The 135,087-nt window shown below is 47.8% G+C and overlaps 13 protein-coding genes and 3 non-coding genes across 29 annotated transcripts; 11 read left to right on the top strand and 5 right to left on the bottom strand.

Moving 5' to 3' along the window:
- The first annotated feature begins 17,879 nt into the window (after positions 1-17,879).
- Positions 17,880-27,148, top strand: LOC116910479 (tumor necrosis factor ligand superfamily member 12). 2 transcript variants are annotated; one of them, XM_032914362.1, is made up of 7 exons: positions 17,880-18,326; positions 18,484-18,531; positions 19,348-19,423; positions 20,208-20,261; positions 20,341-20,376; positions 26,119-26,243; positions 26,403-27,148. In XM_032914362.1, the coding sequence occupies exons 1-7, from the start codon at positions 18,168-18,170 to the stop codon at positions 26,652-26,654; spliced, it is 750 nt and encodes a 249-aa protein (XP_032770253.1). In that variant the 5' UTR covers positions 17,880-18,167; the 3' UTR covers positions 26,655-27,148. The 2 variants fall into 2 exon arrangements, with proteins under 2 accessions (XP_032770253.1, XP_032770252.1); XM_032914361.1 differs by having other exon boundaries at positions 18,078-18,326; positions 18,481-18,531.
- Positions 27,149-27,335: 187 nt separating this feature from the next.
- Positions 27,336-30,957, top strand: LOC116910477 (tumor necrosis factor ligand superfamily member 13). 8 transcript variants are annotated; one of them, XM_032914354.1, is made up of 8 exons: positions 27,337-27,435; positions 27,596-28,482; positions 28,794-28,872; positions 29,008-29,055; positions 29,206-29,321; positions 29,547-29,685; positions 30,195-30,288; positions 30,527-30,957. In XM_032914354.1, the coding sequence occupies exons 2-8, from the start codon at positions 28,252-28,254 to the stop codon at positions 30,588-30,590; spliced, it is 771 nt and encodes a 256-aa protein (XP_032770245.1). In that variant the 5' UTR covers positions 27,337-27,435; positions 27,596-28,251; the 3' UTR covers positions 30,591-30,957. The 8 variants fall into 8 exon arrangements, with proteins under 8 accessions (XP_032770249.1, XP_032770245.1, XP_032770243.1 ...); XM_032914352.1 differs by having other exon boundaries at positions 29,203-29,321; XM_032914358.1 differs by lacking the exon at positions 30,195-30,288 and having other exon boundaries at positions 27,336-27,435.
- On the bottom strand, positions 28,476-42,072 carry LOC116910476. The gene is made up of 2 exons (XM_032914351.1): positions 41,245-42,072; positions 28,476-29,128 (listed from the first exon to the last, which is right to left on the bottom strand). Exons 1-2 carry the CDS (start codon positions 41,897-41,899, stop codon positions 29,004-29,006), a joined length of 780 nt encoding a protein of 259 aa, XP_032770242.1. The 5' UTR covers positions 41,900-42,072; the 3' UTR covers positions 28,476-29,003.
- Positions 31,455-40,339, top strand: Senp3 (SUMO specific peptidase 3). 2 transcript variants are annotated; one of them, XM_032914347.1, is made up of 11 exons: positions 31,455-31,666; positions 32,487-33,197; positions 33,990-34,229; positions 34,321-34,432; positions 34,781-34,928; positions 35,043-35,090; positions 35,694-35,771; positions 38,879-39,016; positions 39,194-39,277; positions 39,381-39,431; positions 39,758-39,829. In XM_032914347.1, the coding sequence occupies exons 2-11, from the start codon at positions 32,498-32,500 to the stop codon at positions 39,767-39,769; spliced, it is 1,611 nt and encodes a 536-aa protein (XP_032770238.1). In that variant the 5' UTR covers positions 31,455-31,666; positions 32,487-32,497; the 3' UTR covers positions 39,770-39,829. The 2 variants fall into 2 exon arrangements, with proteins under 2 accessions (XP_032770238.1, XP_032770236.1); XM_032914345.1 differs by having other exon boundaries at positions 31,456-31,666; positions 39,824-40,339.
- Positions 41,063-46,787, top strand: Eif4a1 (eukaryotic translation initiation factor 4A1). The gene is made up of 11 exons (XM_032914348.1): positions 41,063-41,206; positions 42,479-42,527; positions 42,710-42,842; positions 43,177-43,316; positions 44,472-44,640; positions 44,963-45,072; positions 45,166-45,309; positions 45,386-45,523; positions 45,613-45,702; positions 45,945-46,024; positions 46,130-46,787. Exons 1-11 carry the CDS (start codon positions 41,184-41,186, stop codon positions 46,173-46,175), a joined length of 1,122 nt encoding a protein of 373 aa, XP_032770239.1. The 5' UTR covers positions 41,063-41,183; the 3' UTR covers positions 46,176-46,787.
- LOC116910696 lies at positions 43,811-43,958 on the top strand. Its single transcript, XR_004389224.1, has one exon. It is a non-coding gene; the product is annotated as a small nucleolar RNA SNORA48 (small nucleolar RNA).
- Positions 44,722-44,863, top strand: LOC116910743. The gene has a single exon (XR_004389256.1). It is a non-coding gene; the product is annotated as a small nucleolar RNA SNORD10 (small nucleolar RNA).
- Positions 45,743-45,885, top strand: LOC116910671. Its single transcript, XR_004389203.1, has one exon. It is a non-coding gene; the product is annotated as a small nucleolar RNA SNORA67 (small nucleolar RNA).
- A 117-nt stretch (positions 46,788-46,904) lies between the features above and the next one.
- Cd68 (CD68 molecule) lies at positions 46,905-49,350 on the top strand. Of its 2 annotated transcripts, XM_032914350.1 has the most exons (6): positions 46,905-47,531; positions 47,614-48,089; positions 48,221-48,340; positions 48,473-48,551; positions 48,665-48,835; positions 49,058-49,350. In XM_032914350.1, exons 1-6 carry the CDS (start codon positions 47,489-47,491, stop codon positions 49,189-49,191), a joined length of 1,023 nt encoding a protein of 340 aa, XP_032770241.1. In that variant the 5' UTR covers positions 46,905-47,488; the 3' UTR covers positions 49,192-49,350. The 2 variants fall into 2 exon arrangements, with proteins under 2 accessions (XP_032770241.1, XP_032770240.1); XM_032914349.1 differs by having other exon boundaries at positions 46,905-48,089.
- A 1,530-nt stretch (positions 49,351-50,880) lies between these two features.
- Positions 50,881-56,356, top strand: Mpdu1 (mannose-P-dolichol utilization defect 1). Its single transcript, XM_032913362.1, has 7 exons — positions 50,881-51,026; positions 54,303-54,368; positions 54,475-54,607; positions 55,047-55,132; positions 55,229-55,347; positions 55,498-55,608; positions 55,729-56,356. Exons 1-7 carry the CDS (start codon positions 50,924-50,926, stop codon positions 55,852-55,854), a joined length of 744 nt encoding a protein of 247 aa, XP_032769253.1. The 5' UTR covers positions 50,881-50,923; the 3' UTR covers positions 55,855-56,356.
- An 80-nt stretch (positions 56,357-56,436) lies between these two features.
- Positions 56,437-57,689, bottom strand: Sox15 (SRY-box transcription factor 15). The gene is made up of 2 exons (XM_032913363.1): positions 57,163-57,689; positions 56,437-56,605 (listed from the first exon to the last, which is right to left on the bottom strand). Exons 1-2 carry the CDS (start codon positions 57,687-57,689, stop codon positions 56,437-56,439), a joined length of 696 nt encoding a protein of 231 aa, XP_032769254.1.
- Positions 57,690-60,073: 2,384 nt separating this feature from the next.
- On the bottom strand, positions 60,074-79,963 carry Fxr2 (FMR1 autosomal homolog 2). Of its 2 annotated transcripts, none has more exons than XM_032912059.1 (17): positions 79,534-79,963; positions 73,062-73,114; positions 72,403-72,518; positions 71,344-71,415; positions 71,086-71,234; positions 70,432-70,525; positions 68,557-68,673; positions 63,923-64,093; positions 63,690-63,768; positions 63,313-63,422; positions 62,768-62,854; positions 62,127-62,355; positions 61,754-61,951; positions 61,466-61,666; positions 61,280-61,375; positions 61,047-61,147; positions 60,074-60,779 (listed from the first exon to the last, which is right to left on the bottom strand). In XM_032912059.1, the coding sequence occupies exons 1-17, from the start codon at positions 79,587-79,589 to the stop codon at positions 60,684-60,686; spliced, it is 2,025 nt and encodes a 674-aa protein (XP_032767950.1). In that variant the 5' UTR covers positions 79,590-79,963; the 3' UTR covers positions 60,074-60,683. The 2 variants fall into 2 exon arrangements, with proteins under 2 accessions (XP_032767950.1, XP_032767949.1); XM_032912058.1 differs by having other exon boundaries at positions 60,087-60,779; positions 72,403-72,496.
- A 9,198-nt stretch (positions 79,964-89,161) lies between these two features.
- On the bottom strand, positions 89,162-91,292 carry Sat2 (spermidine/spermine N1-acetyltransferase family member 2). Of its 2 annotated transcripts, XM_032912060.1 has the most exons (6): positions 90,927-91,282; positions 90,720-90,771; positions 90,449-90,532; positions 90,279-90,380; positions 89,972-90,012; positions 89,162-89,536 (listed from the first exon to the last, which is right to left on the bottom strand). In XM_032912060.1, the coding sequence occupies exons 1-6, from the start codon at positions 90,990-90,992 to the stop codon at positions 89,372-89,374; spliced, it is 510 nt and encodes a 169-aa protein (XP_032767951.1). In that variant the 5' UTR covers positions 90,993-91,282; the 3' UTR covers positions 89,162-89,371. The 2 variants fall into 2 exon arrangements, with proteins under 2 accessions (XP_032767951.1, XP_032767952.1); XM_032912061.1 differs by lacking the exon at positions 90,449-90,532 and having other exon boundaries at positions 90,927-91,292.
- Positions 91,293-95,661: 4,369 nt separating this feature from the next.
- On the top strand, positions 95,662-98,894 carry Shbg (sex hormone binding globulin). The gene is given in 9 exon segments (XM_032912062.1): positions 95,662-95,778; positions 95,943-95,994; positions 95,997-96,033; positions 96,188-96,377; positions 96,654-96,815; positions 97,127-97,286; positions 97,647-97,783; positions 98,095-98,302; positions 98,591-98,894. Coding segments are annotated over 9 exon segments (1,212 nt in total). The 3' UTR covers positions 98,740-98,894.
- Positions 98,895-109,424: 10,530 nt separating this feature from the next.
- Atp1b2 (ATPase Na+/K+ transporting subunit beta 2) lies at positions 109,425-115,842 on the top strand. The gene is made up of 7 exons (XM_032913197.1): positions 109,425-110,124; positions 111,872-112,000; positions 112,286-112,390; positions 112,492-112,697; positions 112,916-112,972; positions 113,939-114,037; positions 114,149-115,842. The coding sequence occupies exons 1-7, from the start codon at positions 110,013-110,015 to the stop codon at positions 114,311-114,313; spliced, it is 873 nt and encodes a 290-aa protein (XP_032769088.1). The 5' UTR covers positions 109,425-110,012; the 3' UTR covers positions 114,314-115,842.
- Positions 115,843-122,955: 7,113 nt separating this feature from the next.
- Positions 122,956-134,327, bottom strand: Tp53 (tumor protein p53). Of its 2 annotated transcripts, XM_032912337.1 has the most exons (11): positions 134,175-134,327; positions 133,223-133,638; positions 127,356-127,438; positions 127,072-127,093; positions 126,703-126,975; positions 125,832-126,015; positions 125,531-125,753; positions 125,079-125,215; positions 124,927-125,000; positions 124,099-124,205; positions 122,956-123,485 (listed from the first exon to the last, which is right to left on the bottom strand). In XM_032912337.1, exons 3-11 carry the CDS (start codon positions 127,427-127,429, stop codon positions 123,404-123,406), a joined length of 1,176 nt encoding a protein of 391 aa, XP_032768228.1. In that variant the 5' UTR covers positions 127,430-127,438; positions 133,223-133,638; positions 134,175-134,327; the 3' UTR covers positions 122,956-123,403. The 2 variants fall into 2 exon arrangements, with proteins under 2 accessions (XP_032768228.1, XP_032768227.1); XM_032912336.1 differs by lacking the exon at positions 133,223-133,638.
- Between the last annotated feature and the right edge of the window lie 760 nt (positions 134,328-135,087).

The raw sequence follows: 135,087 nt of genomic DNA, 5'->3' as shown, positions 1-135,087 counted from the left end.
TCCAACTCCAGCATTCAAATAAAATAAAAAATTAAAAAAACTGAAGCATTTCTAGCATCTAGAAATTTCTCTCTTCATTCTTTACTGTTTTTATCTTTTTGTTTTCAGTTTTTTGTTTTGTTTTGTTTTTCGAGACAGGGTTTCTTTGTGCAACAGAGCCCTTGCTGTCCTAGACTCAATTTGTAGACCAGGCTGGCCTCAAACTCAGAAATCCTTCTGCCCCTGTCTCCTGAGTGCTGGGATCAAAGGCGTGTGCTTGACCTCCCACTGTCACCTAACTGTAAGGAATTACCCTGTTTCCCACATGTTAAATGTCTTTTTTGTTTTGCTTTGTTTTGTTTTGTTAAATGTCTTTAATCATGACTTGGCTGGACAAGAACATGACTAATTAGATGTGAACTGGTGAAAGTCTCAGTCCGGACCCTATAAGCTATTTGTACTATGTCACAGACCAGCCCATGAGGACCTAGAGACCTGATGGCTCAGTGGTTGAGAGCCCTCACTGCTCTTGCAAAGGTTCTGAGTTCAATTCCCAGTACCCACAGGGCAGCCCACACCTGTCTGGTGTTGTCCTCTGGTGTGCAGATGTACATGTATGCCAAGTACCCAAATACGTACATGAATAAGCCGTTTTTAAAAGTTAATAGGAGACGACACATGAGAAATATAATAAATCCTGAAGCATTTCCGATGGTAATAGTTGTTATGGAAGAAAGAGGAGAAGCCCGGGAGGAGGGGGAATTCCAAGGTGAGACCAGATAAAGGATTTAATAAGCTGTCATGGGAGCCTCACTGATAGGCTGAAATCTGTGCAGAGACTTGGCAGGCAAGAGGACAAACCAGGGAGAAGCTCCGGAGAGATCCTCTGGGCCATGATGTTTAATCAGTTGTGAGTCTCTGCTCCACAGTCAACATAAGCACTTTATAGTGTTGTTCTGAGACAGAGCCTTCCTCCGCAGCCCAGACTGCAACAGTCAACGGGGACAGTTTTCAACATCCGGGAATGTTTCTGGTTCCAGCAACCAGGCAAAGGGGAAAGCGTCTAGTGGGAAGTGCGAGGATAATGCGGAATTCCTCACAAGTCCCAGAACATCCTTTCTCGGCAATAATAAAAAGATCCCGCCCGAAATAATCAATAATGCGCACACTAGGTAGTTACGCCTGGGGTGGGGATCGGGGGCTGTGCTGAGTTTGGCAAGGGGGCGCCATGCAGGCCTCGGCGTCACCGGACGGAATGATGGCGTCCGGCTTTGCTGTGCTGAGATCCGGCTGGAGGATGGAGTAGGAGCAGGAAGCTGAAAAGGAGGAAGGTGGTCCCCACTGGCCAACAGTACAGCTGCACTAGCCTTCTCGGGCATTTATCTCCTCTCTCCTTGACCCTGCGCCCGCACAGCCCTCCCCTCGCTCTCAGTGAGGATTTCCCTCCTGAGTCAGATCAGCGCTGGCTCTTCTCACAACCTGCCATCCCACTTTATCCCTGGTCGGTGACACCGCCTGAGGATCCAGGATCAACACCGGCTTCTCCATCTGCTTCTACACCCTCCCCCTCAGCACTCAGACATGCTCAAGTAATTCATTCCTTTCCTTCGAGGACTCATCCATTTCTGGTCCCAGTCCTGGGGTTACCACGCTCCTAAACAGTTAACCTTTGAACTCATATTTTTGTTTGCGTGCTTCCTCTCATGCCTGCTTGGTTTTTGTTTGTTTGTTTGTTTATGGTTTTCAGAGAACTGGCCTACAGCTCCGGATGCTCTTGCTTTAGCCTCCCGAATGCTGGGACTGTAGGTGAGCAACGCCCTGCCTGGCTTTTACCTCTGTCGGCATGACAGAGGCTGGAGTTCCTGCTGCCAGCTATTAGCGTTCTTTCTACCTCCTATATAAATTATGGATTATAGTGAGAAGTCCGCTGCGGGCCCTGGTGGCCCACACCTGTAATCCCAGCACTCAGAGGCTAAAGCAGGAGGGTTGCCGGGAATTTAAAGCAAGCCTGAGGTATACAGTAAGTGGGGACAGTCTGGGCTGCAGAGGAAGGCTCTGTCTGAACAATGCAAAATGCTTGCTTTGACTGCACATATACTAAATTTAAACAGCACAAGGGAGGTTACCATGGCTCCCACACGAGGTTAACATACAATTCATGAAATGTTTACTTACTTTTTACAAATTTTCCCTATGAATGAATTTTAACGGATGAGTACTCTAGCTGCGTGTACAGCTGGTGATGGGAAATACATTTTTTGGGGGACACTTTTTTAACGCAGGCTCCTTTCTTCTCCAGAGAAATGTCTCCTGTCCTTCTGCAGGCTAAGGGGAGGTCTTCGTTCTTCAGAATAGTGGCCGTGTCAAGGCAGACGTGCAAGCAGCATTCTGGAAGGCTGAGGCAGGAAGCTCATGGGAGCCCAGGAGTTCAAGTCTAGTCTGAATGGCAGAGCGAGAGTCTATCTCTTTTTTTCTTTTCTTTTCTTTTTTTCGGAGCTGGGGACCGAACCCAGGGCCTTGCGCTTGCTAGGTAAGCGCTCTACCACTGAGCTAAATCCCCAGCCCCTATCCCCCATACTCTTAACACAAAGGTTAGGGATGAAAGGTGTTGTGACATGGAACATTCACGAACCCCAAAGAGACCACCATGAAGCCGAATCCAGTGCAATCACATTAGGGTCTCTTTATTTAACCCCCGAGCTTGGGCTCCCTGCCAACCCTGACACAGCAGGAAGGAGGAGCCCTGAGCCTAGTTTTAGACAAGCATTTATAGAGGCATGAAAGGGGTACCAGCCTGGTACACATCTGACTGGGGGAGCCATTATGGCCTTTAACACATAGGCTGGTGCTGGGAGCCAAACCATAACCTTAGCTTCTATTTTCCTCCGATTGATGGTTGTTAGGACGTGAAGTGCCAGGGGCAGGCTTGTAACCTGGAGGTGCAGAGTTGTTGGGGGGGGTAACCTGAAAACTGGTAGACACAGGTCTTGTTGGGGGCTAACCTGGAAACTGGTGCTAGGTACTGGCCTGTTAGTTAACTTGAGTTCAACCTTAGGTCAGGTTCTCTAAGGTGGAGTCTGAACCCAAAAAGGTTTGGTCTCTCAAAGGCACTTTAGCGTTCAGCCTGTGAGGCTAGGAACCCTGGGAATGAGGGAAAAAAAATGGCTTGCTTCTGGTTCTGGTTCCAGGTTAGCTAAGCTGACCAGGAAAAGGTCAGGATTAGGGAAAAAGACTAGGAAAAAAAAACAACAAAACCAGCTTCAACAGGCTCTGAGTGGCTCCCAGACCCAGGCCTGTTTCAGGGGAATATTCTCAGAGCACCAAACCCCTTCTCAGATCCCTATAGTGGGTACAACTAAAACTGACTCAAGTGCTGGGTGGTGATCTAAGCCTTTATCTCTTAAAACAAAACAAAATTCTGGCACTCAGGAGGCAGAGGCAGGTGGATCTTGAAATTTGAAGGCAGCCTGGTCTATGGAGGGAGTTCCAGGACAGCCAGAACTACACAGAAAAACCCTATCTCAAAACAAAACAAAAAGAAACCTGACTGATTGTGGACAAGAACAGCTTCTAAAAGAGCTCTCATGAATTCCAGAAAGAAGACCATCCCAGACCACCCAGGACAAGGAGTTAGATGCCGAAAGCAAAGAGAACTGTCTTGGGAGTGGCCCCTTTGTGATTAGATGGCCTGAAGCTACTACAGTTAGTGTCCAAAACCCACATCAATCCATCACACATGTGCAGTGACAAAGGGTCTGCATCCTTAGTGGCCTGATGTCACAATAATGTCATTTACATGGCGAGTTTGACATCAGCCCCTTTCTGTGGGGCTCATGGGAGGAGACACCCTAAAAGGGAGATCTGATCCACCATCATTTGGGACAGAAAAGGGATCACCCTGAGCCATGAATGTGACTCCCGCTTTATAAATATTCATAGAGCTTCTTTAAAATCCAGAGCATGGAAACCACTAGGCTGCTGTGTTCCCTGGCTTAAGGCAGCAACTCTGACCTCTTTTTGGAGTGTATGCACTGCTTAGCCTTGCAGGTATGGCTTTGCTAAGTAAACTTCTGCTTAAACTATGTCTGTATGTCTCCCTCGTTAGAAGACATGTTTGTTCACTGTGCATGGGAGATTGCACTTACAGGGTCAAAAGACCACTTATGGAAGTCAATCCTCCATCTCCAACATGTGGGTCCTGGGGATTGGACTCAGATCACCAAGCCTGAAAGCAAGGGCCTTTACCTGCCCAGCCAGCCACTCCTTCAAGAACACAAGAACTGGGAGACTCACCCCCACCTCTACAGTATCCACAGCACTGTGCATGTTGAGAGAAGGTAGACTTTCTACTCTCTGTACAGGTTCCCAGCATGCCTTGAAGCAGATGGGGAATAGCCTCTGTCTGAGGCAGGGGGACCACTGCCTATTCAGTCTTTGTTGGGATGAGTGAGGGAACAAATTGAGAGAAGTGAGTCAGGGAAGCAGCGGCCTCCAGCGTCTGCTTTCAGTTGTGCAGAGGTCCAGGCTAGGAGACTAAGTCCCAATGGGCTAGGGCAGGAATATCCTCTGCAGAGAGGCCCTCTCCCACACTGTGCTTTCCCTAACCCAGGTTGCTATTCAAGTCTGATTGTACAATCTTCCCAGAGACTCTAGGAGCTCTGTGTGGCTCCCCGTCCCCTCATTTCCTGCTGAAACCTACCCTGGTTGGTTTTTATTCCTTCCAGCTAAGGGCTCTGCTGCCTCAGTCCCACCCAGGGCGTTGGGTAGAGATGAAGGCCAGCAGGCCTGCCTATCCGATGGCCAGTCACCAGCCTCAGGCCCAGCGTTTGCCTTGGTCCCCCTTCCTCAGGGCTGGGGCAGAACACTGAGCGGTGGGGTCAGATCCTGGGGCTGCTGGAGGGGTGACTCACAGTCGTCACCTGGGACGCATATTCCAGTCCCACACACCAGATGTGGAACTCCAGGGCTGAGAGCAGGGTTCTCTGGGTAATTTTCCTGCAGGCAGCAGCTTCCTTCCTTTCCATGTTTGCCTCACAGCTCCTAGGATCTGCAAACGTCACTCTAGCCTTGAAAGTGTCCACTCCTCTGGTGTGTGTGAAGGCAGCGACGGTGTACTCACATATATAAAATAAATAAATCTTAATTTTTGAAAAAAATTATGTTACATACATGGGTATTTTGCCTCACATGCTGGGAATTGAACTCAGGATCTTTGGAAGAACAGCCAGTGCTCTTAACCACTGATCCTTCTCTCCAGCCTTCCCCTCCCCGCCCCCTTTTTTTTTGACTCAGGAGTCAGGGTCTCTCTCTGTGTAACCCTGGCTGTCTTGGAACTCAATCTGTAGACCAAGCTGGCTTTGAACTCAGAGATCTGCCTGCCTCTGCCTCCGGAGTGCTGGGATCAAAGTTGTGCCACCACTGCCTGGCTACTGCTTTTTTGTTACGTTTTTTTCCTTATGTATGTGATGGGTGAAACACAGGGCTACAGGGCTAGGCGTGGTCCAGGCAACTGCTCTTCCAGAGAACGGCAGCCTTGGCCCTCACTTCCCTCTTCTCAGCCATTTCCCTGTTGGAAAATTCCTCAGGAAAATCCGTACCTAGCAGGAAGCAGCACAGGCGTGGCCTGTAACCACAGTGCTCAGGGAGCTGAGGCCAGAGGGTCACCAAAAACCCAAGGCCTAGGCTACCGTACTGAGTCCTAAGATATCCTGGGCTATCGTGTTTCAAAAGCAAACCAGAACATAAATATATGCTGTACTAAACAAACAAAACAAAAACAACTTTTTGGTGAAAGTACTTGGTCTAAAGTCAGCAGGAGGAGTCTCCTCTTTGTGCTTCTACCTTTAAATATTGCTCCTTAAACCCTCCGTCGATCAGATGCTTCTGGCAAGAGGGCATCTGTTGGTGCAAGAAGTCAGAGGTCACGCCTCCTGGGACAGAGAGAACAGGAGAATGTAAATGAGAGAGCTTCCAAAGCAAGAAACAGATGGTCTCAGAACAGCATCACTGGGCCAGAAACCCCAAATGCATCATGGGCATGGTGGGTTCCTTCAGGCTCAGGCCCGAGGCTAGAGACACACATTTCGAGTGTGAGATCCGGATGTGTACTTACACATCCAGAGGTATCTCAGTGATAGAGAGCTCAACCAGCACGCAGGAAACCTTGTGTTCGATTTCCAGTATTTCAAGGAAAAGGATGGGATGTATTTAATTCCCTCCTCGGCAAACTGCACAAAAGTTTTTCTCTTGATTCACAACAGGCCTGCAGGTGTCAGGTGGATGGTGACGGTCGCCATGGTCTTCCTGGAGGTTCTCAGGTTTTCCAGTCTCCTTCCGGTACTAGGCTGTGCCTACACACTGTAGGCACTTTAATGCTTTTCTCCTTTCATTTAACGGTGTATCTCAGAGTGAACTCTTTCAGTGGTTTCATGCAACCAAAACCAACTTACAAACAGAACAACAACTTAAAAACAAAAAAGCCACACGTGTAGTCCCAGAAATTGGGGGCGCTCAGGCAGGCATTTCAGTGAGTTCGAGGTCAGCTCTACAGAGCTAGTTCCAGCCAGGGCTACATAGTGAGACCCTGTTCAAAGTGTATGTATGTATGTATGTATGTATGTATGTATGTATGTATGTATAGATAGGTGATGGATAGATAGATGGATGATGTTTAGATAGATAGGTGACAGATAATAGATATATATGATAGATAGGTGGCATATATAAATATATATAGATATATGATAGATAGATAGATAGATAGATAGATAGATAGATAGATAATAGATAGAAACAGTCAGATCCATTGGCTTTTGCGTTTGATCCCAGCATTGGGAGGAACAGGGGTCCACATCATCATCTTCAGCCACATAACCAGTCTGAGGCCAGTCTCCCTCAGAAACCAATGACCTCTTGTTTCCACTGAGTTTTGTTTGGTATTTCATTCTCTTTTTTTTTTCTTTTCTTTTTTTTCGGAGCTGGGGACCGAACCCAGGGCTTTGTGCTTGCTAGGCAAGCGCTCTACCACTGAGCTAAACCCCCCTTTCTCTTTTTTTTAAAAAGATTTATTTATTTAATGTATATGAGTACACTGTAGCTGTCTTCAGACACACCAGAGGAGGGCATCAGATCCCATTACAGACGGTTGTGAGCCACCATGTGGTTGCTGGGAATTGAGCTCAAGACCTCTGGAAGAGCAGTCAGTGCTCTTAACCGCTGAGCCATCTCTCCAGCCCCAGACTTTGCTTTCTTGAGACTGATTATCATAGGCAATTTCTTACAGGATCAGAAAGCTGATCAACAAATCAGGTGCCTCATTTCCTAGCTCACCACTACAGAAAGGGTTAACAGCTGGCTGGTCCACTCAGGACGTTCATGGGTCTGTGACTGTTTCTTTCATTCATTCATTCATTCATTCATTCATTCATTCATTCATTCATTCTGAGACAGGGTTTCTCTGGGTAGCCCTGGCTGTCCTGGAACCCACTCTGTAGACCAGACTGGCCTCAAACTCATCACAGAGATCCGCCTCCCTCTGCTGGGATTAAAGTTATACACTGCTGCTGCCGCCGCGCCCCACAAGGTGACTAACTGTTCTTGAGTTTGCAGGGCAGCTGGCTCTTACAGCCCTCTCTCTTGCTTGGAGTGAGGGCAGCTGGTGTGACACATCGGAGCTAAGGCAGAGGTGAGTCAAGTGCAGCTCAGGGCCAAGCCAGAAGAAGGTGCCAAGGGCCAGGAGCCAAACCCGACCAATCACATTAGCCACTGAGCCAAAGCAGCAGGTCGCCAACACAGTCAGGTGCTGAGGCTGGCTAGGAAGCCTGGCTCAGTCCTTTTTCTTTTTTTTTTTTTTTTTTTTTTTTTTTTTTTTTTTTTCGGAGCTGGGGACCGAACCCAGGGCCTTGCGCTTCCTAGGCAAGGGCTCTACCCCTGAGCTAAATCCCCAACCCCGCCTGGCTCGGTCCTAACCTGAAGGCAGCTACTGACTGAATGGGGAGCAGGGAGGAAGGCTGACTGAGGGGAGCCATTACCAACCCAAGACTTTCTCAGAGGGATCTTTAGTTCTGCGTCCTTGTCCAGGTGTGGGCTTGGTAAGGCTTGGTCTGATTCTGGAGCCAGTACCTTGGGTAGATTGAGGTTTCTGTTTCTGGGGACCCAACTCTTTCCCCTGGGCTGTGGTTATCAGTCCTAAGGCAGCTGAATCCGGTGTTCTCTTCTGCCAATACAGCTTTCTGTTGACCTTGGTCACCGCCTCCCCCACCCCGCACACACCTCCCTCTGCAAACAGTGTATACGATGCCGTGCTTCTTAGTAAACTTGCTGGGCAAAAGTCATCAGCCTATGTAAGACATGCTGGTCCCAGTGGCTGCTTTGGTCTGTCTGTGTGTCTGTCTTTCTTCATTTCCCCTCACCGGTGATTCAAGGCTGTCATTCCTGCAGGTCTGGGTTAACTGATGCAACCTGGGAAACTCTGAAGCCATGAAGGTCAGCATGCAAAACGCCAGATGACAGCCAGCCCAGAGCCCAGGCACCCACTTACCTGCTCTATTCCCACACCCTGCCCAGCTTCAGGACTGGGTCCTTTTCCCCTCCTCCAAAGGGGGAAATAGCAGATGTTGGGAGAGAGGAGGTCACTTTGCAGACACAGGTTTGAATTCTGGAGGCCCTGCTTCCTGGTCATGGCATTGGAGCAGGGTCACTAGCTCTTCCATGCAACGTACTCTGTTGAGCAGTGTCTGAGGCTTCTGCTAGGTCCTGGGGAATACAGACGAGTGGACCTAGTCCCTGCAGCCACCATCTGGGAAGTAAACATCATGGTGTGGTTAGGGAAAGCCAGGCTGCTATAGGGCACAGAAAGTCCTACTCTGAGAGCAAGTCTCAGAGAACCTGAAAGGCCCAGTGAGAATCCACTTCATTCAAGAAATAGGAGGTGGGGGTTGGGGATTTAGCTCAGTGGTAGAGCGCTTGCCTAGGAAGCACAAGGCCCTGTTCGGTCCCCAGCTCCAAAAAAAAAAAAGAAAAAAAAAAAAAAAAAAAAAAAAAGAAGAAATAGGAGGTGGGTGTGGTGGCGCACACCTTTGATTCCAGACTCAGAGGCAGGGGCAGGTGAATCCCTGTGAATTCAAGGTCAGCTTGGTCCACATAGCGAGTTCCAGGGCAGACAGGGCTGTGTAGAGAGACCCTGTCTCAAAAACAAACAAACAAGGAGAGAGAGAGAGAGAGAGAGAGAGAGAGAGAGAGAGAGAGAGAGCATGTCAGTGATGAACCACACTGTTTGTATTTCCAGAAACCAATCCCCACACAGACTGAAAGTCTCACTGTGGGCCGGGTACAGGCTGGGCCAGGAGAGACGTGGACCTTAAGACAGACCGTCTTAGCAGGCATACGGCTGTGCGATGTGGGAGGCAGAGCACAGGCAGCAAGTGAGGCCCAGCAATGATATAGACACACAGCTCTGGTGATAAGGGCCCCTTGGGGAAGCACTGTGAGGGAGGTGGCAGTTGGTGGGACCAGATCAGAAGTGACGGGAATTTATTACGGTGACTTTCAATGGGCTTCAGTGGCCATGTGGAAGTGCTGGATCTGCCTAATCTACCTCACATCTGTCTACATCACATCACATCACATCTACAGGGTAGCGTGCAGTCATTTCTTGGAAAAAGATCTTGGGTTGGGATCTAGGGCAAGCTGCCACTGTCCAGCTTCATGACAGACTGCATGACACTGGATGTGGAAAAACACAGTTCAGACTTCTAGAATGTGGGATACAGAAAGCTCTTTACCGTGGTAAAGACCAGCGCTCTAAGCTGCAGGGACCACCTGTTTACTGTTTGCAGATCCTGTCCGGGTCTGCACAGAGCCTAGAGGCAGGTACACGCCCAGGCTCACTCGCCGGGGCTTAGAGCATAGTTCCTAATTACCCTTCTCCCAGAAAGGAAGCAGAGCCCCTCAGAGAGATGGGTTCTGAATGGGAAAGGAGGGAGAGAAGAGAGGAAGAAAGGGAGGAAGAGAGAGAGGAAAGGAGGGAGGGAGGGAGGGAAAGGGGAAGGAAGGGGAGGGAGAAGCAGACTTTGTGGTGAATGCTTGTAATCTCGGCACTTGGGAGGCTGAAATAGAACCTGATTATCAGGCAGAAATGTTTCCTAGTAAACAAATGAACAATCTAAGTATTAAAATGGATAATGATTTAATACATCATAATTCATTTTAAAATGCACGCGAATAATGAGTCTGTGGCTGAATTCAAAATCGCTCCAGGGAGCAAACAAGGAGCTTACAGCTTGCTGCAGCCTGTCTACAGCAACTGCAGCCTAGTCAGGAAAGCAGCAACTACTCAGGCAACATGGAAGCTGAAGGAAACTGAGGGCCTGGTGTGGCCTTGGTGGGGACAGAAGGACCTGGTTCCCGCCCCTGGGACAGGGCCAGCAGGCGTAGGTCTCCACGAGTGTCGAAGGCTGCTGTGGGCCTAGGGCTTGCTTGTATAATAACGTGAATGGTTTGTATTCCTTCTCTACGGAAGGCCCTCCCGTTAGTTAACAACTCCTTGATAGAGACTGAAGGAGTCCAGGAGGCGAAGGTGGGGCTAATGTCTCAGCAAAACACTAGCACCTGGGACCTTCCGGACAGCACTGAAGGCCATGGGGGAAAACCTCTCAAAACAGGGGCTCAAAAAAATGTAGTTTCTCAGTTATGCAAAGTCTAAAGCTACAGTATGAGTTAGGGGCAGCTTCAGGGGTGTAATGGAACAAAGGCAGCTGCTCTGTGAGCCAACTTGTCAGAGAGATACTAAGGAAGTTTCTTTGCTTATGCTGACAAAGGCAGAGAGATTTTTGAGTTCAAGGCTGGCCTGGTACAGAGCAAAGTCAGGCCTAGGTGTGGTAGAAATGGTAATTTCAGGGCAGGGTCCCACCCAGCTAGCTCTGTGCGTAACAGAGGCAGGGAGATCTCTGAAATCCTTTGCAAGGTTGAAAGGAAATGTGTTGGGGTTGGGGATTTAGCTCAGTGGTAGAGCGCTTGCCTAGGAAGCGAAAGGCCCTGGGTTCGATCCCCAGCTCCGAAAAAAAGAACAAAAAAAAAAAAAAAAAAAAAAGAAATGTGTAACTGCAGTCTCGGAAGAATTAAGGGGCCGGGGTCTTGGGATGCTGATTCATAGGATAATTAACAGGAAGTCTGGAGTAAATGACTGGACTGATATGTAAAATACAAGACTGGGTTTATGGTCTGCAGATGAGGAGCTATCCCGAGACTTCTTTCGAATAGGGAGGGAGAGCCTTTTGGAGAACTGTCTCAAGCAGAATAGCCAGAGGAAGCTGTCTAGAGAGAGAGAGTTGTCTGCAGATCTTCAGAGAGAACAGAACTCAGAGACAGCAGTCTGGAAAGCAGAACTCAGGCCACCAGCTTGGACCCACGATTTGACACCCCTTCTTCAGAACCCCCCTCCAAGCCGAGACTGGTCCTCAGCAGGAAACAACAGTTACAGAGCCTCTGAATGTCCTTCTACTAAATACTGATTCTTTATAAGATGGAAAGGTGACTTCAGGTGGGGGAACCCAGCAGACGCCTCCTTAGCCAGTCCGCTGGTTAGCAGAATACGGAATGAGCTGAGCCTCAGCCTCCTAACAGACACACAGAGGAATCAGCAGTGGTCCACGGTGCCCCTCTCAGACAGCATTGTCTGAGGTTAACCATGAAAAGAACCAATCGGGAAGCGCTCTGTAAGACAACAGGCTCTTACCTAAAACTATCAATGTCGTGAGAGACAAAGAAAGGCCAAGAAATTGTTCTCCATTAAGCTGCTGGCAGGCGGAGTGTCCAGGACTCCCTGTCATGCTTGCTGTTCCTTTTACAGTGTGCCAAAATTCAGGGAAAGAAACAAAAAGTCAGCTTCAAGACGGTGACAGTGGAGCCTGGGACCCCGAGGAGGAGAGGACCGTTTCCGCACAGGACACAGTTGAATATCTAAGGACACCTGCATTTGCATGAACTACCTGCACCTGACCATTTCACAGCAGACAAAGCTCTGTAGTAGGGGCTGCGGTGTACACCTGTAACCCCCATGGCTGAGAGATGGCTCAGTGGTTAAGAGTGCTTGCTGCAGCCGGCAGCCGGGCGAATGTGGCACATCCCTTTAATCCCAGCGCTCAGGGGGCAGAGGCAGGCAGATCTCTGAGTTTGAGGTCAGCCTGAGCAAGTTCTACACAGAGAAACCCTGTCTCAAAATACAATGCTTGCGGCTCTCACAGAGGGTCAGAGTTCCATTCCCAGCATCGACATCAGGAAGTTCGCAGCTGCCTGGAATTCCAGCTCTAGGGCATCTGAAACCTTCTGGCTCCGGAGGGAACCTCAGACACGTGACATACGTGCGCACAGACATTAACACACATAAATAATAAAATGAATCTTAAAGGCAGGTGTGTGGACGGATGGATAAGCAGTTAAGTACACTTGCTCTGCCTTGCTAAAGGAAGGATTTATAAAGCTGGACATCAAAGGTGGCCAGTACATTACCTACCGAATCCACAGTGAGGCAAGAACACGGTTTTACTCCCCTCCCTTCCTCGTCCCTGCTATACAATAATAAAAAGACCACGGCATCCCAGCCCCACAGCAATAAGAATAAATGAGTTTATAAAAGTTTTTTTAAAAAAGTAAAAAAGGTAGTTAAATCCCTCACAACAGGACCTCCATTACTGGATTCTTATCTTCCCAGCAGGCCACTAGGATCTCACGGGCATTCCAGAGCAAAGGACAAAGGTCCTTAAGGGATACCTGTTACCATATTACCTTTCTTTAGCCATCACGGGGGAGTTACGTGCACATTTTTTACACAGGCCTGAGCACTCTGGGGGAAGTGTCACTGGGACAGAGCAGGCAGTAAGTAACACAGTGCCATCAGGTCATGGCTGACTGTCCCCACACGTGCATTAAGCCTCCCTGCCTCTTGCCTCCAGTGTGAGCAGGACAGCCGACAGGAAGGATCTCAGCAGATGTGACCCCTCAGTCCTGCATCTCTCTATAACCCTAGGACAGCGTAGACCTCCTCAGGTAAGAGTTAATCTGTGACACTGCGCTATTAGCAATAGAAAACCGCAGGCGCCCAGGCCAGGGAAAGAGGCTTCTAAAAGGAGAATCCCATGAACGGTGGGGCAAACGTTTAGAGATTCATCACAGATAGGGTGGTAGCGTTTGGGGGAGGATAGGGTAACAGGAGTGAGGAGAGGAGCCACGCAGCACAGGGCTTTGTGCTGTTTCACTGAAGGAAGCTACACATTTGAAAGTGCATGGTGGGGCTGGAGAGATGGCTCAGCTGTTAGGAGCACTGACTGCTCTTCCAGAGGTCCTGAGTTCAAATCCCAGAAACTACATGGTGGCTCACCAGCATCTGTAATGAGATCCGATGCCCTCTTTTGGGGTGTCTGAAGGCAGCTACAGTGTACTCATGTACATAAAATAAATTGAAAAAAAAAAAAAAAAGAAGAAGAAAGTGCATGGTGGTGCAGGCCTCCCCAGAGTCTGTACTAACTCATCCCCAACTCTCCAGGCTTTAGCACTGACAGTCCCTCAACCTAGATACCTCTTCACTTCCAGCAAGCTAGGTGATTACTGTCTGCCCCAGGCTATGGCCGGGAGTTAACTTTAGTCACTGCCAGCTCCGTCAGCGTGGGTCCATTTCACAAACTCTAGCTGGCCCTGGGAACACAGTGGCCAGGGAGATGTCACAGTGACACACCAAATCACTATGTAGGACACATAAAGGTGACATGAAATTCCCCCTCTGAGTGACCTAGAAAATGGAAATGGAAAAGCCCCTCTTTCTGCAGTGTTGGGGGAGAAAAAAAGGAAAAAGAGAGAGGCTGGCAGGTTCCCTCTCAGTATTTTTCCTACACTTTCCCAAGTCATTTCCCATCAGCGTCCTAGAAGAATGCAAGTCAATTTTAGCTCTGGCGGCAAACCAAGAACAAAAAGGTTAAGTGTATTAAATTAATTTTTCAAGGCAAAGTTATGGGATCTGCAGATGCTCTGGTGTCTCCGAGGGGCTAATCCTCGCGGTTTTCCATTAGCAGGTGTGACTGGAGGCCTGGTGGGGGTGGTGGCAACTCCCACTCCCTCCCGGACAAGGTCTCCCATGGAGGAGGGTTTCCCTTCTCCTAAATTCACGGGACAGAATACAGTAGGGATGTTAGAATGGGAAATGTCGCCCTGCCCTTCCTATCCTGTCAGCCATCTCCAGCAGGCCCCTCCATCAGCTTGCCTCTTCTAGGTACCACTCCTGAGATCCTAATGTAATACTGTTCACCCTTCTGTGGTAGCATTGGTGCTGTTGATGTTATTAAAGTGTAAAATGTCAGGTGTCTGGTCACTTCCTTTTCTCTTCGCAGTGAAGATGATATTTATAATGTTTCTTCTTTTTTTTTTCTCCCCCAGCAGGTCCAGGCACCTTTACGTAGACCAGGAGAATTCTCTACCACTGACCTATATTCCCAGCACACGAATGGTGGTGTTTTCTGGTCTGAGACAAGCTTTCACCACACTCCCAGCTAATTTCAAAGTATCCACCCTCTGGTCGGGATCACAGGGGTGTGTCTGTGTGTCCGGCTTATACCAGTTATTTGATGGTGGAAGTAAACACCTACTGTTTGGCCACCCTGTCAGAGTGACCTGGTGAAAGTGTCTGGTTTATAACCCACCCTGCCCACCAGCACCCTTCACACACAATATCTCTCTTAGTCTCACATATAATATTCCAGTGGGAGCATCTGTGAGGTTTGCCACACTGACGACCAAGTCTGGGTTTTTCTAAGGATGAGTCTGGGTATAAACTGGCAACACCAGATGGCTGAGGGGAAGGGTTTTTACTGTGGATATGAGAGGAAGAACGGGAAGAGGCGTCTGGACGGATCCAGAGGAGAGGAAGAAATAAACAGACTGGACTTGGCCAGGGCTGTCAGAGTGAGAGAGGGAAGACTAGAGAGAAAACAGCGTGAGACGAACGGGAGCAGAGAGAGACAGTGCATAATCAAGATAGCTTGGGGGAGGGAAGCCCATGAGCTGAGGAAGTTTAGGGGTGCATGTGGGGTGGGTGAGAAGGGCTTAGACTTTAAAATATGTACCATGTACTTGCGATACCAGCATAAGTTTGATATGCTGATGGGTGCCACAGGTCGCCATGTCTCCTCTGCCAGACATGAGGGAAATGACCTTTGGTAGAGGGGAACCTGCGTCACAAATTCCTGAGGAATGCTGGCTTTTATCTAACCGCCAGACATCTTCTAGTGCTCCAGGTTGAGCTAAGTTCTGAATAGTTGGACTGCCTTTTGGGGTTTGGGGAACTGGAGTTTGCTTTGGACTCGACAAACTGAAAGTTACAGCCCTATATACAGACTTACATTATCATGACCTTGTTAATAAGGGCTTAGCTTTGGCAAACAATGGGCTAGCATTGAGCTTTCTTCTTTTTATTGATTGGATTTTTCATTGCTGCTAAAGATAACCTAGAAAACAAAGGGAGGAGAGATTTTTTTTCTTCTTTTTTTTTTTTTTCTTTTTTCTTTTTTTCCGGAGCTGGGGACCGAACCCAGGGCCTTGCACTTGCTAGGCAAGCGCTCTACCACTGAGCTAAATCCCCAACCAGGAGGAGAGATTTATTTGAACTCATGTTCCAAAGTCTCAGTCCATGGTCACTTATGCTGTTCTTTTGCCCATGGTGAGGAAGAACATCGTGGTGGGGAGCCTCCAGCAGAGAAGTGGGGTACAGGAAGCAGGGAAGGAAAATAAAAGGCAATGCACAATAGTGGTGATCTCCTGGCTCCTACAGGGCTCTCCTTTCACAGCTCTGCCACCTTCCAATAGCCTAGCCTAAGTTTCAATTGAGAGCTGTTTAGATGGGAAACCAGATTCAGTTTCCTGTGCCCAAATGGCAGCTTACAAACGGCTGTAACTCCAGTTCTGCGGGGGGCCTGGCGCCCTCTTCTGGCATCCATAGGTACTGCATGTATGTGGTGCACAGACATACATGCAGGCAAACACCCCCACACACATAAAATTAAAAAATATTAAAGTTTAAAAAAAATCAAAGTTTGAATCCATCAATCGTCCCTCAAGATCCAACCACTTCTCAAAAACCTATTTCTGCACATCTTATTGGGTACCAGCTTTTGGGAGATCCTTTATGTCCAAGCCATAACTCTCCATGCACTCAAACTTATATGTCATTCTAAGAAGAATATGGCAAAAAAAATTTTTTTTGGTATTTATCAATTAAGTACTATTGTTCTATTATAGTTTAATTATTTTCACCTCAGTCATGCGTTTATTCTTTAATTCTACCTGGGTTTTTTTTTTTTCTTTTTACACATTTTACTTATATCATCTTCTATGGCCTTATATGGTTTGTCCCTCTGAAACTCATGTTGGAATTTAATCCTCACTAGGAGATAGTGGGAGGTGGGTCGGGACCTGGTCGAGAGGTGAATAGGGCTCTGCCCTTAATAGAAGATTAATCAACCCTAATCAATCCATCTACGCAATGAACGAATTAGTGGGTTATCTTCAGAATGTGTTGGCCATAAAACCAGTTTGGCCACTCTCATGCTTTCTCTCTCTGTCACCCTGTGATGTTCTGTGCTACTTAGGACTTTGGCAACAGGAAGGCCATCACTGAGTGTAGCCCTTCAACCTTGGAACAGAACCATGAGTCAAAGTAAGGCTAAGAAGGATTGGGGGCTGGGGGGCAGTGGGAGGGATCTCGGAATCTAATTCCTTTCCTCTCTTCTTTGAGCACAACTCTAACTTCGACCAACCCCCTGAACACACAACAGCCACCACCCCTGCCTATTGCACTGGGGCCCCAGCATTTATAGACCCTCTGAAAAGTTCCCAGAATTCCAAGTCACACAATCTCAGAAACTGTCCGCAGCTGGCAAAACCACGCCTCTGCTAGAGCGAGAGGCAAACCACGGTCAGCTGCTCTGAAGCAGCCTCACGTACCCATACCTGGGATTAAAACAAAAACACGTTCTCACATTTCTGTTTAAAAAAAAAGTTTTCAGAATTGTCACTACACTATCTCTCCTAAAACAAGGTGGAGAGCTAGTGAGGCCTCTGGCCTCTATGTACACACGTGCTCAAGCAGTCACATACAGCACACAAAGACAACGTCACAAACTAGCTTTAAAAAAATATTCTTGGGTGGAGAGCTGGCTCAGTGGTTAAGAGCACTGACTACTCTTCCAGAGGTCCCAGCAACCACATGGTGGCTCACAACCATCTGTAATTGGATCTGAGGCCCTCTTTTGGTGTGTCTGAACACAGCAACAGTGTACTCATATAAATAAAATACATGGGGTTGGGGATTTAGCTCAGTGGTAGAGCGCTTGCCTAGGAAGCGCAAGGCCCTGGGTTCGGTCCCCAGCTCCGAAAAAAAGAACCAAAATAAAATAAAATACATAATTTTAAAAAAATATTCTTCATTGCCGAAGTGGTGATCCCTGTCTCCTGAGTGCATTAATCCCAGCACTCAGGAGACAGAGGCAGGCGGGTCTCTGAGTTTGAGGCCAATCTGGTCTACAGAGTGAGTTCCAGGACAGCCAGGACTACACTGAGAAACCCTGTCTCAAAAACACCAAAACCAAACAAAAACAGAAACAAAAAACCCCCGAAACCCAGGATGATCTGAAAAGTACCCTACGCTGGGAAAGAGGTAGTTATTGCCGACTTGAAACAAGTTAGAGAATTCTGGAAGAGGGAATTTCAACTCAGAAACTGCCTCCATCAGATCGCCCTGCAGGCAAGCCCTTTGGGGGCATTTTCATGATTAATGATGGCTGTGGGAGGGCTCAACATACTGGGGCGGTGCTGAGTTCCCGGGGACACCCTGGCACACTGGCCTGGGTGGATGCCTGTCCACTTCTGCTTTCACTGGCCCTCACAGGCCTTGGTCTGGAGTGCCACTGCGGTCGCCTGCTAGCACGCGCCAGGGCACAGGACGCCTCTTTCTTGCAAAGCACTCCGGGGAGGCTGGAGTTTAATCACACAAACAGTGTCCGGCTTCCTGTCCTCATCCGCCCCCCTCCGGCCCGCTTCCCTGGTCCCTCCCTCTCCCCTGGCCCGATCCGCCCACCAGCTCCCCCTCCCCATCCCTCGGGTCCCGGGATGGGGGGGCGGTGAGGCAGGCACAGCCCCCCGCCCCCATGGCCGCCCGTCGGAGCCAGAGGCGGAGGGGGCGCCGGGGGGAGCCGGGCACCGCCCTGCTGGCCCCGCTGGTGCTGAGCCTGGGCCTGGCGTTGGCCTGCCTTGGCCTCCTGCTGGTCGTGGTCAGCCTGGGGAGCTGGGCAACGCTGTCTGCCCAGGTGAGGCCCTCAGCATACCCCTTTCTGGGCACATTAGGAGCAGAAAATGCAGAGAAGCAGATGGGGGCCGGGTGGGCAGAGGGCCAGGGGATCGGAGAAGGGGTGGAGGATGAGATGTCAGGAGAAGGACAAGGTGACGCTGCCTCCTTCCCAGCAGGAGCCTTCTCAGGAGGAGCTGACAGCAGAGGACCACCGGGAGCCCCCTGTGAGTAGGTGTGGATGCTGTGTACAGGATGCCAGCATGGAAAGCTGTGCCTGAGCTGAGGTGTTGGTTGGCTGTGACAGTTGTGTGTGAGGTGTGTGCGTTGAGCTGTGTGTGCTGGAAGACTCCGGCTGACACTAGTTTATGACTGAGTGTGCGGACTGAACCAGCCCACGTGGGTATGTCGGGGTGTAAACGAGGGTGATCTGGATGTAAGGAGGTAACTCTACCAAGGTAAGAGTTGTGCTACCCGAGTGAAAAGTGCTGATTGGCTGTGAGGTGAGACTCTGAGGGGTCTGAGCCTGACACCAGAGACAGGCTATATGAATGATACGAATCACATATGCATACATGCTGTCTGTCTCTGCCCCACCTCCCTGAGATCCTGTGCGTGTGTGCATGCCTGCAAGTGTGTGTGTGTGCGTGTGTGTGTGTGTGTGTGCATGCATGCATATGCGTGTGTGTGTGTGTGTGTGTACGTGTGGTACGTAAATAGGGTGCAGGTTGTTGATTGGGACTGAAGGCATTAAAGTTTGCCTGGTGTATGCGTGAGCACGTGTGTGTGTGTGTGTGTGTGTGTGTGTGTGTGTGTGTGTGTGTGTGTGTGTGTGATATGTCAGTAGGGTGCATGTTGTTGATTCGGACTGAGGGCATTAAAGTCTGTCTGGTCTCCCCAAAGGGATGGGGACCCAGCCTCACTCCCAGATTTGGCCAACCCCTAGGATTTGTGTCTGTTACTGGCTGATGGTTCTTCTGACAGACTCTGTGATTGTTTATCTCTGGGAGGTCCTGTTTGAGCCCTGCCCTTAATTCCCCTAGGAACTGAATCCCCAGACAGTGGAAAGCCAGGATGTGGTACCTTTCCTGGAACAGCTAGTCCGGCCTCGAAGAAGTGGTGAGCACCCACCCCTGTGTCCCAGTCTTAACATGGTTCACATGCTGCTTTGCTCTTCACAACAGTCTGGAGTGAGCAGAGAAAACGACGACGACGACAACAACAACAACAACAACAAAACTATTATTTTTGTAGAGAAACTGAGGGAGGGCACATGAGGGAGACCCAGAGTCAAACAGCTAAGTGGTTGAGAGTTGACAACGGGATCTAGGGATTTTGGCTCTACTTTCTAAAGCTCATTTTGTCACATGGAGCTGCTACCTGTGGACCCCACAAATGACCAGGAGTTAAAAAAGACTCCTGGAGTTCTCCTCAGGACAAGGTGGGAAGTCTGAGGCTTTCCCTGAACAAACACTCCCATGAATCAGTGGTTTCAATGGATGAAGTTTCCCTGCTCAGTGTGTGTGTGTGTAAAAGAGAGAGAGAGAGAGAGAGAGAGAGAGACTGTGTCTGTATCTGCATATGTCTGTGTGTCTGTCTGTATTTCTGTGTCTGTGTGGCGGTAGAGTTAGATTCCAGAGCCTTGTGCATGCTAGGCAAACACTCTCCCACTAAGCTGCACCCCTAGTCCAGTGTGGTTGTTAATTAAGGGCCACCTCTTGCTCTCAGAAGTATCCCAGTTTGGATGTAAATTATGTTGTCACAGTAGATGGAGGAGGATGTGGCTGAAGGTGTGACATCCAGCAGTTGGATAACTGCCAGGGTCCTGAGCAGGGTGAGAGGCTGGGGGTTAGCTCCTGGGTCCCTCTGCTAATCTGTCAATAAATCCTTGCTTTATTTTTAGTTTCTAAAGGCCGGAAGGCGCGGCCTCGCCGAGCTATTGCAGCCCATTATGAGGGTAGGTAGGCCGCTGTGGAGGGAGGGATGGTGGGAGAGGGGCAGGGCAAGTCTCACCAACTCTTCCCTGTGTCATACAGTTCATCCACAGCCAGGACAGGATGGAGCACAGGCAGGTGAGTCCCACCCGGCTTTCCCTGGACCCATCAGAGCATCTCCCACCCCAGAACCTGCCCCACTCCCCCAAGCCTCTTCCTCCCTGCATCCATGCTAGGAACCCCAGAAGCCAGTTTAGAAAAGTCCTTTAAGTTCTTTCTGTGACCCTGGCATGGGATCCTAGGCAGAACCAACCCACCCTCGAAGAACATAGGTCCCTTCCCAAACCAGTGGCCCCTAGCTTCCTCCTCCAACCTTCAGGCTTCTCCTGGAAGCCCCTGTGGTCCTGTTTTCTCTGTGTTCTGTGGTTTTTCTTGCTGTGTGGTCATTATTTCTCCAAATGTTTCTAGCCCCTCCCATCTCTGCCCCCCAACTTGACACCATGACCTTTGGACCTCAGACTCAGCTCTGCCCGTCCCCGTTCTCGATCACCTTGCCTCCCTGCTTTGTTCGACCTCTGTTACCACGCTAAGCCCTCCTATCCCACTGCTTCTCCGCTTCGCTTCAGGCTCTCCATGCTATGGCCTCAACCTCACTTCCTGGCACTTGTGGGGCGGACACTCCTGCGCCCTAGTATGCCTCTTCTGGACTTTGTACTTGCTCTTCCGTCACCTGGACATCTGTCCACTGTGAAGGCCTGGAGGCAGGACACGAGGGTGGCTCGGACCCCACTTAAGTAGATAAAGGGAGAACTGGAACTTCAACATGTAGCTTAGAGGTGCAAGGCTTGCTGTGCATTAGATGGAAACAGTAAGAGAAACGGGGGATTCATGAATATTATATGCCTTGTTTTCTGTTTTTGAGGCGGGCCCTTGCCACTCTACCCCGGCTGTTCTAAAACTCCTGGGCTTAAGTGATTCTCCTGCCTCAGCCTCTTTAGTGGCTGGAACTCCAGGCTGGTGCCTTTATATCTGGCTTGAATAGCTGAGAAAGATGATGCCATTCCTAAGACTGGATTGCCTGGGGGAGGAAGTGGGTGTAAGTTGATTACTTAACTTGGGGGGTGTCTAATAATGAACAAATGGGGAGAATGGTTAGTAAAGTGGATTTCACCGGGGGTAAGGCTGGCCCAGGCTAGGTGAGAAATGGTCATGGGGTTGTTATTTAAAGCTACAGGATGAGATGAGACACCAGGGAAGAGAGACGCCCCAAGAATGAAGCTGGGTAGAAGGGGAAGCCAGCCGGGGAGATGGGAAAGGAAGAATCTCAGGCAGGGCGGTGCCCTGAGATCTCTGAAGACAGTTTCAGGCAAGGAGGATGTGGCTGTCTGCAGAGGCAGCTGAGAGGTCACATGACATAAAGACAGAGATGTGACTACTGGGTTTAGTGACATAATACCAATTGATGACCTTAATGGGCGGCTTCAGGGTTATGGTTAGAAGTGTAGACAGAGCGCAGAGAGCATGAAGAAGGGAATGGGAGACGGCGGCAAGATCGAGAGAAGTGGCTGGTAGACAAAGAGGCATGTAAGCCAAAGAAAATCTCCGTCCTTCAGGGTAGGCACTGGGATTAGCTGGTAGGCATTCAAACCGATCCGATTCCCACAGCTGCTTTAGAAGGAAGACACCGGTAACCTACACCTAATAAGTGAGGGATAGTCAGCTCGCCCAGGGTCATGGCAGACCTAAGTGGTGGAGGTGGCATTCAAAGCCAGCCAGGACCTGCCTAGGTGCACAAGTCTTCATGAGAGGCTTGCTTGGGGCAGGGATAAGGCTACCCACAGGCTGGTGCCGTGAAGATGGAAGGGATGTTTCTACAGGGCACAGACCATGTCCTTTGGCTGCAGCCTTGCCCTAAGCCTGTTGCACCCAGCATGCCCTCTCCTCATTCCTCTCTCTGTTCGGTAAGGCCAGGCTAGCTCTCTTCACCTTGGGAGAGATCGTTTGTTTGGGGCATCATTAGTTGGGCATTATTGGGCCGTTGATTTCCCAAGCACCACTTCACTGACTCAATATACATCAACCAGGAGCCTGCTATTTCCCCGGGGCCGGACCATGGTGAGTCACACTCACATTCCTTCGCTTAAGGATTCAGCACAGAGGAACAGCAGACAGTCTGTAAATGTGTAATTACATTGCTAGATGACAAGAATGGTGGTAAGGTAGCCCGAGATACATGGCACCACACAGGAAGACAATTTTATAGTGGAGTCAGGGACTCATTCCCCCTGGTAGTAGCATTTAGGCCTTAGTAGGCCTCAAAGCTTAATTGTATGGTGGAGACAGCTCAGGAAACATGCGAGGCCAGGCGTTTCCAAGAGTCCGATGAGGCTGAAGGTTGTTAGGAGTTTCAGTGAGACTGAGGTGGAAAAGGGCTCTGTAGATGTGGGGTATCTGATCTTCAGTACTGTGGTGTGGTGATGTCCTCTGCAGATCTATCGCATCCTGTCCTTAGCACCCTGGGATGCGTGGGGCCCGAGGGCTGCAGGTTGGACCTACCTGTAAGAGTAAATAGGGAGGGTAGAAGACTACAGGAGATACATGGCAGGTCACAAAGAGAAAAAGGGGATTGTTCTTCAATGACCCATCCATCAAAGGTAATGCAGGAAGCGGCAGACTTGAGGAGTAGACGCTCCAATACTTTGGGGAATAAACTGGAAAAGTCAAGATTGGAAACTGTGAGGACTCCCAAGGGGACCAGAGGGGAGGGAGGGGAGGAGAGGGCACAGCTGTTGTTCAGGGGCAGGAACAGTAGGAAACAGTTATCACTGAGTAAATTTGGTTTGGGTATTGGAGAGACTGGTGGGACTGTAGGCCACAAGTGGGGTGTGGATAGTGGAGCGAGTCTTCACCCTTCTGGGTAAAGGGTCAGGCCAGTTTGGATAGAGGGGAGAGGCTGGACTTAAAGTCTGACACATGGCCGTGCTAACTCAGATGGGAACAGAAATGCCCAGGAAGAATCACTGCCCCCCCTCCTCCCCAGTGAGCATGGGCTGGGTAATGTGGGGACAGGGAGACAAACCTGGGGCCATACACAAGCTAGACAAGTGCTCTACCAAGGAGCCACACCCTAATCCAAAGAGGTACTGGTTACTTGAGAAAGGGACAGGAAAACCAGACAGGGTGGTGCAGTGTGGTTCCAGCACCTTGAAGGCTGAGGCAGGAAAATCAAAAATCCAAGCAGTGGGGCTGGAGAGATGGCTCAGCGGCTAAGAGCACTGACTGCTCTTCCAGAGGTCCTGAGTTCAATTCCCAGTAACCACATGGTGACTCACAACCATCTGTAATGGGATCTGATGCCCTCTTCTGGTGTGTCTGAGGACAGCTACAGTGTACTTATATATAAATACAAAAATTAAAAAAAAAAAATCCAAGCAGTGTACTGTAGCTGTCAGTCAGCCAGGGCTACACAGTCAGACCTTGTCTTCAACCAAACAACAAGAAATAAAGGATAAGAGCAGAGCTGGGATGGCAGAGAGGGAGGGTTGAAGAGGGTGACTGAGTGTCAGGCCTGAGACCCAGGAAGCCTGTGAGTGAGGCTGAGGACTGTCGGGTATTCCTCACTTAGGTGAGGCCAGTTCCAAGTGCTGGGAATACAGTCGCGTGAGTAAGACAGCTGCCCTTACCCTTGCAGGGGGGATAAACACAGAGTTCGTGTTCTGCTGACTGCTGGAGAACAGGAAGGGAAGTCAGGGATGAGCATGCCTGGGTCTGTTTACTTGTTTTATTTTGCTTTGTTTTAAGACAAGGTCTCATATGGAACCATGGGTTGGCTGTGAACTCAGGAACGAACTTTCTCAGAGTCAGATTATAGACCTGTTCCATCACATCTGCTGCTCCTGCAGGACAAACTAGAAATCATTGTCAGGAAGAGAAGAGATCCCGAGGTCGGGATCTGGGGTTGGGGTGGGAAGGGAAGTCCATAATAAAGGGAGAAGGAGCTTGGTGCATGGTGGGAGTCAGGAAGAAGGCTCGGATGGTGGGAGGCAGGGATGTGGGAGTGAGAGTTGGTGAGCTTGGATTGTTGACAGCCTTAGAGTCTGGGAAGTCATGGACTCAGTTTCATGCCTACTACTTACTTTTTCTTCCTTCCTTCCTTCCTTCTCTCTCTCTCTCTCTCTCTCTCTCTCTCTCTCTCTCTCTCTCTCTCTCTCTCTCATTTGTTTTGAGACAGGGTGTTTCTGTGTAGCCCTGGCTGCTCTGGAACTTGCTCTGTAGACCAGGCTGGCCTTGAACTCAGAGATCTATCTGTTTCTGCCTCCCAAGTGCTGGGGTCAAAGGCATGTATCACCATGCCTGGCTTTCTTTCCAGTTTTCAACTACACTAGTTCTAGGGATTTCTTCTTGTGTGTGTTGTGGTGACAGAATTTAGAGTCCTAGGCGTACTAGCTAAGCACTTTACCACTGAGCCGCACGCCCAGCCCTTTCCCCGGTACAGCTCTGGGTAACAGCTCTATTAAGACAGATTTCACATTCCATGCAGTCCGCCCGCCTGTGCAACTCTGTGCTCTTAGTCTGCCGTGACTAAAGTACACTCTAAAGTACAAGCCGTTAATCACCACAAAATATGGCTCTCACCTTTAATCCCAGCATTAGGAGGCAGAGGCAGGTAGGTGGAGGTCAGTCTCTGTGAGTTAGAGACTAGCTTGGTCAATATAGTGGACAATCAGGACAGCTAAGACTACAGAGAGAGATCCTATCACAAACAAAACCCCACAAGGCAAGCCTCATAAAGTGGCACACGCCCATAATCTCAGCACTTGCAAGGTAGCATAAGGAATCCAAGTTCATCCTCAACTGCACAGCAAGTTTGAGGCTAGCCTGAGCTACGTGAGACTGTGCCAAAAATAATAGTAATAAAAAGAGAGGAAGAAGCCATGTATCCTTTAGCCATCACACCATAGTCCCATCAGGGCTAGCCTTGGACAATCACCTGCCCACTCGATGTCTCTATAAACTACTTTTCCAGGCAGTTCCTGTGCTTGGGAGACTATGGCGCTTGGTTCTTTCACTGAGCACAGTGTGTTTAAGGCTTGTCCACCTGGCGGCAAGAAACTTTTTTTTTTTTTTTTTGGTTCTTTTTTTCGGAGCTGGGGACCGAACCCAGGGCCTTGTGCTTCCTAGGTAAGTGCTCTACCACTGAGCTAAATCCCCAGCCCCAAGAAACTTCTTTATTCCTTTTATAGCAGCGTGAGGCCCAGTAGATAGGACTGCAGTGTTTGCTCATCTGTTCATTTGCTGATGGGCACTAAATGTTACTTTGTTTTGTTTTGTGACCAGCGTTCTCTGTGTATTCTTGGCTCTTCTGGAACTTGCTCTAAGACCAAGCTGGCCTCAGACTCACAGAGATCTGCTTGCCTCTGCCTCCCAAGTGCTGGGATTAGAGGCGTACACCATTGATGCTACGCATATTCCTATTTGTATAGGAAGTTTTAAACTCATAGCCAGTGAGCCTGTGGCCCGTCACTCATTTTTAATCGACTCAAATGATGTACACACAAACATGCACATGTATCTTATATGTTCAAGACACAAACCATGTTGATGAGGTAGATGTGAAAACCCCAGCCTCTCTCTTATAGCACTGCTCTTCTATCCCCTCAGAAGCCCTGAAGCGCCCTGGTCATATACGTTAGGTCTCCTCACACAATACCTTCTAGTCACTTCTTGTACCATAATAGCATGGCTCCACCTATACTCTGGGCCACTGATACCCTTCGGGGTAGGCTGTACCTCACAAATATGTAAACTTGATGGATTCTTAGGGAGTGTGGGGGAGTCTGGTAAAGGGCTTCTACTTATCCCTACACATCCCCTATCCAGGTGTGGATGGGACAGTGAGTGGCTGGGAAGAGACCAAAATCAACAGCTCCAGCCCTCTGCGCTATGACCGCCAGATTGGGGAATTTACGGTCATCAGGGCTGGGCTCTACTACCTGTACTGTCAGGTAAGCCCTGGGCTCCATGGGTAGAGCAATGGCTAAGGGGAGGAAGGCTTGGCAAGGAATGGGTGGGAGTGGGAGAACCTGGGTTTCATGAAGGAAGATGCCTGGATTTCGATGAGGGCAGGCAGAGGTCTGGATTTTGCTGGTTTCTCTCTGCTCCAGGTGCACTTTGATGAGGGGAAGGCAGTCTACCTGAAGCTGGACTTGCTGGTGAATGGTGTGCTGGCCCTGCGCTGCCTGGAAGAATTCTCAGCCACAGCAGCGAGCTCTCCTGGGCCCCAGCTCCGTCTGTGCCAGGTGTCTGGGCTGTTGCCTCTGCGGCCAGGGTCTTCCCTTCGGATCCGTACCCTCCCCTGGGCTCATCTTAAGGCTGCCCCCTTCCTTACCTACTTTGGACTCTTTCAAGTTCACTGAGGGGTCCTGCTCTCCCAGGTTCTTTAAGCTTTAACCTAACAGCTCCCAGAGCACCACAGCACCTCCCCACCCCACGCCCACTCCTCCACCCTCTAGCTGCCCCTTGCTCCAGTCCTGTCCTCTCTTCCAAGGCAGCCAGGGCTTGATGACATGTTTTCCATTCCACAGACATATTCCCGTTCTTCTGTAACCTCCCCCCCACCACAGCTGCCCGCCTCACGAGCTCCCAAAGCCCCCACGTACCCGACTACCCCGCCCCAACCCTGGGACCCTGTTTTTACTGACTATGTGCATCAGGCATCAAGATGGGCTGGACCTGGTGGCAGGAAGCCAAAGAACCTGGGACTAGGCCAGAAGTTCCCAAATGTGAGGGGAGAGAGATGGAGACAAGCTCCTCCCTGGATCCCTGTGGATTTTGAAAAGATACTATTTTTATTATTATTGTGACAAAATGTTAAATGGATATTAAAGAGAATAAATCATGATTTCTCTTCTTTGGGGTTCAGTGTAACTGAAGGTTGTGGGAAGGGAATCTTAGGCTTTGGGGAATAGGGACCTGCAAGCCTCCAAGCTGCAGTTTTGAATAGAAATCACAAAGATAACAGAAAAAAAAAACATGCAAACAAACAAGCAACAACAAAACCACCTGGTCCTCTGCACAAGGTGCTGCAGAAGCAGCCTCATTTTCCTAGCAGCGGACTTCCTCCTGCAGGGGAATCCCTGGCTGGGAGGAGCAGGGCCCTTCCTCTTGGCCGCCTCAGGACATTCAGCAGTTGAGCAGGTGCTGGCACGGGCCTGGCTAGGAGATGAGATGGAGCTAGCTAGCCTGGGAAGGGGCTCAGAGCCATAGGAAGGGCTCTGGTGGGCCAGCCGTATGGGCGTGGGGAGGAGTGCTGCGCTGACTGAGGGGCTTGGGGCTTTTTTCTTTTCTCTTTGTCCAGAGAACCTTATGTAAGAACTCTTCTTGGGAAACAGGAAGTCCGGCTTGCCAAGTTCAGCACAGGGAGTAGTGCAGGCCTGGTTCCAACACACCCGGCCCAGCCTTAACCCCAGCACCCTGCCAGTTTCTTGTCCTTGGTTCTCCTCCCTGCTGGCCCCTAGCCCCCCTTTTTTTTTCATTTCCAGTCACCCCTAACAAGCCTCCTCAAAGCTGTCATTTGTGCCTCAGGCAGAGAGAGAGTCCACCACACTCACCTTCTAAGGCTCATGCTGCTGAGCTTGTCCCCATTCCCTGCCCCTGGCACCATGCCCCATAACCAACCGACCTTCCCTCCTCCAACTTAGGGGCCGCCCCTGGGCTCCTGAACGCTGACCGCTCCTTCTGGGTGTCACGGCTGCCCTGCCCTTCCTAGATAATTGGCACCAAATTCTCCTGAGGCTTGGGGGGAGGGGGCCAGGGGTGTCAGAGGGACACTTGCTGGGGACCAGGGGACTAATAGGACCCTAGCTTGATTTCTTCCTATTCTCAAGTTCCTTTTTATTTCTCCCTTGCGTAACTCGCTCTTCCCTTCTGCGCCTTTGCCTGTATTCCCACCCTCCCTGCTACCTCCTGTCCACCTCACTTGCAGCCCACAGCTGTCGGCAGGGTCCCTAGCTCATGCCAGCCTCATCTCCAGGCAACATGGGAGGCTCAGTCAGAGAGCCAGCCCTTTCGGTCACTCTTTGGTTGAGTTGGGGGGCAGTTCTGGGGGCTGTGACTTGTGCTGTCGCACTACTGATCCAACAAGCAGAGTTGCAGAGCCTAAGGCGGGAGGTGAGCCGGCTGCAGCGGAGTGGAGGAGCTTCCCAGAAGCGGGGAGAGCCTCCATGGCAGAGCCTCTGGGAACAGGTGAGTTAAGGGAGATGGGAATCTAGGGGTAAAGGGTGAATGGCAGAGGCTCTCAGAGCCTCTCAACCTGCAAACTTTCAAGTGAGTGCTAGAGGTGGCCCTGGATTGGGAAGTCAAGGGAACAGCCAGCCGTTCCAGGAAAATAAACAGTTAAAGATTAATGCCAAGAGCACCTGAAAGGCAGTCAGTGCCCAGACCAGGGGCCTATGACAGGTTCCTATATTTCAGCCATTCGGGTGTTGAGAAGGGCTGGGAAGGTTGTGTAAGATCCTTAACATCTTAGTCAAACTCTGGCCCTCTTTCATGAGCAGAGTCCTGATGTCCTGGGAGCCTGGAAGGATGGGGCCAAATCTCGGAGAAGGAGAGCAGTACTCACCCAGAAGCACAAGAGTGAGTGAGCCCTGGGGTTTCAGCAGGGTTGGAGGTGAGCCAGGAGCACGAGGAATGACGACCAGAGCTGAGGTGAGGGTGGAGGGTGGACTTCGGGGGCAGGTCAACACTGCTGTTTCCTCCTCCTTTCCTTAGAGAAGCACTCCGTTCTGCATCTTGTTCCAATTAACATTACCTCCAAGGGTAAGCATTATTTGAAATAACCGCACTGGGAGGGGCACCAACCAGGAACTGTGGGGCTGGGGCCAAGAGAACCCTCGAAATGAGAAGGGAGAGAGCTCATGTGTATGAGGGTGAAGAAATGCTGACCTGCACACTCCTCACCTCTAGCAGACTCTGACATGACAGAGGTGATGTGGCAACCAGCTCTTAGGCGTGGGAGAGGCCTGGAGGCCCAAGGAGACACTGTCCGAGTCCGGGACACTGGAATTTATCTGCTATATAGTCAGGTAATCCCAGACAAGCCCTGAGCGACCAATGTGGACATGGAGACTGGCTTGTCACTCTTCTTTCTATGTACCCTGTCTGTAATGAGGGTTTCCCTGATCACTCTGCTCATACCAAACCCAGAACATCCCCTCCTTATTGCCTGGCTCCACTACCAGTGATCCTATGGCCCCTAAGGACTGAACCGTGCCGTCCTGGTTTTCTTCAGCATCTCCCTCCTCTGACAGGTCCTGTTTCATGATGTGACTTTCACCATGGGTCAGGTGGTATCTCGGGAAGGCCAAGGGAGAAGGGAGACTCTATTCCGGTGTATCAAAAGTATGCCTTCTGATCCTGACCGTGCCTACAACAGCTGCTACAGTGCAGGTGAGAACTGTGGGGTCTGAAGAGGGTTGATCTGAATGAGCAGAGCAGGTCACATCCACTCAAGCAGAGCTGACTTGGTGTGGGGAATTATACGAGGGAGTTGGGAACTTGGGTGTAGAGACAAAACTGAAGACTGAAGAACGAGATTCCCAGGTCCTTGCAGGGAGAAAAGGCACAAGCCTATGAATGACTAGGTCCGTGCCTACAATCCCATGTTTGAAGCTGAAGTGGGAGTTTTACCCAAAATTCAAGGTCAGAATGAGGCTGTCAAAAATTAAAAAGGAGAGCCAGTGAGACGGCTCACTTAGGAAAGGTGCCTGCTCCATCTCTCACGACTCACTACCTGGGCTTGATGCCACAGAGCAAAAGGAAAACCGACTCTCCTAAGTGGTCTTCTGATCTCCACACATGCACATGTTTCCCAACAAAACACTGAAAACATAAAATCAAAATGGAGGAGGGGTTGGAGCAGGCAGAATGAAGCATCTGAAATGTTTTTCCCCCCTCAGGTGTCTTTCATTTACATCAAGGGGATATTATCACTGTCAAAATTCCTCGGGCAAACGCAAAACTTAGCCTTTCTCCACATGGAACATTCCTGGGGTTTGTGAAACTATGACTGTGCTATAAAGGTGGGGTTCCCATTCCAAGAACTGGCTAGACAAAGGACAGCAAGTGGTCAAGAACGGTTCTCCTTGGTTTTGACGTCTTGACTGTTGTTCCCCCCTTTGCCTTTCCCGATCCCACTATCTGGGTTCTGACTCCGTAGATATTAAAGAAGTAGAATATTTTGTGTTTATCTCCCACATGGCCCCAAATTCTTTTGTTGTGTGTGTTAAAGGGGTTTTGTGCACTGTGCCAAGCCTTATCCACTGGAATGCATCCAGAACAGCACCACCATCTAGCGGCAGTTTGAGGAAAGAACACGGTCTCTGCTAGGGAAAACGTGTTCCTCGGCCACAACTCTTCAAGCCCCCTGCTTCAATGTACAAGAAGCCCGATTTTCACTATCTCACTATTGCGTCCAAATTCTTGTTACTGTCTAGAAAAAAAATGTATTTTAGGTGCCTCGACATCCATTCCATTCATGCTCCCCATTCCCCTAGCAAACTTCCGAGCTGAACATTGTGCTTCACCGCTTTAATCCCAGTACTCGGAGGCCTATCTCTATGTTAGCGGTCAACTTGGTCTAAATAGTGAGTTCCAGGCCATCCAGGGGTTACAGTGGTTGAGACCCTGTTTCAAACAAATAAAAGACTCTACAAGATCGGACTGGTATTCGGGGAGTTTGTATGCACTGGACGCGTCTCACTCTTTAATCAAGTCCTGCTTAAAGTTGAAAAAAAAAATCAAAATACAAAAACGTAACGTCCCGCCTCCGCCTCCTAGCCTCAGTCCAGTCCCTGCAGGGTCCCTGACTTCCTGGCCATGTGCTGGGAAGCCCAATGGATCACCCGAAGCTCAGGCCACGGAAGAGCAGGGAGTACCGTACGACTGCGACGTAGAGCGTGAGGCTGGACGCGACACGCAGGCGTAAAAGAGCAAGCAGTGGGACTGCCACACGCGGCAACCTAGGCGACTGTGCGCAGGCTCGGTTCAGCGTAGAGCTCGAGGGCGGGATCGTCCGGTGGCCTGGACGCTCTGAGGTAGGCGGGACTGAGCACGAGCCGGCGCCGCTCGCCGGGTGTGACGCACTAATTGTGCGCCGCCATCGGCGGTGGGCCTGGGGCTCGCGGGAGGGGAAGGAGGAGGAGGGGTGGTGGCGGTGGTGGTGGTGGTGGAGGTGGAGGTAGAGGTGGAGGCTAAAGCCGCGCTACAGGCGGCCGCAGTGGGGCGGCACGAGCTTTGGCTTCGTGAATTGAAACGGCTCCGCCTGAGGACAGCAGGAGTGGCGGGGTCGCCGCCGTCCGAAAGATGAGCCGGAAAGCCTGAGGCGGAGACACCCGCCTTGGGGCCCGTGTGCCCGGCTTCCCCGCTCCTGGTGAGGACGCCCCTTCCCCTCCCCCCGCCCTTGTGGCCTCTTCCATTTCTAGTCTTCCCTCGCACCTAACTGGGCCCAAGAGGCCCTTTAAAGGACTTAAGACCGTTGTGTGCCGAGTCGCCCAAGCTTTCAAACTATATTGCGGCTAGGAAGCATTCAGTTCTCCCAGGATAAGACTGGAGAGGGGCCGGTCTGCCAGGCCCCCACGGCTCTGTTCGGTCCCATCTCCTTAATTCGGTCGCTAAGCACCGATTCTATTCGCTTCCAGTTTTCTTCAACATCTTTCTCTCTTATCATTCTTATTTCCTGAGCCATAACCTCACCACCCTCCCCCACAACTAAGGCGTGTGTTTTCCCCTACCCCCATTATTATTCCAGGGTGAAAGAGAACTTCCCTCTCGGGACCAAAGTTTTCCTGGTGAAAGTTGTCTTCCCAGGTACCCGTATCCAGATTTCTGGGCTGAGCCATCTCTCTTAGCAAAGTAGCCCTCAGACTTGTCCTAAGGATACCCACAGCAGCATTAAAGCGAATCCTGGAAATACTGGGTTTCACTCAAAGAGCTTAAAAATAAAATACCTAAGGCCTACCAGTTAGTCATTTTCTTTTGGTTCCCTACCTGGACAAGGGACAAAATGATGGAAGACTCTGAAGAGTTCCTTCTGGACGAGGTTGGCTGGGAAGAGCTGAAGTTATGAGAGATTAGATTTTTCTTTATTTGTATCTGAAACCAGAGGGGAAATGCTGAAGAACATTTCCGATCTTGGAGGAAGGAGTAGGGTAGGGTGTTCTCAGTTTGATAATCAAACTTTTGTTTTACAGGGTACTGAAAGATGAAAGAGACTATACAGGGGACCGGGTCTTGGGGGCCTGAGCCTCCGGGACCCGGCACCACTTACTCAAATCCCAGGCGAGAGCGTCTTCGTTGGCCTCTACCCCCAAAGCCCCGGCTCAAGTCAGGTGGTGGCTTTGGGCCAGATCCTGGGTCTGGGACCACAGTGCCAACTAGACGCCTCCCTGGCCCTCGGCCATCTTTTGATGCCTCAGCTAGTGAAGAAGAGGAAGAGGAGGAGGAGGAAGAAGATGAGGAGGAAGTAGCAGCATGGAGGCTACCCCCTAGATGGGGCCAGCTGGGGACCTCCCAGCGTCCTCGGGCTCTCCGACCCTCTCATAGAAAAACCTGCTCACAGCGCCGGCGCCGAGCCATGAGAGCCTTCCAGATGCTGCTCTACTCAAAAAGCACCTCGCTGACATTCCACTGGAAGCTTTGGGGGCGCCACCGAGGCCGGCGGCGGAACCTCGCACACCCCAAGAACCATCTCTCACCCCAAGAAGGGGGTGCAACGCCACAGGTGCCATCACCCTGCTGTCGTTTTGACTCCCCACGGGGGCTACCCCCACCCCGGCTGGGTCTGCTAGGTGCTCTCATGGCAGAGGATGGGATGAGAGGGTCTCCACCAGTGCCCTCTGGGCCCCCCATGGAGGAAGATGGACTAAGGTGGACCCCAAAGTCTCCTCTGGACCCTGACTCGGGTAAGGTGGGAAATGGGAAGGGTGATGAGCCTGGAGCACCAGGAGTTTGTTGTCATGGTGAGCCTAAGAAAAGCAGAGAGAAGCTTCCAGAATATCTGGGAAATGATCTTAAAGCCTTATTTTTAAAGCCTGTCTAGGCACACACCCTTAATCGTAAAGTTTTGGAAGTTAAGACAGGAGAACAATGAATCAAGGCCCCACCTGGGCTGCAAAGAAAGATCCTATCCTGTGAGAGTTGGGGACTCTGGTTTTGAGCAGGCCTGGATGCCTGGGACACAGTGCTGGGAACAAATCCTTAGTAGCTGTCCTATGGTCTTCAGTACAGATTACAAAGGGAGCTATGGTTTAGGGAAATCAATGTTGTCCATTCCAAAGCTTTCTTCCCATCAGGATATGTGGATCTCCATAAGGTACTCACAGTTCTTGTGAAATATATCATTTGTAGACTTTAACATTTTTATTCAGAACATATCCTCTTTGTAGAACTCAAGCTAAATAATTAACACCCTTACCACTATTACTGAACTTCCTCATTCACTGTGCACTGTGTTAAGCATATATTGGCAGCAGACATTTCTGAAGTCTCTTGCTTTCCTCATGCTTATGAAGATGAAAATGACTTTTTTTAAAAAATAAACTTTGGACATCCTTACATTAGTCTTTAGTTAGAGGGGTTCTATATTCCATAAGGTTTACATTGCTAGATTCTGCTTCAGTCTACTTACCATTTATATGCCTCAGTGCTTTTACTTGGCCAGGTTCTCATTCCTATTCTGTTTCTGTGCTTTATAGGTCTCCTCTCATGTACTCTACCCAATGGTTTTGGGGGACTGTCTGGTCCTGAAGGGGAGCGTAGCCTGGCACCCCCTGATGCCAGCATACTCATCAGCAATGTGTGCAGCATTGGAGACCACGTGGCTCAGGAACTTTTTCAGAGCTCGGACTTGGGCACTGCAGAAGAGGCAGATCGGCCAGGGGAGAAAGCTGGCCAGCATAGCCCCCTGCGGGAGGAACATGTGACCTGTGTGCAGAGTAAGGCTTTAGAAGACTTAAGTCTCCTTTTGGCCAGTTCCTAGATCAGAGTCTAAAGGCCCCCACCTTACCCTCTCCTACTTCTATTTAGGTATCTTAGATGAATTCCTTCAAACTTATGGTAGCCTCATCCCTCTCAGCACTGATGAAGTTGTAGAGAAGTTGGAGGACATTTTCCAGCAGGAGTTCTCTACCCCCTCCAGGTGAGGCCTGAAGGCAGGTACCCTTTGAAGGAGGGCTGGGACCTTAGGGAAGGGGAGAGAAGGTTGATTCTCCTTCAGTGATGTGTTTGAGGAAGTAAGAGCTATAGCTGGAGCAGAGGAAGCTGCAGACGAAGTGCCCAGCCCTGTGAGAATTGGGAGGATCTTTGTGTAGGAAACTGAGACACTGAAAGTTTGTCCTTAAGCCTCTTTGTGGGGAGTGGGATACCATCAGAACAACTTGTGAAAAACAAAAGTTGTTTCACATGGTCATTCTAGACAGTAGTGCGTATTTCTGTCTGCTCCAGTCCCATTACCTCTTGTATGATTCCAAAACTTTGGCCTATGCAGGAAGAGTCTGGTACTACAGCTGATCCAATCTTACCAGCGGATGCCAGGCAACGCCATGGTAAGGGGCTTCCGGGTATCCTATAAACGACACGTGCTCACCATGGATGACTTGGGTACCTTATATGGACAGAACTGGCTCAATGACCAGGTAAGAGGAGGAAGCTAAAAGGGCTTGAAAAGGCTTTTGGAGAGTGGAGCCTTTTGCATGGGGGAACCCTTTACCCATGCCACATCCTCCAGGGCGCATTGCCTTTTTCCCCAGGTGATGAACATGTATGGAGACCTGGTTATGGACACAGTCCCTGAAAAGGTAAGCCCAAGTGGACCTTTTTGTGAGCCAGGGTTTTTGTATGTAGCCTTGGTTTTCCTGACCCAGCAATAACCAGATTTCTTAGTCTCTAGAACTATTGCAATCCTGAACAGTTTTTTTTTTTTAAGAATTATTTATTTTATGTAGATGAGTACACTGTAGCTGTCTTCAGACATAGGAGAAAGGGGCATCAGATCCCATTACAGATGGTTGTGAGCCACCATGTGCTTGCTGGGAATTGAACTCAGGACTTCTGCAAGAGTAGTCAGTGCTCTTAACCACTGAGACATCTCTCCAGTCCTCTGGGTAGTTTTTTTTCCTTAAACATCCATTCTCATCTCTTCTAGGGATTGAAGTTTGGAGGGGGAGATAGTAAAGGGTAATCTATTCATTTTAAATCTGTAAGCCAATCTGTAGTGTTTTCCTGTTTAAATTGACATAGGAACTTACCTGTAAAAGGTTAAGAAAGAGTGCAGTGGTAGTGGTTGGAACCATTTCACTTGGGCTAAGTGAAATGGTATGGATTGGGAGGGGTGGAAGCCAACTTTGCAGGCAACTCTGAAGTCTTTAATTCTATTCAGCTTTTTTGTGTCTTTGGCACAGGTGCATTTCTTCAACAGTTTCTTCTATGATAAACTCCGTACCAAGGGTTATGATGGGGTAAAGAGGTGGACCAAAAATGTGAGTTATAAATTTACAACTATTTGTACAGCATCTTGTTTCTAAAGAAAATTTTAAGAGTTTTTCTTTCTATGAGTCCTTTCCCCAACTCTGGTAATTATTCTACAACATTAAATGTCTTATCTACATCTGTAGTAAGGCCTTCCACATAGTAGTCATCCTGTGCAGTCTGGGAAACAGGGTTTGAAGCAAAAGGAATAGCAAATACTTCAGAGCCAGAGAGAAAATGAATATTCTTTGACACAGTGACTAAGGTGTGAGGCATGTAAGGTAGAGTGACAAGGATGGAGGTGGTTCTGTCTATGTTTCTTGTGTGGATGTAAGTGCATGCCATGGTGTATGTGGAGGTTAGAAGTTAACTTGTAAGAGTCAGTTCTTTCCTTTTGTGATGTGGGTTCCAGAGCCCCAACTCAGGGAGTTGGGCTTGGTGGAAGCACCTTTACCCTGCCAGCCTAGCCATGCTTCCTGTTTGATGTTCCCATTTGTTGATAGAATAAAAGGAGAGAGTGGAGTGCCAAAAGGAGAGAGGAGAGGAGGTTAATTTAAGGTAGAACTGGTAGACATTTCTAGCAGGTTTCATGTGGGATAAAGAGATCAGTGGAGGATTATATCTGGGTTTTGGGCTTAAGTGATGGTAAAAATTGGGGCAGGAGCAGATGTGCATGGATTCAAGAATTTCCATAAGTTTCTCTGTCCTGTTATGAAAGGCCATGAAATTTCAACAGTGACAAAGGAACATTGGTTCTAACACCCACATATCTTACTCCTGTTACCTAATACTGCCTTTCCATCATCCCCCCACCCCCCAAGAAAGTAGCTACAACTGTAGCCATATGTCACTCACCCTTGGACCGTAACCCCAGCCCGAGCCTCAGGATTTAGTTTTTTGTGCTCAGAATTATTCAGAGACCTGTTGAGTCTTGTTTCTTCCAGTAGAAGCAAGAGTGATGTACAGTCTAAACCTCCTTAGCCTTCGGTTATCTGAGATAAATGTAAAGGTACTTGTGCCAAGCCTGAGTTTGATCCCTGGGACTCACATGGTGGAAGGAGAGAAGCAGCTTGTCCTCTGACTTCCACACATGTAACTCTGGCATGTATACCCCCTTCCTCTCAATAATAAAAATGTAATAAAAAATTTAAGTCCTGTGCTGTTGCTTCCTTCTATGACCTTGAGCAATTAACTTTCCCAATGTCTTGAGTGACACAAAAACTTGGTGGTAGCATGAGTGTAAACATTTCTTTCAGGCCATGTGTTCTATGTGGTCTAGTTTACTCCCTATAATGAATGAGGGCAGGTATTTTTGCTGTCTCCCTCTTACAGATAAGGAAAGTCATAGAAGGTTAAGTAGGTTGCTCATGGTCGTAGACTAGAACTAGAAAGTGTAGAAGCTGAGTTTCAACCCTGTCAGTGTGGCATCAAAATCATGAACCTGTTTTGTTTTTTTTTTTTTTTTGGTTTTTTTTTTTTTGGTTTTTTTTTTTTTTGTTTTAAATTATTTATGTGTGTAGGTGTTTTGCTTGAGTAAATTTATCAGCACCACATGTAGCTGTCTTCAGAAACACCAGAAGTGGGCATCAAATCCCTGAAACTCAAGTTACAGATGGTTGTGAGCTACCATATGGGTGCTGGGACTTGAACTCAGTTTCTGAGGAAGAACAGCCAGTGCTCTTACTAGCCATTTGTGCAGCTCCAGAGTCTGGGTTCTTAACCTAAACTTTTCCCTTTAATGTATAAGTACCTGGTAGTAGACGGGGTCTCACATAGTGGAGGCTGGTGTGGTTTGCCCTGAAGTTATCTGTATTTTGATACTAATTCCACTGCCCCTAGGACAGCTGCCTAGTCAAGGACTCAAAACTCAGGTGACTTCACCAGAACCACCTCCCCATTGAATTTGTAAAGTACAGGTGAGGGGCAGGTACAGGATAGAAGGAGGCTGCCTGTCATTGGAGGAGAAGGAAGGATGGGTGGGAGATAAGTTTGAAGGAAGAGGAGGAGACAGAGAAAGGGGAGACAGGAGAGAGGACAGGGTGAGAAGCCATGGCAGGTGATGTTAAGATTCTGCTCTGTGTATTTACAGGTTGTTATTAATGTTCCTAGGGATGGATGATACCGGGCTTTGTATGTTTAAGTGGGCAATTATATCTTATCAATTGGATCTAAGATTATTGTGTTGTGTGTTCTTTTATGTGAGGGTTTGAGTGTAGGAAAGTGTGCGACTGGGATATGTTTCCGCCAAGATATCTAGCAGATATCTTGGGATACCAAGGTGCGGACCTAGTGGGGAAAAAGACATCCAACAGGCTGGCCCTGAACTCTTTATTCTACTTTCCATCTTTCCTTCTTTTCTTTTCTTTTCTTTTCTTTTCTTTTCTTTTCTTTTCTTTTCTTTCCTTCCTTCCTTCCTTCCTTTCTTTCTTTCTTTCTTTCTTTCTTTCTTTCTTTCTTTCTTTCTTTCTTCACCATCAAATATCTCAACATCAGTCAAGTGTGAGAAGCAGGAGAATCTCTTGTGAGTTTGAAGCTAGCCTGGTCTACATAGTGAGTTCCAAAATACCCAGTGCTAAGTAGAGAGACCATGTCTCAAAAAAACAAAAACCCCAAAACAACCAAAAAACAAACAAACAAACAAACAAAAAAGGCCAGGGGTAGTTGTAATACTAATGCTATGGAGGTGAAGGTAAGTGGGTTCCTTGGACTTGCTGGCCAGCCCGCCAAGGTTTCTTGCTGAATCCTAGGTGAGGAAAGGACCCGTCCTAAAACAAAAAAGGTGGACATTGTCTGAAGAGTAACACTCAAGGGTTATCTTCTGGCCTATATATCCACGTAACACAAAACACATACACACAGAACCTAACCAACAGGGTAGGGATGGGATTCAGCAGTAGAGTGCTTGCTACAGACCCTGACTTGTATCCCAAACACCCTTCCTGCTCCCCCCCCAAATAAAAAACCTTCCAAAAGTACTAGCATCTGATGCTGAGCCTTGCCACATAGCCCATGGTGTGCATTCTGTAACTCCTTTGCTTGTTCCATATTTTCTTTAGAATCCTCATGGTAATCAGTAGGGTTTTATGTTAAATCTGATTTCCAGCACTCTCTTTTTCAGGTGGACATCTTCAATAAGGAACTATTGCTAATCCCCATCCATCTGGAGGTGCACTGGTCCCTTGTCTCAGTTGATGTAAGGCGACGCACCATCACCTACTTTGACTCACAGCGAACTCTAAACCGCCGCTGCCCCAAGGTTTGAGGTTGTGGGGGACAGGTAGTAAAGGTGCAGGGAGATCTGGTAGCCAGCCATTTCAGGACAACGTGTGGGCTTGGGGTCTGAGGAGCGGGCACGGCATTTCCTACCAGCATACTCTGTATTACATTGGTAAGTGATTAAGGTATCCCTTTCTTTTTCCTTATACCCACATAGCATATTGCCAAGTATCTACAGGCAGAGGCAGTAAAAAAAGACCGACTGGACTTCCACCAGGGCTGGAAAGGTTACTTCAAAATGGTGAGTTTCCAGAGAGAAATGGACTATTTTGATGGAGGAAGCAATTGAATTCATAACCTCAAGGAGTCTCTCAGTGAACAGATTCTTGCTTTCTATTCCCTAGAATGTGGCCAGGCAGAATAATGACAGTGACTGTGGTGCCTTTGTGTTACAGGTAAGTAGATAGGTCTTTCTAACTCCCACGTCAGTGGCTTAGGGGTTGTTGGTGGCTCTTGCCTCAGTTGGTTCAGTCAATTGCACATGTGTTAGGTAGAACACAGAAGGCCTGGTTTCATTGGTCTTCTTTGGTCCTTTCCTTCTCCATCCTCAGCTGGGACTGATTCCTTATATCGAGGCGTCCCAATATCCTTCTCCCAACTAAATGTACATTCTCCCATTTAAACACTAGATACATTATGTAGGCTTAGACTCTAATGCCAGTCTGTGTGAGAAACAGGTATTTTCTGAAAAATTAAGATATATTTTGTGTGAAATGTGTAGCACAGGTCCTGACTTGGGAGGGATGCTCAGTAAATCGTTCTCATGGCCTGCTTTGTTAACACCCAGTACTGCAAGCACCTGGCCCTGTCTCAGCCATTCAGCTTCACCCAGCAGGATATGCCCAAACTCCGTCGTCAGATCTACAAGGAACTGTGTCACTGCAAACTCACTGTGTGAGCCACATACCCCAGACCCTTAGCTCGTTAATGGGCAGGGGAACAAGGGAGACCCTTCCCAAGAAACTCCAGTTCCTTTTTGTTTCTCCACCCAATTCCCTTTGGATTTTCATATTTAAATTGTTTGATTTCTGTATTTTGTTTTCTTTGCGAGTATGTTGATTTCTGATGGGAAGGGAATGGCCACATAAATGTCCCCTTTTCCCTTTCTAGGGGAATGTTGCCTTGTGGCCTAGGTGAAGCATTCATTCCTCCTTCCATGTTCTGAGGGCAGGAAAGCAGTGTGGGGGTGGTGGGCACAAAGGGATTACTGCCTGCCAGATCTTCAAACTTTTTTTTTATATATATAAATATATATAAAAATGCCACGGTCCTGCTCTGGTCAATAAAGGATCCTTTGAAGATATGCAAGTGGTGGTCTTCCTTGAGGGGCCTTAAAATAGTGGATGTGCTTTATCTCAGGCCTTCAAGCTAATGCTATTAGCTATCCCCTTTTCAGGTCTTCATTAGAAACCAGCTTTTTATATATGTCAATCCCAGGGGAGCAGATGGCAGTAAGGATGTGAATTACAACTCATGAATAAAGGAGCCTAGGAGAAACTGGGAACAGACACTAAATGAGCCAGTGATGTTGAGTGGGTCAAGATCCCTGACAGATTATCTGCCCTGCTCCCGCCCTAATGCCCTTTTGCCCAAAAATGGATTCCATCCTTTTTCTCCAGTCGGGGAAACTTACTATCCAATGAAATATCGCTACTGTTCTGTCATTCTGCTGAACCAAATACACCATTCTTTCCTGAACCGAAGAATAAATAAAACTTGTATCCTGTAGAAACCTGGGTAAAGGAAAGTGGCAGTCCAGACTGCCCGGAAGTCCCTGGAGGCTAAGGCCTCACCCCCGTGGTTTGATAGGACCTGCTGAGCCACATGACTAAGGCACGATCGCCTCCGCACGTGTAAAGGTGCTGGGTTCCAAGATAACTGCCTTACCCGAGGCCCGACCACTGGTATGTCACTTCGCACCAGCAAGAAAAGCGGGCCCTTCGGCCAATGAGGCTGCAGGGCGGGCTCAGCCATGATAAACTTCAAACCACCCAACAGGGCGTCAAGCTAAAGCGCCCACAAAGTAACGTCGTCGAGTTGCAGGCGCCGCGGGCAGGCAAGGCAGCCAAGCCAATGCGATGGCTGGGCGGGGTCGGACGCTCCTAAGTTGTCGATAGGCGGGCACCCGCCCCTAGATTCTAAGGATCATGTCTGCGAGTCAGGATTCTCGGTAAGAAAGGCATTTGCAAGAGGTTAATGGCTACTTACCCCGCAGCTCCCTTCCGAAGGTCCCGCCGGGGAAAAGTTGAGAGGCCCATCGCACCAAACCTACCAGGTTGCGGGAGAATCGAACCGGGAGGAACCGTCCGGGGAGGGGGGGGAATCCCATGGCCGACGCTGACACCAGTGTGGATACGGGAAAGGACGGCCTGGATAGGGCGGAGGGCGCGAGGTTCGTCACGAGGCCTCGGCCTGTGGGGATGCCGTACGCGAAGCTTGGGTACTGAAAGGCAAGATGAGGTCGCGACATAACGTGGGAAAAAGAAGAGGCGGCTGCGCGGCCCGGAGCCGGCTGGTCTGGTTGCCTCCCTATGTCGGGCAGGGCGTGCGCGCGAGGGTTCCGGAGAATTCTGGCGGTACCACTCGCGACAAGCAGGGGTGCCTGGGTCTTCAGCGAGTCCCTTCGTCGCGCTTGGAATGTGGGTCGGGGAAGAAGAAACCGGCCGTTCGGGGTGCTGGTTTTCTTGACGGCCAGGACAGAGCCTAACCCGAAGGAGCGGCCGCGTGAGGCACCAGGAGCCCACCCGGCGCCGGGCGGGCGGGTCCATTTTGCCGCACAAGCCGGGCAATTGGCAAACTGCGGATGGGCAGGTCCACTTTCCTTCGGGGGTGAGCGGCCTGAGGTATGGGAGGGCGACGCCATTTCTCGACGGGGGCGGGCGGGCTGCGGATTGTTCCATGGCGGGGGAGACGCCACCGAGTGGCGGAGCGAAAGAGCACATGGCCGCTTGAGAGATTCCCCTCCCCCAGTCTGCTTCGCTTGTCTGTTGTGCAATCTCCCCCTTTGCTAGCGCGGCTGGGGCTCATTGTGCGCGAGGCCGCCACCGCCCGCGGCCTCCCACATCCGGGTACTGTGGAGGGGGGCCGGCCGGAGGGAGTGGGGGAGGGCGCGGGCGGCATGACGTGGGGGGGAAGGGGAGGGCCCACCCACGGAACTTTGAGGTGGAAGGCGGGACTTCCGGTGGCCTTGGTGTTCCGGATGGAGGTGCACACGCTTTGATCCGCCAGACCCAGAACATGTGGGCCTGGCAGCAAAGACCGCATCTCGGCGCCGTGTGTGTGTGAATGAACTCCTCTACAGCCCCTTGATCTTAAAGGAGGGTCACTCTAAAGTGCCTCTGAATGGTCCTTTGGGAATAAGTGGGAGTTGGATCGGGAATGGGCTAGTTGCTTGCATGCTCTAATCAAGGCATGAAAAAAAACTAGTGCTTTGAATCAACAGATCCAGAGACAATGGCCCCGATGGGATGGAGCCGGAAGGCGTCATCGAGGTAAGACTAGAATCTGTGGTCGCCACTTTATTATGTCAGAACAGGCATTTCCTTATGGTGACAGAGACCTTAGATATTTAGGACGGTGGAACAGAGCAGCAGGGTAGGGCGACTGCAGCTTTGGTATAAACTAAATTTAGTACTACTAAGTTCCTAAACTTTTTATTTTTGGTATCCTGCAGAGTAACTGGAATGAGATTGTGGATAGCTTCGATGACATGAATCTCTCAGAATCCCTCCTCCGTGGTATTTATGCCTATGGTTTTGAGAAGCCCTCTGCCATCCAGCAGCGAGCTATTCTTCCTTGTATCAAGGGTAAGACTCATTATCAGGCTAGATAGGGACTGTCCTGATCTGGATAGAGTGTATGGTGTTGGTGGTGGGCATAGCAATGGGGGTGGGGGGGCAACAAATTACCTTTCCTAGCTTCTTGGTTCTGGGGTTTTATTTTGTCATGCCTTAGAAGGGGTTGCCATTTCCAATTCGAGGGCTTTATTACTGCTTTATGTCTAACCTAGCCAGCTGTGTTCATAATGTTCTGGTGGATGGCACCAGCCTCGTTCCATTACTGATGTCAGGAAGTCTCACAGGTGTCCTCTGAGCCTAAGGTGCAGACTTTTTACACATCTAACTCTTGATCTGGTTGTAGGTTATGATGTGATTGCTCAAGCCCAGTCTGGGACTGGGAAAACAGCTACATTTGCCATATCGATTCTGCAGCAGATTGAATTAGATCTAAAGGCCACTCAGGCTTTGGTTCTGGCACCCACTCGTGAATTGGCTCAGCAGGTAAGATTGGTGTTTCCTATTCTATATGACTGCTTTAAGAGTTCAAGAAGAGGGTTGGGGATTTAGCTCAGTGGTAGAGCGCTTGCCTAGGAAGCGCAAGGCCCTGGGTTCGGTCCCCAGCTCCGAACCAAAAAAAAAAAAAAAGAGTTCAAGAAGAGTCTGCCAGTGGTGATGATACTGGTGACCCAGGCATGTGGAGCACTTCAAGTTCAAGGCCAGTCTGGTCTACAAAACTAGTTCCAGGACCGCCAATACTTAGAGAAAGCTTGTCTTAAAAAGACAATTAGAAGGTCAGGTACGTTCTCCTATGCCACTGGGATTTGTTGACAGCTTCTAGATATCTATTGAGATTGGTTTGCCTAATTACTAACAACTTTTCTACCGGAAAAAAAAAACCACTTTAAATCCATTTTCTGAGTCAAATAAGGAAGGGAAGAGTATTGTTAGAATCTAGCTGACTGGACAGGTTAAACTGTGTTTACAACAAACATACCACCCCCTGGACATGGGCAAAGAGACACCTGGTTGGTGGTGTTGTTCTTATATCAGTCAGGGGCAGAGCAGATAGATGGCAGTCCTTTGTTCATCCTAGCTTGATGCCTGGCTTGGTGGCCAAAGCTGTTTCATGCCTAGGGCACATGAAATCCTGATGCTATTCTGTTAACTACTATTTCAAGCCTAGTGATCACTGTGAAGCAAGCATCTGGGTAGCAATGTAAGCAAGATGTGATAAGAGGATTGACACCTTAGAACCCTGTAGATCTAATTATTTTGGGGGTTTGCTTATGAGCTCAGCATGGATCACTAAGTCTTAGTTCTGTAGCAGGAATGGAATAATCACACCTTGTGGGTATGGGGCTATGTTCATAATCTCAGCCTTTGGAATGTAGTAGTAGGATGGAGTGTGAGTTCTAACTGTTCGTAGAGCTGGTCTGGTTTTTATGAGGCTGCATGTAGAGTGGGAAACTTACTGTGAACCTGTGTGGATGGATCCAGCATTGCCATTTATTTGTTGGTGGTATTGGTGGGGTTGGAAGAGGATTAAGTGGATTCCTGTTTCTCAGTTGCTAAGAGTGGGATAATTCCTGTCTGTAATAAGAAAGACTTAACTCACTGGTACTGCCCAAGTTAATGTAGATGCCTTTCTACATTTAGATTCAAAAGGTGGTTATGGCACTGGGAGACTACATGGGCGCCTCTTGTCATGCCTGTATTGGGGGCACCAACGTGCGTGCTGAGGTGCAGAAGCTGCAAATGGAAGCTCCCCATATCATCGTGGGCACCCCTGGCCGGGTGTTCGATATGCTTAACCGGAGATACCTGTGTGAGTGCCATGGAACAGTTGTTGGGCTCTTTTCTACATTTCATTTCCTTGGATGAGTTTTCCTTTAGTTGGAATTGAGTTGCTCTGTGATGAACCCCATGCGTGTCATCTGAGCCTGGCTTCCCTGTTAACCTTAGCCCAGGTAGTGTTCTACTTACCAGGGCTTTTGCATGACCTATCAGGGAAGCCGTGGGCAAAGGATCAGTCCTTGCATTCTGAGAGCAGACTGTCTGCCTTCTGCCTGCCTTATCAAGAGACCTCAATATATATTTCACATTTGTCTGATTACTATATGTTGGGGTTTTTTTTTCCTGCCTTCTAGCACCCAAATACATCAAGATGTTCGTCCTGGATGAAGCAGATGAAATGCTAAGCCGTGGGTTCAAGGATCAGATCTATGATATATTCCAAAAGCTCAACAGCAACACACAGGTAAAACAGATGGTGTTGGAGGGACGGTGGCTCGGTTGTGATTTGAGGATTGTACAGTGCACTCAATCATGGCTGGGGCATTTTTCCCACTAGGTAGTTTTGCTGTCTGCCACAATGCCTTCTGATGTCCTTGAGGTGACTAAGAAGTTCATGAGAGACCCTATTCGGATTCTTGTCAAGAAGGAAGAGTTGACCCTGGAGGGTATCCGCCAATTCTACATCAATGTGGAACGAGAGGTGGGGCCCAGTGCAGGAGGCGGGCCTGGTAATAAGTGTTGGGTATAGCTCCTGATTGATGTTTCCTGATCTCCAGGAGTGGAAGCTCGACACATTGTGTGACTTGTATGAAACACTGACCATCACCCAGGCAGTAATCTTTATTAATACCAGAAGGAAGGTGGACTGGCTCACTGAGAAGATGCATGCCCGGGATTTCACGGTTTCTGCCATGGTGAGTTTTCTCAGTCTTGTTAATGATAGATGTGTCTTTGTGTGTTAGGAGCCTTATGTATGCTAGCTGCTCCTAATCTTGTTTTCCAGCATGGAGATATGGACCAAAAGGAACGAGACGTGATCATGAGGGAGTTCCGGTCTGGCTCTAGCAGAGTATTAATTACCACTGACCTGTTGGTGAGTAGATGCTCTTTTAAGGAAAGAAAGGGAGAAAGTAGCCCAAGGTGATTCCCTCTCCAAAGGGCTGACTATGTGCCCTTTTCAGGAACGTAGCAACTTGGAAGAAAGCCAGGCATGTCCAAGGTCTCTGGTGAACAAGGAATACTTGTTTCCTTTGCCTTCCTTTGGCTGCCTACATATATGCTTACTAAATTAGGATTGATAGTGTCCTCTGATGGCTTTATTCTTTCTTGACCTAGGCCAGAGGCATTGATGTGCAGCAGGTCTCCTTAGTCATCAATTATGACCTTCCCACCAACAGGGAAAACTACATCCACAGGTATTTACCTGGTCTGACAGATCAAACACTCCCTGTGCTTAAAAAAAAAAAAAAAAAAAAACGTTCCTTTCCCAATCTAACGTCTTTTTAACCAAACCCCCCCAGAATTGGTCGAGGTGGTCGGTTTGGCCGGAAAGGGTGTGGCTATTAACACAGTGACAGAAGAGGACAGAGGACTCTTTGAGACATTGAGACTTTCTACAACACCTCCATTGAAGAGATGCCCCCTCAACGTTGCTGACCTCATTTGAGGGGCTGTCCTGCTACCCCCTAGCTAGCAGGGTTCAGTCCTGGGGCGCTGAGGAACAGCTGGAGGGGGGGGAAGGAGCCAAGGATGGACATCTTGTTTTTTTTTTGTTTTGTTTTTTTTCTCTCTCTTTGAATAAATGTCACTTTTTGAGGCAAAAAGAAGGAACCGTGAACATTTTAGACACCCTTTTCTTTGGGGTAGGCTCTGCCCCAGGCGCCGTCTCCTTCCCCCCAAACACTAATGCATTTCCCTAACCTAATCACCTCATTCCTAAAGGCTTTCCTACCCCAGCCAAATCTCCAAAAGTGAGTCAAGGGGCTAAAACATGGCTGGCCTCATTTGCTGGACCAAATCTACAGGGAGAACCCCCTGAATGAGGTTGTCCAGGGACTTGTCCCCAGGTGAGGGGAGCAGGGGAGAGAAAATGGTAGCCATTTTTACATTGTTTTGTATAGTATTTATTGATTCAGGAAACAAACACAAAATTCTGAATAAAATTACTTGGAAACTGCCTGTTTGGGCTTCTTGTTTCTTCCCTTCCCTCTCCTGCTACTAGTGTGGTTCAGCTGCCCCTGCACTAGTTCTTTCCTGAATTTGCCATGTTGCTTCCTGAAATACCAAATGACCCACACTACTGAAATTTGGTACTGGGCCTTAGCACAAGACACAAGTGTCACTTGCTTCCAGTTTTGAAAAAGTAGTAATGGGTTCAAAGACTTCAACTGGGTGTTAAGTCATAACCCAGATGTGGCTGCTAATTACCTTGGGTTCTGTAGCCCTTGCTGTCCTGCGGTTATATAGGCCAAACTGGCCTTGTAGGTCTGCTTGCTGCCTTACAGTGCTGGGATTGAAGCACATGGGTGAGGGTGAATTTCTTACCAATGAGGAAAAGGCTTCCTGTTTGCCTGCTTTGTAAACTGCCAAGTAGAGCAAGTTTTGGCTTAGGTAAGTTCTGTGTGAGTCAACTGCCTCATCCTCACATGGTAACTAAGACTACCGCCCACTGAGAAGGCCACTGCCAATCACTGCTTAATTGTGAAAACATTTAAATTACTTTAGTGGGTGGCTAGAGCTGAGGTGCCTGAGTCAGGTTTGGGGTGGGATTACTTTGGTTAAGGGAAGTAGGAGTTTTCATTTCCTCTTCCAAGAGAAGACGGAGGGGATTGGGTTGAGGAAGGAACTGTTACAGCCTAGCTGGACTCAGCAGCTCTACCATGAGGTTCCCTGTGTGTCTGACCTTGCTGGTACTGCTTGTAGGTAAGGAGAATGGGAGATGGGAGAGAGGGAGCTCCTGGGCAGGAGCCGGCACCTGGGTTATCAACTAATCTCTTAATGAAAGCCCAAGGAACAGGGAAAGACTGTCCTCACAAAAAGGCTGCTACTCTTCTGCCATCCTTCACGGTGACACCTACAACCACTGGAAGCACAGCAAGCCCTACGACCACCCACAGGCCCACCACGACCAGCCACAGGCCCACCACCACCAGCCACAGGCCCACCACCACCAGCCACCGGCCAACCACCACCAGTCACAGCAATGTCACAGTTCATACCAGCTCTGGACCCACAACTATCACTCATAACCCTGCCACCACCACCAGTCATGGGAATGCCACAGTTTCTCCCACCACAAACAGTCCAGGATTCTCCACTGTTGGCCCTCACCCTGGACCACCTCCGCCCTCACCAAGTCCTAGTCCAAGCTCTACTGGGGCTCTTGGAAACTACACATGGACTAATGGTTCCCAGCCTTGTGTTCAGCTCCAAGCCCGAATTCAAATTCGCATCTTGTACCTGACCCAGGGTGGAAAAAAGGTAAAGTAGTAGGGCTTAAAGAGGGCCAGAGGCAAGCCCTGGGCTGGTTCAGAAGGGAGGAGGAAGAGCAGAAGGGATAAACTGGGTGCCATTCATGTGACTTCAGACCCACTATTCTTTCACTTCTGCAGGCCTGGGGCCTCTCTGTATTGAACCCCAACAAAACCAAGGTCCAGGGGGGCTGTGACAGTGCCCATCCCCACTTGGCTCTCTCATTCCCTTATGGACAGCTTACTTTTGGATTCAAACAGGTATACAGCTTGAATTTGTCTTCCTCCTTCACTCTTCTATATCCCACCCCTATACCCCCTAAGCCTCCTCCTTGCTCTATGGACATGGATGCCACTGTCCCTGATGCCTTGAGCCTTTCTGTTCACCTCAAGGACCGACATCAGAGCCACAGTACAGTCTACCTTAACTACATGGCAGTGGAATACAATGTGTCCTTCCCACAAGCAGCACGTGAGCAACCTCTTCTCTTTACCACACTAAAAGTCTATGCTGGAAGTGCTGGGGTGGTGGTGGGGACTCAGGAATCAGGACTAGATTTGAATCTTAATTACTAATTACTTTAGAGTGGACATTCTCAGCGCAGAATTCATCTCTTCAAGAGCTCCAAGCTCCCCTGGGCCAAAGCTTCTGTTGCGGAAATACAAGCATAGTTCTTTCTCCAGCAATTCACCTGGACCTGCTCTCCCTGAGGCTGCAGGCTGCTCAGTTGCCGGACAAGGGACACTTCGGGCCATGTAAGCTTGAAGTTTCCCATTGCACTGGAAACCTTCCCCAGAACTTTTTCTAAACCTAAGTCTCCTCTACAAAGCTGCCTATTTCCCCTTTCCTTATGCTCCAAACTATGGGGTTGAATTCCTCAACCTTTCTCCCTCCCACTTAACTCTTCTGTCCTCCCCGCCCACCTTTAGCCCATGCACCACTGCAGCGGTTCTCACTGACCCTGTTTTTTCTGCCAGGCTTCTCTTGCGCCAGTGACCAATCTCTCTTGCTGCCTCTCATCATCGGCCTGGTTCTCCTGGGCCTCCTCACCCTGGTGCTCATTGCCTTCTGCGTTACCCGGAGACGACAATCAACCTACCAGCCCCTCTGAGCATTTGCTCCAGTCCACTCTGTAGGCCACCAAGGAGCATCCTCATTTCTTCAGCATGCAATTGACTCCTCAGAGTTATCTCCCTTCTCTGTCTTTAAGAACAAAATTAAGAGATTTTTATAATAGGGGTGGGGAATTAATAAACATGCATGGTACGCACTCCTGTCCTCATGAAGAGTAGAAAAACTTAATGAAATCTTTGCCCTTGGCTTCCTTTGTCCTGCCAGGATTAAAAGCCACGAGTTTCTTGTCATGTGCTTTCCTGTGCCTTTCCATGGTTGAGTCACCAAGGGACAGCTGGCAAGAAGGGACAAAAATACCAAAGAGTGACCAAATGCCTTCGTGGGTTCATTTCTTAATGTCCTGCAACTGCTGGTGAAACTACTAAAACTCCCGCCTCCTTCTGGGGCCAATGGCTGCCTGTTCCCTTAACATAATGAATCATTCCATCTTGACATCCTGTTGCTGACCCTTGTGCGCAGTTAGAGGTACAACGTAACCAAAATGTGAGTAGGTGGCTGTATTATTTTATTTCAAAAGTGGCTACTGAACAATGAGATTCCATGTCCACTGTGCCAGGGCTAGCTCACTGAGGAGCCCACTAGTGCAGCAGACACTCTGACTTCTATGAAGGTTGTGCTTCTAGGAACAACTTTAGGCCTGGCCAACAAATGCTTGATCCCTGAGTAGCAGGAGAGGAAGTGATGCCATCTGCAATCTGCCCTTGTCCAGATTCTAAAAAGATATTTTCAGATGGCTAACCACGGCACCAAAAAAGTATAAATTCTGTTTATAGTAGGGCATGGTACAAGGATAGGAGCCAAGCATGGGTGCCCTTCCAATTTTACCAGTGCCATGAGGTTACAGAAATCCTTGGACTAGCGCTCCACCCAGCAGAGGTACATGTGGCAATCCTCCCTGCCCAGCAACTACCCCCAAGAACAAGGAACGGGGAAACAGTTTAGGAGTGCCTGATAGCCAAGCGTAGATTCATTAGGATAGTAAACGTAGTAGGTAGGTGACTTGACAAGAGTGTTGGAATGTAGCGTGGCTCTCTTCGCCTAACCCTTGGGGCCCTTTCCCAGATAAATACAAATTTTTGCTCGCATCCTCTGGGTTCCCACCTAGACACAGAAGAGGATCTGCGTCCCCGTCCCACACCCCCTTGTTGTGTCAGGGGCTGCTATATACTGCCCGTGAGCTCGCCCCTCTTCTGCTTCATTGTCATCTTAACATCTGGACAGAGGAAGAGGGAGGGTACTAGACGGAAGGCCCAGCTCAGAATGGCCTTTCCGGCTCTATGCTATTTACCAAGAGAAGATAAGAGAACTGCAGCGCCTTCACTAGCGCCATTTTGAAGACTCGAACTCTTTTCCTTTCCAACTTCAAACAGTATAAAGTTGGCAGAGAAAAGACAAGATGGCGCACACGCAAGAGGGACAGAGAAAGAGGGAGAAATAAACCTTGCTTTCAGAACCCAGAGCGTAAACAAAAGTGCGGAAGTTCTAACTGCGCAGGCGTAAAACTCTTACACGCTTTAAAATTCGAACGTCTAGGCGCGTACAAAACCTTGTCTGTGAAGAACTGTCTCAGCCTACTGAAGCTAGCAAGGGTCCTGTAGGAAAGGGAAGTGCAGCCCTGTCCCGGGGAGGAGGCGGGGTATACGCAGTGCGCCTGCGCGGCGCAGGTCAATGGCGGGGTTATCCCGCCTGGCGGAAGCTACCTTTCCAACATGGCGGGCGAGACTGACGGACCGTTCAAAGGGGTGCTGGTACCAATTCTTTTACCTGAGAAATGCTATGATCAATTCTTCGTCCACTGGGACTTGCTTCATGGTGAGTTTTATTCAGCCTTCAAAGTCTAGTTCGAGCAATCTTGGACCGTAAGTTAGCGTGACAGTGCCCATTAATGTCACGCGAAGCTGGGCAGAAGGCGCTTCTGAAGAGGGCGGAAGTGTTTTGGACCCTGCATAGGAAAAGTGCCATATTTGGGCATGAGGGGGTGTCGCCCGAAAAAAAATAGTTAAATTTGTGTTTTACAATCTGGGAAGTCGGTACCCCGCCCTCATCCCTTTCTGGACCGGGGATGGAACTCAGGGCCTCTTGCGCCACACTGCTAACTAGGCTCTATCCCCAGACTTGAAAACTCACTTTTTATAAAACAAAATTAAAATCCCAGCCAGGCATATAGACCTCCTTTCGTCCCAAGCACTCAACTACAGAGGCCCATGAATCCCCACCCCGACCCCTCCACCCCCGCCCAGCACCAACTTCTGGAATGTGTTATGTGGCACAGACTGCCCTTGAACTGGCAGCAGTCCTCCTGCCTCAGCCACCAGAATGCTGGGAGTATAGCAGCACTTTACTTTCCTTTTCCCTTTCTTTACAAGGCAAGTTCATGGCCAAATATCAAAGACTTTGGTAAGCCTTTTCCATCTCTTCTGTTCTAAGTTCATTTTGGCTTACAATAGTAAAGACTTCCTGCTGGGCCAAATGCCCACCAGGTCAAAGATTCTGTGATAGGGAAATTGCCAGTATGGGGTTTCAGATGTAGCAGAGCAGCTCCCTCACTGTGATCTATTGAAAGTCAGTTCTCTGTGAGCTGGAGAGATGGCTCAGTGGTTAAGAGCATTGACTGCACTTCCAGAGGTCCTGCGTTCAGTTCCCACAACCACGTGGTGGCTCACAACCATTTATAATGGGATCCGATGCCCTCTTTTCTGGTGTGTCTGAAGACAGCAATAGTGTACTCATATACATAAAATAAATAAATCTTTAAAAAGAAAGTCAGCCCTCCACACAGGGGTTTTGAAAAAAAAAAAAGGAAAAAGAATTAAAAAAAAAAAAAAAAAAAGAGAAATTGCCAGCAACAGTGGACCACACTTTCAATCCCAGCACTTGGGACACAGAGGCCGGAGGATCTCTTGAGTTCAAGGACAGTCTGGTCTATAGGGTGAGTTCCAAGACAAAGAAGTAAATGATGGAGATAGTGGAGGAACAGGGAAGAAAGTCCTGGAAGAGTGGGGATGACCTAGAAGGTTCAGGAATGTATGGTATCGGGGGTTTGTGCCTTTGGAAGGAGGAGTATTTGAAGTTTTACTGACAAGAGAGAAAAGGGTCAGGAACTTCTGAGCAATGCCTGTATAACTAAAAAGCAAGGAAGAGCAGGGAGGCCTGCAAGTTTGCATCCCTACTTGGGACTGGAGGGATGGTTTACAAGGCTGGTGACCTGAATTCAATTCCTGGGACCTACAGAAAGACAAAAATGGAGAACTGGCTCTACAAAGCTGTCTCTGACCTCTGACCTTCACACATGTGCCTATAGACACACACAAAATAGATTATTCTTATGTATATTTTTATTCTTAGTATTTTTTTTTCTTTTCTATTTTTTGGAGTAGGGACCGAACCCAGGGCCTTGCGCTTGCTAGGCAAGCGCTCTACCACTGAGCTAAATCCCCAACCCCCTTAGTATTTTTTTAAATTTACTTATTTATTTCATATATGTTGAGTACAGAGGAGAGCATCAGATCCCTTTACAGATGGTTGTGAGCCACCATGTGGTTGCTGGGATTTGAATTCAGGACCTCTGGAAGAGCAGTCAGTGCTCTTAACTGCTAAGCCATCCCTCCAGCCCTTATTTTTAGTATTTAAATTGTGTGCGTACATGTATACCCACACATGAACACAGTTGCCTGGAGATGCCAGAGGCGTGAGATATCTCTAGAGCTACAGTTACAGGTGTTGTGAGCCATCTGACATGGATGCTAAAATTTGAATTCAGGGGGGCTGGAGAGAGAGCTCAGTGGTTAAGAGCACCGACTGCTCTTCCAGAGATCCTGAGTTCAAATCCCAGCACGCACATGGTGGCTCATGACCATCTGTAAGAGATCTGATGCCCTCTTTTGGTGTGTCTGAAGACAGCTACAGTGTACTTATATATAATGAATAAATAAATTAAAAAAAATTGAATTCAGATCGCTGCAAAAGCAGAGACGTGCTCTTAATCACTAAATTACCTTTCCAGCCCCAAATTTTTAAGATGTATTTTTGTTGTGTGTATTCCCTTATGTAGAGACTTAGGTCAACAGAGTTGGGGGCAAAGCCATCTTGTTGGCCCAATAATTTTTTTAAAGATTTATTTTTGTTTTATATACATTAGTGTTTTGCCTGAATTTATGAGTGTGTCAGATCCCCTAGAACTGGAGTTAAGAGTTGGGGGTACTGGGAATTGAACCCAGATCCTCTGGAAGAACAGTCCATACTCCTAAACGCTGGTCTACTGTCTGTCTATCTTTCTAGCAACAGTTTCTCTGCAAAACGCTAGCTGTCCTGGAACTATGTAGACCAGGCTGGCTTTGAATTCATATAGAGACCTGCCTGCCCTTCCCTCCCAAGTGCTGGGATTAAATGTGTGTGCTACCACACCTGACAATAGTTTTTAAATATTTGAGATAGGGTCTCACTATGTAATTCTAGCTGGCCCTGAACTCAGAGATTCTTTAATCTCTGTACTACAACACACACATCCCTGATGACTTTTAAAAGACAGAATTTCTTAGTACATTTTTATTGGGAGTGTATTTTATTATGGGCAATGCATGGAAGTTCCGGAGTTGTCTGTCTCTCCGTCTACCATGTTGATCCTGGATTAAAGAGGGATAAAAGTTAGCTTTCCAGTTACACAGGCACTGCTCAAAAATCTCCTGACCCCACTCTCTCGTCAGTAACGGATGGCCACTTCAGATGCTCCTCCTCCCAAAGGCAAATGCCCACACCATGTATCCCCGGAACCTTCTGGACCCTTATGCAGGCAACCACCCTTCCCTTTCATCAGCGTATCTTGTCAACTCTAAGAAATACTTAGCCGTATTTATAGGAAATGGAAGGTTGAACAGGAAGGAAGGCAATCACGGAGAAGCTGTTGTGAAGATGACACGTCTAGTCTGAATGTTTGTAGCCAGAAGGATGTCTGCCCCACTATATCTCCCGCAGAGACTTACTGGTGCGGTGGTCGAGTTAAGGGTGAGGGGAAAAGGGAGCAGCTAAGAGCACTTCAGACCCTCACCTGGGCTCCAGAGGCCTCTTTGCTTATTTTTTCTCTCTTCTCAGTTCCCTGCCTCAAGATTCTCCTCAGCAAAGGCCTTGGGCTGGGCATCGTGGCTGGGTCACTTCTTGGTATGTATAGTTCCTTCTGTCAGAGTAAAGGGAAGGGGGTTGAGAGGCTGATGCCAAGGAATGGGGATAGTTTGCTTCTTCCTCAGCCATACCACTTTTTCCACAGTAAAGCTGCCCCAGATATTTAAACTCTTGGGAGCCAAGAGTGCAGAAGGACTGAGTCTCCAGTCAGTAATGCTGGAGCTAGTGGCACTGACTGGAACTATGGTCTACAGCATCACCAACAACTTCCCCTTCAGGTGAGAGTCCACTCTTCATGCCCAAAGCCAAATCCCCACAGTTCTTTTATTTATTTACTTTTTTACTATTTACTTGAGATGGGAGGGGGTCACAGAACAACTTGTTGGAGTGGTTCTCTCCTTCCAGCGAGTGTGTGTGTATCCTGGGGCTGGAACTCAGGTAATCAGGCTTGGAGGCAGACATCTTTACCTGCTGAGCTGTTCTCCAGCCCCAGTGACCGAAATTCTAATAAGAGTTCTAATAAGTGCTTCGGCCCTTCCAGAAGTTTACTCACACCCATGAATATGGGATGAAGGGAGCATTCTGAGTGACCGGGTGTGGTGGGGTTGTAGACTGGAAAGTACCGGCTAATCAGAGAACAGAGTCTGATGGGCGATGCAGGCTTTCCCTGCCTTTTTCCAGGCCTGCCTTTTTCCTTCCCACCTCTTGACTCTGCAGCTCTTGGGGTGAAGCACTGTTCCTGACACTACAGACGGTTACCATCTGCTTCCTGGTCATGCACTACAGAGGAGAGACCGTGAAAGGTGCCGGGGATTGGCTGGAGAGCAGGCATTGTGTCTTGGGGACTTTGCTGGGGACTCAGGAGGCTCAAGAGGGCTCCTTGTCTCCCTGACCCCCAGGAGTCGCTTTCCTTGCCTGCTTTGCCGTGGTCCTGTTGGCGCTGCTTTCCCCACTCATGCCTCTGGCTGTGCCCACCCTGCTCCAGGCCTCCAATGTACCTGCTGTGGTGGTGGGGAAGGTGGGTACTCAGAAGCAAAAGGATGTGTATGGTAGTGTAGAAGCAGAGGGAAACCTCCAAGTAAGGAGTGCAAGTCTGCGGGGAGTGAGGAAGGGTGATGGGTCACAGAGGAGGTTCAGAGGAGTATCAAAGTATCAATTTCTCCTCTAGTTGCTCCAGGCAGCCACTAACTACCACAACGGACACACAGGCCAGCTTTCAGCCATTACAGTGTTTATGCTGTTTGGGGGCTCCTTGGCCCGGATCTTCACTTCTGTTCAGGTGAGTGCACCTTCTGCCCTCTAGAGGGCAGTAAAACCTCACTCTCAGCCAAGTGGAGAGGTAAGCTGCCTGCCTGCCAGCCCTGGAACCTTTCTAGATCTGTGCTGTCTCTCATACCAGGAAACTGGAGATCCCCTCATGGCTGGAGTCTTTGTGGTCTCTTCTCTCTGCAATGGCCTCATTGCTGCCCAGGTCCTCTTCTACTGGAATGCGAAGGCTCCCCACAAGCAGAAAAAGCAGCAGTAGAGCTAGCTTCTAGAATAATTCCACCTCCATCCATCCACTCAACTTCAGAGTCCTCCCACATGACCCGATCTGCTGGTGCAACTTAATCACCCTCCATCCCACTGTATTTGCCGCCTCCTGAGCCTGGGCGGTAGGAATAGTAAAGCCCTGCCCTCATTCACTTCACCAGTTGCCTGGGATCCCTCCTTTTAAGCAGCTGTTTTCTCACGGGAGCAGGTGATTTTGCCCTGTCCACCTTCCTTTTGGACCAAGGACAGAGTTGGGAAATGTGGTTGGAAGCTAGTGACTGCTTCCCTCTGCTGCCCGAGTGGGTCGATCTATTGGACCCCAGTTCTGGAGGTGGGGGAGGGGGAGAATGACTCAGATAAGGCCTCAAGGCTGGGCGAGGAGGGTCCTGCTGTGGCAGGTCCTGGCGGAAGGGTGTGTGGAGAAGGCACTGGTTGCCACTGTAGGGAGAGAATACAGATAGGACAATAAAAGACTCAAACATGCTTTAATTATACAAAATTGCGCATTCTGGTTCCTAGGGTTCTGAACTGAAAGGGCTGGGTCTGTGGGGTTGTCCCTGATTGTCCGTGCCAGTTAAAGGTGGGTTACTGGCATGGAGGCACCAGCAAGGGAAGTATTATATGGAGTGGGAGAGCCTGGAGATAGGTAATGGGGGAAGGAGGGTATTAGCTCCCCTTGGAGCCTAGGATCGCTCTGAGGGATGGTACACGGTGAGGGGGCCTCCGGTCTGCAGTGGGAAGAGCTGTAAAGAGAAACATGGGGTTTGGAGGTTACTCCTCTTGGTTGAAGTGATTGGGCAGTGTGTCCCCAACTCTCGGTAGGGGACTGGTCTGACCAGTTTGCCTCAGACAGGGTTAGAGCTTGCTATTCTGCTAGCCTTGCTGGGTACGGCAGGCATGGAATGAGACCCTAGGATGGCTTAAAGAGCAAGGTAGTTCTGTTGGGGCACGCTCAGCAGCCAGCTTGCGTGCTGCACGGCTGTTTGCCTCTTGGGGCAGCAGGCCAGGAAGGAGCAACAGGATGGGCTAGGCCTCTCCTTGCCCTTGGGGCTGGGAGAGGAAGCTGGGTCACACAAGGGCCAGCAGCAAGGAGGAAACCGACACCAACATCCAGAAGGTAGAACGGCCTCTATCCTCAACTCTCCTGGCCCTTCTAACCAACCTCAGCCTCGTGTGGCTTCTACATGGGTGAATTTGGGTTCAACTTGGCACTCTGGCCTCAGCTCCCACCCATCGGAAGGGGGTTGTGAGGGGGATGGAGGGGAAGGGAACAGATAGACGGACATAATCAGGCACTTACGTGTAACTGCCAGGCATGTAGGCTGTCGAATAGTTGGGGGGCTGGTACCCAAAGCCCCTACTCCCTTGGGTAGTTGTGTACCCCGGCCCCCAGTGTGGGCCTCCACATACCGGGCCACCTCCTCCCTGGCTGAAATGGACCGACCCGGTGCCCGGGTTTTTGCTTTTTCGCCGGGGTCGGTACTTGTAGTCGGGGTAGTCACGGAGGTGGCGGGCACGAAGACGCTTAGCCTCCTCCACGAAGGGTCTCTTCTCTTCATCGTCCAGCAGCTTCCACTGAGCGCCCAAGCGCTTCGAGATCTCAGAATTGTGCATCTTGGGGTTCTGCTGCGCCATCTGGCGGCGCTGAGCAGAGCTCCACACCATGAAGGCGTTCATGGGCCGCTTCACTTTCTCTAGCGGAAGCCCCCCAGACGCTCCAGGGCCTCCGCCAACCTCCTGCTCCTGAGGTCCTAAGGGCAAAGAGGCCGTAGAAACCGAAGGATCCAGGTTCCAAGTCTCTGCTTGTGAGGAGCCGGGCAGCGCCATGGGTTGAAGGTAAAGCCTCTTTGAGAGGGTGTCTTGAATGCCCTTCTCCCAGAGTGAAGACTGAACTCTGAAGAGTTGGGTACTTAAGTATCTTCCAGAGCGCTTGAATCTAAACTTTGCTCCCAGCGATCGATAGTCACCGGGAAGATGAATCCTCCTTGTCTGGCACCCCTTACCGAAGAGGTAGTGTTCTCTCAAGTCTACCAGTCGCGCTTTCTACCCTCTGCTTCAGTGAGACAGGGATCGTCTGTGGAGACTGCAATCCTTGCTCCGCAGCTCTTGGTCTCCACAAAGTCCCCACAGCTGCCAGGAGCTCACCAGGTGCTGCAGACCTTTCCCACCTGTACTCAGCCTCTAAAAAAGCGTTTAAAGCCTGACTCCACCCCCATCTCTCCCAGTGGTTGTGCGCCCGCTGTTCTCTCCACCCCCCTTCTTTCCGCAAACCCAGGTCTCTTCCCAGTCCTTGCACCTCCCCTGGGGCACCACAACCACAGACACTCCACCCAAGACCTAATAGCCCCAGTGGCTACAATTGTTTCAATTCTCAAGCACCAGCAATTTAAAGCAACTTCTTTCCCAAGATGGGCACCAAAGGCCCTCAGGGTCAACCAAACTGGGAGAAATTAGGAAGATCTCACTACTCAATACCTTTTCCAGTGCATATTGCTCCTTAAACCCCAGACCTGCCCCAGGGAAAAGAAACTCAAAAGATAGGCCATTTTTGTTTTCTTAAGTCATTCCAGCAGGTGCCTGGGCCGATGAAAACATTCAAGTAATTTCCAGTCCTGAGGTTCCCCTTTGCCACTCAATTATGGCAAGTTTCATCTTTAACCCTAACCCATGCCTTTGGGCCGGAGATACAATTTTTAAAAATCTTCATTTTTGGGGTTGGGGATTTGGCTCAGTGGTAGAGCGCTTGCCTAGGAAGCGCAAGGCCCTGGGTTCGGTCCCCAGCTCCGAAAAAAAGAACCCAAAAAAAAAAAAAAAATCTTCATTTTTTTTTTTAAAGGTTATGGGTGAGGTGGGGCACAAGTGTACAGAGGTCAGAGGACAACTTTCAGAATTCTATTCTCTCCTTCCCTGGTCAAGGTGAAGAGGTAGTGGCTATCTCGTGACAGCTCAGGGAGCAACGTTCTAAGCCATTTTTCTTTACCCCCTTGATTTTTTTTTTTTTAAAGTGTTAATTATTTGAGACAGGGAGTACAGCGTGCAGCATATAGCCTTGATTGGCCTGGAACTCATGTACACTAGGCTGGCCTTAATCAAGATCCATCTGCCTCCTTGAGTGGCTGATTTTTTTTTTTTTTTTTTTTTTTTTAAATTTAAGATAGGGTTTTTTCAAATGTAACGCCCTGTCTGTCCTTGAACTCACTGTAGACCAGGCTGCCCTAGTACTCAAGAGATCTTGGACTCCAGAGTGCTGGGATTAAAGGCGTATGCCCACCACTGCCCAGCAAATACATACTTAAGAATCCAACTTTCGGGGCTGGAGAGATGGCTCAGCAGCAGTTAAGGGCACGGACTGCTCTTCCAGAGGTCCTGAGTTCAAATCCCAGCAACCACATGGTGGCTCACAACCATCTGTGATGAGCTCTGATGCCCTCTTCTGGTGTGTCTGAAGACAGCTACAGTGTACTCACATAAATAAATCTTTTTTTTTTTTTTTTTTCAGAGCTGGGGACCCAACCCAGGGCCTTGCGCTCGCTAGGCAAGCGCTCTACCACTGAGCTAAATCCCCAACCCCAAAATAAATCTTTATTAAAAAAAAAAAAAGAAAGTCCAACTTTCCTCCATTTTAAGGTCCTAGCTTCTCAGAGGAAGCATTCAGCACCTCATAAGGTTCCCCTTCAGCCCTGTGTACTGTACCTAGCTCTATAGAGTTCCCCAGTTTGGATAGTCACTACCTCTTTACCCTTGAGAACCCCAAATTTTTGCTGAGGTCAGTGATGTGGATTATGGAGCTAGAGCAACACCAGGCCAGAAATACAATCTGACCCTCCTGGGCTCTAGAGGCCATGGTGAGGAAAACCCTATTTTCCCCTCTGCTCAAGGCCCAGCCTGTGCCCCAGGCCCCAGATAATCGGATTAAATAGCCTGTTCAGACTCTCAGCGCCTAGCAAGAACAGCTCCTGATTCAAGGAGCCTGGCCAATCCTCCCGTGACTCAGGGCTCAGGAGTGGCCCAACTCTACCAAGCAAGAAACAGCAAGGTCTGAAGCAGTCAGTCCTCTGGCCATGGAGAATTAAGGATGCAGCAATTCCCAGAATATCATCTTCCTGACACAGAATGAGGAGCTAATAATAAAGGATATAGAACAACAGCCAGGGACCAGTGCAGGTCAGTCCTAGACATTCAAACAGCCCAGACTGGAGACAAAGGCAACATGGGAAACACAAAGCCATTTGGATTTTTTTTATTCTCTTTTTAAATACTGTACAGTGAAAAATAAATACGCCTTCTCATCCACCAGACAAGGTTATTTCCCAACTCCCTGGGAGACCTTGTCAACCCCCTTCATACACACCCCTGGTTCTATTCCAAAACCTTCCCCATGCCTCCCACCCACAAATACCCTCACTATCCCCGTCTTCCACAGTGATGAGGCCCCAGAAATAGGGGGTACAGGATGGGAGGAGGGATAGCAGGGGAGCCCCCCTGAACTGTCAAATCTGGGTGGGTCAAGGAGCACCCCCACCAACAGGCGGAGAATGGGGGTGTTCAGAGGTTGGGGCATTAGAGGATAAAGGCACATCCAGTCTGATAGGGAAGGGGAGGCTCCCCTCACCCTGGGGGTAGGGTGGACAAGAGGGAGGGGGTATGACCCTGTTACACACCCCTCCACTAGCTCCTGGAGGTTGGGGGGGACCCAAGCTGCTGTGCCACCCCCCTCCCCCGTAGATAAGAGCAGCTCCAGCGCAGGTCAGTTGGACCCATGAGGGCCATGGTGGTGGGCAGCAAGCGAGATGGAGAAAGGAGGGATGTGGACTGGAGGTTTTATGAAACCCCATTCACCAAACTACCCAACTCCAATGGGGCAGAGAGCTCCCCATTCTCTGAGGGGCCCTTGGGAAGCTTGCTGACAGAGTCACCCTACAGAGGAAGCAAGGAGGAAAACAGAAAGCACTTCATGAGTATACCAGGTGTAGGCATTCCATCCCACTGCAGACATGGCTGGAGACCAGTTCCCTAATCTCCCAGTAGCTTTGTTTTCTGTTTGTGCCGGCTCTGCTCTACCCTCAGCTTAACCCAAACTCCACCAGAAACAGCCAATTCACAACTCAAATATTTCTTTGCAAAGTTTTCTGTGTCCCTTTCCCAAACTTAAAAAGTGGGGTGAGCCGTATCTTGATTATCTACCTTCTGTCCTGAAAGAGAATCCTCTGAGGGTTTTGTGCGCTCCAGAGGTGGCCGCTGGCGGCTCTGAGACTCTGCCCGTGAGATGTAGTCAGCCACAGTCACTAGGAAAGACAGGATCAAGACCTTCAGAACTCGGGGGTCCCATGGTTCCCACGGAATCCAACCCTGGTTTTCCCAGCGAATGAGGCATCTCATCTTAGCTCCAGAGGCTCCAACTCTGTATGTCAGCTGACCTGGTTGGCGGTCTCCGCTGATGGACCCATCAGTCCGGTTACCACGATTACGGCGGCGGCGGCTGCGATTACGTCTCTGGGGTCTTGATTCATCTTCTGTGGAGTAAAGAAAAATCAAACATGCACCTACCCTCTCATTCCTCCTTCGTTCTCATGCCTCCAAGAACCCCCAGGCTCGCTGCTCACCCAGGCCATTCTCTGTCACGTTAGGACCGTCAGACTCCAGGCCTCCGTCCATGACAGTCCTGTCTTCATCAGTACGGCGGCGGCGGGAACGGCGACGACGGGCACTTGCTGGAGGAGGTTCACCAGGTTCTGAATCAACTGGAGGCTCTGGTTCAGATGTGTCCAATAGGCTGTAAGGGTTGCTGTCTGGATCCTTTAGCACTGGTGAAAAAAAGGAAGACGCTGGAGAGTCAGGTGGCCACAATTTCCTCCTTTGGGCCCACATACATGACCCCAGCTCTCTGATACCTGAGCTAATAGATGACGAGTTGTATCTTGAGGTAGGCCGGGGAACAGGTGGGGGTCCCCTTCCCCGGCCCCCAATTGGCCGCCTCCTGCTTTCTTCTCCACGGCTTGGGGGATCTCTGTCACCAGGTCCTGCTCGATTAGACTCCTCTCTCTTTTCTGACTCTGTCTCAGAAGCTGTGGAGGGGTCTGAGCTGGGGCCTGAAGAACACAGGAGGACTTATTCAGAGGCACTGGTGTGGTGCTGGTAATAGGAGTTGAACCACCACATCCAAACTAGAATTCTTCCTATCACTCACAAGGACCCCCGTCAGTCATTTCACTGCTGTCCTCAAGTTCCCACCCACCTCCTTCACTGCCCGCACAGCTGTCTCACCATAGGCAGGACCACCAGTCCTCCGGCCCCGGCCCCGGCCCCCATAGCTGCCCCCATAGGTTCTGGTCGTGTGCAGGGAAGAGGAGGAGCTCTCGTCTGTGGTATAGCCCGCCTTGTCACTGCCACCACCACTGCCACCCCGTCCACTCCCAGGAGGGCGAAAGCCTAGCCCAATCTGCCGAAGCTGTTCATCAATTTGCAGTCTCTCCAAGCGAAGCTGTTCAACCTCCTGGTTGGAAAGATGGAAGACAGCATAGGAGAATTAAGAGTAGACAGTCTCCTTCCTCCATGTGTCTCTACCCCATCAGATGGTCCTGTGCTGCCTTTTTTTTTTTTTTTTTCTCTTTTTTTCGGAGCTGGGGACCGAACCCAGGGCCTTGCGCTCGCTAGGCAAGCACTCTACCTCTGAGCTAAATCCCCAACCCTGGTCCTGTGCTGCTAAGCTTTCGAGACTTAGGCTTAGGAAGACATAAACTTAAAAAGAACATTTGGGATACAGTCCCAGAGCCAAAATATCTACCAATGGTCCTGTTCTAAAAACACACAAACCAGGCAGGACAGTCCCAAAGATTATGGACTAGAAGTCCATGACTTCCCTGCCACCCCAGTTTGTCCTTCTCCCAGGTTTCTGGTCTGGGTACCTGCAGGTAGGAGAGGTGATACTCTAGCAGTGCCTGGGCATTGCTGATATTCTCTCGGGTGCCAACAAATATGAAGGGAACCATTCCCTGGAGAAAAGACCAACAGGAAGATTAAGTCAGGCGATGGCAATAATCTTAGCACTTGGGAAACAAGTAGTAACAGCACAACATAAAGCCACCCTCAGCTACTCAGTAAGTAAAGTTCAAGCCCAACCTAAGCCACATTAGACTGCCTCAAAAATGCCACCTTCCCCATCCCACTAAATAAAGCCAGGCATGGTGATACACATTTTTAGTCCCAACACTGGGGAGGCAGAGATGGGCAGTTCTCTATGAACTGATTTAAGGCTAGCCTAGTTCATAAAGTAAGTTCCAGGCAAGCCAGGGCTACCGAATGAGCCCTGTTCAAAAAAAGAAGAGAATCCAAAAGAAAATGACTGAAATGCTAAGCCCACCCCTCAGAAGGACAGGATCACAGTATACTAGGCAAACAAAAGGTCCTGTATCCCATACTCCACCAGTCCCCAGCCCCCACCAAACTGTACCTCCTCCCTGGGGTTCTTCTTGTCGTTATCACCTTCCACACGAACCCGCACCACACCAGACTTATCCACAATCTCCTGAATCACTTTCCCGTTCTTTCCAATCACTTTGCCTAAATGGAGAAAGAAGGAATTAGGCTTCCTAATTTCTCTACATATGCACATAATTCATTCTCCTGATTCTAGGAATCTCAAACTTTCCACGGGACAAAAATGCTACAAACCCTACTATTATCCCCTTTCTCACTGGCATGTCAGACTATTTATTCTGTCTTTACATCCAAAGTGACATCAATCCTAGTTACATGGCCAAAACTGTTTTCAAAACTCTGCCATCTGGGCACTAACTTTATTCCTTTTATACACACACTCAAACTCACCAACCAGGTTCCTGGGCACTTGTACAGAGTCCTCAGAAAATTCAAGGTAGCTTCGAGCCTGTCTGCATGCCTCTGGCGTCTATAGAAAGAGTAAACTAAAAACAGAATCTGGATCTCCCCTGCTGTCACCAAAGTCAGGCAGGAAGGTCACCATAATGTCAGATTTGCTTTCCACCTTAGCCTCGATCCCCTCTGCTCCCCAAAGGACCCCAATAGTCCAATCTTTTGCTGACCTCCCCATAGATTCGGAAAGTGCAGGTCTCTTCACCCAACTCAATGGCAGTCACTCCTGGCACTTTTCGAGCCTGCTGGATGTTGGCACCGTGAGTCCCAATTGCCAGACCCATCAGGTCCTCTCGAACTGTAAACTCCTCTTGGAATGCTGCTGCCAATTGCTTACTTGTCTGAAACGAAAAGGCACTGTTGAGATCCTGGTGGTGAAATCTCAGAACACATGTCCCAGGTACCTAATCTTTTGTATAATTTAAATGTGTTGAGGGGAAAAATATTATGAAAGAAAACCAGAACCACCAGTAGTCTGCTTAGCCACTAAGACCTCCCTGGAAACTTCAGGTACCTTTAAATGCTAGGGCTTGTGGGCAGTGAGGACTGTAATGAGGGCAGTTGAATATCCTTAACAAGACACACACTGTGCCTATGGTCTACCATCTGACAAGTCCTTACAGCTGGCCTACTAACTCTCAAATTAGTAAAAATGATTCCTCTTCTGAGCCCTTCCACTCTCAGGAGTTCTCTTTTCAGTTTATTCTGCTTTAAAAAAAAAGACTAGCAAGAGGGTTAGACAGAGGTGACATCAAAGTGGTTATGTACATGCATGTTTTCCTGCATGAATGTACACCGTGTTCAAGAACTACATGCTCCAGGCTCACTCAATAGAGGGACACTTGCCTAGCAAGCAACAGTCTCTGTTCCATCCTAGGCCCAGAGTGGGGGGAAAACAACTTGTGGGCTATGAATGTAGTTCAGCAGATAGAATGTTTGCTCAGGGGGTTGGGGATTTAGCTCAGTGGTAGAGCGCTTGCTTAGCAAGCTCAAGGCCCTGGGTTCGGTCCTCAGCTCCGTAAAAAAAAAAAAAAAAAAAAAGAATGTTTGCTCAGCATGCAGGAAGATCTGGGTAAGATCTTCAACAATACAAAAAAGCAGATGTAGTAGCCACACCTGCAATTCCAACACCAGGACGATGGAGGGAGGCAAAAGGATCAAAAATTAAATGTCACTTTTGGCTACATAAAAAAAGTTTGACGTCTGAAGCAAGTCTATCTTAAAACAAAACCAGCCAGTGGTGTGGCACATGCCTTTGAATCCAGCATTCTGGAGGCAGAGACAGTTGGATTGGTGTTTCAGGACAGCCAAGGCACACTCAGAAAAGTGAAACGATGAAGGAAAAATAAAAAAGTAAAAGGCAGCCAGGCAAGACGGTCCATGCCTGCATTTGAGAAGCAGAGCCAGGCAACTCCTTTGAGTTTGAGGCTACCCTCAATGGTTTGTATATGCTTGGGCCAGGGAGTGGCACTATTAGGAAGTGTAGCCTTGTTGGAGTAGTTGTGTCACTGTGGGCATAGGCTTCAATACCCTCATCCTAGCTGCCTGAAGTCAGTATTCTGCCTTCAGATGAAGATGTAGAACTCTCAGCTCCTCCTGCACCATGCTCTGGCCTTAATGATAATGGACTGAGTCTAAACCTGTAAGCCAGCCCCAGTTAAATGTTGTCCTTATAAGAGTTGTCTTGGTCATGGTATCTGTTCACAGCAGTAAAACCCTAATTAAGACATAAGTTGGGGGATGGGGGGGGGCGGCTGGAGAGATGGCTCAGTGGTTAAAAGTTCTGACTGCTCTTCCAGAGGTCCTGAGTTCAATTCCCAGCAACCACATGGTGGATCACAACCATCTGTAATGGTATCCGAAACCTGTCTTCTGGTTGTCTGAAGACAGCTACAGTGTACTCACTCTACAGTGCACTCACATAAAAAATAAATAAAAATCTTAAAAAAAAAAAAAAAAAAAAAAAAAAAAAAGAAAAAGAAAAAAAAAAAAAAAGACATAAGTTGGTCCCAAGGACTGGGCTATTGCTATGATAGGCCTGACCATGCTTTTGTTTGGAAGAACGTGGATTTGGGGACTTTGGATTTGGAAAGCAGTACAATGCTTTATATAGGGTTTAATGGGCTATCCTAGTAGGAATATGGAAGACTTTATTACTGAGAGTGATTTGAATTGGGCCGAAACTAAGAGGTTTCAGTGGAGAATTTCCATATATGCCCTAGAGACTGGTTTTATGGTACTTTAGCAAAGAATGTGGCTACTTATTGCCTTTGAAAGGCCTTAATGAGGCTTAGGTGAAGAGAATCAGATTAATTTCGTTGACAATCTCAGAAACTCCCATCATAGACTTCTCTGGCTAAGTCTCATGAAGAGCATTTTAAACAAGCCATAGCAAGCTGAGAAAGGAAAAATATAAATGGTTCAAGTATTAAAGAGGCACCAGAAAGTGAAATGAAGCTGAATCCTGCGTTCTCAGATATTAAACTGAATTAAGGGAGTGGGTGACCTTGGGACAAGATCCCACCCCAGCTAAGTTTAGGTTCAGGCATGGTGGTACACGCCTTTAATCCCAGGAGATCTGAGTTCAAGATCAATCTACAGAGCAAGTTCCAGGACAGCCAAGCTAGGCAGTCAAGGAGTTAGAAAACCTGGGCTGCTTAAAAGACTTTTCTAACTTCAAAAAAAAAAAAAAAGAAAACCTGGGCTGGAGAGATGGCTCAGTGGTTAAGAGCACTGACTACTCTTCCAGAGGTCCTGAGTTCAATTCCCAGCAACCACATGGTGGCTCAACCATCTGTAATGGGATCCGATGTCCTCTCCTGGTGTGTCTGAAGACAGCTACAGTGTACTTATATATAATAAATAAATCTTTTTTTTTTTTTCTTTTCTTTTTTCCGGAGCTGGGGACCGAACCCAGGGCCTTGTGCTTGCTAGGCAAGCGCTCTACCACTGAGCTAAACCCCCAACCCCATAAATAAATCTTTAAAAAAAAAAAAAAAAAAGTTAGAAAACCGAAAGCTGATGATGGTGATGATGTAACAGAACAAGGGGGCCATGTTTCAGCCCCAGCAAGCAGCAGAACTTTGGCAACTTCAGTCATATGTATCTGGCTTTGTAGTCAAGAGGAAACTACTGGGAAATTGATGCTGGTTAGCTAGAACTAAGAAATTAGAGGTGACTAAGAAGAGACCAGCACTAGGCCAGAGAGATGGCTCAATGGTTAAGAGCATTAGTTATTCTTCCAGAGGTCCTGAGTTCAAATTCCAGCAACCACATGGTGGTCACAACCATCTGTAATGGGATCTGATGCCCTCTTCTGGCGTGTCTGAAGACAGCTACAGTGTACTTGAAAGAAAGAAAGAGAAAGAAAGAAGCAAGCAAGCTACCTAGCTACAGTGTACTTTGAATGAATGAATGAATAAAATAAATAAATAGGAGACCAGCATCACTGAGGTGAAATCTTCTGGGGAGTGTTTTCTGAGAGCACAAAGAAGCTATGTTCTAGAGATAGCCAAGGTTGTACCTCAAAGCTGTACTTGGTAATGGATGGGGCGTTGGAGAGCCAGAGCCATGGGATGTCTACTGAGGAAAGCTGCTAACAGGGAGTGGAACCAGCCCAGGAGAAAGAAGTTTGTTGCAGTCAACAAAGATGAAAAAGGAGTTGAAGATCTGAAGACCACATTGACATCAGACATGGAGATGCAGGATTTGGAGTTTGCCTGGCTCATTTCCTGTCTTTCTTTGGAGATTAAGGTTAAGTGAGTGGATAAATCTCAGAAGAGACCTTGAACTTTGGACTTTTAACACTGTTGAGACTGCTATAGACTATGGGGACTCTGGAAGTTGGACTAAATGTATTTTTTTTTTTCGGAGGTGGGGACTGAACCCAGGGCCTTGCGCTTGCTAGGCAAGCGCTCTTCCACTGAGCTAAATCCCCCAACCCCCTAAATGTATCTTTTATTATGCTATGTGTAGGTATGACCCCCAAAGACTCATGTGTTTGAACAAGCCTATGGGGCCAGGGAGTGGAAATGTGATAGTTTGTATATGCTCGGACAGGGAGTGGCCACCCTATTAGAAGTGTAGCCTTGGGGTTGGGGATTTAGCGTGGTAGAGCGCTTGCTTAGCAAGCACAAGGCCCTGGGTTTGGTCCCCAGCTCTAGGGGGGAAAAAAAAATTTAGAAGTGTAGTCTTGCTTGGAGTGGTTATGTCGTGGGCTTCTTCCTAGCTGCCTGAAAGCCAGTCTTTCCTCCACTAGAAGCCTTCAGATGAAGATGAACTCTCAGCTCCCCCTGCACCATGTCTGCCTGGACACTGCCATGTTCCAGCCTTGATGATAATGGACTGAACCTCTAAACCTGGAAGCCAGCCCCAGTTAAATTTTGTCCTTGTAAGAGTTGCCTTGGTCATGGTGTCTGTTCTCAGCAGTAAAACCCTAAGAATTCTAGGCCAGGAGACCAGTGAGACCCTGTTACAAAGCAACATTGCTGGGCAGTGGTAGTACATGCCATTAATCTCAGCACTCCAGGGTCAGAGATATGTGGATTTCTTTTGAGTTCTAGGACAGTCAGGGCTATACAGAGAACCATCTCAAAAACAAAAACCTACAACAGAAACAAAATCAAACTTTTTAAAACCATACCAAAACCATGATAGAATACTGTCCTCTGAAAATTATGAGATAAAATAGCCACCCAGGATTAATGGCCTAGCAGCTTTTGTGTATGTGTTTCAAAAACAAAAGGAAAAGAAAAAGGAAAGAACATTTTTATTATTATTATGAGAAACAGCAGCCAAAACTTACCTCTAGGTGCTTAGTAGCTTCTTCATTGCGGGACATGAGCAGCAATTTGGTACGAAGGCTTCGGAAATGCATGTCACCCAGCAAAGATGCCCTCTTCACAGGGGCTTCTGTGGTTGACTGAGGAATGATGAACAGGACGTATAAAAGCAAAATACATGGCTCAGAGACGGAACCCCTAAGACAAGTGGCTTTAGAGGTTAAGAGAACTGACTGCTTTGGCAGAGGAGCTAGGTGCAATTCTAAGCACCTACATGGCAGTTCACTTGTCTGTAACTTCAATTCCCACAGATCGGACACCCTCACGCAGACACACATCTAGGCAAACCAGCAACACACATAAAATAAAAATAAATTAAAAAAAAAAAAAAAAAGCAAAATACACACCAGGGAAGCATTAGGGACTTGGCATCAGAATGTCAGAGTCCCTGAAAAAGGGCAGGTGTCAAGAAATGAAGTTGGATTTTTGTTTGTTTTTCAAGACAGGGTTTTCCCTGTGTAGCCGTGGCTGTCCTGGAACTCTCTGTAGACCAGGCTGGCCTTGAACTCACAGAGATCCGCCTGCCTCTGCCTGCTTCCTGAGTGTTGGGATTAAAGGCGTACACCATCACCACCTGGCAAGAAATGAAGTTTAAAATAAGGTGGTAGCATGGGCTGAAGAGATGGCTCAGTGGTTAAGAGCACTGACTGCTCTTCCAGAGGTCCTGAGTTCAACCTATGACATCTGGTGACCTCTTCTGACCTACAGAAAATGATGTATATATTCTTAAAAGAAAAAATAGAAAAAAGGGGAAAAAAAGGTGGTCATGCCTATCTCAAAACTAGGGAAGGTAAAGCAGGAAAAGTGTCACAAACTCAAGGGCAGCTTTAGTGAGTAACAGGCCAGCCAAGAGTAAACAAGAAGAGTAAACTTGTCTCAAAGGAAACAAAAGAAGAAAACCATTGTTAGTCACATAGAAACTGAATAGCTAAATACTGACAGACAGAAGTCATTTGACAATAAGAAGCAAGTAAAGATGAGTTTGTTGTTTTCATTTTTAAACATTTATAGCAGGCAGACAGGTAGTTGTGCATGCCTTCAATCTCAGCCCTTGGAATGTAGAGGCAAGTGGATCTTTTGAGTTTTGAGGTCCAGGACAACCAAAACTACATAGTAAGATCTTGTCTCAAAAACAAAAAAACAAAATAACAAAAACCCAATGACAAAAAGAAAAAAAAGATTTATGTACATCTCTTTGTGTGTGAATATGCTATGTGCACCTAAGTGCAAAGACCAGAAGAGGGTGTCCAGTGCTCTGGACCTGGAATTAGCAGTGGTTATGAGATGCATGGAGAAGGCGGGGACAGGGATCCCCAAGAGCTGGCTAGCCCTGGGTAGGTGAAGATACACTGCCTTGTAATGTGTATTGTGAAACCAACACTTTAGGGTTTCCAACCCAGACACATGCAAATATGTATATACACACATATCCAGATATATCCAAGGCCTGGGCAACAACACCTAAATGACAGGGCACCTGTCTAGAGCATATAGGTGTGTGAAAATCATGGTTTAATCTCTAGCATAAGAAAAAAAAGGAAAAGGAATAAATTAAAAGTCATACATAACGGTTGGGGATTTAGCTCAGTGGTAGAGCGCTTGCCTAGCAAGTGCAAGGCCCTGGGTTCGGTCCCCAGGTCTGAAGAAAAGAAAAAGAAAAAAAAAGTCATACATAAGGTAAATTAAGGAAAGGCAAGGCTACGGTTCCAGAAGGGTCAGAAGCAATAAAGTAGGGTGAACATAGTCCAGCAGCCACACATCCACTTTCCCCAAAGTTTAAATAGGAAAAAGGAAAGACTGTTGCTGAGGTCTATGTTAACTCACGTCTGAGAACTCACCAGAATGAAGAGCTCACTGTCTGTGATGTTGAGGAAGATGCAGTTGGCTCCCAGTGCTTTCTTGAACTCTTTATGGACATTTTCATTGGAGCAGCTGCAGATAAAAAGTAAAGTGCTCAGGACGGGGCAGTAAGCAGCTCAGGAAGGAGACAAGAGAGGCAGAACCCCTGTTGAAAAACACAGGGCTTAAGAAAATTATTTCTTGGGGTTGGAGATTTAACTCAGAGGTAGAGCGCTTGCCTAGCAAGTACAAGGCCCTGGGTTCGGTCCCCTACACCAGGAAAAAAAAAAAAAATGAAAGAAAGAAAGAAAGAAAAGAAAATTATTTCTTAAAATAATAACAGGAAGGCACAGTGGTGCAGAGCACTTGGGAGGCACAGGTAGGTGGATCTCTGTGACTGCCAGGCCAGCCTGGTTTACACAGTTTTAAGCCAACCAGAGCATGTAGTGAGGCCATCTCAAAACAAACAAAAGACAGACAAACAGAGAGACAAAGAAAGATGAAAAGTGGAAGGACTGTGGGCCTATCATGCAAAACTGTCCTCATTGGGCCAGGGGATGAGCAAAGCAGAGTAGAATGGGAGGCCTGGGGGAAATGAGGACAGTGGCTGGCACTGTAGAGAGTCTCCAATTCCCAACTTCGCCAACACTCACGCCTCTCTAAGATCCTCAGGCACAGCCATGGTAACCTTGAAGAAGCTGCCTTTGGTTGCAAGGGGATTGGGATTGACTGGCCGAAGTCGCTCCAGAGTGACAATCTCATTGTAGGTAGCATCACAGGCAGCATACTCAATGACATAGAACTGGTGGAAAGGAAAGAGAATGTGTATGACCTGAGCATCCACCCACTACCTTTCATGAACAAAAGAAGAGTTTCAGAAACTCCCCCCTCAAAAGGCTTCGGTCACTCACATCTCCCTTCATCATCCGCACCCGGGCCAGCCACCAACCACAAGGTTCCTGTTCATTGGCTCTCGAATAGACCTGAAAAAGTTAAAAATAAAAGGGAATGGCATTGAAGACTATCCAGAATTGGATAGCGTCAAGAATTGGAGAAAGCATCCAGATACCTGAGAAGCATTCCTGAACCCACAAAAAGGAAATGAGTAAGGAGATACTGAGAGTATGGGGTCACTGAGTTTTGTTTCTTTTTTTTTTTTTTTTTTTGCTCAGTGGTCAAGAGCTCTCCAAGCACCATGACCCAAGTTCAAGTTCCAGACCTCATGGTGGTCATGATTACCAATCATGATCTGTGGCACACTCATGCCCCTCAAACACAGACACATACACACAAAATAATTCACACTAAGGAAAAAAAAAGATAGAGATGGAGGAGATCTCGGGCTGGAGAGATGGCTCAGTGGGTAAGAGCATTAATTGCTCTTCCAGAGGTCCCAAGTTCAATTCCCAGCAACCACACGGTGGCTCACAACCATCTGGAATGGGATCTGATGCCCTCTTCTGATATGTCTGAAGACATTGACACTGTACTCATGCATAAATCTTGAGGGGGGGGTAGGTAGATAGACAGAGATCTCACTACATTTACTAGAATATCACAAACTTTTGGGCTTAAGTGATTCTCCTCCCTCAGGCTTCCAAGTATTGAAACCGGGATTGGGGATATATTTCAGTGGTACAATGCTTGCCTCACATGTCCAAGACCTGGGCTTTAATCCCCAGGAATTTCTGTCTGTCTGTCTGTCTCTCTTGTACATACGCATGCATGCACATATATATGAACTGTAGGAGCTAGATTTTAAGTGGATTTATCGCAAATGAAGCAGACCCCATTTTAGATGGTGCCCTCAGGTTATAGCCAAGATGGAAAGGCACTGATGTATTTTACTACATTGACTATATGACTAGATATGGTGGTTCAGAAAAGGAAAGAACAAAATCAGTAAGTACAAAACTAAGACTCCTAATAAAGCAAACTAACACTGGAAAGGAGAACCTCATAGTCCTTACCTCTACTTCATCTCCTTCTGTGATCTCCTTATTGTAGTCAGCTGGAGGTGGTAGTCGGACATCCCCAAAGGGAATCTGTCTCTCACTCTGCCAGCTACAAGACAGTGACATGAAAGCTATTCAGATTGATGTAATTGTCCACTTCTTCACAAGAGGGCTGCTCCCTTGCCTAGACCACTTTTATTCTTCCCAGTAAAGAGCCAAAACAGGGGGCTGGGGATTTAGCTCAGTGGTAGAGCGCTTACCTAGGAAGCGCAAGGCCCTGGGTTCGGTCCCCAGCTCCGGGAAAAAAAAAAAAAAAAAAAAGAGCCAAAACAGCAGACCCTTTTCCACAGTGGTCTTTTTTTTTTTTTTTTTTTTCTTTTCTTTTTTTTTCGGAGCTGGGGACCGAACCCAGGGCCTTGCGCTTGCTAGGCAAGCGCTCTATCACTGAGCTAAATCCCCAACCCCACAGTGGTCTTTTATCCCTTGCTACAAACTATCAAGTGACCAAAACTCCCACCAAGCTATCTGCTCTCTTTTTTTTCCTTCTTCCTGCCTTGGAATCCCGGTCCAAATCCTCAGCTCTCTGCCACCAATTGCAGGCCTCATAACTTAGCAGTCTACTTTTTTCACCCTCCTTTTAGGACCCAGTGAACTTGTCTATTCCAAGGTCTTACTTGTTTTCAAAGAAGATAGTGACAGAGTCTTCATGGACATCCTTAACAAAGCCCTAGGAAAAAATTTTAAAAACATAAATGAAAATACATTTTTATCACTACATTAGCCATCAGGAAAGAAATATCAGAAACCTTTAAAATTAAGAGTTTTAAAGGAAAAACAACAACAACAACAAAAAGAGGGGGTTGGGGATTTAGCTCAGTGGTAGAACGCTTACCAGCAAGCAAAAGGCCCTGGGTTTGGTCCCCAGCCCGAAAAAAAAAAAAAAAAAAAAAGAAAAACAACAACAACAACAACAAAGAGTTTTAGCTGGAGATGTGAGCAGACTAAACACAGCCAGAAAGACTGTTATGGAAAAGAATGTAAATAACGAGAAAGGAAATGATATGGACAGAATCTAGAAAGAACGTGGAATAGGCTCAAAGTAAAACCTGCACCAGAACAGCCCAGAAGCTGGTTGTCTACTGGGGCCCATTACCTCCCTGTCTGCTCCAGGAGAGCTAAGCAACTTGCCAGACTTCAATTAAGTCACTAGCAACTCTCAGCAAGGCCAGGAATATCCCATAAAACAGTGAAGGACTGCACTAGAACACCTAGAAGAGATCAGGACTGCTGAGAGGGAGAAGGGTCTAATCCCTAGAGACCTGGAAGACTTAGTACCCAAAGGCCTGAGACCTTGGAGACTAACTAGGACACACTGGAGAAGTTCAAAATAATCAGTTTATAAAAGAAAGCTACAATTTAAAAGATGTCATAGGGAGTTGGGGATTTAGCTCAGTGGTAGAGCCCTTGCCTAGCAAGCGCAAGGCCCTGGGTTCCATCCTCAGCTCCAGAAAAAAAAGATGTCATAGTTCTGCCCTCAATCTTGAGATCATGACAATAGGAATCATTGAATAGTTAACTTTCTCTTTCCTAAGAAGGCCTAAACTGGGGGTTGGGGATTTAGCTCAGCGGTAGAGTGCTTGCCTAGCGAGCGTTCGGTCCCCAGCTCCGAAAAAAAGAAAAAAGAAAAAAAAAAAAAAAAGAAGGCCTAAACTGAATATTCAACCTACAGTTTCAGCTGTTGTCTTCTCTCCCTATTTTTCACACAGATTTCTAATTTTGACAAAGTCCAATTCCTCCTCCTCCTCCTCTTCATCATCATCATCTGCATTTTACAAAGTATGCTCTGGTTTCATGGCTAAGATGTTGGAATCCAAAGCCACAAGTTCTCCTATGTCTTCTAAAAAATGTATTAGTGTTTTTGTTTTTTTTCTTCTTCTTCTTTTTCTCTTTTTTCTTTTTTTCAGAGCTGGGGACCGATAGTGGTTTTTTTTTAAAGAAAATATTTGTTTGTTCCTTCACTCATTCATGCAGTGGTGTTTTGCCTGCATGTGTGTATTTGAGGATGTCAGATTTTGGAGTTACGAACAATTGTGAGCTGTCATGTGGGTGCTGGATATTGAACCTGGGTCGTCTGGAAGGATAGTCAATGCTGAACCATCTCCTCAGCCCCCTTCTGTGTTTCAAGTTACACACTGTATATGGGTATGTGTGTGTGAACACATGCATGCTTTTCCCACGTGAGTGGATGTCAGAGGACAGCCTATTAAAGTAGGCTCTCTTCCACCATGTGGGTCTTGGGATCAAACTCAGGTCTATGGGCTTGATAGCAGATACCTTTACCCTGGCCCAAGATTTCTATTTTCCATTTAGATATGTTTTATGCATGCTTTATTAACTGCATTACATTCCCAGTCCCAAAGTTGCTTTTGATTACTAAACATCAGTTTGTACTTTCTGGGATTTTTTTTGTTTTGTTTTTGATAAAAACGGAGACAGTTTAGAGAGTTCTTAGTCCCAGGATTTGAGAATAGGGGCAGATGAATCTTTTTAAATTTGAGACCAGTCTATATCACAAGTTCAGGCTACCCAGGATGGATGGATAGATGGAAAGAGAGGAAGAAAGAATGAAAGAAAGAAAAGAGAAGGAAGGAAGGTAGGTAGGTTTGGCACATGGTGGTGTCCCACACCTTTAATCCCAACACTCAGAGGCAGAGGCAAGCAGATCTCTAACCAAGCCAGTCTGGTCTATGGAGTGAGTTCTAGGATGGCCAGGGCTACTGAGAAACCCTATCCTGAAAAAGACTAGATAGACTAGACTAGATAGATAGACAGATAGACAGACATGGTAGTTTCGGGTGGAACATATAGTTCAGTGTGGTGGTGTGTCCAGCAAGTATAAAGCCCTGATTCAATCCACAACATCAAAAGCAGTAAGAAAGCCAGATGCTTCAAAAGGCTAACAGTATTCAAGGACCAACCCTGAGCACAATAACTAGGATAGTAGCAGAACTTAGGAGAAAATGTACCAATAATGTTCTGGAGAATACACAACTTCCACCTCATAGATCTGGTCAATCACCACTTGCTATACTATTCTTTCCTTATAATGGGAAAATCTAAACCTGAATTTTGCTCCAGATACAACCTACTTTGGCTGTTTAGTGGGAGCCTGAGGCAGGAGGATCTGAGAATTGGAGGTCAGCTTAGGCTATATGCTAAGATACAGACCAGCCTGAGCTATCAAAGTATAAAAATCCTGTCTCCATATGGGGAGAAATGTTTTTTGTTTTTGTTTTTTTTTTTGGTTCTTTTTTTTCGGAGCTGGGGACCGAACCCAAGGCCTTGCACTTCCTAGGCAAGCGCTCTAACCACTGAGCTAAATCCCCAACCCGAGAAATGTTTTTAAAGATGAAAAAGGGAGGGCTGGAGAGATGGCTCAGTGGTTAAGAGCACTCGACTACTCTTCCAGAGGTCCTGAGTTCAATTCCCAGCAACCACATGGTGGCTCACAACCATCTGTAAAGAGATCTGACACCCTCTTCTGGTGTTTCTGAAAACAGCTACAATGTACTTATATATAATAAATGAATAAATCTTTAAAAAAAAAAAAAAAAACATGAAAAAGGGAGAAAGGGGAAGGAAAAAAGGAAGAGACTCGAAGTGGGCTGCCTGGACGCACTTCAGTGGAAGGATACTTGCCTAGCATGTGGAAGGCTACGATGAGAGACCTCAAGTTCACGCTTAGCATGGTCAACAAAACAGGCTCCAGGTACACACAAGCAAGACCCGTCTTATAGGGTGGTGGCGGCCCACACCTTCCAAGGCCAGCCTAACCTAGAGTGACTTCCAGAGAAGTCACACAGAGGAAATTCTGTCTCAGAAGAAAAAGAAACCCAGACAAGGTACAGAAAATAAGATTGACTACAGCAGAAAAATGGATTTCATGTGAAAAAAGGACAACTTAAAGAATGAAAGTAATGCCAGGTGAGATGGCACCGACCCATAAAATTCTAGTCAGTAGGAGGAAGAGCTAGGAGAATCATAAGCTCGAGCTTGAACTATTATGAAACTTCCTCCCAAAAACACAGACAAAAAAGAATTAAAACACATTATGAAGTTGGGGTTGGTGGTGTGTACCTGTAATCCCAGCACTTGGGAAATGAAGCCAGTAAAACCAAGAGTTCAAGGTCATCCCCAGCTAAAAGCCCAAGCCACCTGAAACTCACCTTAAAACAAAACATATCGGGTTGGGGATTTAGCTCAGCGGTAGAGCGCTTGCCTAGCGAGCGCAAGGCCCTGGGTTCGGTCCCCAGCTCCGAAAAAAAAAAAAAAAAAAAAAAAAAAAACAAAACATATCATCCTGACAGAAAAGGAAAGTTTGAGAGGATAGTTCTAAAATAACTTAGACCTCAAATCTGGTATCTATAGGCCCTAGGAAAAAAAATCAAAGTAAAACACAGTTTTTTGAAAGGAGAAAGGGATCTCCCCAAACTTAAAAAGATCTAAAAGACAGATTAACACTCCCTTACTCACATCAAAGTTTGCTGAGTCATGAATATTAATCAACTTGGAATACGAAAGTATCTACAGTACACTGAGTTTAAAAAAGATTAGTCTAATTTTAGGGAATTGTCTTTTATTCAGTCATGGAGCAGAAAGTGAAGTGGCCAGAACACAAAATCTATGTTATTTGGCTTTTATTCAACTGTTAACTCTATACTATCAAAGAATCCTGTCTCTGCTTCACTCAAATCTATCACTGCTATGGCCCATAGGCCCATAGGATAAAATGACAAAAGTCAAAAGAGACTTTCTGTTTGCTACCCATATGTGTAACAGAAAACATGTCCCTTCGAAACCACTTCATACAGTTAATTTGAACTGAGCACTGATCTGTCCCATGTCCCAGCTATGCATGGCTTCCATGCTTCCTTAAACCAAAAGCAAATATCTTATCTTGATCTCACACTCAATTGAAGAATCACTTTTCAAACTAGGAGTGGTTGTAGATGCTGCTTTTAATCCCAGCACTCAACAAAGGCAAACCTATCTCAGTGAGTTTGAGTTCAGGGCAGCCAAAGCTACAAAGAGAAATCCTGTCCCCAAAAATCAAACAAGCAAAGAAAAAAAAAAAAAAAGGAAAAGAAAAATATGATATATATATATGTATCACTTTTCTTGGAATTTAACATTTTGGGGTGAGAAGGATACAGATGAAGGCTAACATATCAAGAAAAATAGAACAACTTATAGAGTACTTTTTGGTTTCATTTGGGTTGTTTTTTCAGTCTGATTTCATTCCCCACACTAGTTTTGAACTTCAACAATCCTACTTCAGTCTTCCAAGTCCTAGGATTAGAGTAGGCACCACCATACCCAGCCTGAGGACACTTTTAACAAAGGTAATACAAAAGTGGGGGAAAGGAGCCCCAGAGCCCCATCAGAGCCCAAAAGGAATTAAGAGACTTTTGCTACAGAAAACAGAAATGTACAAAGACATTCTTCTAGTAAGAAAAAAAGTACCAAGAGTTAGGAAAGTGACAGGGAGCCTTCTTCAGCTATACAAAGGATAGATAGGTGGACATCAATGAGGATCCACAGAAGTACAAAAGTACCAAGACTTAATTGAGAGGCTAAATTAAAGCTAGGAGATATGTGTACCCATAGGCACTGGGTAAAGAACGTGATCAGAAAAGGGGAAAATGCCATGGCCTTCACAGTGGGTAACTAACGGGTCAATTGAAGTGGGGGTAGGAAACACCTACAGAGGCAGGGCAGACCCAAGTCCCTTTTCAGCTACAAAAAGATACAATTTCATAGTAGTCAAAGTTACTTCCAAGGGCATGAGGAAGTAGAAAGTTCTACTAGGGTAGGGGGACAGACAACCAGAAGAAACATGAAGGAAAAAGGAATCTCATCTCCCATCTAATGCTATGAAAATTCTTCTTCTCCAGAATGAAAGGAGTAAGAGAGGAACCAAAATTTCCAGGACAATTCCATCCAAAAAAATGCAGAAGAGGGTCAGAACCCCACAAGATCAGATGAAGAAAATACCTGGGGGGTGAGAAGAATCAGTCTGAATCTAAATTAGGGGTGAAGGGGATCCAGAATGGACTCAGATACAGAAGATGGGGTGGATAATGGATAGAAAGAAAAAACAAAAGTTCTGGTCTGGCATGGTGGCTCAATCTATAATCCCAGAACTGTAACCCTAGGCTGAGGAAGGAGTACAGAAGAGTTCAAGTCCAGCCAGGGAATCTTGTCCCAACCACACCCCTCAAAAAAGTTCACAGGAATCAAATCTTGGACAAAGAAAAAGCTGAAATAAGCAATTCTGAAAGCTACTTTTTTCTTTCCAAAAAGACTGTCAACAAGCAGAAATCAGAAGAACAGAAGCATGTGGAGATGGCCTTTTAGAGATGGTGAGGTTTAAACTTACCAAGAAGATATAGGAATGACCTAAATACATCTGGAGTCAAAGAGATAAAACACGAATCCATCCCTGGAGAGCTGGCTTTGGTATAAAGGTGTGGTGGGTGACAGACTTGTCCAACAAATCCACTAAATGGCTGGCTGTCTGGCTGATAAAACCTGAGGCCAAAGATGCTAAAGTAACAAATGGGTTCTGACCATTTCTTGTCAGACTGGGAACAGGAATGTAAGATGAAAGTTGAGCAAATGGTTCTAGAGCCAGTAGGCAAAGAAGCCTCCCTGAAGACCGAAGACCTAATATGGCACAGTGGACCTTCACAAGGGGGTCATGTAGGAAAAGAAAGGGAATCCTCCATGTGCTTGGGCTGTAGGGGAGATGTGATTAAAAGCTGAAGTATCTCCTACACTAAAAAACAAGAAAAGTCGATTAGAAGCTAAGAAAAGGGGTTTCTCCAGGGCTCCCATCCACGCATAGTAATGACCTGATGTTCATGCCTTCAGCTGAGGATAAAAGCAGGTGTAATAGCGGGCTCAAAAATAAAAGCACGAGGGTTAACTCCCACGATCTCCCCAGGAGGGTTTCGAGTGGGAACGTGGGTCGAAGGTTCGAAGGGTCAGGACTAAGCTCCAGAAACTCGATCCCGCTGCACTCTTCCCTGCCTCGGCTGGGGGAGGGGGCTGAGGAGTGTGTCCCGGGTCGACGCGCCGTCTCACCTTGTAGAAGGCCCCGTTGGAGCCCCGCACCTCGACGGGCAGTCCCGGCTCCACATCCCCCCCAGAGGCCAGGCCGCCCATGGCGCCGCCACCACCTCCGACTGCCCCGGCAGCAGCTGAAACAGAGCCCTGAGTGCGGGCCGGGCCGGGCCCCCGGCGTCTCCCAGGAGGAGGAGCCGGAGGGGGAGCCGCGGGGGGCGGGAGCCGGGCCGGCCCCACGGCGGCCCTGCTACAGCCGACGAGCAGGGGGCCGGGGCCGGGCCGCTCCCCGTCCGCCGCCGCCGCTGCCTTGGTCTCCGCCACCGTGAGGGAAACGGCCGCCGCCGCCGCCGCCGCCTTCGTCACCTCAGCTTCCGCACGCCGGCGCCCCCGCTGCTGCCTCAGTCCCGGGACCCGCTGCTGCCGCTGCCGCTCCACGGCCTCCACCTCCCCCTGCCGCCGCCGCCGCCTACTGCGCAGGCGCACAGGGCACCCGCCCGCCGCGCGCGGAGCCGGAGGGCCAAGGCGCAGGCGTCTAGGCTAGCGACCTAGCTCCCGCTCGCCAGCGCGTCAGGGCTTCCACATTCTCTTGCACTCTCTCACGCCCCCTCCTGGTCGCGTCTCTGCGCTTGCGCAGAACGAGATGAGCGCTCTATCTGTACCGCTCCAACCTTCCACTGTCCCTGTCCCTTCCTTTCCCCGCCCCACAACACTGGAAGCAAACCAATCAAGGGAAGAGAGGGGCCGCGCTCGCTCCGTCGGATTGGACTTCCGCCTCCACAAAGTGAGCCCCCATGGAGCCTGGGCAATTTAGGATGGGCATGCGCCGGAATGACTGCTTGGTCACTTTCACCACCTTTGTCTTTCTTGGTGCGCACACTCCAAAGGGGGGCTGGGAGGGTTGGGACCGAAAGGAAAAAACTGCCCAGTGCGCAGGCGCTGGGCTTTGGTGTCCATGCGCATGTGTTGACTCTCTGCATCCGTAGGAGAATCAAGAGTCACGGTTCTTGGCTTGAGTAGATTTTTTTTTTTTTTAAGTTTTGTGAGACAGGGTCTCCTGTATCCTAGGCTGACCGTGTAGTGCGGGAATGACCTTGAATTCCTGATCCTCCAACCTTCACCTCCCAAGTGCAAAAATTACAGGCATGTCATTTCGATGCTTGCCCTAAGTTGATTCTAATATTCTAGTAAACTCAATGCAGAGTGAAAAACAAAATGCCACATAACCTGATACATAAATGCGGAGGAGATTCAAAACAGGAAAAATTGTCACAGAGTAACTAAAACATCCTGGCCTGGAAAGATGGCTCAACTATCAAGCTTAACAACTGGAGTTGTATTCCTAGACCCACAAGATGGAAGGAGATATCCCCCACCTCCTGCAAGTTGTCTCCTGACCATCACACATATGACATCATTCATGGTCACCCACACATATAACAGAATTTTTTTTTAAGTAAAAATAAGGGATGTTGGGCTGGAGAGATGGCTCAGCGGTTAAGAGCACCCGACTGCTCTTCCAGAGGTCATGAGTTCAATTCCCAGCAACCACATGGTGGCTCACAACCATCCGTAAAGAGATCTGATGCCCTCTTCTGGTGTATCTGAAGATAGCTACAGTGTACTTATATGTAATAAATAAATAAATAAATAAATAAATAAATAAATAAATAAATAAATAAATAAAATAAGGGATGTTAAGTGGAGAGATGTCAGCTAGGGGCTAGAGAGATGGCTCAGTGGTTAAAAGCGCTGACTGCTCTTCCAGAGGTCCTGAGTTCAATTCCAGAAACCACATGGTGTCTCACAACCATCTGTAATGAGATCTGATGCCCTCTTCTGGTGTGTCTGAAGACAGCTACAGTGTACTCAGGGGCCTCTGCCTCCCCAGTGCTAGGATTAAAGTCAGGTACCACAGGCCTGGCAAATAATGCTGCTTAAATTATTTTTAAATTTGCCTGGCATAGTGGTACATGCTTTTGATCCCAACACTTGAGAGGCAGAGACAGGTAGATCTCTATGAGTTTGGGGACAACTTGGTCTACGCAGTGAGTTCCAAGACAGCCATGACTATGTAGAAAGACTCTGCCTAAATAAATAAATAGATAGATACATAGATACATAGGTACATGAATAAATTTTATGTTAAGATGTTTTATTAGTGGGTTGGGGATTTAGCTCAGTGGTAGAGCGCTTGCCTAGCAAGCGCAAGACCCTGGGTTCAGTCCCCAGCTCCAAAAATAAAGAACCAAAAAAAAAAAAAAAAAAGATGTTTTATTAGCAGTAGTCAGAGGAGGACATATCTCTGTGAGTTTGTGATCATCCTGGTCTACTTAGGAGTTTCAGGACAGCCATGGATACTTAGTGACAATGGCTCAAAAATTACAACAAAAAAAAATTTTTTAAAGCCTGGGAGATGTCTCAGTAGGTAGTAGTCAAGCCTGATTAATCTGAGTTCAATCTCTAGGCCCCACACGGTGGAAAGTTAAAAAGTAATTCCCACACATTTTCCTCTGACTGCCACACATAAGCATGTGTACATGGCCACCCACAGAAAATAAATGGAAAACAGTAAAATTTAGCCATTTATAATTCCAGTTCTAGAAGACTGGACATTCCTTCTGGTCTCTGTGGGTATCAGGCACACATCTGGTAGGCACATTCCTACATGCAGACAAAACATTCATGTATGTAAAAATTAAAAAGTCAGGGCTGGAGAGACGGCTTAATGGTTAAGAGCACTGCCTCCCCTGTCCTGGGTTCAATTCCTGGCAACCACATGGTGGCTCAAAACCATCTGTACTGTGATCTGGTGCCCTCTGCTGGCATGCAGGTGTACATGCAGATAAAGCGCTCGTTAAATAAACAAACCTTTGGGGTGGGGAGGGGAGCCTATTAGCCTATTAGGAGCTGACAAGTTAGCTCAGCAAGAAGGGATATTTGTTTACAAGACTGGAAACATCTACAATGTCCTGTGGAGGGGCAAAATTGAGTCCTGGAAGGTATCCTCTGACCTCCACAAGCATGCTATGGAAAGGTTCTTTCTAGATACATACAAAAATACATGGGGTTGGGGATTTAGCTCAGTGGTAGAGCGCTTGCCTAGGAAGCACAAGGCCCTGGGTTCGATCCCCAGCTCCGAAAAAAAAAAGAACCAAAAAAAAAAAAAATACATGTATGTTTTTAATATGCCCTATTAAGCCAGGTAGTTGCAGTGGTGCATGACTTTGGTCCCAGCACTTGGGAGACAGAGGCAGGCAGAGCTCTGAGTTTGAGGCTAGCCTGGTCTACAGAGTGAGTTCCAGGACAGCCAAGGCTAAACAGAGAAACCCTGTCTTGAAAAACCAAAAGGGCTGGAGAGATGGCTCAGCGGTTAAGAGCACCCGACTGCTCTTCCAGAGGTCATGAGTTCAATTCCCAGCAACCACATGGTGGCTCACAACCATCTGTAAAGAGATCCGATGCCCTCTTCTGGTGTGTACTTATATATAATAAATGAATAAATCTTTAAAAAAAAAAAAAGAAAGAAAGAAAAACCAAAAAAGAAAGAGAAGCATAGTAGATGTCTTCTGTAATTCTAACGTTTGAGAGGCAGATAAAATAGGATTGCAAGTTCCAAGCCAGCCTGAGAGACATAGCAGACTCCAAACATACTAAATAAATAGAAGTAATATGCTGGGGGCTTGAGAGATGGCTCTGAGGTTAAGAGCACTGACTGCTCTTCCAGAGGTCCTGAGTTCAAATCCCAGCAACCACATGGTGGCTCACAACCATCTGTAATGAGATCTGATGCCCTCTTCTGGTGTGTCTGAAAACAGCGACAGTGTACTCATATGTGTAAAATAAATTAAAAAAAAAATTCTTGGGCTGGAGAGATGGCTCAGTGGTTAAGAGCACCGACTGCTCTTCCCGAGGTCCTGAGTTCAAATCCCAGCAACCACATGGTGGCTGACAACCATCTGAAATGAGATCTGATGCCCTCTTCTGGTGTGTCTGAAGATAGTGACAGTGTAATCATAATATATAATAAATAAATAAAATATTTAAAAAAATTTCTTAAAAAAAAAGTAATATGCTGTTAGAGGGCAGAAGGCCTACTATTATTATTGTTATTATTGTTGTTGTTGTTATTGTTATGGTTGTTGTTATTACTATTACTTTGTGTATGTGTGTGTAGTGTGTGCCTGATGTTTGTATGTGGGAGAACAACTCTGTGGAATCTAGATTATAGAGTGAAACTGAGGCCAGTCTGTTTAACTTCATGAGACCCTAACTCAAAACTAAATGCCGCCATGTATGTGTTTAGCTCAATAGTGGAACACTTGCCATGGCAGATGTAAGACCCTAGGTTCAATCATGAAAAGGCAAATATTACGTACTTTCTCTCACATCCAGAATTTATATTTAAATGCACACACACAGGGGCTGGAGAGATGGCTCAGTGGCTAAGAGCTCTGACTGCTCTTCCAGAGGTCCTGAGTTCAATTCCCAGCAACCACATGGTGGCTCACAACCATCTGTAATGGGATCCAGATCCAAAACCTTCTTCTGGTGTGTGTGAAGACAGCTACAGTGTACTCACTCTACAGTGTACTCATATACATAAAATAAATAAAAATCTTTAAAAAATGCACACACACACACACACACACACACACACACACACACACACACAATGATGATGGAAGCAGACTGTGAGAGAAGACGGACCCTTAATGGGAAAGGAGGTAATGACAGTACTGAGGTTTTTCTCACTGAAGCTAGATTCAACAGCATATATACACATATGCTGATATACAGGACATGGAAATGAGAGAGACTCTGAGGAGAAGAGCACCAGCATAGGAAAGAAATGGGTGAAGACTGTGGACAGGTATATTATGAGCAAGGTAGCACATGTATTGTGGTACAAGTACACATGTATTTGATGTGTTAATTAAAACAAAAAATATCCAAACAGGCTTGAGAACTTCCAGAAAGCTGCACATAGGCAGTTTTCTGGATGATGGCCCACCTGGACCTCGTCAGGATGCTCCAACTTAACGCTCCTGCTAATTCTGTGGGCCATTCTAGCAGATTCACTGGATCTGAAGACAGGCTGTGGTAACCTGATTTATAACCAGTTGGTCAGAAGCGTTGCTAAAACAATGACTGGGACTTGACTTTGGCACCTGAACTCAATGATAGAGGCAATTGTGGAGAGTGAGCCCATAACCTGTGGGAGCTGCGCCCTCTCCAGGCAGGTGGTGTTAAAAACAATTGAGTTCAACAACTTTCAACACTAACAACGATTAGTGCTAGCTGTGCTTGGTCTCTGTGTGCACGCAGGTGTGTGTACTTCATGTGCTTGCATGGGTGTGGAGGTTAAAGACCAAGGCTGAAGTCTTCCTCGATTAACTTTCATTTCTTTTTAAGTTTTATTATACTTATTTGTTGGGGCAGACGTACCATTGCATGACTATTAAGAGCCAACTCAGGCCCTCAGACAGAATCATCTCAACAGCCTCCCCATCTTATTCATACATTTGGTTGTTTTGGTTGTCTTTTGTTTTCAAGTCATGGTCTCTCTACAGAGCCCTAGCTATCCTGGAACTCACAGAGATCCACTGGCCCCTACTTCTGGAGTGCTTGACTCAAAGACATGCCTGACCACCCTTGGTACTACCATATTTTTTTGAGAAAGGATCTCACAATGAACCTGTATCTCACCCATTTCATGAGTCCCTGTCTCCACCTCCCCAGCACTGAGATATCAGATGCACACTACAGTACCAGTCTTTTATGCAAGTGATAGAGACTCAAATGCAGGTCCTCATACTTCCAGGCAAGGATTTTACTGATGGAACCATCTTCTTAGCCCCTTCTATAATTGTTAAGGTCACAACAGTGTTCTGTTAATGAAGGTGATAGGAAAAACTGAATTTGGATCTTGTTCTCTTCGCTGAGTTGTATTTTAAAAAATAATCAGAGGGCTGGAGAGATGGCTTAGTGGTTAAGAGCACTGTCTGCTCTTCCAGAGGTTCTGAGTTCAATTCCCAGCAACCACATGGTGGCTCACAACCATCTGTGATAGGATCTGATGCCCTCATCTGGTGTGTCTGAAGAAAGCAACAGTACACTCATATACATAAAATACATAAATCTTTAAAAAAATAATCAGGGGCTGGAGAGATGGCTCAGTGGTTAAGAGCACCGACTGCTCTTCCAGAGGTCCTGAGTTCAAATCCCAGCAACCACATGGTGGCTCACAACCATCTGTAATGGGATCCAATGCCCTCTTCTGGTGTGTCTGAAAACAGCTACAGTGTACTTGTATACAAAATAAATAAATAAATCTTTAAAAAAAAAAATCAGAAAGGGTTGGAGGGATGGCTCGGTGGTTAAGAGCACTGACTGCTTTTCCAGAGATCCTGAGTTCAATTCCTAGCAACCACATGGTGGCTCACAACCATCTGTAATGAGAACCAATGCCCTCTTCTGGCAAGCAGGTGTACGTGCAGAAGGAGCACTCACATATATTAAATAAATAAATATTTTTTAAAGTTAGATGATTTTTTAAATATTGGGTATTCAATCCAGAGGAGTATATCTGTTGCAGAATCCAGGAATTGGGAAGGTATGACTTAATGGTCTTTTTAAAAAATATACTTATTTTTATGTATTTTACCTGCTGGTATATGTCCGTGCGAGGGTGCCGGATCCCCTGGAACTGGAGTTAAAGACAGTTATGAGCTCCATATGGGTGCTGGGATTTGAACCTGTGTCTTCTACAAGAGCAGCCAGTGCTCTTAAGTGCTAGATCACTTTCTAGCCCCTTGGTTTTTGTTTATTAAGACAGAGTTGCTTCTGTGGTTCAGGCTTGCCTAGAACGTATTGTGGAACCCAGGCTAGCCCTCTAACTCATCCTCCTACCTCATCTTTCCAAGTTCTGGAATCACAGATGTGAGTCGCCATGTCTGCCTCGAGGAGGTAGGATTTCTGTTGTTTAAATGATTTGTCATACATTTAACTTAATGGTGTTTTGCCTGAACATATGCACACGCACCATGTGTGGGCCTGAGGCCCAAGTAGATGGATGTCAGACCCGCAGGAAGTGTGGTCCAGCGAACCAGAACCTGACCCTTCAGAAGAACATAAGCTGTTTCTAGCCGCTGAGCCATTTCCCCTGCCCTCTACATTGAAACCAAACCCAGGGCCTATCAAAGACTAGGCAAGTGCTCTTCCTAGCCCCAGCTACACAGTTTTTAATTTTATTTTATTTTATTTTTACATTCTTTGTCTGCATTTGTCCCTGCACACCAGAAGAGGGCATCAAATCCCACTATAGACATTTGTGAGCTGGGTGCTGGGAATTGAACTCAAGACCTCTGGAAAAGGTCAAGACCTCTAAACCTCTGAGCCATCTCTCCAGCCCCACAGTGCATTGCTCTTTTTTTTTTTTTTTCTTTCCTTTTTCTCTTTTTCCCTCCAAGACAAGGTTTTCCTGTGTAGCCCTGGCTGTCCTGGAACTGGCAGTGTTGTTGACCAGGCTGGTCTCAAACTCAGGGATCTGTCTGCCTCTGCCTCCCGAGTGCTGGGATTAAATGCCTGTGCCACCGTGCCTGGTTTTAAAAATCTTTTTAGTTCTTTTTTTCGGAGCTGGGGACCAAACCCAGGGCCTTGCGCTTCCTAGGTAAGCGCTCTACCACTGAGCTAAATCCCCAGCCCCAATCTTTTTAGTTTTATTTTGAGACAGCATTTCCCCCAAATCTCTAAGAATTCTCAAGTCTTCTGCCTCACCCTCCTGATTATCTGGGATTACAGACCTGCATCACCAGGCTCCATCCTAGATGAATTGATTTTGTTTTGTTTTTTTCTCTTCTTTTTTTCGGAGCTGGGGACTGAACCCAGGGCCTTGCGCTTGCACTGAGCTAAATCCCAAACCACCCCCCAATTGTTATTTTTTTTTTTTTTTTTTTTTTTTCAGAGCTGGGGACCAACCCAGGGCCTTGCGCTTCCTAGGCAAGCGCTCTACCGCTGAGCTAAATCCCCAACCCCTCGAATTGTTGTTTTTAAATGTAGTCTTTATTATGTGTATGGGTGTTTTGCTCATGTGTATATCTGTGCACCATGAGCATGCCGTGCCCATGCACTACTAGAATGAGCCATGGCATCTTTGTCTCCACACACAAATAAATGAAAAAAAAAAAAAACCAAAAACCTAAAAAAGGAAGGCTGGAGAGATGGCTCAGCAGTTAATAGCACCGTCTGCTCTTCCAGAGGATCAAGGTGCAATTCCCAGCAACCACATGGCACCTCACACCCATCTATACCTCCAAGATCTGACACCTCCACACAGACATACATGCAGGTAAAATACGAAGGCACATAAAGGGAAATAAATTATTTTTTAATTAAAAAAATAAAAAAGGACAAGGGCCAGGCCCTGGGCATGTAGCTCAGTTGGTAAGGCACGTGCCCTCCTAGCAGGCATTAGCCAGCCCCTCGTTCCACCCCTCACAGCTCCGTGAGGTGGGCGTGGTGGGAGAGCTGCAATCTCTGCAGAGGATCTGAAGGCCAAGGTCGTTCTCCGCTACACAGGAGTTGGAGGCCTGTCTGGGCCAGAGACTGTCTCAAAACAACACAAAAGAGGACTGAGGTGGTGGCAACACTTTTAATCCCACACTCTCAAGGCAGAAGTAGTAAATCTGGGAGTTCTAGGCCAGCCTGATGGTCTACACAGTGAGTTTCAGACCAGCCAGAGCTACGTAGTGTAGACCACGTCTAAAAAGAGTGTAGGAAGGGGGGCTGGAGAGATGGCTCAGTGGTTAAGAGCAGGTCCTGAGTTCAATTCCCAGCAACCACATGGTGGCTCACAGCCATCTGTAAAGGGATCAGATGCCCTCTTCTGGTGTGTCTGAAGACAGCAACACAGTACTCACATATAATAAATCTCAAAAAAAAAAAAAAAAAAAAAGAAGGAAAACAACCTGTTTATTGTTTCCAGTGTCTTAAAGATTTGTTTTGCTCTTGTTTAATGTCAAATTAGTAATAAGAATATAATTTATTTTTAATGAAACAGGTCTCACTTTTGCTGGTGGGCCCGGAACCCACCCCTGAGCTTGAGATTTTCATACTCCTGACAGCTTCCCAGTACCGTGCCACCACACCTACCTGTTAGAGGTTGATTAGTTAAGGGGAGGCAACTGCTCCTTCCCAGTGTCCCTTGAGATGCTGACAGCAGCTTGGGGGCTGTGACCTTTAACATGTCAGTCCTAAAATATCTTTGGGTTCCGAAGATGACTGCCAAGCCTGACATGCCATTGCCTATGCTCTCTTCTTCTTTTTTCTAACAGGCTAGAGCCAAGACTAGGGTGTCCAGAGTCCTTGGGGCCCACCACTACCCCTGCCTTTTTGGCTGTCCCAGCCCTCATCAGAGCAATATTTTTTTTTTTTAAAGATTTATTCATTTATTATATATAAGTACACTGTAGCTGTCTTCAGATACACCAGAAGAGGGCACCAGATCTCTTTACAGATGGTTGTGAGCCACCATGTGGTTGCTGGGAATTGAACTCATGACCTCTGGAAGAGCAGTCGGGTGCTCTTAACCGCTGAGCCATCTCTCCAGCCCCAGAGCAATATTCAAACAGAAGGGTTTCAAAATGGCTGCAGCAGCATATCCTCTACCCATCAGGGTAAAGTAGGTATTTTATTTGTGGTCCCCAACAAGGCTTCCCCTGCTTGCTTCCACTCTTTCTATACTTTAGAAATCTGCATCCTGGGAGGCTCTGAGTGAGTGTCTGTCCAGGTCAGTGCCTGTGAATCTTAGGAACTCCAGATGGTAACCCCAAAGAAGAGAGAGAGGGGGGATAAGTCATCATCCGGCCAACTCCCTCATTGCCTCTCCTTCAAATCGAAAGGAGAGCCAGCCTTCCGATTCGGTCAGATCTTGAGCCCCTAGAAACTTGTACAAGTTCACGGCCTTCTTGTTCCAGTTCAGAACTGCCAGGCGGAACTGGGAGCACCCCTTACGCAGAGCAACCTGTAGGAAGACATACACACTTACTGCCCAGGGCTCAAAGAGAATGGCTGGGGTTGGGGATTTAGCTCAGTGGTAGAGCGCTTGCCTAGGAAGCGCAAAGGCCCTGGGTTCGGTCCCCAGCTCCAAAAAAAAAAAAAAAAAAAAAAAAAAAAAAAAAAAGAATGGCTGGGCAGTGGTGGTGACACACACCTTTAATTCCTGCAGAGGCAGGCAGACCTCTGAGTTTGAGGCCAGCCTGGTCTACAGAGCAAGTTCCAGGACAGTCAGGACTACACAGAGAAACCATGTCTTGAACTACAAACAACTAAAAGAAGAAGAATCTTTCTCATGCCCTCATTCAGCCTCAAACCCTCAGGTTTTGTTTGTTTGTTTGGCTGACTGGCTGTCTTTTGTTTGGGGACGTAACTAGTTTGTAAGCCCCACCCCTTTGCTCACCTCAGCCACCTTTTTGATTATTTTGGTACCAATCCCTTGACCTATAGTGGAAAAAGGGACAGGAGGGATTATTATTTGAGTAGAAAGAGTATCAAAGGAGGGTTGGGGATTTAGCTCAGTGGTAGAGCGCTTGCCTAGCAAGCGCAAGGCCCTGAGTTCGGTCCCCAGCTCCGAAAAAAAAGAAAAGAAAAAAAAAAAAAAAGAGTACCAAAAGAAGCCATAGGCTGAGATTAGGGAAAGGGAATGGGTCTGAGAACTGTTTGGTAGGTCTGTGGGCACCCTGTCCACCCTTAGCCCCAGCCAGTACCCCGATATTTCGGCATCACATAGATGTCTTCCAGATAAATGTTTCGTCCCGTCCATGTGCTGTAGATGAAGTAGTAGAGCCCGTAGCCCACCACAAGGGACCCTGAAAATGAGAGAGAAGGGTAAGATTCTGGGGGGAAAGACACCGAGGATGCCTGGAGGCTTCCTTACCTTGTGGCTCCCCAGGGGCTGGAATAATCTCTGCCACCAAACAGTGAAAGAAAGGGTTCTCTCCAAAGCCATCTGCTCTCAGGGCTACAGAGATCGGAGGTATGACAAAAAAGGCAGAGGGGGGCGGGGAAGGACGGGAACCTGGATTAAAGCCGGGTCCAGTAGTTACCATCCTAGGAATCCATCCTTCCACCGCCTCATCCACCCCCCAGCCCCAACCCGGATCTCCGCTCCGGTCTCAGTCAGGACCCAGGTGCACAGTCCCACCTACCTTCTTCACTGATCTTCACCTGATGGGACAGTTTCTCGAACTCTGCCAGTTCCTATAATGGGAGTACCAAGACAACACTAAGGCAGGAAGGCCCTGGTGCTCTAAGAACAGGATCCAAAGGTACACCCTCATTTCCCGCTCCCCCCACTCCAGCCAAGCTGCTCCCGGCGCCCCTGGCACCGCTCCCCCGCCCCCCGCAGTCTTCACCCGAATCATCCTCATAATGTCTCCACAATCGCTCTCCTTGGCCTCTCGGATTCGCGTGGAAGCCATCCCGAGCCTCACTGTCAAAAATCAAAGATCAAAGACAATTCCCATGACTGTAGAACCGCAGAAAGGACCTACAGCTCAGGTCTCAAAGGGCTGGGAGCAAGGGGCAGAAGAAATGCTGGGAGCTCCCAGACAGGATTATGGCACCAACCGGTCTCAGCCCGACGGACTAGCCCGCCTGGTGGTCTCTTCTGCCACAAAAGGCCTTAAATGCTGTGCCCTTCCGTGCCTCTCTCCAGCCAATCAGCTTACTGGTTAAGACCATTTTTCCACCCCCACCCCCTGTCCCGCCTCGCCTCGCGGGTCCCGTGACTCGGCTAGGCGCCCGAACTACTTAAGCCTCCTTTTCCAGCTTGTGTCGTTCATACCCCAGGCTTAAAAGCCTCTCCTACTCTGCTTTAGTTAAAATATGCTCCAGTTAGCTGCTTTAGTTTTCACTCTTAGCCGTCTAACCTCTGGGGCACCCGAGACCCTCAGCCGTTTCCAGTAGCTGTCTGTCTTTGGCAGTGGAAGCCTTGTACTCTGCTTCTGGCCGGTTTCCCTCCCTCCCTCCCTCCTTCCCTCCCTCCTTTGATTCTGGGCATTAAATCCAGTACCTCAGGACATGCTGAAAAAGCCCTACACTAGCTTCCTATAGCTGTTTTGTGGTTCATAATGTTGTTCTCAAAGGAACAACGTTTCCACATTAGGTCCTGTAACAAGTCCCGGTAACTAAGAGTAACAGCAGGTCCCTTATTCTCTTTTTCTCCTTTATTTCTGATAGGGCCTTCAGGGAGTGGAAGGTTTTCCTGGATACCTAGCCCAGGCTAGGCTCAAAATTGCTTTGTAGTCAAGGATGACCTAGAACTCCTGATTTTCCTGCCTCTACCTCCCAAGTGGTGGGATTATGTATGTCACCATTATCTGACTTAGCCTCAGACCTTTGGTGTTCTGGGCTCAATACCCCTTGTTCTCCAGTAGCAACTAGGACTACAATCTTGTGCCACCACGTCCACCTATTTTTTTTTTTTTTTTTTTGAGACAGAGTCTCACTCTAACACCCATACTGGCCTGAAACTCATTATGTAGTTGAGGCTCACCTCAAACTCAAAGCAGTCTCCTTACCTCAACCTCCAAAGTGTTTTGGGCTGTAGGTCTGAGCCACCACATCCACTTAGCCTTGAATTCTTCTATTTTCTTTTTCGTGAGTATGCTGTATGTGCACGCGTACATGCAGGTACGTGTGAATGCTCGGGGAGCAAGAAGTCAACGTTGAGTGTCTTCTTCAGTTGCTCTCTCTTTGGGAGAGGATCCTTTCACTGAACCTGGAGCCTGCTAGGCTGGCTGGCCTCTGTACCTCTACCACTCCATCTTCCCCAGCACCAGGGTCACAGGTGTGTGCCACTTAGTCCAGGTGTATTGTGGGTGGCGGGCAATCCAAATTCACGGCTTCCTATTTGTACAGCAAGCCCTTTAACTCTTGAGTCATGGGCTGGAGAGATGACTCCACGGGGTTAAGAGCACTGACTGCTCTTCCAGAGGTCCTGAGTTCAAGTCCCAGCAACCACACGGTGGCTCACAACCATCTGTTTTCTTTTTTTTTTTTTTTTTTCGGAGCTGGGGACCGAACCCAGGGCCTTGTGCTTGCTAGGCAAGCGCTCTACCACTAAGCTAAATCCCCAACCCCGGCTCACAACCATCTGTAATGGGATCTAGTGTGTCTGAAGACAGCTACAGTGTACTCATATACATAAAATAAATAAATAATTTTTGAAAAAGTCTGAAACCGGACAGAGTTGGAGGAAGTGGCACCTCTATTTAAAAAAACCCCACCAGCACCACCAACGAAACTCTTGAGTCATTTCCTCAGCTGAGCCTTGAACTCTGGCTCTGAGCCTCAGTAGCTATGATTACATCTCCCCCACCACACACACACATCTGTGTTTGTTTGTCTTTATGTGTATGGGTATTGAGTGTTTTGCCTGCACGTATATATGTGCCCCACATTTGTCTCAGTAGCCCTCAGAAGTTAGAAGGGGATGCCCATGCCCAGAACCGTGCTTATGGATGGTTTTGAGCTGCTGTGTGGGTTCCGGGGATCAAACTTAGGTCCCCTTAACCACTCAGTCATTGCTCTGAGTCATCTCTCCAGCTGCCATTTATTTGTTTATTTGTTTGTTTGACCTGTATGTCTGCCTGTGTGTGGGTATTGGAGCCCCAGGGAGTGGACAGTTGTGAGAGCTGCCATGCGGGTGCTGGAACTTCTGGAAGAACAATCAGTGCTCTTAACCACTGAGCCATCTCTCCAGCCCCGTGACTTTTTTTTTTTTTTATGTGTTTATTTTCTAGACTGGACAACCTGAATTGGGTGTTGGGTTCTTTTTTTCTTCACTTTTTTTTTTTTTTAATGAGTACACTGTCTCTTGTCTACAGACACACCAGAAGAGGGCATCAGATCCCATTCCAGATGGTTGTGAGCCACCATGTGGTTGCTGGGACTTGAACTCAGGACCTTTGGAAGAGTAGTCAGTGCTCTTAACCACTAAGCCATCTCTCCAGCCTGGGTGTTGGGTTCTTTTTATAACTTTTTTTTTGGAGGGGGGAGAGGCAGAGTCTTTTTTTTTTTTTTTTTTTTTTTTTTTTTTTGGATCTGGGGACTGAACCCAGGGCCTTGTGCTTGCTAGGCAAGTGCTCTACCACTGAGCTAAACCCCCAACCCGGAGAGGCAGAGTCTTACTATGTATCTGTTTATCCTAAAACTCACTGTGTACAGGTTGACTTCAAACTCATAGAGATCCGCCTACCTCTGTCTCCTAAGTGCTGGGATTAAAGGCCTGTGCCACTATGCCCAGCATAACTTTCTTTTTAATATATAATTTAAAGATTTATTTATTTATTTTATGTATGTGAGTACACTGTAGCTGTCTTCAGACACACCAGAAGACAGTATTAGATTCTATGACAGATGGTTGTGAGCCACCATGTGGTTGCTGGGAATCAAACTCAGGACCTCTGGAAGAGCAGTCAGTGCTCTTAACTGCTGAGCCATCTCTCCAGTCCTTAATATATAATTTAAAATTTTTTAATTTTATTTTATGTGCATGGGTGAACCACTTATATGCTGGGTACCTACAGAGGCCAAAAAAGGGTGCTGGGTTCCTTGGAACTAGAGTTATACATAGTTGGTTACAAGCGATCACAGGAGTGATGTGAATTGGACCCCAAGACCTCTGGAAGAGCAGCCTGTGCCCTTTGCCATTGGGCCATCTCCCATCTCCCCAGCCCCCACCTTTTTTTTTTTTTTTTGACAGGGTTATGTAGTCTTGGTTGGTCTAGAAATGGCTGCACAGAAGTGGCTGGCCTCTAACACACAGAGCTCGATCTGCCTCTGCCTCTGCCTCACACATGCTGAGAGACAAGCAGAGTAAAAGTGAGTTTGGTTCTTAGCACCCGGATGGAGAGGCTCACAAACGATGTAACTCCAGCTCCAGAGGATCCAACCTCTCTTCTGACCTCCTCTGGCGCCTGGGGCCTCATCCCATAGACATAATTAAAAATTAATTATTGCTGGCCTGGAACTCCAGTGTGAACCAGGCTGACTCACAGAGATCCACCTGCCTCTGCCTCCCAAGCAATAGGATTAAACCGATGTACAGCTATGCCCAACTAGAAATATTTGTTGTTGTTCCTTGTGCTTCCTAGGCAAGCGCTCTACCACTGAGCTAAATCCCCAACCCCTTGTTTTTTTTTTTTTTTTTATTTTCTCCTTCCTTTAAAAAAAACAAAAACAAAAACAGAAACATTTGTTCCGGTGCATGCATGCGTGTGTGTGTGTGTGTGTGTGTGTGTGTGTGTGTGTGTGCACACGTGTGCAGACCTGTGATCAGAGTCGTTTTCCTCCGTCTGTTGTGTGCATCCTGTGGAATGAACTCAGGTCATCAGGCTTGGCTGGGGATGCTTTTACCCACACCGAGCCATCTACACTCCCACCATTTAGAATAGTCTTTCTGTGTGGTCCAGATTGGCCTTGAACTCATGATTTTGCTGTCTCAACCTTGGGTGCTTGGGTTATAGGCAGATTTCTTCATAGTATCCATTAAACACAAAGAGACAATACTTTCTTGTGAGAGCAACCTCATAGGTCTGGGAAATCTAAGGGAGGCATTCATGTCGGATCCTGGGCATTCTGCCTGCATTGTCTCGATCCTCATTCCCAGCAGCCCCATAGAAGAAGGATTATGTTCCTCATTTAACAGACAAGGTCACTGAAGCACAAAAGTGAAGTGTGTCTCCCTAGGTCAGTCAGCAAGATATCTGGATTCCACACCTCAACATTAGCCTCGACAGAGGATGCTCGTTGCAGACACAGGGAGAATTGTTTCCAGATCTCAAGTGTAACCTAGATAGCCTCCCCTTGTGGGAGGAAGGCTTGGAGGAGCCACACTAGATAACAGTGGAGGACAAGAGATGTTCTCCATAGATGTCCTGGCTGCAGGGGATAGTAGTGGAAGGACTCTGTCCCTCATCTCATCTGCCTTCAGAGGGGCCGCATGGTCAGGGTCAGTGTCCCTATCTCTTGCCCCCCTCCTTCCCCCGGAGCAACCTTTAACCCTCCACCACCCATGTGAGAGGCTACCTACCCCCACTGCTTCTCCTCAGATATTCTGAGCCACTGGGTGGACAGCTGCTAACTATGGAGAAGGGAGATTCTGTGGCCTCCTTGCGTTGCCGACTGCTTCTGTTGTTGCTACTATTGACGCTGCCTCCCACCCACCAGGGACGGACCCTGAGACACATTGACCCTATCCAGGTGCAAAGAAGAACGAGATAGGATTCTCAGCCTCTGTGTGTTTAAATGAACTTGCGTTTTAGCCCTGCCTTTCTCCTCCTCTGCTCCTCTGACCCTGTAACTGTACTTCTGTCTCTGAAATGTCTCTGGTTGGCTTTTTTTTTTTTTTTTTTTTTTCCTGACAGAGTGCTCAGGACTCTCCTGCTAAATACCTCAGCAATGGCCCAGGACAAGAGCCCGCACTGTTCTGACCATTGACCTCACCAAAATCAGCAAGTAAGGGAGCCACTTGGCCTCTTAACCCAGTCCTCTGACCTCCCCTTCCCACCCCGTCTGCCCTCTCCCCTTCTCTATACTCTCTATATATTTTCTCCCAGAACCCTGAAACCCCCACATCCCATCTACAGTCTCCCCTTCCGTGTCCTTCCAGACCCTCTTCCTCCTTTGAGTTTCGAACCTGGGATCCAGAGGGAGTGATTTTTTATGGGGACACCAACACTGAAGATGACTGGTTCATGCTGGGACTGCGGGATGGCCAGCTTGAAATCCAGCTGCACAATCTCTGGGCTCGGCTTACAGTAGGCTTTGGCCCTCGGCTGAATGATGGGAGATGGCACCCGGTAAGAGAACTCTGCCTCCGTGGGGAGGGGTCACCCTGAAGTGATTTGAGGAAGAACAGGAGCATCCCTTCAGCATGGTTCTGTGTCTCAGCAACACAAATCCCTGGGAAAGTAGCTCTTCTTGTCCCCCCTTCCGTCAGATGGGAATCCCAAGGCTGAGTCAGTACGTAAGCGACAGTCTGCGTGAGCCAAGCTTGCATCCTCTTTCGGCTGTGCCAGGCTGCCCCTGAGACAGGCTCCGGGCCCACTCCTTCTGCTTCTCACCACCTCCTGTAGGTGGAGCTAAAGATGAATGGGGATTCACTGCTGCTATGGGTGGATGGAAAAGAGATGCTATGCCTGAGACAAGTTTCTGCATCCCTGACTGACCATCCCCAGCTCAGCATGAGGATTGCACTAGGGGGGCTCCTCCTCCCCACTTCCAAACTTCGGTTTCCGGTAACTATATCCCGGGGCTAAGCTATGGAAATCTAAGTTCAGATTTTAGGGAGGGGGAGTCGAATAAAAGCTACATGGGGAAAAGCTAAACGCTTGCATTTCTTTTTTTTTTTTTTTTTTTTCTTTTTTTTTTTTCGGAGCTGGGGACCGAACCCAGGGCCTTGCGCTTCCTAGGTAAGCGCTCTGCCGCTGAGCTAAATCCCCAGCCCCAACGCTTGCATTTCTGAGGAAATTTGCTACAGCTTGGGGTTCAGATGCCATAATTCCACCTCCCAATAATTTCCCTCCCTTCCACTCCCACCCACTTTTAGCTCGTTCCTGCCCTGGATGGCTGTATACGCCGAGATATCTGGCTGGGCCACCAGGCCCAGCTCTCAACCTCTGCCCGAACTAGCCTTGGGAACTGTGATGTGGACCTGCAACCTGGACTGTTCTTCCCTCCAGGGACCCATGCAGAATTCAGTCTCCAAGGTAGACTTTTGAAACTCTCTTTCTCCTCCAAGGCCAGCTCTGCCTTCTGCTGTCTCTCTTTTTTTTTTTTTTTTTTTTTTTTTTTGTTCTTTTTTTTTGAGCTGGGACCGAACCCAGGGCCTTGCGCTTCCTAGGCAAGCGCTCTACCACTGAGCTAAATCCCCAACCCCTGCTGTCTCTCTTAAACACTATGCTCACCTCTCCATAAAACCCAAATCTTCTTTTTTTTTTTTTTCCTTTTCTTTTTTTCGGAGCTGGGGACAGAACCCAGGGCCTTGCAAGCGCTCTACCACTGAGCTAAATCCCCAACCCCATAAAACCCAAATCTTAAGGCCTGAGGAGGATCATCTCTCCCCCCAGACATTCCCCAGCCTCACGCAGACCCCTGGACCTTTTCTCTGGAGCTGGGATTTAAGCTGGTGGATGGAGCAGGACAACTCCTTGCTCTTGGGACAAGGACAAATTCTTCTTGGCTCACCCTTCACCTCCAAGACCAAGTAAAGGGACAGGGTGGGATGCTGGCTAGATTTAGTGGATTATGGGAAAATGAGGCAAGGGAGGCTTTTGATAGTAGAATGGCTTAAGGGGGCATTGCAATCAGCATGCATGCCTGGGACATATCCACAGAATGTAAACTGCTTTTACCTAGAATGCATGTTTACTTGGGGCTGGAGATTGTTTCATAGAAGTTCAAACCAGGAAGCTGCATGGGAATATAGATCAGAGGCTGAATTAAAGTAGCTAGAGGGACTGTGAGGTCCTGCATTCTTTCCCATCTTAATGCCTGTCTCTACCCCACCCACTGCAGACGGTGGTTCTGTCTTCTGAAGCAGAACCTAAACTAGCTTTACCCTTGGCGGTGGGACTCCCTCTTCAACTGAAGCTGGATGTATTCAAAGTAGCCTTGAGCCAAGGACCAAAGATGGAGGTCCTTTCTACATCTCTTTTAAGACTTGCCTCCCTCTGGAGACTCTGGTCCCACCCTCAGGGCCATCTCTCCCTTGGGGCTTTACCAGGTAAGAAAATGCCACATAAGTATGCTAGCTGAAGGAGAGGGAACACATTCTGAGGGGCAGGAAACCGCTGGGAGGAAAGAGAGGGATGACTTGTGTGTGTGTGTGTGTGTGTGTGTGTGTGTGTGTGTGTGTGTGTTGCTCAAACACAGAGTGCAAGCCTATCATTCATGAGGCCTATGGTTCTATAACTAGAATATAAAACTGGAATAGGAAGGGGGGACGGGGGAGCCAGGTGTACATATATGCTCTACACCATCCTCCTGATGCTCTACCAACCTCCTTCTCTAGGAGAGGACTCTTCTGCTTCCTTTTGCCTGAGTGACCTTTGGGTACAAGGACAGAGACTGGACATAGACAAGGCCCTGAGCAGAAGCCAGGACATCTGGACTCACAGCTGCCCTCAGAGCCCTAGCAATGATACCCACATCTCCCACTAAACCCCTTTGAGAAGTAGGCATGGCTATGCACATCCTTAAATCCAGGAGAGGTGAATTGGGACCTCAAGGTTATCCTTGGCTATATAACATGTTTGAGGCCAGCCTGGGCTACCTGAAACCCTGCCTTCAAAAATAAAAAAGAACTTTGGATGCAACTGACTCTTTTATTCAACAAATATTTACTGTGCTCTGGCAGAGGCAGTAAGGCAAGCAGTGAAATATAAGGAAGAACAAAACAACCATGCTTCCTTTGGATGCTCACAGACCCTTAGGAGAGGCAGGTTTGCTTCCAAGGGCAACAAATGGAAGGATAAATGGAAGTTGTATGTGTTGCAAAAATACACAGAGTTGATGAGGCTATGACATAGTCAGGAAGGTAAAGAGAGTTTTCCTGTGGATGAGAAAAACTTTCTTAGGCTGAGCCTCAGGCACAGGAGCCACAGACACACACGCACACGCACACGCACAGGCACACGCACCCCTTTCTGGAAGCTGCCCTCTTCTCCAACACCCACACTCTGAGACTCCAGCTCCCATCTCTCAAGTCAGTATAGAAATTTGTTGTCTGAGGTCATTCTGGTCTTTGGCATGACCACTGCTGTCCAGGGAAGGGGCAGCAGGGGGCGTGAGAGTGTCACACAGAGATGGTGCAGTCGTTCCAGGAAAGACCAGGAGGGAGCGGAAAAAGAGCTCGGAGTGAAAAGCTTTCCTTGCCCGTGGAAGGCCCGGAGTTCAGTCCCCAGCATGGCCAAAACAGGAGAGAAAACAGCAACTCTCCTAGCTTCGTTTTTGTTGCTGTTCCAGAGGTGTTTGCATTTTTCCACTAAACAAACAAAAAAAGTTTGTAGTGGTTCCAACTGGAAAGAAAAGGCAGAGTCATAAAAATTTCTGCCATCAAAGAGTTTAGGGGGCTGGGATTGGGACTATTGCTCCCGGTAGAGTGCTTGTCTAGCAGCAGGAAACCCTGGCTGGAAGATTGCGTAAAGTGGGCGTGCTTTGTGTAGGTGGAGAAGGACTTCCGGAAGTTCACTGTTACCCTCTAAGAGGCCTGCCGGTACTGAAAGGGACCGGCCTGTCGGGTTTGTTTGTTTGTTGTAGTACTGAGGATGGAATCAGAATGTGTGCACGCTACACCGCCACTCTACCACTAGGACATCTGCAGCCGGAGAGCCTGTTAAAAATCAAAACACACTAGAGCGTTTACCTAGGAAGCGCAAGGCCCTGGGTTGGTCCCCAGCTCTGAAAAAAGAACCAAAAAAAAAAAAAAAAAATCAAAACACACTATGGTAGCCCTCACTCTGCAAGGGAACCTTAATGCCCAAGCCTCAGGCTCCATGTTTCAGCTCTTTTCACATTCATTGTGTCCTAGTTGCCAAGGAGTCCTCACGCTCCAGCCCTGGGTCCCTTCTCTCAGTCTGGTTATGCATCCTTTGCTGGACTAGAACTTGCTATGTAGACCACACATGAAGTCACAAAAATTCTCCTGACTCTGCCTCAGGAGTGAGTGAACCACTATGCCCTTCCTTCCTTATTCAAGAACTTGTAAACCAGTGACCCAGTGAGAATCCCAAAGGTCCAGCCTACAATCTCTCTCTCTCTCTCTCTCTCTCTCTCTCTCTCTCTCTCTCTCTCTCTCTCTCTCTCTCTCTCTCTCTCTCTCTCTCTCTAAGCTGAGAACTGAACCCAGGCAAGCGCCTACCACTGAACTAAATCCCCAACCCTTCCTCTCTTTTTTAGTGAGAATAATATATTTAGTGAGAAGAGGTTTATTTTTACTTTTTTTTTCTTTCTTTCTTTCTTTCTTCTTTTCTTTCTTTCGGAGCTGGGGACCGAACCCAGGGTTCAAAGATCTTGAACACCCCCCCCCACCCAACTCCTCTGCCTCTACTTCTTTTTTTTTTTTTTAATTTTTTTTATTTTTTAAGATTTTATTTTTATTGTATATGAGTACACTGTAGCTGCCTTCAGACACACCAGAAGAGGGCATCAGATCTTATTACAGATGGTTGTGAGCCACCATGTGGTTGCTGGGATTTGAACTCAGGACCTCAGGAAGAGCAGTCAGTGCTCTTAACCACTGAGCCATCTCTCCAGCCCCCCTGCCTCTACTTCTTAGTGCTGTGGGTTAACAAGTTAGTTTTGTGGGGTACTAGAAAGAAACGCAGGGTTGGTTGGTTCGTTGGTTTCTTTCCTTTTTTTTTTTTTTAAGATTTATTTATTTATTATATATAAGTACACTGTAGCTGTCTTCAGATACACCAGAAGAGGGCATCAGATCTCTTTACAGATGGTTGTGAGCCACCATGTGGTTGCTGGGAATTGAACTCATAACCTCTGGAAGAGCAGTCGGGTGCTCTTAACCGCTGAGCCATCTCTCCAGCCCCTCTTTCCTTCTTTTTTAACATTTATTTTATGAGTAGAGTGTTGCTGTCTTCAGACAGACCAGAAGAGGGCATCAGATCCAATTACAGATGGTTGTGAGCCACCATGTGGTTGCTGGGAATTGAACTCAGGACCTCTGGAAGAGCAATTAACGCTCTTAACCACTGAGAGGTCTCTCCAGCCCCAGAAACACAGGGCTTCATGCATAGTAGGCAAGCACTCAACCAACTACCAAGCTACAGCCTCAGCCTCAGCCCCAGGAACCAAAGCCATGGGCTCTCACTCCCTGGACCTACTTTCTCTTCCACAGAGCACATGCCCAGCCTTGTTTCCCCAACTCTGTTTCTGTAGACTCCCCTCCACTCAGCCAGTATCGTGTGCAGAGGAATCTTCCGCATGCCAGGGAGTCCAAACTCGTTCTGGCCCCTGGATTGTGTTCAGGGTCAGCCACCTGTGGCATACTGATTCAATGGACAGATCCTGTGTATCTACCACTGTTCTGGCTTCTGGACACCGAGGCCACACTGGTGAAATAGACACACTCACATAGTATGGTGGGAAGGGAATATTAACCCATACAGGAAACAAATAATACCAGCCAGTAGCAGGTGGCTCATTCCTGAAATCTCAGTTTTTAGGAGGCTAAGGCAAGAGGGTTAAGGCAAGGACAGCCTGGACTACAGAGACCCTGCCTAAAAACTCAAAACAAACCAAAATAATACTTAGGTTGCTATCTCAGTCTATAATCCCAGCACTTGGGATCGGGGGGAATCAGAAGCAAGGACTTCAAGGGTCATCCTTAGCTATATAAATGGAAGGCTAACCTGGAGTATATGAGACCCTATTTTTTTTTTTTTTTTTTTTTTTTTTTTATCAACCAACCAGGCTGGAGAGATGGCTCAGAGGTTGAGAGCATTCGATGTCTTTCTGGAGGATTGGGATTAATTTCTTAGCACCTACATGGTGGCTCACAACTGTCTATGACTCCAGTTCCAAGGAATCCAACACCCCTTTCGGCCTCTATGGGTACTGCACACACTTGGTGCCCTGCAGGCAAAACATCTGTATACAAATTAAAAGTCAGGCTGGGGGTTGGGGATTTAGCTCAGTGGTAGAGCGCTTGCCTAGGAAGCGCAAAGCCCTGGGTTCGGCCCCCAGCTCCAAAAAAAAAAACCAAAAAAAAAAAAAAAAAAAGTCAGGCTGGATGTGGTGTGCACGCCTTTAGTTCCATTACTTGGGAGGCAGAGGCAGGAGGATCCCTTGAGTTCAAGGCCAGCCTAGTGTACATAGTGAGTTCCAAGCCAGCCAGAGCTATATAGTAAGACCTGTCTCAAAACAAACAAACAAAAACTAACAAAACAACTGCCCTAAAACTCGCCATTTCAAACTGTAACTATAAAGGAGACAGGAATCAAGACTAGAGTAGAAGGAGGAAGGAAAGGCAGTAGTGGGAGGGGCATCAATCAGGTGATCAGGAAAGGTCAGTGAGGTAATGTCCCTGGAGCTGAGACCTGAACAAGGAGAAGTTACCCTGCAGGGAGGTCTCAGGTGTTGGCCAGCAGGGAGTGATGAATACACATGGGCATCCATCCAGGAGGGCTGTGTTCTGGGTGGTTGGTAACTTCCTGACTTTGTGTGCTCAAGCTGTCTTAGGGGCTACTTTTCCTCTTCTTCCTCTACCCTGTGCTCTCCAGGACACTATGCCCTCAACCTTTCTTCTGCAGCCTGCCCTAGATTCCAGGATTCCTGACCGAAGTCCAAAGCTGTCTACACTCTTTCATTAAGACTGACTTTGCTTTGACACAGACTTTGCCAAGCCCCCACCAAGGGCATCTACTGGGCCTGCTTAACAGCCCTTGTCTTCTCCAACACCCACCCCCCTCCTCCAAAAGAAAAGTTTCCAGATTTGGCAGCACACCCTGAAGCCCTCAAAGGCCTGGCCTACCCCACTGATTCCACCCTACCACCCTCGACACTGCCTCTCTCTCTCTCTCCCTCCACCCCCCCCGCCCCCCCCTTGCCGTCCTCCCCCAACCCCCTCTTTCAGCTAACATTTATTAGCTGCTGACAGGATGCCAAGCCCTCACTGTGTTAGGTCATTCCACAGAGATTCTAAAGATGAAGAAGTCCTGATAATGTCCCTGTAGCCCTTGGGTGTTGAGAGAGATACATATGTAAAATGCAATTTAAAACAAACAAACAAAAAACACAACTTTTTTTTTTTTTTTTTGAGACAGTGTTTCATGTTGCCCAAGCTGGCTTCCAACTCTGTGTAGCTGAAGACGACCTGTGAATGCCTGATGCTCCTGCCTCTATCCTTTAGCACTGGGACTACAAGTGTGTACCACCATGGCAGATTTAAGCAGTGCCAGGGCGCTGTGGCTCCAGGCAAATCCTCTACAAACTGAATTACATTTCTAGGCTGCAATATACTTTCTTTATGTTTCTGCTTCTTCCCCCTCCCCCCAGGCAGGGTTTTACTATACAGTTCTGGCTGCACTCCTACACAGATCACCACCATACCGCACTGCGATCTAGGGCCATGGGTATGCTGAAAGAGTGCTCTAACATGGAGACGCAGTCCCAGACCCTAATAGGGATGACTAAAGGGAAAAACAAGTTCTGGTTCTAGAGGCACACACCTTTAATCCCAGCACTCAGGAGGCTGAGGCAGGTAGATCTCTGAGTTCCAGGCCAGCCTGGTTCACAAATCAAGTTCCAGGACAGTCAGGACTACACAGAGAAGCCTTGCCTCGACAAACCAAAGTAAATAAGTGAAAGAAGGAAGGAAGGAAGAAAAACAAAAAACCCACAAACCAGTGATATCTACGGGACACTAGAGGACCTAAATATTAATTCCATCAAGGAATATCAAAGGGATGAGTTATTAAATGTGTGAAGATGAACAAATGACTATAACTCCCAGTCCCCACCATTTTTTTTCTTTTTTTCGGAGCTGGGGACTGAACCCAGGGCCTTGCGCTTGCTAGGCAAGCGCTCTACCACTGAGCTAAATCCCCAACCCCCACCATTTTTTTTTAAAAGACTGGGTTTAATTCTGTAACTCTGGCTGTCCCAGAACTCACTAGATAGACCAGGCTGGTATTGAACTCACAGACATTCACTTTATTCTGTCTCTGGGGGTGCTCTAAAGATTTGATAGAACCATTTCGGTAAAAACATCAACTAGAATACTTGGCATAGGGGGTTGGGATTTAGCTCAGTGGTAGAGCGCTTTTGCCTAGCAAGCAAAAGGCCCTGGGTTCGTCCCCAGCTCCGAAAAAAAGAACCAAAAAAAAAAAAAGAATACTTGGCATAGGAAAAGTGCTCAAGGTGTGAGCTCTATTGTTGTTGTTTTAAATTTAAGTCCCATTTAGTTCTTGAAGAGTAAATCTGAGGATGCTAAGTCTAGAGAACAAGGGGGTGTGGGGGATGTCACGGGGTTGAGCCTTGGGCAGACAGAGATAGAAGGAAGGTAGGTTGGGGAGGCCCCTTGGGTCATGTGATGAAAGGCCTGGTGTGTCCTGCTGAGAGTCTGGGCTTCATCTGGTCAGTGCAGAAACGTTTCTGTTTTATCTGTTTTGTTTTGTTTTAGTTGTGGTAAAATACAAGCAACGTAGAAACCACCTGCCTAACCATTGTCAAGTGTCACTTCAGTAGCCTAAAGGACATTTACATGTTGCATAAACACCGCCACTATCCAGCCACAGGATTTTTTTTTTCAGTGTTAAGGAGAGGACTTAGTACCTCACACACGAAAGGCAAATGCTCTACCAGTGAACTGTACTAGAAGGTTCCTCTCAGCCTACAAACCACTGTTTGCTTTCCTAGTCTCCGTCCTTGCAAAATTCCCCCTTGTTTAACTCATTCATCTAAATCCTGGACTCAGGGCTGGATGGCTCAGCAGGTAGCAAGCTGCTACGTAGCATGGCTGGCTGAGTTTCATTCCTAAAAAATGTGTGAAGAGAACTGACTCCTACAAGTTGTGTTCTGACTTTCTGACTTCTACACACACACACACACACACACACACACACACACACACACACACACAGGAGAACTCGAACTGGCAGGCACACACAATGTGGGGGGGAGGGTAAATTATGGTAGTAAAGGTTAAATCCTGGCAGTAGGAGGGTCTGAGGGAACACAGACCTTTGCCTGTGGACTGTCTCTGCCTGTGGGACACTGAGGAGGGGGTAGGTTAGAGAGCCTGGATGGAGGCAGGTTCCAGGAGAAGAGTTTTTTCCTCCTCTTGCTCCTCTTTTGCTTGGGATTGAACGTCCATAGAGAAAAGCATCGTGCTGATGAGTTGTAGCCCCAGCCTTAAGGTTTGCCCCCAGTTCCCCCACAGGCTCTTCTGGATCTCCCCTTTCTCAGCTTGTCTCCGAGTACAGGTCAGGCATTTGGTACAGAACTCCTCCTCCCTACATCTACCCCTCTCCTTCCCTACAGAAGAAAGGGAAAGACAGGGGCTGGAGAGATGGCTCAGTGGCTAAGAGCACTGACTGCTCTTTCCAAAGGTCCTGAGTTCAAATCCCAGCAACCACATGGTGGCTCACAACCATCTGTAATGGGATCTAATGCCCTCTTCTGGTGTGTCTGAAGACAGTGACTGTGTAAATGATCTTTTAAAGAAACTAAAGGAAGGGAGGGACAGGCATCCTGCTCAGTGACCTATCTCTAGTGCCCAGAAGGTATTCACCCTCTCTTTTCTAAGAAAGTGAGCCTGGTGCCCAAGTTAGAGACTGCAGCAGAAGGCCACCGTAGGCTGTACTTGTATGATGTGTGTGTGTGTGTGTGTGTGTGTGTGTGTGTGTGTGTGTTTGTGTCCATTTTAGTGTTCTTCTCCTTCCACTGGAGAGAGATTAAGTTGCTTTCCTGGGGTTTCTTGCAGAAGCCCTTCCATATTTGAGCAGAATTCAACAACCAGCATTATCTTGTTAAGATAAAGGCCTACTCTCAGAAAGCACAGTCTAGGGTGGGGGCGATAGTTCAGTGGTATTTGCCAATTATATTTAGGGCTCTGGTTTCGGTCCTCAGCACTGGGGTGGGGAAGGGGAAGTTTACAGTGTAACTGCACAGAGACAAAACGTATAAGTCACTTCATGATCCATGTGCTCAAGGGAAAACTCAGGTGCCAGCCTTGATCCCTTTACTTTGCCTTTCCCCCCGTTGTTTATTCCTGTCCTATTTTTTTTTCTTTTTCTTTTTTTTTTTTTTTTTGGTTCTTTTTTTTCCGGAGCTGGGGACCGAACCCCGGACCTTGCACTTCCCATGCAATCGCTCTACAACTGAGCTAAACCCCCAACCCCCCTCGTCCTATTTCTGAACTAGGTCTTTAACTCATTCTCCTATCTCTCATTTCCACCTTGATATCCTTGTTCAAGTCAGTAGCCACTCTGGATGCTTACAGGCTGTAATGTCTCCTAACTAACTCCCCCACCCACCCAAACACACACACACACACACACACACACACACACACACACACACACACACACACACACATTGCAACAGAGAGGGAGAAATATGTGTTGTAAGGATAATATATATATATATATATTATTTTATTTATTCTTTTGCACTATACAATGTATTTTTTTTCTTTTTTTTTCCCGGAGCTGGGAACCACTGAGCTAAATCCCTAACCCCCTTTTTTTTTTAAATAATATCTACTCACAGGGTTGGGGATTTAGCAAGCCCAAGGCCCTGGGTTGATCCCCAGCTCGAAAAAAAAGAAAAGAAAAAAATAATATCGACTCACATTCTTCTCCAACTCCCCCAGGATGACACCCACCCACCCAAACACACACACACACACACACACACACACACACACACACACACACACGTTGGACTTTATTTTTGCAACCTGGCTGGCTTCTGTTGTTGTAAAAATACAAAAAAATTAAAAAGTACAGTTGTCTTTTACCCCTACTAGGTCCAGCACCACAGTGCCCCAAGATATCTGCTGGATATCTTTTTTTTTTTTTTTTTTTTTTTTTTTGGAGCTGGGGACCAACCCAGGGCCTTGGGCTTATAGGCAAGTGCTCTACCACTGAGCTAAATCCCCAACCCATCTGCTGGATATCTTAATTCTCAGTCAGCAAAGCATCTCACCCGCTCTGCTCCATCCCATATCACACTGCCAAAGGCCTCTCTCTGAGCCTGGCAGCAATCTCTCTACCTATCTAGTTCCCAAGGCAGGTTTCCATGCCAGAAACACGCATCCCAACTCTGTAGTGGCCCAGCCTAGCCGCCCCACACTTCATTACACTTAAATTTACACACGAAAGAACACACAACACAATAACCTTTGACCCAATTGATAAGATATAATTGCCCACCCAAACATACAAAGCCCAGTACCATCCATCCCTTAGGAGCATTAATAACAACCTGTAATACACAGAGCGGAATATTTTTTCTTTTCTTTTCTTTTTTTCGGAGCTGGGGACCAAACCCAGGGCCTTGCGCTTCCTAGGCAAGCGCTCTACCACTGAGCTAAATCCCCAATCCTTCACAGAGCAGAATCTTAACGTCACCTGCCATGGCTTCTCGACTCTCCCCCTGTCTCTTCCTTTCTGTTCCAGTCTCCTCCTCTTCCTTCAAACTTCTCTCCCACCCATCCTTCCTTCTCCTCCAATGAAAGGCCTCCTTCTGTCCTGTACCTGCCCCTCACCTGTATTTTACAAATTCAATGGGGAGAAGTTTCTAATGAAGTCACCTGATTCCTGAGTACATGAGTAGGCAGCTGTCCTTGGGGAAGTGGAGTTAGCATCAAAATACAGATAATTCCAGGACAAACCACAACAGGCTTCAAACGTTATCCTCACACCTTTAGTTTGGGTTACCAGCATGGATTAACACACCAGGCTCTTCTTCCTTTTCTTCTTTCCTCCTCCTTTTTTTTTTTTTTTTTTTTTTTTTTTTTTTTTTTTTTTTTTTTTCTGAGTTAGGGTCTAGTTATGCTTCCTGACTGACTTTGAACTCCTGACCTCAGTCAATCCTTTTACCCCAGGCTCCCAACTCCCAAGTAGCTGAATCCAGATATGGTCACCATGCCTGGTACATTCATTGAATTTAATTATGTCACTTCGCAGTTTAAATGCTAGAGCTACTCCTATGATATTTGGAGTAAATATGGAATTACAATCAGACATAGTTGTGCACACCTGTAATTTCAGCAGAGGAAGGTAACTCTGAGCTGGATATGATGGTACACACCCGCAATCCCAGTATTCAGGAGAATCAGGAGTTCGAATCACCCTTGGGTACTCCAGACCAGCCTGGGACAAATAAGATCCTGTCTCAAGAAAAGAAAAACAAAAAACAAAACAAACAAACCGCTGTATTATGGCCACTAAAAGTAATAAAAAATCATAGTGATATATTTTTATAAATCCACAATTTGGGAGGCAGAGGCAGGAGCACCTCTTCAAGGCCAGTCCTCCACATGGGAGAAGAGGAGAACCAATTCCTATAAGTATCGGCCATGGTGTTCCTGTCACAGAAAGAGGTAAAGATGATGGCCTCTGTTCTTTTTAAGCCACTGGGCTGCAACTTCAGTCTAATGGGATTTAACACGGCTTCCTCAGAGCTGGAGCATCAGTTGTAGGAGCTCCAACAAACATGGAGGGGAGAGCAGACCTGTGGGTGGGTGTACTGGGAGGCAGGGCATATGCAGACCTGGCGGTAGAACTAAGTTAAAGGATGCAGGGAAATTCTGGGGCCTCAGACAAGTTTGGGAAGATGGCAGGGACCCTGGTTCTGGAGAACAGGTTGGACAAAGGAGCCAGTGGAACTGAGAAGGGTGTCCTGTGGAGGCTTCTATCCCTCTCTGTGTTCTAGTTTCTAGGCTCTTTCTTGGTGTCTGGCGCTTTTCTTTATTCTTCTCACATTCTGCCCTCTGTTCCGGAGGCTTTCGAAGTAACTCTATCTTAGTCTCTTTTTAAATTCCCTGCCCAGAGCCCCCCATTTTTGAGTACGTATCGGCTTGTTTTTCGGTTTGAGCCTCTAAGGGGGTGATTTTTTTTCCTTCATCTCTACCCAGACTCACCTTCTGTTTTCTTTTCCCACCTTGTTTCAGTACTGTATCAGGGGTCTGGGGAAAGGAAGAGCCCGCTAAGACCAAAAGACGCACCAGGGGGCGGGTCCGATTCTTCTATAATTTGCATATGTATGAGGTCTCCTAGGCTAGCAACGAGGAGGCGGGGTTCCTGGGGGGTGGGTGGGAAGGGGGCGGACACCCTTAGAGTCACAGAGTATAAAGACTGTGCGCAGGGACCGCGCTCCCCGCACTGCTGAGGAGCGGAGCCTCCGATTGGGGGCCCCTATCCTTGCCTGTTCCCCCCCCACTGCTCGTCCCCGCCCCAGCTCCCACTGGCTGGGCCAACTGTGGTGTGGCTGTCGCCGTTTGTCGGAGGAGCCTTAATCGGCCACCTGCCGCGTTCCACTGCCTCTTTACATCTCGGATTTCGGGGCGGCTCCCTCCCCCATCTTTCCCTGCTTCTTTGCACCCCGCTTTTCCTGCGTTTCGCTCGAATTTTGGAGCCGTCTGGTTTTGCACCCCTTTTTGTTTTGCTTTTAGACGGTGTGTGGGGTGAAGGTGCCTTGGCATCCCTTCCCCTGGTTATCTTTCCCTGTTTTGACAGCCCCCCTTTCTATCGCAGTCGGGGGGCCTAGCCTCGGTGCACCTCCGCCGCACTGCCAGCAGACCACAGCGCGTGGCTGTGCACCCCGGAATTTGCAACAGCTGCATATCTGTGATCGGAGTCTCCCTCGCCTCGCTCCCGCGCTCATTCGGTGCGTGGAGGGCTTCAGCGCGCAACGCCCCGGCTTCTCCGCAGCCCCCAGCAGCGCGCCGGGACTCGCCCTGTGCCTCCAAGATGGTCATCCAGAAAGAGAAGAAGAGCTGCGGGCAGGTGGTTGAGGAGTGGAAGGAGTTCGTGTGGAATCCTCGGACGCACCAGTTCATGGGGCGCACCGGGACCAGCTGGGGTACGCGGGGCTGGCGCGGGAAAGGTGGTAGCTGACCGCTCGGCGACGCCTTTGGGGCGCAGGGTCCCGCGGGCGTCGCCCCAGCTCTCCTGCCGGGTCCCTGGCGTCCAGCCCCCACTGTCGGGCTTTGGATCGGGAGGGGCCCGAATCAGCGGTCTAATCTCTCTGACTGGCCGCTGCGGAGGCGGAGAAAGTAGGTCACTGCCGCCTGCCCGCCCCCCGCGGAGCCCCCTCGGGCGGGGGGTCGCGGGCTCTGCGCGCGTGTCCGTGCCACGGCGCTCCCGCTCCGGCTCAGGCCCTGCGGCTGCACACGGTCATCATCCCTCTCCCCGAAGAGTGCCCTAACTCTCCCTCTGGCTCTCACTAGCTAGCCAACCTCGTTTATTTTTATCTCTCACCCACCCCCTTGGACCCTGGGAACATTCATGAGGAGGCGGATCTGGCAGGGGGGTCCTGAGGGGGGGGCGTTCTTAACAGCGGAAGTTGTTTGTCTATATCCCACCATTGGGCGTTTGGAGCCTTCTGTGGCTGGCTGCTTTGTGGGTGGGGGGCTGCCAGGAGGGATGAGACTTTTCCACGCTTGATCTTTTCAGATGTCAGAGGTGGAGGAAGAAATGGTCACTGTGCTCAGATGGGTACATCCTCAGGCAGGGTGTTTACAAGGGACTCAGATGCCTTGGAGGGACTCTCTACCCTTACCTCAGGGGTGTGCAAGGACTTTTATGTAGCCAGGGACTGCTGATGGGCATCTGGTGAGCTGAGGGTGACATAATTTACAATATATCCACATTGATTGGACAGTCTTCATCAGACCACCCACCTAAGGCCTAGGGACCATGAAAGGAGGTCAATGCAGCTCTTGTCCTCAGGGAACCAAAGACCCCGTGGGATGTGAAGGCTCAATGAATGAATGCTTGGGATACTCAGAAGACTTCACAGAGGAACTCTGGCTTCTTAGGTGGAAGGACTGATAGTTCAGGGTGATTGGAACAGCAAGTCCTCCTCACATGAGGTCTAGGAGAGGAATCACGAGAGATGATGTCCAGGGAAGGCTTCTAGGGGATTCTATCTCTTGACTCTGGACAAGATCTTGTGTGAGTTAAAGGTGGGATGACTCATTTCAAGAGATAAGTAGGTGTAGGTAGGTAGGTAGGTAGATACATACATACATACATACATAACATATATACATACATTACATACATACATACATACATACATACATACATACATACACACACACAGGCAGGCAGATCTTGCTACTTGAGTCCTGGGCGCCTAGGCTCTAAGGTGGTAAGAATTTGGCTGAGAATGGTGTCCAATGCCAGGTTACAGATCCTTGTGCTAAGATAGCTCTAAATGTGAGTTCCAATGCAGCAGGAACAGATGTTTTGCCTTTTCAGGACCATGCATGGTTGAGAAGTTGGAAGTGTATTAGATGCAGAATGACAGTGGCCTATTCTTGGAGTTGTCACAACAACTATAGTCTAGGTCTCTTGTGGCCTCCAAAAGGTCGGACTTCACTGTGCCCCAGGAAGAGTCTGGAAGTCAGGGCTGGAGCTGGGCTCTGCCGGTTTCCAGCTTGTTTCCTTTAGCTCCCAGGGGAAGGCCCGAAGATATCCTGTTGCTCCTTGGCCTATCCCAGTCCACAGCGTGAGAGAGAAGAAGGATGAGTGGGCTTGGTGGGCTGGGTGAGGTTTTTATAAAGGAGATGTAGAAGCTGCTGACTCTAGTTCCTCCACCCTAGCCTTCATCCTCCTCTTCTACCTCGTCTTCTATGGTTTCCTCACGGCCATGTTCACCCTCACCATGTGGGTGATGCTGCAGACCGTCTCTGACCATACCCCCAAGTACCAGGATCGACTGGCCACACCAGGTGAGAGAAGTTTCCCCTTACCAGTCACTCTAACTATGCTGCCTTCAAGCCCTCACAAGGAACTGACAGTTCTTTCCTGAGTTTGATGGGGGAGTTCTTGAACTTGGCCTTCCTTCCCGTGCCCTGCAGCTGGCAGTCATATGGTCTGGAGAAGTGGCAGATGCCACAGGAGATTGCCCTCCCAGGAAGGCAATTTCAGATCTTTGCCCCCACCTGACCCTGGGCTTCTTCCTATCTATCTTCCTCTTGTATGTGACTCCCAGTCTTCACTCATGTTGGCTCTAGGCTTGATGATTCGACCCAAGACTGAGAACCTTGATGTCATTGTCAACATTAGCGACACTGAAAGCTGGGATCAGCATGTTCAGAAGCTCAACAAGTTCTTGGAGCGTGAGTGTGGGGCTAGTCCAGGACCTTGGGGGAAGGAATCCAGGACCCTAGAAGTGAAACATCAGGCCTCTGACCTTCTCTGTCTCCCTCCCGCCTCCTAGCTTACAACGACTCCATCCAAGCTCAAAAGAATGATGTCTGCCGTCCTGGGCGATATTATGAGCAACCCGATAATGGGGTTCTGAACTATCCAAAACGTGCCTGCCAGTTCAACCGGACCCAGCTGGGCAATTGCTCTGGCATTGGGGACCCTACTCACTATGGTTACAGCACCGGGCAGCCCTGTGTCTTCATCAAAATGAACCGGGTACCCATGACATTGGTCCCCAGGGAGGATGGAGGAGGGAGCCGGGGCCACCATCTGTTAACTAATGTGTCCTTTCATTAGGGTTAATGGGCATTAAAGAGATTTTTGGTAGTTTGTTCTAAGAGGTGGGGCTATTGGAAGCTAAGCCCCAGAGCTCAAAGGCTGGACAACCAGGGTATGGCAACTTCTTCTGAATCCACCCTCTCTCCTTTCTCTAGGTCATCAACTTCTATGCAGGGGCAAACCAGAGCATGAACGTTACCTGTGTTGGGAAGGTGAGTGTGTGGGCCCTCCTTACCAGCCCACCTGGTTATACTTCCTGGTTTCTGAGGGCTTCATCCATATCTCCCTATCTTTTTTTTTCTTTTTCTTTTTTTTTTTTTTTTTTTTTTTTTTTTTCGGAGCTGGGGACTGAACCCAGGGCCTTGCGGTTGCTAGGCAAGCGCTCTACCACTGAGCTAAATCCCCAACCCCTCTCCCTATCTTTTTGTGCTTTCAGAGGCCTCAGCACTATAGGGACAAGGGGGTAAGAGTGGGCTCCTATGTAGTTGTAGCTCTAAGGCTCTTAGCCCTGTCGCTTCTCTCTAGGATGCAGAGAGTCTGCTTTCTGGGGACAGACAGACCTGTCCCCTCCTGCACCAAAGCCCTGGCCTCTGGTTCCTTCCCTGTCAGCCTTCTCTTACATCTCAGTTGTCTGTGTTTCTTCCACACTCCCATCATGCCTTGTTTCTCAGTTCCCTTTAGAAGTCTGCTAGCTGCTGATCACTTAGCACCATATGCTACGACTAGTTGTCCTTGGAACCCTGTACCCAATTCTATTCTCTCTAGAAACTCTGTCCGTCCCCCCCAACCTCCCCAACAGCTCCCCTCCTTCCTACCGAGCCTTGACTGTTTATCTGTTCTTTCTTGGCTCTGCTCCAGAGACCGATTCCCAAGGATGGGGTAAGAATTTGGGGTTGATGGTGGAGTAGGAGGCCCCCACTGTGTTGTCAGCACCCCATAAGATGATAAGATCTACTCTGATGGTAGATAGGCCAGCCCTTTCTGGAGACATGCCGATATGAACATGTGTGCATGCACACACACAAACACATAGGCAGCTACCGAGCAGATGCACAGCTCAAAGAAAACAAATTTGAGAGGAATGATTTGGGATGAAGGAGGTGTGAGGGAAGTCTTCTGAGCTCTTCCAGGTGCTGTTCTTAACATCCTCTCCCCTTAACCTTCCCGCGCCCCCACAGAAAGATGAAGATGCTGAGAATCTTGGACACTTCATCATGTTCCCTGCCAACGGCAACATCGACCTGATGTATTTTCCCTACTATGGCAAAAAGTTCCATGTAAGTCCCGCCACAGAAGATCCTTGATGGCGGCCCTGAAGGACAAAATAGGGTTCTTGGGAAAGATGCCAAGGTACCAGGGGCTTAAGTCTTTTTCTTCGTCTGGCCTAGGTAAACTATACACAGCCCTTGGTGGCTGTGAAGTTCCTGAATGTGACCCCCAACGTGGAGGTGAATGTAGAATGCCGAATTAACGCTGCCAATATTGCCACGGATGACGAGCGGGACAAGTTTGCTGGCCGCGTGGCCTTCAAGCTTCGAATCAACAAAGCCTGAGGCTCCCCACCCCCTCTCACCCACACCCTCCTGTGGATGCTTCTGGAATGTCCTTGACCCTGCCTGATCCCTCCCTCACCCTCCCCAAAGGTATTTTTTATAACAGAGCTATGACTTGTCTGAGCCTCACACCCTTGCCTCAACTTCTCTACCTAGCCTGACGTCCACACGATTTCCAACATCTTCCAACCGTAGCTTAGCCAGAGACAGAGAGGAGTCAGGAGTTTTCTAGTTCAGGAGCTGGAGTTGTTACCGGGTGACAGATGACTTACCCAGCATGCACAAGGGCCTCTGCACTGATGGAGTTGTTCTAGTCTGAGCTGATGAATGAGATGCCCTTACAGCTCCTGTTTCAGTTTCTACTCCCATCCCCTGAGAGTTATAGAGAAGCGGTCCCATCCACCCGGCCTCTGCCGCCACATATCCCTTGCCCGTTCCAGCCATTTGCTTCTCAGGGGTGAATATTGTTTTCCCTCCCTTTACAACGCTCTAGCCGCTTTTCTTTTATCTCTCCACACTTCTGTCACCATAGCCAGTATCTTGGTGGCTTTGGCTTCTGGTTCCTCCAGCAGTTCTGTCCTCACCTCTCCCTTATCTTCATCCCCTCTGAAAAGCTGCCATTTGTAGCTGACTACAGGTTGGTTCTGTGGCCTTTTCCGTCCTTCCTGGTACATCCTGCTTCTCCCTCAACTGACTCCAAAGGAGGACTGGAAGAGAAGTCTCGAATGCTTCTAGAAAATTCTCTAGTAGGCCTAGACTTTTAACTTCTTCCTAGTCCCTCCTGTCATCCAAACAACTCCTACTCAGGCGGGCTTGACCTGCTCTGAATATCCACTTTGTTTTTTAACTAATGACTCCCTTCCCCCACTGGCCTTCCCAGAATATCTTTCAAGTTCTCCTTCCCAGGGAGCTCTGGGGGAGGGGCCGCTGTCTTGGCTCTATCCCCAGTGGCCACCTTGGAAACGTCAGCTGGCTGGGGGGGACTCCCTGAGCCCAGATCTACCCACCCCCATCCTCTCTCTGGCTACTCCTTGCAAGTTGCTAACGGGTCACTAAGGTCTTCCCTTTCTGCATGCCAGCCCGAAAACTTCAGACACCCTCCTCCAGCTCAGCTCTGAATTTCTTGGCTCCGCCTCCTTCAAACTCTTTCGCCTTTAAAAAACAAACAAACAAACAAAAACAAACAACCCCTAGAATGCCCCTAGAATGTTAAGAAAGAGCCGCCTGTACCAAGTTCTCTCCCACCATAGCTGCATTTTCCTCTGGTCTCTCTGCTTCTCTTTACCCTTCCTAACCTCCCTCCTCTTCACTGCAGCCCCATCCTGTCCTCAAGTGGATTCTTCCCTCTTTCCTCCCACTGGATCTGTATCTCTTCCCTTTGGGTATCCAGCTCTTCCTGCCCGTTCATCTTCCCGGTGGTCTCCTGAAGTTATTTAATGCCTGTGTCAGAACTACTGTAAGAGGATAAAGTACAATAAAATGGGAGCGATTATATATATATATATATATAAATGTATATCAAACACAGAGCCCGGTGTGTGCTTGTCTTTTTCTGGAAGAACCCCCAGAAATGATTGGAGGATGGATTTGGGCGATACTCAGTTACCCAGGCCTTAAGCACCGACTTCCATTTTGACCTCTGCCCTCCAGTGGCCAAGCATCACTTCCCTTCCCTTTCAGCGTCATTAAGCTGATGCACACTTCGTTGAGGTTTATAAAGCGCCTCTGTGGATTTTAGGCACCATGAGTACATACTTCAGAAAGCAGCAGAATCCTCGGCCCCAGTTTAACAGACACAAAAGAAGCACACGAGAGAAACTGTCTCCCAAGGTAGACCGGCGCTTCGAGAGGGCAGAATGAGCTGGTGACCACAGGATTCTTTCTTTTGCCAGGGATTCCAGGGGGGAATTCTCTTAGAGGTGAAGGCACCGAGCTGGGACTACAGTTTAGGAGACTGGATTTGTAAATGCTTTGAGACAGATTCGTTGACTAGGTGAAGCCGATTCCAACATACAAAAACTAGGAACTGTAGGTTTCTATGTTTTTTTCTTTTGTATTTGACACTTAAGGTATTTCTCCTGCTCTCCCAGTGCGAGTTTGCATCACCGTATCCAGTCAGGATCCTAATCTATATAGGGGAAGGAATGTATTCATAGTGAATAGTAATTTTCCTCCTAGGCCTTGAGTGTTACATTTTGTTTTGGTTTTCATGATATTGTGCGTGCATATGTACAAGTTATCACGTTATCGTTCTAAGCAAATCCTAAGACCAATTCAGTGCCAAAGCAGGCTGGCCTGGAACTCCTGGTCCTCTGAGCTTTGCTTCCTGAATACCGGGATTGCAGGTGCGTGCCAGCTCCTAACTTCAATTTTTATTTAAAAACATAGTTAAATGACATCTGTGCATGTGCGTCTGAGTGTGGGTTTGTGTGCTTGTGGCTTTGTGTACATGGATGTACTGTCTGAGGAGGCCAGAGGTTTGGATCCCCTGGAGCTGGAGTTACAGGCACTTGTGAGCCATCTTACATGGGTATGCATTCCTAACCTGAGTCATCTCTCCAGACCCGGCCTAACTTTAAGTTTTAGAGTATGTTTTCCGACATTTGACAATGGCAAACAGAGTCCCCTGTCCCCTGCCCTTTTCAGTTGTCAGTGTTGGGAGTTGAACATGCTATGTGCCCAACACTCTTTCTTTCAGTCACTGTTGGCTACTTAATGTGCCTTTGAGTTTGCGATTGTTTTGGTCGGAAGTGCAGCTGGATGGTAGAGAACAAATGTAGCAGGTGTGAAGCCCTGAGTTCAACTCCAGTGCCGCCTCTCCGATCCCAAAAGGCAGAAGCCTGGGAATGTAGCTCATCCAGAAAGTGCTTGCCTGGCGTACCTAAGCCCCACCCCACCCACGCAGGATTAATTTCCAGGACCACAGAAAGCTGGGTATGGTGGTGGTGCATGCCTGTGATCCCAGAACTCCAGGAGGCTGTCTGGAACCACTAACCATTCAAGGCTAGTATCCCCTTCAGTGGAAATTTCACATCAGCTTGGCCTATAGACCCTGTCTAAAGAAATTAAAAGCCTCCTGCTTCCTTTTGAAACAAGGATCAAGGATGCAAGTAGCCTAGGCTAGTCTCCAATTTGCTGCCATTTTCCTGTCCTGCATTAACCCCAGGCACTGGGGTGACAGGCATGGGCCTCTCCTCTCTCTCTCTCTCTCTCTCTCTCTCTCTCTCTCTCTCTCTCTCTCTCATCAAACTCAATTTCAATCTTGCTAAGATTTGTTTTTATTTTATGTGAGAGTATTTTGCTTGTACATCTATGCACCACAATGCATTGGATCGCCTGGAACTGGAATTACAGATGGTTGTGAGCCACCATGTGGTTGCTAGGAATTGAATTCCAGCCCTCTGGAAGAGCAGCCAGTGCTCTTAACCGCTGAGCCTCTCCAGCCTCTTGTTTTGGTCTTTTCCAATACAGTAAAACCAAAGTTAGTGGACAGTCCTGTATGGTTTTCATTCCAACTGAAAATGAACTTAACACTAACCTATTTATGGTATTGATCTGCTAGTTGTATGACTGAATAGCACAGTGTTTGTATAGCCTGTGTGAGGCCCTCAGTTCACTTTCAGTACACACACACACACACATACACACACACACACACGCATGCATATATATATATTAGCATTCAGTATGTATATGTATATATATATATACTCATTAGCATTCTATTAGCAGTCTATTACTGCGTTAATTAATTAAAATGTAATTTTTTAAGGAATGGCAGGTGCAATGTAATCAAATGCTTTTCAGCACCTGTTGATATGGTCATATCATTTTTTCATTTTTGTTACCCTAATGAATTATATTAATAGATCTTAAGTTACTAAACAAACCATGGCTCTGGAATGAACTGGTTAGAACATAGAATTTCTCAAATTCAGCATTGTGATATTTGGGACGTTAAGTTGTTTTCTAAATTTTTATTTTAGTATTTTAAAAACAAAATCTCATACAACCCAGACCTGTCTTGAACTTCTTATCATCCTATCTCCACTTCCTCAGTTCTGGGGTTACAGAGTATGTCACCATGCTGGGGCGCCTTGTTTGTTTGGTGATGAGTATTAAACCCAGAGCCTCATGGATATTAGGCAAATGCTCTACCGGCTGAGGCACGTGGCCAGGTTTGTTTGTTTCCTTCCTTCCTTCCTTCCTTCCTTCCTTCCTTCCTTCCTTCCTTCCTTCCCTCTTTCTTTCTCTTTTCCCCTTTTTGTTTTTTGTTGTTTTTTTTTTGTTTTGTTTTTGGTTCTTTTTTTTTTTTTTTTTTTTTTTTTTTTTTTTTTTTTGGGTGAACCCCGGGGTTTTTTTTTTTTTATTTTTTTTTTTTTTTTTTTTTTTTTTTTTTTTTTTTTTTTGTTTTATTGAGATGAGGTTTCTCTATGTAGCCCTTGCTGTTCTGAAACTCAGAAGATCTGCCTACCTCTCTGCCTCCTGGGCGCTGGGATTAAAGTCATGTGCCACCACTGCTGGGACCAGCTTATTTCCACTCTGGATGAAAAGAAGAGTCTCTAACATGGTATGTATACACTCCACGAGCTACACTCTTAACTCTTAGTGTAATTATTATTATTATTATTATTATTATTATTATTATTTATTGACATGGTCTCACTATACAGCCTTGGCTGGCCTTGCACTTGCTGTGAAGATCAGACTGGCATCTAATTTAAAGATATCCTTCTGCTTCTGCCTCCTGAGTGATCGCTGGTATTAAAGGCATGTGACAGCACGCCAGATTCTTATAATTTTAAATAAAGTCAGAGATTTTACTCTTTTCCTATGGCCCAGAATAAATGTAGGCCATTTGATTATTCATATTTTTCCTTTCAGACTAGCTCAAGTTCTGTTTGTCTTGAGGTGGAATCTCCTGATGTTGGACAAGCTACCTGGCATGCTGGCTTAAGTAGACTATGGCTATGTAGACCAGTCTGGCCTTGAACTCACAGATCCTCCTGCCTCTGCTTCCTGAGTGCTGGGATTAAAGGGATGGGCCACCACCTCCAGATCCTTTCTTTTTCGAAGTGGGGAATTGAAGAGCATGCCTTCAGGATGACATACTCTAACACTGAGTTACACTTCTGACTCCTAGGTTTCCCTTCCCTCCTCCGTCCTTCTTTCTCGATGATACTGTCTTACTATCTTGCCTAAACAGACTTGAAATTTCTGAGCTCAAGTGATCCTCCGGGCTCAGTTGCTGGGCAGCTGGATGGACTTCCGGGGTGTGTTACTTCCTAAATCTTCCTTCCTTTCTTTTCTTTCCCATTTCCCTCTCCTTCCGTTCCTCTTTCTTTTCTCCCCCTTCTCCTTTGATGGGATGGGCCCAGGGCTTTGCATGCATTGAGTCTCGGCCGAGCTATACTCTCAGCCCTTAGCTTTTCCAAGTATACATATACTTTAAAGTTCTGGATTTTTAAAAATCCTGATTAAAGTTTTGCGTTTGTCCTTTCAATCAAATGTTGGTAATTTATAGCTTTAATTTTAGGATGAGTGTGGGTTCCTTGAAGACTTAGTTATTTGCTTTATTTGTGTGTGTCTGGGTGTATGTATATGTATCATGTGTGCACCTGTACCATGTGCATGTTTCCACGTGTGCGTGTGTGTACTGTGTGTGCACCATGTGTGGATGGTATGTGTGTACTGTGTGTACATGTGTGTGTTTATGTACTGTGTGTGTACCGTGTGTGTGCAGTTACTCTGGAGGTAAGAAGAGGTTGAATCTCTTGGAGATGTGTGTTTGTGAGCCACTCGACGTGGGCGCTGGGATCAGAACCCTGGTCCTCTGGAAGAGCAGCATATACTCTTTTTTTTTTTTTTTAAAAGATTTATTTTATTTATTATATATAAGTACACTGTAGCTGTCTTCAGATACACCAGAAGAGGGCATCAGATCCCATGACAGATGGTTATGAGCCACCATGTGGTTGCTGGGATTTGAACTCAGGACCTCTGGAAAAGCAGTCAGTGCTCTTAAACGCTGAGCCATCTCTCCAGCCCGCAGCATATACTCTTAATCATTAAGCCACTTCTCCAGCCCCGAGGTTCCTTTATTTTCTCTCCCTTAAACAATGACAGCACTCAGGGCTTTTATTTTCCCGAATACCTGGAACTCACTACGTAGACCAGGGGAGTGACCCTGGAACTCACAGAGCTCTGCCTGCCTTTGCCTCCTGCCCCTATGCTTCTTGCTTGCTTGTTTGAGGTAGGGTTTGTCTGTGTTTGTTTGAGATAGGGTTTGTCTGTGTTTGTTCTGGAACTTGTGCTGTAGATAAGGCTGGCCTCGAATTTAGAGATCCAATATGCTTCTGAAGTACATTTCTAAATTAAAAAATACATATACTTGGAGTCATGACACATGTTTATTATAATCTCAGCATTTTGGAGGCAGAGGCAGGAGGATTAGAAGTTTGGGCCAGCATGTGCTATATGAGACGCCATCATCTCAAAAATGAACAAAACAAAACAAAACAGCAAATAAAAAATCCTGAAGCCTTAACAAAATCCAGCCAGGATAGGGGTTGACTTTTTTGTTTGTTTGGAGTTTTATTTTTTGAGACAGGGTTTCTCTGTACAGCCCTGGTTATACTGGAACTCACTTTGCAGACCAGGCTGGACTCTGCCTGCCTCTGCCTCCTGAGTGCCAGGATTAAAGGTGTTGCCCCATCACCACCCAGGTATGGAGTTGGGGGTGGAAGGGTTAACTCCTGGTACAATGTCTTGCTTAGCATGTCTAGGTCCCAGGTCTGATATCTCACCATTTCTCCAAAAACAAAAAGTAAGAATATATTGACCTAAAAAGTAAGGGTTGGGGATTTAGCTCAGTGGTAGAGCACTTGCCTAGCAAGCGCAAGGCCCTGGGTTTGGTCCCCAGCTCCGAAAAAAAAGAACCAAAAAAAAAAAAAAAAAAGTAAAAGTAGGTTAGAGTTATAAGGAGATTGGAGATTGGGAGATTTTACTCATATCATATGTATGTGAGTACACTGTCGCTGTCTTCAGACACACCAGAAGAGGGCATCAGAGCTCATTTAGATGGTTGTGAACCACCATGTGGTTGCTGGGATTTGAACTCAGGACCTCTGCAAAAGCAGTTAGTGCTCTTCCGGAGCTGGGGACCGAACCCAGGGCCTTGCGCTTGCTAGCAGTTAGTGCTCTTAACCCCTGAACCATCTCTCCAGCTCTCGTAGAGCTGCTTTCTGAAGGGTTAAGGTAGTTGGACAGAATTAAGGGCAAAATAGAGGGAAATGTGGAAGGCAAGGACATGTGGTGGCCATTGTCTGACCCCTTCCTCCACTTGGAAAGCTAAATAAAGAGACCAGTGTTGAGGGTAGCCTGGGCTACTTAGTTAGCAAGGTACTGTCTGAAAATGAAAACATAAAGGAGTTGGGTGGTGACACTTTTGTTGAGCACTGTCTTGACGTTTACATACAGGCACAAATGGTGAGTGTAGGTACAGCTTTCGATTTCCATCATTTTAGCCCCTCTTCCCTTTTTTCGATAAGGGGCTCAAATTTGTGGCCCTTGAACACAGTTCTTCGGATTTAGTTCTCTCAGTAAAGTTGTAGAACAAAAACAGGGAAAAAGTATAGTGGGTTTGACCAGCACCACACATTCCCACAAAATTAGAAGTCAAAAAAGGTAACGCCTAGTTTGCTGTGAGAACGTTTGGCCCTCACAAATAAGTACAAAAGGTGGTCTTGAGGGTAAGGCTGGTCCCTTCCAACTTGTATAGGAGTCTTGGGCAAGGACTCGCACTGGCTCTTTAAACCTGGGACATGCAGGGGACAGCGGCCCCAAGTCCCTGTGGACCTCAGCACCCCTCTCTCCATTACCAAGAGACATGGCCAAGCCATGTGCTCACCGACTGCTCTCCCTACTGGCACTGGCTCAGCAGGCTATGGGGAGAGCTTGGCCCAGTCCAGCTCTTTGAGAGCCAGCAGCACTGAGGAAGGGGGTGGGTAAGAGGGTGTTGGGCTCCCCAACTCTGACTCTCCTCCCTACTCCAAGAAGCCCTTTCAAAGGATTTCCTGGCAAAGCGCAAAGCTTCGATGCATTCACTCGCCTGGCACGAGGCCCGGGATCCGGGGCTGCTGGGAAGGCCCCAAACCTCACCTTAACTGCTCCCAGTTTCCTGGGACCCCAGCTGGCAGGCCTTCTACTTGTCTCTTCATCCAGGAGCAGTCACCCCCTGCCCTGTGGAACCCAGGCACCCTGATCCTTTCTTGTGGAGCAGATGGCCCCTCTAGAGGCTCAGGTTGCTAAATCAGACATTTAAATCCCTTAATCCTTGGTGAGAGGCTACTGGGAGGACAGCAGGAGCCCAACCCTAGAAGTAGGGGTGGGTGAGGATTGTGCCAGTCCTGGCGGGAGGGAGGAGGGACAGTCGGTTCCCAAGTTATGAATGGAGTCACCCCGCTCCCTTGTTGTCATGCAGCCCACAGACTGACCCAGTCCCCGGCTTTGTTCCTCTTCTGGAACCCAAGTTCTCCACCCCTGACTCCAACACTGCCTGCACTCAGGTGGGTGCCTCCCAAACTCATCCCTGCACCTGGGGGCCCAGGCAGCTTACGCTGATACCAACTTCTCAAAAACCATACAAGTGGTAACAAAAGTTTATTGTAAAATAAGAAATTGATATATAAAAAGGGATAAAAAGAGGGGGAGGGGTGGGGGATGGATAAATGCAGACAGGCTTTGCAGAGTGGAGGAAATGGGTCCTGGAGGATACAGATCGTATGAGGGCCCAAGATAGAATCTTACAGGCGGTGGGGTGGGGTGAAATTTCACTGTAAGTGCCAGGTCCAACAACTGGCCGGATAGGATTTCGCTGGACCAGCAGAGACCCAGCAACTACCAACCCATTCCCCAATCTGGGCCAGGAACCAGTTTGCATAGAGGGGGCCGAGTACTATCTACAAGGTAAAAAAAGGCAGTGAAGGGACTAGCATTGTCTTGTCAGCTCTCATAACAAGCCCTAAAGTCATAAAATGGCAAGAAAGGAGGGGAGGGGAGGCTGGTGATGGGCACAGGATGCAGAGGCTGTCAGTCTGAGTCAGGCCCCACTTTCTTGATCATTGGTTTTTTATGGCGGGACGTAGACTGGCCCTTCTTGGTCTTCGGGTAGCTATAGGAAGACAGAAAAGGGAGGGATGAAGTGATGGGAGCTAGCAGTTTGGGCTTTCCTTCTTGATCAAGGCTTGGAAGGTTCTAGGCTGGAGGCTGAAAAAAAGGGAATTTAAGATGGCTTCTACCATGGGTAGGTAGGTGTATTCACAGAACATGCCGGAGTACTTCTAGAATCAGTTCATCTTCCCTTTGACCACCACCACCACCACCACCACCACCACCACCACCACCACCACCACCACCACCACCACCACCACCACCACCACCACCACCACCGAGAGACAGGATCTTGCTATGTAGCTAGTCCTGGCTAGCCTAAAGTTTTATATAGTTTATGAAGGCTTCAAACTTCCCCAAACCCTCCTGACTTACTGCTTCCCTACTGCTGAGATTATAGGAGCATGACACCATACCTTGTCCCTCATCCCATTTTCCAGAGCCTGAAATGGTTGAGTAGTAAGACTTCATAGGACCCTTGCATTTGCCAGGGCTGAGTAACCATAACCACATTGTCTGGCAGTGGAGTTATTTATTGTCTTTTACCACAAAGGCCGTGCTCAAGGGAGGTCAGGGGCAAGCACCACAGCCAGGCGCTGCCCCAGGTCACTCACCTGGAGTGAGCCCTGCTGTCTCCTGACTCCTCGGCAGCATGGGCATCCTTTAATTCCAAGGCCTCATTCAGCTCTCGGAACATCTCGAAGCGCTCACGCCCACGGATCTGTAGCAAGGATGAAGTAGGACAGAAGTGCTGGACAAAGTCACAGAGCCACTTTCATTCTTTTAACAACTTTCTTTCTGAAAGTTGGTCCCCAACTTGAGCTAGCTAGACTTAACGGTTTTTTGGGGAGGTCTTTATGATGGTGTGAAAGTAACAGGCATTCAGTAGAAAGTGTATAACAAACTTGGGTTTTTTCAGTTGGGGGAACAGAGTAGGATGCTGTTACTGATGGGGACACACTTAACAGGGCAATCCTGTTGCTGAGCTGTGGAATCCAGTGGGATAGGTGGATTAAATGCACTGTGTGTCGCTGGGGACCGAGTCCAGGGCTTGGTGTACACTTGGCATGTATTCTGAACTGAGTTACATCCTTAAACCCAAATGTCCTTTCTTGGGTTACATTTCCCTGCCAGCTTTGTACCACATTCCTCGGTTCTGTAATTACAGGCATACGTCAGCCAGGCCTGCCTCTAACTACATTTTGACATATGGTATTTTCAGCAGACGATGAGTTTCCTAAGACACGTTCTCATCCTAAGTAGCGGAGCACCTGTATTGCGTATGTATTATAAGTTGTTCTCAAGTTAGTTATAACTGAGAAACCACAGCCTCAGAGCATGTGCTCTGACAATAATGTCATAGCTAGAGAAGAAGCAGCTGCAAAAGATACAGCGTTTTGTGTCCTAGACTTAGAATATTAATCCAATAATAACCTGGGTACCTTAAGGGTGAAATATTCTCCATCGAGTGGTTTTTTCTTTTGCTGGGGAGAGGAGCTTGTGCTGGTGGGCAGTGCTGTGGAAGGAGAGAGCAAGAGGTGACTTTGGGGTGAAGCTGAAGGGTGCCTCCACCTTCTTTGTCCTGCCTGCTCACCTCTCTTTGCACTCCCCGGGGGCAGCTCCGGGCAATGCTCTTCCTTTTTGCGGAAATTTTCTTCCTCTGTCCGACGGTCTCTCCCAGGACAGGCACAAACACGAACCTCAAAGCTGTCCCGTCCCAGAAGGTTCCCACTACCCGGGACAAGAGGAGGAACAGCACAAGGCAGTAAGAAAGCTGGGCTCCATTCTGACCGTTTGTAAACCAGGCCCCACCTGTTCCCAACTCCTCTTGTCCTATCTGGAGCTGAAGCTCCAGTTATAGGGACCCCAAGATGCCACAGATGAGAGATGTCCCTAAGCCCACCAGGGTACAGAGGAGACTTCATTTATGTAGATAGGGTAGGGTAAAGAGGGCTGGGCCTGTGGTAGGGGCGGGGCTCACGGAACAAAAACAGGCCGAGGCTGGGGAGGACCGGTGCCAGCCCAACCTAGCACACAGCTTCCTACCTGGAGTCTTCCAGCGTGATGATGGTAAGGATGGGCCGGCGGTTCATGCCCCCCATGCAGGAGCTGTTGCACATGTACTTGTAGTGGATGGTGGTATAGTCGGAGCCGACCTCAGGTGGCTCATACGGTACCACCACGCTGTGCCGAAAAGTCTGCTTGTCGTCCAGATACTCAGCATACGGATTTCCTTCCACCCGGATAAGATGCTGGGGAGGAGCCAGGCCTAAGAGCAAGAATAAGTCAGAGGCCGGGAGACCCTGGACAACCAGTTCTAACCCCACAGGCAGTGCCCAGTGCTCACCATCACCATCAGAGCAACGCTCATGGTGGGGGCAGCGTCTCACGACCTCAGTCATGTGTTGTGACTTCTTGTAGATGGCCATGGCACGGACACGGGTACCAGGTGGAGGTGTGGAGGTGACCCACAACTGCACAGGGCATGTCTTCGCCAGCTGGCAGAACAGTTTATTGAGGGAGATTGAGTACTGTAGGAGAGGAGAAAGAATCAAAGGTCAGCGGACAAGCCAACGAAGGATCAAGGGTCAAAGTGGGGCTCTAATGAAAGACATTGTCCAATAGTGCTGTGGCAGACGGCAGCCAGCAGTGACATGACTGGAGTCTACACACCAGTTTGTTTTCCTCCCTCTGGTTTTTTGAGACAGTTTCTCTATATAGCCCTGGCTGTCCTCAACCTCAGAGATGGCCACCACACCTGGCTTCTCTTTTTCAGAGAGGCCATCTTACTGAGTAGTCAAGGATGGCCTTGAACTCTTGTTTCTCCTGCCCTAGCCTGCCCAGTGCTGGAGATATGGGTGAGTCACCCCACTGGGCTCTGCTTTGGTTCTGGTGAGGAGGGGTCTTGCTTTAATGCTCAGGCTGGCCTTAAGCAATCCTGCCTCAACGTCTCTAGCGGCTGGGACTACAGCACATGCCTCTGTGCCTGGCTTCAGAAGATTATTTTCAAAAGCCAAGAAAGGAATGTGAGGGAAGAAAGTTCCATGTCCCCTGGAGAGATGCGGAGAATACGAGAGGAAGGATAAAAGGCTAAGAAAGGTTCAGGGAGAAATTAAACTCTGAGGCATAGTCAAAGTCCACAGGCTAAAGAGGAACCCCCAAAATCTAGACAGAGGCATTTAAAGTCACACGAAAGGCAACTCCTCAGGCCCACTGACCGTGCACATAACAGACTTGGCTGTCCCTGACTGCAGGAAGCCCAGGTGGAAGCCATAGTTGCCTTGGTAAGTTTTTTGAGAAGGGACGGAAGATGACAGAGGCCACGGTGTAGCTGAAGCAGGGGCCACGGGTGCAGGGGCCTCAGTTCCAGGTTCCTGTGCTGCAGGAGCTGACACTTGGAGGGCTTCCTCTGGGCCTTCTAACAACTCTGCAACATCCTGGGGCAGGAACAGATCTTCCATGGGATTAGGTGACCCTGTCGCTGTGGTGGGCTGTGGATGGGCCAAAGAAGAACCTCAGTACCGTGCTCTCGGGCTACCAACCCACCAGCTCACCAGGCCTAAGTCCCCTCTTGCCCTGCTCCTTACCAGAATATCATCTGGAGGAAGACTGGAGAACAAGAGCAGAGAATTAGTTCCGCTGATTTCCTTCCGTTCTTTGGAGACAGAATCTCACTTACCCCAGGCTAGCCACAAACTTGCTATATAGTCAAGGATGATCTTAGACTTCTGTGTGATACCCTTCCCTCCACCTCCCAAGTGCAGGGATCAGAGGCACCCAATAGCACACCGTGCTTTAACAGTATTAGTTTTGTTTCTCACAGGCCTCAGCTGGGGGATAGCACCTCAGGGGCCCTGTAAGATCCACTCACAGTTTCCATAAGCATGAAAATGTCTCCTGACTCAGAGGGAGCTCGATGCTCATATCCGACTGTGAATCCTCCATGACAGTTATCTGCAGAGAGAACATCTGTGTACTGTATGGATGCATAGTTTGTCAATGAAAAAACTATGGCCTATAGGAAAGGGTAGATTAGAAAGAAGGTGGAGTATCTGGCAGGGAGATTAAATGAGCAAGTCAGAGAAGAAACCGAAGCTTATGGCCAAGGTGTTTGTAAATATATTTTGAGTTTTGGAGTTGTTATTTTGGGGAACTTATACGCAGGTGGGAAAGCTCGAAGTTACAAGTAACCAAGAAGTCGGCCAGGCTCCTTTGAGGCGAAGTCAGGTCCTGACCTGAGATGACCGTGAGGGACACCATTTCCAGAGAAGCAGGAATGGAGCCGCTCTTCTGTCTTATTTAGGCTGCTCCTATCGGCTTCTGGAACCACACGCTGCTTTAAGGAACAGATAACTAGGGAGGTACTTCCCACCCCCACAAGCCCTTCTCATCTGCACCCTACAGTTCTCCTCCCCTCCCTCTGGGGAGGGACACCTCCCTCACCCCCTTTATCAATCATCTCACACATAGCTCCATTCTTCAAGCCCTCTTGGCAAATCTCTAAGAGGGCCCCATCAGTGTCTCACCTGTCCCCTTGGGACAGCTCCCCAATCCCTTACAAATTCCTGAAGATTCAGTAAGTTTCCTACTGCCTTCCTCCTTCCCTGTGGGCTCTTGTGAGCACCTCCTGGCTCAATCAGTGTGGTCACTTCTACAAGAGCAAAGTCAGTTTCTGAGGTGGGCTCCCCTTATCTTGTATGCCATAGCTCCTCAGACGTTCAGTCACAGCCAGCCCATCTCCAACAAGCCGCACATTCTTCATAGTAGTTAATTAAGCTGCATGATACTTTGATACTCTTACTCATTTACTATTATTATTAGCCACGTAGCCATTATCTTCCTTACGTAAACATTTACTTATTTATTGTGCCTTATTTAACGGTGCCAAGACAAGTGTGGAGGTCAGAAGACAACTAGAAAGACTTGGTTCTCCCCTTTCAGTTAAGTGGGTTCTAGGGATTGAATTCTGGTCAGCTTCCTAGGACATCATGGTTCCTTTCTAACAACAAAATCTAGCGGCCGTTCCAGGACGATCACTGTCAATATTGATTATAACCCTAACCTTTACTTTCAGTTGTAGGTAGATTAATCACTTTCTCATTGTTTTAAGAGTTTGAGAAATCTTTCCATACGGGCTATTTTATCTGTCTTGATGGTCACATCTGCCACTTGACAGGTGACCTGCCAAGAACACACACTGGGCAAGTGAATGAGTTTTTATTAAAGATGGCCACCCAAACAATCTGGTGCATGTCAGGCTCTTATGCACAGTTCTCTTATAATCAGTTACGGCCGATCTTAATGAAGAAAGGGAAGGCTCGGATATTATAGCCCTTCATTCTGAGCACTGGCTGACTCGGGAAAGGTGTGAGGGAGGCCCAGAGCTTCTTCAGATTAATAATTAAAACTACAGCATTTAACTATCACATTTGCTGTAAACATCATATCTACTGTACCTACCTGAAAGGGTCACCCTTTGACCTCATTTGAGATTTGACCTTGCAGTGGAGCTTGTCTGAAAGGCCCTGGGTTCAGCTCCCCTCCCCTAACAGTACACATCGGCAATGTTGATACGAGCACCTCATCTGTTCTGAGCTAGCAGTGCTTCTGTGGCACTAACCACTGCCCACTAATGCCAGTTCACCCTGTCAAGGAACTGTTTAGTGGGATATTGGCCCAATGTCTCAATTTTGGAGACATAGCCACACAGACATAGATCTCCCTGCTCTACCATCCAGGTCATTAGTAGTAGTTAGGTTTTCCGTGATCCTTAAGAACAGTCACCAATATGGAACTTTTCACAAGTACCAGATGAGGAGGGCCACAATATCCTGGGAGGCTGGATGTTTAAGAAAATGCTGGCTAGGGCTGGAGTGATGGCTCAGAGGTTAAGAGCACTGTCTGCTCTTCCAAAGTCCTAAGTTCAATTCCTAGCAACAAGGTGGCTCACGACCATCTGTAACGAGATGCCCTCTTCTGGCCTGCAGGCATACATGCAGGCAGAAAGCTGTATGATGTATACATAATAAATAAATATTTAAAAAAAAATGCTGGCTAGGGAAGGCAATAAACTCAGGAGAGGTTTGAGCACACCATGGCTGGTCTTCCAGGCCTGGCAGGCCTGTTTTCAAGGGCTCATCTCATTTGATCCTGAGAAAGGCAGGCAGGCAGGCAGCTACTGACAGGGGTAAGGGAATAAATTCATTTACCCAGGACCCAGGATCTTGAGGTAGAATAGCTGGAAGGAAGGGTTCAAGGCTTGTCAATGGCAACCCTCAAACCAACTCCAAACCAAATGGAATAAGTGCTACCTACCAAAGGACGGAAACCAGAAGCCACACTCTGCCCCGAATAAAAAATGATCCCAATGTTTCATAGAATTTAATATAATAATCTTTGGGGGTAGTTCAGTGGTAGAGTTCTTATGTATTATGTCTCAGGCTGTGGGTTCAACACTCAGCATTGGAAAAATGGGGGTGGAGGTGGCAGTGGTGGTGGTGGGGTGGGGGGGCCAAGGACCAGGACAGATAATATTGTCCGTTCTAAAAAGTAACAAGGCAGTGTCTGGCATAGCTTAAAGCACACGTCTTACTCAGCAAAGCCACTTCTTCTTTTTTTTTTTTTTTTTCTGGAGTTGGGGATCGAACATTTGACAGCCTTGCGCTTGCTAGGCAAGCGCTCTACCACTGAGCTAAACCCCAACCCCAAGCAAAGCCACTTCTAGGTGCACCTTCTAGAACAGTTGTGGACAGCAGGGGCCTTGCACAAAAACCGCTCCTGTCAGCGTTATTCTGGGTGTGGAGCAAGGAGAAATCACAACACGTTGGTGGGGAATAGACAAATAAAACACGGTTTTCAAAATGTTTCAGGGGTTGGGGATTTAGCTCAGTGGTAGAGCGCTTGCCTAGCAAGCACAAGGCCCTGGGTTCGGTCCCCAGCTCCAAAAAAAAAAGAAAAAAAAGAAAACAAAATGTTTCAGAAACATATTGGGTGAAGAAGACGATTTGTAGAAGAACTCAAAGTAAGTTTATATAAAATCAGGAAATACATGGGTCTGTGACCAGAATAGGCACTTGGTACCAAGACTTATTACCCAAAAACTCATTTCTATTAAGTTTGTCAACTCAACCTCTTACAGGAATGCTAACGAGTATGTATGAGCTCGACACACACACACACACACACACACACACACACACACACACACACACACACACACCCGTGATAAAAGATGATTTTATGGGTTGGGGATCTAGCTCAGTGGTAGAGCTCTTGCCTAGCAAGCGCAAGGCCCTGGGTTCGGTCCCCAGCTCCGAAAAATAGAAAAGAAAAGAAAAAAAAAAAAAAAAAAAAAAGATGATTTTATTTTTGGTTTATTTTCTATTCTGAGACAGTCTCCTCACTCTGTAGCTTGGCTATACTGCAATTCTTCTGTTGCAGCTTCCTGACTGCTGGGTTTGCAGGTATGAACTATACCACATCTAGTTTAGGACCGTTTGTTTATTGTTTATGTAACTAAAAAGTGGACAGAAGAGAGGCAATTTTTTTTTTCCCAGGGCTGGGTACCGAACCCAGGGCCTTGCACTTGCTAGGCAAGCGGAGAGGCAAATTTTAAAATAGCCTTGTAATTCTTTCACACACCACGACTAAGACAGACAGTTCATTCTACCAAAGACAAAACTAGACAGAATGTAAAGACATGTGCCCGCCCACTGTTAGCTTTCTTCCTTAGAGTTTACCAGCTTTACGTTTGTGTGAATTGACACCAAGTTAATAACTAAGGAACCATAGCTTTTGCACCTTGAAAAATACCACTTTTGGAACTTATCCCCTGCCCTGCCCCCTTTCTTGAGTCAGTCTCACTATGTATTCCAGGCTGGCCTTAAATTCATTACTGTCTTAACTACTGTAGTGCCGGGATCTTAGGCACTCAGTTTGCTCCGAGGCTTGTTCCAAATCTAAGAAGCCAGGCGGTGGTAGCACGCACCTTTGATGCCAGCACGGTCTACAGAGGAAGGGCTACACAGGGAAACCCTGTCTCAGGAAAACAAACCCCACTAGGACCCAAATCATGAATAGAACAGAAATAAAGGATTGGGAAAAAGGTCAGAGGGTACAGTTAACTGCCCTTTCCCGGTCTGTTGAAGCATTCCCAGGCGTTAACTCCGTGAGTCACATAGATTGCTGTTTGATTACAATACAGCCATCCATGGACAAATCACATTTGGTCAAGCTGGGTTTAGCGGTCCCAGGATTTAAACCAAGAGCACCATGTTTGCCGGGTAAAGTACTCTACCACGAGCTGTATCTCCACTTTGTTTTTCTGAGACAAGGCCCTGCTATGTAGTCCAAGTTGGTTTTCGACCATTCTCCTCTCCACCCCCCAGCTTTAGTCTAGACTTCATCTACCCTTTCAGGAGAAATGCCTGCCGGTTCTGATTTGCTAATGTATGTTAATTTACGTACCCCCCTTTTGTGGACAGTCTCATTTATACCAAATTGGCCTATAACCACATAGAGAAGGATGACCTTGAACTTATGTTCCTACTTTTCAAGGTTTTTTTGTTTTTAAAGATAGGGCCTCACTTGACCTTGAACTCCGGGTATGCATCAGACACAATGGTCTGGAATTTGAGATTATCCTGTTTCAGGCTTTCTAGTGCTTCTAAACTGCTGCTGTCAGGAGATCTGGTGTCTGTGTGAATACTAAAGCATGACCCCCTTTTTCTTTTTGAGATAGGGTCTCACTGTGTATATGTGCCTAGCCTGAAATGTAGATACTGACCTGGCTTTGCCTCCCCAGTGTTGGGATTAAAGGCGTGCAGCACCTGGTTCAGCCTGGCTCCTTTTTCCAGTCAACACTACATTTATTTAAATAGCATTTACACTGCACGGTCACATGTAAGATGATTTAAGCATAGTTTAAGGGCACACACTCATCCCAGACCCCCAAATCCCTCTGCACTAAATTATTCAGAGAAACTGCAACACTTTCTTAGATAAAGGCTACTTCCCAAAGTTGTCTTTAGGTAAAGCATTTACATAGATCTACATTCGTAAACAGGGATGGGGCCTTGGGGCAACCCCTTTTTTACTTCGGATTGGGATCTTTTCACATTCATAAGAGATTTCTACACCGAACCCAGTCAACAGACTGCCAAGAGCAGGGGACTATTTGCATAACAAGGCATCCCCGGACGGCTGATTGTCCTGTTTAACCTTCACAGCAGGGGTTCCCTTCTCCAGTAACAGTTTAAGCAAAGTTATTTGTATACTTCTCTATAAACTTGAATACCTAGTCTTACTTTCAGTTTTACACCTGAACACACACACACACACACCAAAAACAAACAAAAAACCCCGCTTTTTTCCCGGTCTACCTATTGTTCACTTATTCTTTAGACCAAAACTACTAAATCTTCAGAGGTACAAAAAGCAATTTATTTCTCGTTCCAAGTGCTGTGTGTAAATAGTATTTTTTACAAAATAAAAAGAAGCAACAACAAAAAGGCACGCACGATGTTTGTTGCGCGATAATAAACTGTAATAAAATGACCTCTTCTAAAAGTTGAAGTTGCGGGAACAGTAATACCCAAGCCCAGACAGAGTTCTGTCACCTCCCACTGGGAAGAACCAGCGGGTGCGGGCGGACTGCACTTAGGACCTCCGGGCTCCCCGGGCTATGGCCCGCCCCTTCCGCTTTCAGGACGTGCGGAATGCGTTAAGGGAATGGCTCACCCCAAAACCGGATACTCGGTAATTTGCTTTTCCGGCACGAAGAAACGACCTATCGGTGCACTCTTTTAAATAAACACCTCCTCCTTCGCAAAAGCAATAACCAAGTAATCCAGAAAAATAAGATGTCGAGGATAGCAGTTTTCCTCCCCAAACAACAGAACCGGCCTAGAATATATTTTCCTCCCCTTTGCTACTCCCCCGTCGCCGGGTAAGCAGTGATCTGCTCCGAAAAAAAGAAACCGGAAATGCTCCTGCAAGCGGCAGAAATGTAAATGTGGAGCCAAACAATAACAGGGCCGGCGGGCCTTTCAGACCAAGAGGTTGGGTCGGGCCCCGAGGGCAAACACATCTGGCTAGCACCGCTAGTGCTTCAGGCTTTCCTTGGATTTTCTTCATCTAGCAGGGTCGAGAAGCGGCTGGAAAAAAAAAGAAATCACTCCAGGGACAAAGGTCCGGAAGTTGCGGGACTTTAGCAGCTAAGGCTTCCCGGATCACCCCGATTTTATCAAGAAATGGAGCCCGAGGTTTCATCAGGATGCTACGGGGTCTTAAGTCTTAAGCTATAAATCTCAAAAAATCTCAAGTCATAGTGCTTTGTCCATGTTAGTCAGGAGTTCCCATCACCCAGCAGCGGGTACATAAGTGTGTATATGGGGTAGCGGAGAGAAAACTCCTCAGGCCATCTCAGTGGTCCCCAAATGCTCTGTTTACTTTGCAGGTGCACGACTGTGAGGCTAGTTGGTCTTAACATCATCATCATCATCTCACTACATCATCTCTGACATACAGCCCCGTTCATCTCGCCCGCCAAGCGTATTCCATCACCCCCATATCAACCGCGCTGAGTGCCCCCCACTGTCCCACCCCCAAAACCCACGATTCTCTCTAGATTTATGTATGCAAACCGAGAGAGCCAGTGACCACAGAGGACTCATCACGCTCAGTTACTTACCCAGTCTTCAGGGGAGCGTGACACCCTGCTGGGAAGTAGGGTGCGGGCCCGGATGCCAGGTACCCCCTAACTGTAGTCGCTACCTATAGCAAGGATAGTCCCAATGAACTGGAGCTTCAGAACTTTAGCCAGTGTGAGCACGTGGGAGGGGAAAGTCCCAATCCCAGCAGACCCCGCGAGACTCCTGGCACAAAGCTGGATAGTCGCCATAACAAGTAAGGGCAAGTCATTCTGTGGGTTGAGGGCAAGAAATGGAGGCGGGGACTTGCAGAGTCAGGATTCTGCTTGAGATGTTGCCGCCAGCACGAACGCTTTGTGAAAAGTCGTCTAAAATAGAGCTGTGAGGACAAAATTAGTGGAAACCGTTTAGGAGGACTCCTGCCACTGTGTCAAGTAAAAAGAGCGGAAAGAATTAAGCTTTTACGATCTATTTTAAGTGGGCCACTGCGCTGCTCTTTCCTATCCAGCTAGATAATCATAGTCATCTTTTTGGCTTTTTGAAACAGAGTCTTTGTAGCCAGGGCTGGCCTGCGATTTGCGGCAGTCTTCCTGCTTTAGGCCTTCCAAGTACAGGGATGAACCAACACGGGCAGCTAAATTGTTTTCCCCCTCATCAGCTAAAATGTCACTTTAGAAAGGCTTTTCCTAATATCTCAATCTAACTAACCTGTTCTCCGAGATACTTTATATCACACCACCTTGTTTAATTTCCTGTACAGTCCTTATCACTATCTGTAAAGATTGTTTTCACAGCCTTCAATTGCACAGCAACGGAAATTTGTGGAGATTAAGAACTCGTAAACTATTTAATACATTGCTATTTTTTCCAGTTGCCTCGTACAGCGCTGGGTAGGAAGTAAGAACTAAATAATAAATGTCGAATGAATGAAGGGAGGGTGGGGGACGGAGGGAG

Source organism: Rattus rattus, chromosome 9 (genome assembly GCF_011064425.1).
Source record: "Rattus rattus isolate New Zealand chromosome 9, Rrattus_CSIRO_v1, whole genome shotgun sequence".
Classification (NCBI taxonomy): Eukaryota; Metazoa; Chordata; class Mammalia; order Rodentia; family Muridae; genus Rattus; species Rattus rattus.
Note: the sequence above shows the minus strand (reverse complement) of the source record. Positions and strands in the feature narration are given on the sequence as shown.

Excerpts from the sequence above, each read along its gene's own strand:
- Sox15 (XM_032913363.1), bottom strand. The coding sequence starts at position 57,689 with ATGGCGCTGCCCGGCTCCTCACAAGCAGAGACTTGGAACCTGGATCCT. Across the intron at positions 56,606-57,162 it reads TACATGCCTGGCAGTTACAC|CTCTTCCCACTGCAGACCGG; the intron begins GTAAGTGCCTGA and ends TTCTCTTTACAG.
- Cd68 (XM_032914349.1), top strand. The coding sequence starts at position 47,541 with ATGGGAGATGGGAGAGAGGGAGCTCCTGGGCAGGAGCCGGCACCTGGG. Across the intron at positions 48,090-48,220 it reads TGACCCAGGGTGGAAAAAAG|GCCTGGGGCCTCTCTGTATT; the intron begins GTAAAGTAGTAG and ends TCACTTCTGCAG. Across the intron at positions 48,552-48,664 it reads GTCCTTCCCACAAGCAGCAC|AGTGGACATTCTCAGCGCAG; the intron begins GTGAGCAACCTC and ends TAATTACTTTAG.
- Tp53 (XM_032912337.1), bottom strand. The coding sequence starts at position 127,429 with ATGGAGGATTCACAGTCGGATATGAGCATCGAGCTCCCTCTGAGTCAG. Across the intron at positions 126,016-126,702 it reads CCAAGTCTGTTATGTGCACG|TACTCAATCTCCCTCAATAA; the intron begins GTCAGTGGGCCT and ends CCTCTCCTACAG. Across the intron at positions 125,216-125,530 it reads ATCACGCTGGAAGACTCCAG|TGGGAACCTTCTGGGACGGG; the intron begins GTAGGAAGCTGT and ends TGTCCCGGGTAG.
- Eif4a1 (XM_032914348.1), top strand. The coding sequence starts at position 41,184 with ATGTCTGCGAGTCAGGATTCTCG. Across the intron at positions 41,207-42,478 it reads TCTGCGAGTCAGGATTCTCG|ATCCAGAGACAATGGCCCCG; the intron begins GTAAGAAAGGCA and ends TTGAATCAACAG. Across the intron at positions 45,703-45,944 it reads TAATTACCACTGACCTGTTG|GCCAGAGGCATTGATGTGCA; the intron begins GTGAGTAGATGC and ends TTCTTGACCTAG.
- LOC116910476 (XM_032914351.1), bottom strand. The coding sequence starts at position 41,899 with ATGGCGTCGCCCTCCCATACCTCAGGCCGCTCACCCCCGAAGGAAAGT. Across the intron at positions 29,129-41,244 it reads CTTCGGAAGGGAGCTGCGGG|GGTTCTCTTGGCCCCAGCCC; the intron begins GTAAGTAGCCAT and ends TCTCATTTCGAG.
- Atp1b2 (XM_032913197.1), top strand. The coding sequence starts at position 110,013 with ATGGTCATCCAGAAAGAGAAGAAGAGCTGCGGGCAGGTGGTTGAGGAG. Across the intron at positions 112,391-112,491 it reads GCTCAACAAGTTCTTGGAGC|CTTACAACGACTCCATCCAA; the intron begins GTGAGTGTGGGG and ends CCCGCCTCCTAG. Across the intron at positions 114,038-114,148 it reads ACTATGGCAAAAAGTTCCAT|GTAAACTATACACAGCCCTT; the intron begins GTAAGTCCCGCC and ends CGTCTGGCCTAG.
- LOC116910479 (XM_032914361.1), top strand. The coding sequence starts at position 18,168 with ATGGCCGCCCGTCGGAGCCAGAGGCGGAGGGGGCGCCGGGGGGAGCCG. Across the intron at positions 18,532-19,347 it reads AGGACCACCGGGAGCCCCCT|GAACTGAATCCCCAGACAGT; the intron begins GTGAGTAGGTGT and ends TAATTCCCCTAG. Across the intron at positions 20,377-26,118 it reads ACAGGATGGAGCACAGGCAG|GTGTGGATGGGACAGTGAGT; the intron begins GTGAGTCCCACC and ends TCCCCTATCCAG.
- Fxr2 (XM_032912058.1), bottom strand. The coding sequence starts at position 79,614 with ATGGGCGGCCTGGCCTCTGGGGGGGATGTGGAGCCGGGACTGCCCGTC. Across the intron at positions 63,423-63,689 it reads AGTGCCCAGGAACCTGGTTG|GCAAAGTGATTGGAAAGAAC; the intron begins GTGAGTTTGAGT and ends TTCTCCATTTAG. Across the intron at positions 61,148-61,279 it reads CAGCGGAGACCGCCAACCAG|TGACTGTGGCTGACTACATC; the intron begins GTCAGCTGACAT and ends TGTCTTTCCTAG.
- Mpdu1 (XM_032913362.1), top strand. The coding sequence starts at position 50,924 with ATGGCGGGCGAGACTGACGGACCGTTCAAAGGGGTGCTGGTACCAATT. Across the intron at positions 51,027-54,302 it reads CCACTGGGACTTGCTTCATG|TTCCCTGCCTCAAGATTCTC; the intron begins GTGAGTTTTATT and ends CTCTCTTCTCAG. Across the intron at positions 54,369-54,474 it reads CGTGGCTGGGTCACTTCTTG|TAAAGCTGCCCCAGATATTT; the intron begins GTATGTATAGTT and ends CTTTTTCCACAG.
- Sat2 (XM_032912060.1), bottom strand. The coding sequence starts at position 90,992 with ATGGCTTCCACGCGAATCCGAGAGGCCAAGGAGAGCGATTGTGGAGAC. Across the intron at positions 90,381-90,448 it reads AGCCCCTGGGGAGCCACAAG|GGTCCCTTGTGGTGGGCTAC; the intron begins GTAAGGAAGCCT and ends TCTCATTTTCAG. Across the intron at positions 89,537-89,971 it reads TAATCAAAAAGGTGGCTGAG|GTTGCTCTGCGTAAGGGGTG; the intron begins GTGAGCAAAGGG and ends GTCTTCCTACAG.
- Senp3 (XM_032914345.1), top strand. The coding sequence starts at position 32,498 with ATGAAAGAGACTATACAGGGGACCGGGTCTTGGGGGCCTGAGCCTCCG. Across the intron at positions 34,433-34,780 it reads GAGTTCTCTACCCCCTCCAG|GAAGAGTCTGGTACTACAGC; the intron begins GTGAGGCCTGAA and ends TGGCCTATGCAG. Across the intron at positions 39,017-39,193 it reads TAAACCGCCGCTGCCCCAAG|CATATTGCCAAGTATCTACA; the intron begins GTTTGAGGTTGT and ends ATACCCACATAG.
- LOC116910477 (XM_032914352.1), top strand. The coding sequence starts at position 28,252 with ATGCCAGCCTCATCTCCAGGCAACATGGGAGGCTCAGTCAGAGAGCCA. Across the intron at positions 28,873-29,007 it reads ACTCACCCAGAAGCACAAGA|AGAAGCACTCCGTTCTGCAT; the intron begins GTGAGTGAGCCC and ends TCCTTTCCTTAG. Across the intron at positions 30,289-30,526 it reads CCACATGGAACATTCCTGGG|GGGTTTTGTGCACTGTGCCA; the intron begins GTTTGTGAAACT and ends TGTGTGTTAAAG.